We start from the raw sequence: 144179 nt of genomic DNA on the forward strand, positions 1-144179 counted from the left end.
ATCAGTATTTGCATAACACATTTTACAAACTCTTTGATCATGTTATTCGGATGGGGAAATTATGACTTTATATGACAAGATTTTGAAAATTAGTTTTTACTGACTCTGATATGGTTTTTTTTCTTTGGTTTTCGCGTTCTCGTCTTACACTTGAGTTTTTCATCAATTTTTTTTAGTTCCTTTCGACAAAATTGAACATAGCACCTTTTGAAGTCTTACGCAAACGATGCGCCTGTTTTCTCTTCACAGGACATTCACTGATATATTGTAGACGAAACGCGCGTCTGGCGTAAATATAAAATTAAAATACTGGTATCTATGATGAGTTAAAACTTAAAATGCAACCACTGAGTCGATGCCACTGCTGGTAGAGATTTATTTCCTCGAGGGTATCACCATCCCAGTAGTCGGCACTTGTGTTGACTTGACTTATCATTAATATAATCTTATAAATTAACACCGCTTTGAATTTTTGAAAAAAACCTAAGGTTTTTCTACACCAGGAATAAACTGTCTTACCTGTATTTGACAAAACTGCTAGGAATGTTTGGTTCTCAATGATCTTCAACTTCGTCCTTTATTTTGACCTTTCAATCATTATTTTTATTCGAGTCTTTTGTAGACGAAACGCACGTCTGGTATTTATGATGAGTTTTTTTTGTTATGCCGCTGCTGGCTGACCCCCCTAATTTTTGACATTTTTTTCAAATATTGAGCTCTAGTTTCAGATTTTTGAACAAAGCGCCTTTCAATACCTAGCGCAAAAGAAGCGCCTGTTTCTCCTCTACAAGACCTATATAGTCATTCCCCGTGACACCCCTCCTTATTTTTCTCTAGAAGCCCTGGAATAGGCCGACCACCCTAATATTTTAACATATTTTCGAATTTTGAGCTCTAGTTTCAGATTTTTGAACATAGCGCCCTTCGATACCTAGCGCAAAAGACGCGCCTATTTCTCCTCTACAAGACCTATATAGTCATATCCCGTGACACCCCCCATTATTTTTCTCTAGAACTCCTGGAATAGGCCGACCCTACCCCAATTTTTTGGACAAATTTTTCGAATTTTGAGCTCTAGTTTCAGATTTTTGAACATAGCGCCCTTCGATACCTAACGCAAAAGAAGTGCCTGTTTTTCCTCTACAAGACCTGTATAGTCATACCCCGTGACACCCCTCATTATTTTTCTCTAGAAGTCCTAGAATAGGCCGACCCCCCTAATTTTTTTACCTTTTTTTCAAATTTTGAGCTCTAGTTTCAGATTTTTGAACATAGCGCCCTTCGATACCTAGCGCAAAAGAAGCGCCTGTTTCTCCTCTACAAGACCTATATAGTCATTCACCGTGACACCCCTCATTATTTTTCTCTAGAAGCCCTGGAATAGGCCGACCCCCCTAATTTTTTGACCTTTTTTTCAAATTTTGAGCTCTAGTTTCAGATTTTTGAACATAACGCCCTTCGATACCTAGCGCAAAAGAAGCGCCAGTTTCTCCTCTACAAGACCTATATAGTCATACCCCGTGACACCCCCCATTATTTTTCTCTAGAACTCCTGGAATAGGCCGACCCTACCCCCATTTTTTTGACAAATTTTTCGAATGTTGAGCTCTAGTTTCAGATTTTTGAACATAGCGCCCTTCGATACCTAGCGCAAAAGAAGCGCCTATTTCTCCTCTACAAGACCTATATAGTCATATACCGTGACACTCCCCATTATTTTTCTCTAGAACTCCTGGAATAGGCCGACCCTACCCCAATTTTTTGGACAAATTTTTCGAATTTTGAGCTCTAGTTTCAGATTTTTGAACATAGCGCCCTTCGATACCTAACGCAAAAGAAGTGCCTGTTTTTCCTCTACAAGACCTGTATAGTCATACCCCGTGACACCCCTCATTATTTTTCTCTAGAAGTCCTAGAATAGGCCGACCCCCCTAATTTTTTGACCTTTTTTTCAAATTTTGAGCTCTAGTTTCAGATTTTTGAACATAGCGCCCTTCGATACCTAGCGCAAAAGAAGCGCCAGTTTCTCTTCTACAAGACCTATATAGTCATACCCCATGACACCCCCCATTATTTTTCTCTAGAACTCCTGGAATAGGCCGACCCTACCCCCATTTTTTTGACAAATTTTTCGAATTTTGAGCTCTAGTTTCAGATTTTTGAACATAGCGCCCTTCGATACCTAGCGCAAAAGAAGCGCCTATTTCTCCTCTACAAGACCTATATAGTCATATCCCGTGACACCCCCCATTAATTTTCTCTAGAACTCCTGGAATAGGCCGACCCTACCCCAATTTTTTGGACAAATTTTTCGAATTTTGAGCTCTAGTTTCAGATTTTTGAACATAGCGCCCTTCGATACCTAGCGCAAAAGAAGTGCCTGTTTTTCCTCTACAAGACCTGTATAGTCATACCCCGTGACACTCCTCATTATTTTTCTCTAGAAGTCCTAGAATAGGCCGACCCCCCTAATTTTTTTACCTTTTTTTTCAAATTTTGAGCTCTAGTTTCAGATTTTTGAACATAGCGCCCTTCGATACCTAGCGGAAAAGAAGCGCCTGTTTCTCCTCTATAAGACCTATATAGTCATTCCCCGTGACACCCCTCATTATTTTTCTCTAAAAGCCCTGGAATAGGCCGACCCCCTTAATTTTTTTACCTTTTTTTCAAATTTTGAGCTCTAGTTTCAGATTTTTGAACATAACGCCCTTCGATACCTAGCGCAAAAGAAGCGCCAGTTTCTCCTCTACAAGACCTATATAGTCATACCCCGTGACACACCCCATTATTTTTCTCTAGAACTCCTGGAATAGGCCGACCCTACCCCCATTTTTTTGACAAATTTTTCTAATTTTGAGCTCCAGTTTCAGATTTTTGAACATAGCGCCCTTCGATACCTAGCGCAAAAGAAGCGCTTATTTCTCCTCTACAAGACCTATATAGTCATATCCCGTGACACCCCCCATTATTTTTCTCTAGAACTCCTGGAATAGGCCGACCCTACCCCAATTTTTTGGACAAATTTTTCGAATTTTGAGCTCTAGTTTGAGATTTTTGAACATAGCGCCCTTCGATACCTAGCGCAAAAGAAGTGCCTGTTTTTCCTCTACAAGACCTGTATAGTCATACCCCGTGACACTCCTCATTATTTTTCTCTAGAAGTCCTAGAATAGGCCGACCCCCCTAATTTTTTTACCTTTTTTCAAATTTTGAGCTCTAGTTTCAGATTTTTGAACATATCGCCCTTCGATACCTAGCGCAAAAGAAGCGCCTGTTTCTCCTCTACAAGACCTATATAGTCATTCCCCGTGACACCCATCATTTTTTTTCTCTAGAAGCCCTGGAATAGGCCGACCCCCCTAATTTTTTGACCTTTTTTTCAAATTTTGAGCTCTAGTTTCAGATTTTTTAACATAGCGCCCTTCGATACCTAGCGCAAAAGAAGCGCCAGTTTCTCCTCTACAAGACCTATATAGTCATACCCCGTGACACCCCCCATTATTTTTCTCTAGAACTCCTGGAATAGGCCGACCCTACCCCAATTGTTTTGACAAATTTTTCGAATTTTGAGCTCTAGTTTCAGATTTTTGAACATAGCGCCCTTCGATACCTAGCGCAAAAGAAGTGCCTGTTTTTCCTCTACATGACCTGTATAGTCATACCCCCTGACACTCCTCATTATTTTTCTCTAGAAGTCCTAGAATAGGCCGACCCCCCTAATTTTTTGACCTTTTTTTCAAATTTTGAGCTCTAGTTTCAGATTTTTGAACATAGCGCCCTTCGATACCTAGCGCAAAAGAAGTGCCTGTTTCTCCTCTTCAAGACCTATATAGTCATTCCCCGTGACACCCCTCTTTATTTTTCTCTAGAAGCCCTGGAATAGGCCGACCCCCCTAATTTTTTGACCTTTTTTTCAAATTTTGAGCTCTAGTTTCAGATTTTTTAACATAGCGCCCTTCGATACCTAGCGCAAAAGAAGCGCCAGTTTCTCCTCTACAAGACCTATATAGTCATACCCCGTGACACCCCCCATTATGTTTCTCTAGAACTCCTGGAATAGGCCGACCCTACCCCCATTTTTTTGACAAATTTTTCGAATTTTGAGCTCTAGTTTCAGATTTTTGAACATAGCGCCCTTCGATACCTAGCGCAAAAGAAGCGCCTATTTCTCCTCTACAAGACCTATATAGTCATATCCCGTGAAACCCCCCCCCCCCCCCCCCCATTATTTTTCTCTAGAACTCCTGGAATAGGCCGACCCTACCCCAATTTTTTGGACAAATTTTTCGAATTTTGAGCTCTAGTTTCAGATTTTTGAACATAGCGCCCTTCGATACCTAGCGCAAAAGAAGTGCCTGTTTTTCCTCTACAAGACCTGTATAGTCATACCCCGTGACACCCCTCATTATTTTTCTTTAGAAGTCCTAGAATAGGCCGACCCCCCTAATTTTTTGACCTTTTTTTCAAATTTTGAGCTCTAGTTTCAGATTTTTGAACATAGCGCCCTTCGATACCTAGCGCAAAAGAAGCGCATATTTCTCCTCTACAAGACCTATATAGTCATATCCCGTGACACCCCTCATTATTTTTCTCTAGAAGCCCTGGAATAGGCCGACCCCCCTAATTTTTTGACATTTTTTTCAAATTTTGAGCTCTAAATTAAACAATGACATAAAAGGTGCTATAATATACAGGGTAGGACTACTTTTACATACGTTCTAAATTGAAGTGGGTACATTGGTGGCCCTACACCTACAAATAATTCGTTGATAGGTGCAGAGTTATTGTGGTACTGAATATTAGCCTAAAAAGTTATGCGACTTGTTAAATCAATGGATTGGATAAAAACCATTTCAAAATTGAGTTAAAATTGCTATATTTTAACTGATTTTCTGACTTTTTAAATATTTTTTATTTAACGGCCGTTGTTGTCTTATTCTTTTTTTTTGTTTTCTCGATATATCGCCTTATTGTTCGCTGGCTTATTGTTCGCTAGCTATTGTTCGCTAGCTTCTGCCTGGTCTTTATAGGGTTGTAAAAGCGTTGACCGTGCGCACATTTTTAGTATGAAGCGCTTCCGCGCTTCATACAAAATGTACTTCGGTCAACGCTTTTACACCCCAATAAAGTTACAAAAAGCAGCATTCAATTCTTAAATGAAAAAAATAAAATATTCGTAAATAAAAAGAATGGTTATAATTAATATGTTCATACTTTTCATTTTAATTTTTATATTTATTATTTTTTAATCATTATTTAAAATAATAGAAAATAACGTTCTCTTATGACAGTCATAAGAGCATCCTAGCTATGATTCTCGTAAGACAGCTTTGATTTACATCCTATGACATATCATATGATAGTCATATTAAGATGATCATAAAATATGTCCTAAGATGTATTTTATGACATATCTTATGATACTTTCGAAAAACAGGCCCCTGCTATTTGTTTTATATTGCATCTGTGATGTAAAAATGTGCGTGTAAAGCACGATTAATATTTTTGTTTATTCTTGTGGAAGTCGGATTCTTAGATACTTTTAAAAGACGAACGGTTAAATAGTGTGTTCTTTGTTGCTTCTCGACGTTAATGCCGTTGCTTCTCGACGTTAATGCCGAATGAAATAAATAACGATCCATTTTTTTTTCAGCCCAGCTGTACAAAGTCGAATGTACATTCTAGCCCGAATAAAGGGGCAAAGATATTTCTATACATGATACCGCGACTCACTAATGATCAGTCTAATGTAAGGTACCATAATGTTTAAAGAGGCACATCATTGATATGAAGCTATTTATCTATTCCCATGGAAACCTTTAGCGTCAACAGAGGCAAAAAAAAAAAAAGCAAAATTTTGATTTTGTACTGGACAAATTTTGCAAAATCTGGGTATTCTTATAACCATAACTATCTCATTATTTAGCATTAGTTATAGCTTATTGTAAAAAACGTAGACATTATTCAAAAGTATCAACTTTTAGTTCTTTCTTCGTACATGGTGCTCTAATACTTTTGTTATACTTGTTTTTAACAGATTGCTTTTTTTAATAGAAGTATAAGAACCTAAACAAATCAACTATAGTGTAATTTGCTTTCGCTGTGAGCGGAATCAAAATAAGTGTCACTTAAAATCGGTATGTTAGGAATCAGCATGTTGACACCGTTCAGTATTTTGTTACCCACTGATAAACATAACATTTGTCTCATGAATCAACGCTCTTATGATTATAAGGTAAACTGTTTATAAAATGACAGTTTCTGTAAATAGATGTTATTGAAATATATTATTACGAAATTCAAACACAGTGGTGTTTTATACGTTTGTCGAAGGCGGAAGGTATCATAGTATAATATTATACAGTGTCGTCCGTCCACCAATCGTTCAACACTTCGGACGATAATTTAAATTAGCTTCAATTTAAGAATTAATTGATGCAAGCTATACTTTATTGTAGTTTTAACATGGTAGGCATTATATTTGTGATTATTTTTGCCCGAGCGATAGTGAGGGCGGAAATAACACGAATATAATGCCTACCCATGTTGAAACTACCCATGTTGAAACTACAATAAAGTATAGCTTGCATCAATTATTTCGATTCTTAATAGGACAATTGAAGTATTGTTATGTCCGATAAGTATACGCGTAAAAGCGTTCGTGTAGGCTCTTCCATGAGCCACCCTTTTTTGTATGTAAAGAAGCAAACGGCTTCTACTGTGATTTTTCAAAGGGAGGAGTTTGAACAGCCAACATTAACGGTTGTCGTATCTAGTTCAAATATGTCAATTTCGGAATGCAACACATTACAGTCATACTAAATGCATTAGAAACATCATGTGCACCATTTAAGAGTTTGAAAGTGTTTTAAAGTTAAGGAAAAATATTAAGTGCATGATAATGTGATCAAATTCATTATTCTGAAGAAGTCAATATACGCATGTCAAAACACATTTTATTGGATTTAGAGCATGGGTTTGTTCACAAAGCGAAAGAAGCACGACACATTAGAATCAACTATAATTTTATTTTTATTTTAACACAACATTAAGATTGACGGGAGAAACCCTCTTTCGATTTTGAAACAATAACGGGACTAAACTTTTTAATCAAGGATTTTTTTTAACATATCGTGCACTTACTCAATTATGCCTTGATTGATGTCGACTTTAAATTATTGTTGGGATTGATAAAAGGAAGCTCCCTTTTTCTTTTCTTTTTTTCTTTTCTGAGAGTGCGAGAGGTCGTGCGTTCGAACCTTGGTCGGGTTAATCCAAATGCTTTAAAATTGGTATTTGCTGCTTCTCCGATAAATACGCGGCATTAAGGAGAGAAAGCAAATACTGTTTCAACTCGGTGACAAATCATCATCGGTTCTAAACAAGTGCTGATGTGTTTTTCCAGGACTATGTGTGTATGAGACTTAGACCTTCAGATTAACAAAATGCATTTTCAATATAATCCAATAGCTGTAGTATGTTTGGGACAAATCTTTTAAATTACATGATCGACACAGTTGTCGGTACAACTAAATGTTACATCGCTTTTGATTTTTGAAAAAAATCTGGTTTACAATTCTAGTGTTATAAGATATTTAACAGTCATATTTGACCCAATATTTAAACGTATAAGAGTATCATAGTCTATGTATAGCTTCTGTTTAAATATCTTCTAAATGTCCGATTTTATCTTTGCAATAATTTCAATCAGATGCACAATAAAGGCGTATCATGAGCTCTTTGCACAGCTGCTCACTCGTAATATCACACTGTATAATATTTTTCCCGGTTAGTTTATATCTTGCAATCGTCGAATCTTACTGGTCTATAATTTTACAGACAGATTCATCAACATCTCAATGTTTATTTTTCTTCATGAATGTAATGGTCACGAGAAAACAATACGCCATACTGAATGTCAACGTTGCTATTTGTGAGAGATTATACCATGACAGAGTTAATTTCTGGTTGGAAGAAATACCACGGTTACTAAAACTGGACAACATTGATTCCATCTTTGGGTACATATACGTTCTGTGTCATTTGGTTTCTGGTGGAGAGTTGTCTCATTGCAATTATACCACATATGCTTATTTTTACATGTAATTGGAAAAGCAAATTTCTTAGTTGCCAAATTGTATGAACCCATGAGTAATAATAGTATATTTCTAATATGATAAATTCTTGCGAATGATTGCATAAAAATGAGAATTTACTTTAAATGATAAAAAACAGTGTGACAGGCTCAAAGTCTAGTATAGCACTATATCTAAAATTTCGATCGAATAAAAACAATGTCGTTTGCGATTATAAAGAAATCCAATTATTAAAAGTATGAGAGTATTCCAATATTTTGAATCGCAAATGTTTGGAATTTAACTAAATCTAGCAAACTTCGATATATGAATTTATTCAAGTTTAATAAATTATTAACTATTCTATGTCCAAAATCTATTTCTAAAGAACGGAAAGTACATGATTTGGATTTATCTGAAAGGTTAAGGATTATTATTTTTATATATGACTCAGACGTTTTTGCCTCTACCTTAATCAATGGAATTAAGTTTTCGAATGATAACGAGAGAACCTACGAGTTCAGTCACTTTTGATTTCTGAATGATAAGCTGAGAGCTTTAAAGATCAGTCAACTTTTACTAGTGGTATACCAATAACTTCTTAAGTTTGGTAGGTTCATTTTGACCTCAAGACTACTAACAGATGCCGGAATTATCTGGTCATCGTAACAGGTCATAATAGTTGTATTACTCAATATTGGGACTATCAAAGGGATTTTAAAGATAACATATTTTGACCAGTTGTCAGTATATTAGAATTGCGCTGATATACACTGGTGGTCACTATTTCAATAGTTTATACTTTTAGCTGAGCGTGTCGTTTATTGAGTATTTAAGATATTCCAGTTGCATTATTGAAGTGAGTATTTTGTTATTTATAATACACCTTGGAGGGGAAAACATGAATAAAAAAGTCAAAAGATTCTTTCAGTTGCATAATATCATTTTTGTCAAGTACTAGTATTTCATGAATTATACTCTGAAGTACAGCTACTGATAGTTATGGAAAGAACGGCATGATTTCATGTCACAACTGTACTTATGTAATATATTGATATGTACAGCCACTGATATTTGAGAATAGAACTGGATGATTTCATGTCAGCAGGGTACTATGCTATATATTCTTCAGTCCAGTCACCGATATTTGAGTAAAGAACGACATGATTTCATGTCAGCCGTGTACATAATTATGTTATATTTCCGTATGTCCAGTCACCGGTATTTGAGAATAGAACATGATTTTATTGTAGCAGGGTACGTATGTTTTCTACTCTTATGTACAACCACCGATATTTGAGGATAGAACAGCATGATTGTATATCAGCATGGTACGCTTGATAACTTCTTTTTGTAACTGCGAGAATGCTTTTGATTTTGTACTGATCTATTTAACACGTCATAAATGTGTTCATGTGCCTGTAAAAATATGGTCGTTCATATTTGGTTACTTATAAGCACCACCGAATAACAAATTCAAATTCAAATTCAAATATATTGTATTGCTAATCAAAGCGCCCACAAGGAGCAGAACAATCAACATCAATTACATACAAATGATTACAAGTGATTCAATATGATTAAGACACAATGTTATAAAAAAAAACCAAAAAAAAACCCAACCAAACCAAAACATATTTATTAAGACAAGTACAAGAATACAACAAGCACAGTGTTTAACAATATAAGGGGGGTCACTGGGCATTTCTATATCTATATATCATTTAAGGAAACTTTCCTATATGAGGATAAATTTTCCAATAATTCTCCGAGTTTCTGGAGTATGAAAGTATCTTCAGAGGACATTAGCCAAATAAATTGTGATTTAATATCTAAACCACTAAAATTTTTAAACCGTTGTTTTATTTCATTTAAAAAGTTGAAACGAATATTTGAAAGTTTGTGGCACTGAAGAAGAAAATGAATTTCATCCTCAACCTCAGTACCGCACAATTTACAGATACGTTCTGACACTGTCAGATTTTTGTACCTTCCCCTCTCGATCTCTTAATCGTGAGCACTGATACGGAATTTTGTTAAATAATGTCTATATCTAAAATTTTCCTGCAAAAGGTAATTTCTAAGCAAAATCTGCTTTTAAAAAGTCTATAAGTTCTGAGCTTGTTACCATATAGTTTATTGCCTCTGAAATCATTATTAAGCTCAGTTTGCCATATTAAATCATATTTTAATTGCATCTTTTTGCATAAATAGTTTTTTAACTTCGTCTTTAAATTAAGTGCATAATTTTCATTGATGCTAAAGTATTTAAATAAAGTTTGAATACTGGTATACCAGCTCTTTTTCTGCTCATCATGTAAAGATTTTGAGAGGTTGAAAGCCTCTTTTAATAATAAGTCATCAGATTTTTTTAAACGTATATAATATTTAAACATATTTAACATATTTAACAAAACCTCTAAAAATAGAGGATATCTGCCCAGTTCACCCATAACTGCAATATTTGTTGCTTTTTTACTTACGCCAAGTATAAAGGAGTAGGTCCAGTAAGACCCCTTTTTGGCCCCCAAAAAATTGTTAAAATGTAAACTTTTAGTTATTTACTGGACAGTAGAATGCTTCTGCTACATAATATGGGCTGTTTTTGACAATACAATGCACATATATCGGGTACTAGCACCATTAAGTCATGCTAAATTACTGAAATCTTCACAATTCTAGCATTTTAGTTAAATTTTAAACGGTTTTCCTGTGAAACAAAAGTGGCCGCATTCGTGTTCATCCTTAATATTGAAATGCAAGTTGTATTTTATGATAATACATAACATATATAAAGGTTGAGGATGAACACGCATGCGGCCACTTTCATTTTTGACAAAAACCATCTGAAAAGTGACATTTTTCGCCATATTTGGTAGATTTTTCATATTTGAGCTTGAATCGGATTGTTTTAATGAATAAATCAATTTAAATCTTTCACATAAACTAATTGATTCAAATGAAATAGACACTTTTAAAGTGTTTAAAAAGTTGTCAAAATCTTTCGTAAGATGAACCTGAAATTTGAGGCCAAAATCGGTCTTTACCGGACCTACTCCTTTACAAAAGCTTAAATGAGCCTTCTCTACCAGTCCGTGTCGTAATGGGCAGATCTAGTTTAAATATGGAAAAGTAAGCGTCTCTTTCCATATAAGATAAATAATTAACGAATTTGACTTAGTGTACAAAAGTAAGCAATTGATTACGATTGACCTAATTTCTTAAACTCAAGGCATGTGAAAAAAATTGTTTACGATAAAAAAAAAAAAAAAAGGATGAGTTCAGCTCCCCAACACTGTTTGTGAACTTTCCATTTCTATATAGCAACACTCCAGCAGCGTTGCATGTTGAAAATATATCTCCCAGTGACTACGGTATTCAAAGTCTTATATATCTTATCAAGATTTCTTTGAAAGAAGATTGGTGCTCACAAAGTTGCTATTAAATTAAGAGTTATAAGTGGTGAAGTTGAACTCATCCGTTCGTTAATTTTACAGACACCATCACATGTTGGTTGACAGTTACGGGATATCTTATTACAGATGACGATTGGTGTGTTATCATCAGGTCGTTCATGAGCAACACGATGGTGCCACATGTGGAACAGGATCTGCTTACCCTTCGGGAGCACCTGAGATCACCCTTGATTTTTGTGGGGTTTTGTATTGCTCAGTCTTTAGTTTGCCATGTGGTGAGTTTGGGTACTATTATAAGTTATCTACGTTCATATCCGTAGATATGGATATTTTAACACCCTGAAGTACCCCAGTACACCATGAGGCGTAGCCGAAGGGTGTACAGGGTACTGAAGGGTGTTAAAATATCCATATCTACATATATCAACGTAGATAACGAATTTATCCCCGAATCAGGCGAGTTTTATGGAAATTCGGGTACAAAGTGTAACGTAAAAACAACGTTTTTTTCATTATATGAAAAAGTTTTATTGAAATTTGGAAATTTTGCATATTTTTTACGGGGTGTAGGGTACTACCTTTACCTAGTTCATAGCTAGGTCAGTAGTCCCATTCCTTGAATATGTTGCAGTCAAGTGATGCATTTAATGAAATGAATGTAAATAATCGGCATAATAGGACAAAATCGTTAATGAATCAAATATTTAATTACAAACATTATGGATAATCCACAGAATTCAATATTTCACAAGGAGCAATCATGGAACTAAGGAAAACTTGCGTGAAGTTCCCCGGAATAATGGTTAGCAACGTCCGGGAATATGGGTTAGCAACACCCAGGGGCTATGGGTTTTGTAAAGACGTGCGTTAACCAATCAAAATCCTGGATATATACTAAGCCGGGGATAATGTCTTTTGATCCTTTTCTGTTTTTGTTTGCCATGGCTTTGTCAGTTGTTTTTTTTTCTATTTATGAGTATTTATAAGTGTTTCTTTGGTATCTTTTGTCTCCTTTTATCCACCCCCTATATTCCAATTAAAACATAAATACGGCGTGTTTGGTTTTCATTCATCGTTGTTTTCTTCTTTAGAGAATCCTGTTTCTTCAACCTCATTCTGCCTTCATACTGTTGATTTATTTATTTTTCGTGTTTTGATGTAAAATTAGGAGATAACTGTATTGTATTTTAAGCTCCGACGGCATCAATTGGGGATTTGATGGTCGCAAATTAAGTTTACTGGCGACGCGTTAGCGGAGACAGTAAACGGGTATTTGCGACCATCAAATCCCAAATTGATGCCGTCGGAGCTTAAAATACAATATTGTTATCTCCATTCTAATGAAACTGACAGAAAACAACATTAAAACATGTATTTAAAATCTGTCATATGCCGTCTGCGCTTGCGCGTACGTCCCATAGCATCAATTGTCAATTGATGCCATGTAAGAAAGTGACGTTATCCAATCAAAATGAACGTTACAAACGTTGTTGCATTAGAATTGTATTTTCGTAAAAGATATTTGATTTTGTCATTTAGCCAAAATTTGCACAGAAGCCTATAGAAAATTTGTTCTTCGTTGACAATTTTAAGTTTGTGTTTAATTTATATAATATCAGCTTAATCCTCGAAAATTGAATTCGCACGATTAACGTAGAACTGCTTTTGAAAGAAGTTTTTTTTAATAAAAGACAAACTAATATTTTACAGATTGCGGCATTTTGGAAGTGTATTACTTGCTATGATCGGCTGTTAAATAAGCATTGAGAGTGACCGTAGTAAATTGAAGATGTCAAATACTTCCTTGGTACTAGATAAAACCTCAAAAAGAGTAGAATCCCATTGAGATAATTTGGTTTCAGCTACTGCTTCTCTTATAAATATTTCGAATTGAGTTTTGTCAAAATTTCCTTTGTTAATGTTACATAACATGTATTTTATTCTATAGAAAACGGAAAGGCTAGTTATGGTTCTGAACCTTCTTCATTTGGCTTCACTTTCTGTCGATGCTAGTGAAAAGTATCCACTTGAGAAGAACTAGTAGTTTGGACTAGGAACGGAAATCAAATATTTATGGCTTAAAGAGTGTCTTTGTAATAAAATATGATACCTTATATGACTTAATAGAATTATTATTTTTCAGATGGCCTTTACCTGTCCAGTGCTCCTGCTGGCTATATTTTTTACCTGTTGTGATTATACTCTTGGCCTGACACTGCAAACAAAACTAGGCAAGATCAAAGGTTTATCGAACACATTAACAATGCAAGGCATCCAGCACAACTACAGTGAGTTCAGAAAAATACCATTTGCAAAACCTCCCATTGGGAATCTTCGTTTTGAAAAACCACTCAAGTTTGGGCCATGGGATGAATTTCTTGATGCAACTGAATTCGGTCCTTCGTGTGTGCAATATTCATATCCGGAAATGGCCGCTTTCTTACCTAATGTAAACCAATCAGAAGATTGTTTATTCCTGAATATTTACATTCCAAGTGATACATCTAGATCGAATAAGAAGTCAGTAATGATATGGATACATGGTGGAGGATATGAGTCCGGACAAGGGATGCTCTATGATGGTTCATATCTAAGTGCCATAGGTGATGTCATAGTAGTCACTTTGAACTATAGACTTAACATTTTTGGATTTTTAAGCGCAAACGATGCATTAATTGCTGGAAATTACGGATTATGGGACCAAAAATTGGCAATTCAATGGGTGAAGGACAATATAGAAAGTTTTGGCGGGAATTCGAAATCGATCACAATTTTTGGTCAATCAGCTGGAGCATTTAGTGTCATGCTACAAGCTATTCATTCTGGAAACAAGGATTTATTTCAACGCGTAATAGCTCAAAGTGGCACCGCTGATTCTATTTTAGCAACTTCTTCTAAATCTCGTTTACTTACGCAAAAAATAGCTCTCAGTCTAAACTGTGATTCTTCATTAACAAATGAAACGGTTGAATGTTTAAAAAGCAAATCAACAAAACATATCTATCAAGTTTATCTTGAACACTCTTCTAACGGTAGTATTTTAAAGCTAAAAAATAATTCCATGGATATTCACCTTGACCTCAATTATGCGCCTGTCGTTGATGGTCAATTTCTAAAAGATTCACCAGTAAATATTATAAAAAATCGGAATTCGCCTGAATTCGACCTTTATAAATCGTTAGATATAATTGTAGGAAATGATGAATCAGAAGGCTCGTTTATTCTAGATTATTTGAAGCCCTTTCAAAAGTATTTACCTTTCAACATGAAAGACGGAATATCATCAGACTATTTATGTAAGCATATTGTTTCACCCTTCGTTGAAGATTACTTTGGGGGTAACCTTGCATTAGCATTATCTATATGTATGAAGTATTATAGTAGAGGCACCATACAAGAACAAGGCCAAAATGTAGTGAACTTTTACGGAGACAATACGATGTACATGCCAACAGTTCAAAGTCTAAATTCACACGCTTTTAGAAACTACAATTCAAAACAGTTTCAGTTTTTAAATAAAAGAAGATCTATATTTTCTCCACAACAAGATTCGTATCCATGGTTTAAAGAAGCTGGTCATTCAGCAGAGTTATCGTTCTTGTTTCCACTGGGACAAAGATCGAATAACATAGAAGACGATGACAATACTCGATTTTCAAATATTTTAATGAAATATTGGAGTAATTTTGCAAAAACAGGGTAAGCATTTTTAGCTCTATAATGTAATAATCTAAATTATGAATGAAAGGAAGAATCTATTGATTGATTAATTGATTGATTAATTGATTAATTGATTGATTGATTGATTAGTGATAGTTTTTCGCTGCATCAGCACAACAAGGCTATATCGCGGCGAGGGAAGAACTGAATGAGTACCATCTGTGTAAAAAAAAATTCGTAGTTTCTCTAGAAGTCTAAGCTTTGGGAAACATGTATGAAGAGAAGTATTAAAATACAAAGATAGGAGACAAATCCTAATATCTTATTCTGTCTCCAAATAGTTCAATGTTCTATGCATCCATAACTTTCGATGAGCAGTTGTCGTGTGCATGGACATCCGCCTCATACTATTGCTTAAAAGAAGCAGAAAAAACTTTTTGAAAATTCTATAGCTCGATGGTAAATGATTTGAGAGTATTTTCTACTTTTAATACTTTACTTTATCTTTCATTTTAGAGACGTTAATTCTGCTGGTCTACCAAGATGGCCGATATACAACTTGATTACAAAACAATATGCCTTACTAGATGTTAATGTTACAACGAAGAACAACTTATACCAAGACAGAGTGGATTTTTGGATGACTCAATTAATATTATTTCAAAATAACTGAATTTAAAATATCATCCGCCTCTACAGACAATTTCATTCTAAATGAATCGGCTAATGTACTTTCCTGAAAGTGCAAAATTGAAAAATCAGAAAGTATTTTTATTTGCAGATATTAATGTCATTTACAGTTGAATAAAATTTTGCTGATAATTTCAGTCGCTTTATTCTTAGTTTTCTTTTATTGATTTAAAACATAAAGTAAGGTTCCAACTCCCTCAAGTTTACAAGTAATCGCCTAGATTTCCTTTACGAGATGCAATTAAGAAGTAATTCGTGCAAGCCATATATTTGTTGAAACTTTCCACAGGGTCAAGGACGAATGAAAATGACGTGTGTATTGCTGTTCTATTTTACCCCTTAAGATAAAAGCTTCAAAAAAATCTACTGCGTACATGAATTATTTCTCAAATAACCACCACAAAAAGTTATCAATCATTATAATTCTTAAACCAAACATTTCTGTTTCGTTGGATATCATGATTTATTTATTAAAAAAAATCCAGTTTAGTTGTCGTAAATAAGAAGAAAAACAGTCATTTTGACTTGCTGATATCCATGTGCGAATGATGCAATAGAATCGAAAATGGAAAAGCCTGCCTCAAATTAAAACCAATTTTAATGCACCAGTTATAAGATGAAACTTAACAACGATATTATCCGAATACGCGTAACGGAATAATCATCAGCTTGAGATTTTTCATTCTGATTAGATTTGAACCCGGCAATATAGATTATGTTACGATGTGAGTGGATTTACGTGGAAGATAAATAGTAACAACCATTAATATGTTACAGTACATCTCTGAGTCTACGCTTATAGAAATAAGAAGATGTAGGGTTATTGCCAATGAGACAAATCTCCATCCAAGTCATAATGTATAAAGCCTCAAAATGGCTAGTGCAAATATTTCAAACAGGAAAACCAATTGTATAATAAAAATAATATTGAGAATGGAAATGGGGAATGTGCCAAAGAGACAACAACCCGACCATAGAGCAGACAACAGCAGAAGGTCACCAACAGGTCTTCAATGCAACGAGAAATTCTCGCACCCGGAGGCGTCCTTCAGCAAGCCCCTAAACAAATATATACTGGTTCAGTGATAATGAACCCCATACTAAACTCCAAATTGTACACAAGAAATTAAAAATATACAAAAACGAAAAACAAATATGACAACCACTGAAAAACAAATTTCCTGTTTACAAAACATTGAATTTTTCGAAAAACCAAGGATGTTTATATCCCAGGCATAGATGACCTTAGCCGTATTTGGTACAACTTTTTGGAATTTTAGATCCTCAATGCTCCTCATCTTTGTACTTGTTTGGCTTTATGAATATTTTGATATGAGCGTCACTGATGAGTCTTATGTAGACGAAACGCGCGCCTGGCGTACTAAATTATAATCCTGGTACCTTTTATAACTATTTGAGTTATAATGCAAAAGGTTTGCGATATAACGCAAAACACAAACATAGGGAGAAATGTTTAAAAAAAGTTGTGTGGCTCTAATACGCTTCCGTAGAATAGTAATAATTGATAATTATGTTCATACTTTTCATTTCTATATTTAAATTTATCATTTTTTAATCATTTTATAAAATAATAGAAAATAGTGTTTACTTTTGACAGTCATAAGAGCATCATAGCTATGACTCTCTAACGACAGTTTTGATTTACATCCTATGACATATCATATGATAGTCATAAGATGATAATTAAATATGTCCTAGTAAGATAAATCTTGTGACATATCGTATGATACTTTCGAAAAACAGTCCCCTGATATCGTTGATGAGGTTTTAATTTATTGGCGTCAATTGTTGCTCTTCTAAAAAAAATGCAAACTATAAAGTCTTTAACAATAACATCTGTTATGATTTGAAATGATTGTCGATTGCACTCTTGGTATCTCTATTATATTTCGCACTCTTTAAGTGACGTTTCGTTTTATGAATAACTTTCTTTCGAATTTATCAAAATATATATTTATCATATTACAGAAAAGGTATAGATAATATAGAGGATTTAAATGTAACTACTAAGGCAACATAGGTTTACAAATGTTAAAATTTCATAAACTTAGTTAGAAGTCAAATAACCAGAAGGATTCGCATTAACTTGAGTAAGACCGAGTGAGTCGACACGGTAGGCATCTCATAATGTGCATGCATCAAACACCTTGAAAATCAACACTCGGTCACAATATCACAATTTGGAATAGAATCCCAAAATTGCAATTCTAGATTAGACTACTGTTTAAAAGATCTAAGAATTCGAAACCAGGGGCCTGTTTATCGAAACTGTCCGAAAATCGGTCCAAGAATTTCTTAGGACAGAAAATAGGATAAAGTTAGGACCAACTTTCGATATGTCTCAGTATGCACTTCGAAGCTATCTAAGAATTATCCTAGGAAGGATGTCCTTACCACTGTCCTAAGTATTGGCGTAAAAGAAAATAGCAAATAAAAAGTGAGAAAAAAAATGAAAATATTGTATCAAATTTGACCAATAACTATAATATTATTTGCACCTGTCGTCAGTTTCGAACTTGTTGTGATGCTCTTATGACTATTACAAGTGAACATGTTTTCTTTTATTCTTGCCTCGTTCACACGGACACTTAATTCGAATTGAATACGAATCGAATGCGAAGCGAATTCGCAAATCGCGTTCACACACTCTTCTTTTTTAATTCGAATTAATTCGAATAGGCTAATTCCGAATTATCTAATTCACATTAGAAATACGCATTTGTGAATACGAATTTTAAAAAAGTTAACGTCGTTTGGACAGTATTTAAAGCGAATTTGAGGCGCATTGTAATTCGATATGAAATGGAATTAAAATCTGAGTTCTAACATGACGTCCTTCAAACGCTTTGAGTACACACCCGTGGTAAAATATATATAAATGTTAGGGCTCTTCCGATTGCACTCCCACGTCATATGTGTTTTAATGAATGATAGAACAATGACGTCAGCATATAAGCATTTTACAGGAAAATACACGCTTGTAAAACCGAAAATCATCACAACAAGGAAACGTAAACAAATGATGCTAAAACATGTTATATTAGCCATTTTTGTATACATATGAGACATATAAGAACAATAATCATTTAGATTCAACCAATCTTATCTAAATATGTTATTGTAAATAGTTTAAGCATCATCAATTATTCAGTTTGCTCCGTTATTTTACGTCAATTTAAAAGTGCGTTTATTTACGGGAAAGGCAAAAAATGCTTTCACCTAGAGCGCTTCGATCCAAAACAATTGCCGTACTTGTCCTATTAGAATCGAAATAATTCATGGGGCTTGAATATATCGTGATTTTACCACGGATTGTCCCTTTATGCCGATATTTTACCCCTCGCTATCGTTCAGGGTAAAATATTTGTCAAAAAGTGACGCTCATATCAAATTATTAGTTCTTACATTCCGAGAAAGAAAAGCTAAAATTGCAAACTGCCAGCTTGAAACATTATGTGGTTAAATTATTTTATTTGATGAGTTGGCATCTATGTTTGATAATTTCGGTGCTAATGCATACATTTGTCAAGTAAAGTGCATCTTTTAAGCTGCGGATTCTCAATACACAATATATTGAAGAACATGTAAAGAAAAGGATATTCATACTTCAGACAATAAAACAACAGAACTCAAAATTCATATATCTACTGGAATATGAATTAGAACACTTTCTATGATCAACTTTATACTACTAGGTAAAGGTAGATGTTTATTTTTTCCTCGTTATCTTAACTATGGAAGTGTCCTGATAAAATGTAAATATATGATAGCAGTTACATGCTCAAAAGACAAATAAGTGTCAGTGACTTTTATGGATTGAATTCAATCATGCAGCATTTCGGTAAGTACTATATATGCAAGATTTGGTTGTTTGATTTATAAAAAAAGTATGTGTCTTTTCAAATCTGTGTGCGGCGTATATAATCAACATTCCTTCAGTGGTAAAACTGATGACGCGATAACAACAGCAAAGTAACGCTTCTTATGAAAAAGACGACACAACTAATAGTAAAGCAACGTCGAAGGCAATACAGATTTAACTTTTTTTCTTAACATCAATTGTACAATTCAAAACAATTTGTAAACGCTGACCTTTAAAATCGAGTTGTTTTTAGTAAAGATATATTTTATCTTATTGCTTTCTTATTGAAATTTGAACGATTTTTAAAATATTTTGAAAATGCCTATAGTGAATTGGAGGTCCGTTTTCAATTTCTATTATTATCTTTGTCTAAATGTAGATGTTTCTGTAGATAACTTTTCTTTAAATAAACAACATCCATCTCAATCATAAATAAAGGCTTTAATTAATCAACAAATACCACTGTATCCCTCAGATCTAAGTTACAATGTTATTTTGAAGATTGGATACATTTATGTAGTTTATACATTATATCTTATTCCGATATGTCGTCAGTTAATCAGACTATTTGAATATAATTCCTCGTTCACACGTACATTTAATTCGAATTGAATTCAAATCGAATGCGAATCTAAATCGCTAATCGCGTTCACACACTCTCCCTTTTTTAATTCGAATTGATTCGAATTGGCTAATTCGAATTATCCAATTCGAATTAAAAATGCGTTTTTGTTACTACGAATTAAAAGAAAACGTCGTTCGGACAGTAAAGCAAATTTGACGCGCATGGCAATTCGAACTAGAATTTACGGTCGGACGTAAAACGTTTCGAATGCGAATTAAACTAATTCGAATTATTTAAAGCGAATCAAATTCGAATTACGAGTGAACGTAGCATAAGTATAAGATAAAGTCTTCTCATATCTGAGTGGCGTCAGCCAAGATTATATGAGATTACTATATTTTGTTTACATAGAAGTACTTATTTGATCTTATTATCTTTTGAAAAAATAGCAATGCGAACCTATATTTAAGACAACTACATCATCAACATTTTTGAACATAAAAAAGCTTCACAAAGAAATTAGGTCATGCGAAAAGAAAATGAGTGAACTTCATAAGTAAATCGGCAGCCACAACAATGCTTTCAATGCTATATAGATAAGTAGTCTTACCATATGAAACTTATTGCATTACTGGAAACACTCCATAACTCGTAAATACCTGAACCATGGTATGGATATCTTTTACTGCTTAAAACAAGAATAAAAACGCAGGGCTTGTCGTATATGGTACCGATATTTTCTTATGTAAAAAATAGGGGATTACATCTGGTTTTATTATATTGACAACGATGTGTGATTAAAACAAACATACATAATAGGTAAATTGTGAAAAATAGAGGTACAGCAGTCAACATGGTGATTTAATCTTTATCAACATTACATTTTATAAATTGACATTACAATTTTTTTCTTGATACAGAAAATGACAAATTCGGGTAATGTTTAATATTATTGACTTTTTATAAGTTATAGTTCGTATCTTTGTACATATCATTTACTGTAAGACTGTATTGAGTTCTGCTTAAGTGTTAAAGAGAAATCATTCCTTTTCAGTCACTTTACTTTCGTTGCTGTTTTTAAATTGCACCACTGTATATTCGGACACAAACTTCAAATTGTCGACAAAACTAGGGGACATCAAAGGAGTTCAGTCAGTTTTGACAATCCACAATACTTCTTATCATTATAAAATATTCAAGAATATACCTTATGCAAAACCTCCTACTGGTCAATACAGATTCCGAAGGCCTGTTCCATATGGTCAATGGAAAGGTACATTAGATGCAACGCAATTTGGACCTTCGTGTATTCAGACAAATAATGCTTTTGTTGACAAATGGCTGCCAAATTTGAATCAATCAGAAGATTGTTTACTTCTGAACATTTACTGTCCAACAAATTCGTCCACAGCAAACAAGAAGAGTGTTATGATCTGGATACATGGTGGAGGATACCAGACCGGTCAGGGAATGCTTTATAATGCTTCATATATATCGGCTGTCGGTGACGTCATTGTTGTTACTATCAACTATAGGCTAGAAGCATTTGGATTTTTCAGCACAAACGATGATATTGCACCTGGAAATTATGGACTTTGGGATCAAAAGATGGCAATCGAATGGGTTAACAATAATATTGAAGATTTTGGTGGGGATACCAAATCAATCACTTTATTTGGCCAATCTGCAGGCGGACTTAGCGTGGGTCTTCAGGCTTTCAACGTCAAAAACAAAGGACTTTTCCAACGCGTAATATTGCAAAGTGGTGTTGGTAACAGTATTTTTTCGACAAAGCCATTTCCGCGTACATATGCTAAAGAACTAGCAAGACTGGTGAATTGTTCATCAAATTTGACCATCGACACAATGAAATGTTTACGAAGTAAGTCGGCAAAAGATATTCATGAAGCTTGTGAGATGATATCAAACAAAACACATCAATTGGAAAAGGTTCATATTGGAATTCCGTTTGCTCCAGTGGTTGATAATAACTTTCTTGTAGACAAGCCACAGAATATTTTAGAAAATCCAGGACCAGTTCTTGATTTTTATAGATCTCTAGATATTTTAATAGGAAATAGTGATTCTGAAGGGTCCTCGCTGATTCTTATTTTAGAAGGCAGGAAAGATATTAACGTGACCACTGGAGTTCCGTCTAACTATTTGTGTAATCACATTATACCTACTTTGTCCATAGATTACTATAACAACATATCAAGCATGACACTTCTTATATGTAACGAATATAGAAGTAATGGTTCTTTACTCCAACAGAGCAGAAATAGTGTAAACTTCTACGGTGACGTTTTCTTTTATAGTCCATCCGTGTTGAACCTTAACATTCACTCATCAAACCGAGACTCCCATCATTTCTTCTACTTGAATACACGACAGTCGGTTGATAATTCCCTTGGTACTCCGTGGTTCAACGGCACTGCACATGGCGACGAGTTATTTTACTTGTTCCCTAATCTTATATCTAATCCCAGTAAAGACGATAAATCCTTCAGCATGACACTGGTGAAATACTGGTCTAACTTTGCAAAGACAGGGTAAGTTAAATTAAGTATTTCTTACTTTGCAAAAGACCGTAAACTCACAATCGAGGAAGTTACTTTATCAAACAACGGAACAACTGGAAAGCATTTGTTATATTCCTGACTTGGTACAGGCATTTTTGGAGAAAACAAAGGATGGGATTAACCTGGTTTAATTGCTAGCAAAACCACCCTGTTTCATGAAAGTTATTAGTATGTATAGTTCCTTTGACAAAATTAAGTTATATTGATTGGGACACCGGAGCTTAAATTCAGTAAACATTCATGCTTTCTGCTCTCTGATTGGGTTGACGTATCTTTGGCACATTCCCCTTTTCCATTCTCAATTTTTAAAGTCCAAATCATAAATAAATAACACAACTGACTTAGACAATGTAAACAAATGTACACCGAAATATAAATTAGACACCAACAAAAATGAAAAATATGTTGTATAGTTGAGAACACAGTATTGTCAAATATAATGATATATAATATATTCTTTTCAATAGAGTAAAATTTAAGTCAAATTCAAGTTCAAGCGTTTATCGAATAAAATGTCACCCAGTAAACACTTCATGTGTCAAAATCGCACTTGATTGGATTGAGAACTCCTTAATCTACAATGCAAGAAAAGCGAAATATACATGAGGGACATTCAAACTCACAAGTCGAAACTAAATTTACAATGCCATGGCTAAATAAGCAAAAAAAACAGACAAACAATAGCACACAACACACAACATCGAAAACTAAAGACTGAGCAACACAATCCTTAAGGCTACCAAAAACTTAGGGTGATCTCAGGTGCTCGTGAAGGGTGAGCAGATCCTGCACCACATGTGGCACCCGTTATGTTGTTCATGTAAGAAAAAACCCAGTAATGAGTCTACCTCGGTAGGTCACATTCTGAAAAGGGGGATGGGATTGAAGTTACTTAATTAGGAACATGCCCGCTGTCTTAGGAACATGCCCGCTGTCATCTGTGAAACGGATACAACTACACTGTATATGGACGGAAACACCAGGAAACATGCCATATCGTATTAGTTGTCTATTGTCATCATTTCAAGCTTGTAGATTATAATTAACTTTTTATATAATATTCTTATTATTTAAGGAACGTAAATGGACCAGGATTACCACACTGGCCACAGTATGATGTCCATGATAAACAATATGCTGAACTTGATGTGAATGTGAAAATCAAGAGTAACTTGTTCAAATCACGTGTTGACTTCTGGCTTAATGATATTAAGACTCTTTTGAGAATGCAGAAACTAGACAATAATGGAGGCCCACCATGTTGTCAAGTTAGCTTTGTTATGATTGTTTTGTTTTTTATATTTGCGTTGATTTAAATCATAATGAATAAGGTTCATGTTTTGCTTTTTCATTTCATGATGTGCTTTCATACGTGGACATTAAACATATTATCAAAAAAGAAAACAACCAATTTTGCACAAACCTTCCTTAGTTTAATACCGACTTTTACACACTTAAAACGTAACGTACATTGTATATTCTGCTTTATGGTAAACAGGAATAAAAAATCAAGTCATATCGACAATATGGATTTAATACACATGTTTCAGAACGAGAACAAAATTAGCAATAAACAATTAATTTCGGATCTCTGTTCCGTTGACCTTAGATGACGGAAAACGAATTTGTCGATATTGAAATAAATTCTTGGTCTACATCCTTTGATACAGAGAAATGTCAAAGCCCCATTTGAACTATCCTATAAAGTAGTCGGTAAAATGGCCAATCAAATACAATAAAATTAAACACGATATATTATTGTCGAAAGAAAAAAAAGTATAAACAGCAACTTTAGCCTCCTATCAAATAATCAAATGATAGAACTTAAATGATCTCATTGAATTCAGAAAAAAATAATATGTATGAACATAACCAATAAATTCCATGGACTGACTAATACGTTTTTTCTTCTTTTTTTTTTTGGTCTTAGTTTGTTGTAGTTTTCTAAAATTGATGAAATATAAAAACAAACAAAAAAAGAAGATAGAATATGATTGCCAATGAGACAACTCTCCACAAGAGACCAAATGACACAGAAATTAACAACTAAAGGTCACTGTGCGGACTTCAACAATGAACAAAGCCCATACCGCATAGTCAGCTATAGAAAGACCCGAAATGACAAATGTGAAACAAACTAAACGTGAAAACTAACGGCCTAATTTATGTATAAAAAATGAACGAAAAACAAATATATAACAAATCAACAAACGACAGCTACTGATCTACAGGCTCCTGACTTAGGACAGACACATACATACAGGATGTGGCGGGGTTAAACATGTTAGTGGGATCCCAACCCTCCCCTAACTTGGGACAGTGATATTACAGTACAACATAAGAATGAAGTATAAAAATCAGTCAAAAAAGGCTTAACTCATCAGAGGGATACAAAGAGAAATACATCCGACAAAACCACACAGTTGTCGTGGACGTGTACTTATATATCCCAACAGCAAAAAGGCACTAAGTAATGATATGAAATTACTTGCAGTTACTGACAACTAGTTCAAATCCACTAACAAAAAATAAAAAAAAGAAATCATCCATTGTAGATCCATGAATGTGTGCTTTAAATTTACTGATAACAAAAACAACATTAATACCTACAAAAACAATATTCAATGATCTAATTACAGTGTTGATTTATAAGTTTATTTAAAGGATCGATACGTTTACCAGGATCGTTTCTAAATTTTCGGTCACGGTAAACAAACATTACCGTAAAAATGAAGATGTTCTATCCCGTTTGAAATAATTTTTCTACCGGTACAATCTAAATTCAAAACCAAATCTTTATATATATGGAAGAACTTACTTTTTCAGTAATTTGTGGTAATGAAATCCCTGGTTTAATAATTTACCAGAAAGTTTACAGGTTGCACTTTGTAAATACAGCTGTTTCTCAAACACGCCTCTTTTGGGGAGTAATTGAATATTCATAGAAAATTGATTTTGTTTACATACTGGTTCCCAGCTATACTCTCTGTGTTCCATATCGCAGAGACAAAACTTGGGAATGTTACCAGTAAATAAACACGTGCATATTGTTTACATTGAAATTTGTGGTAACATTTCATTCGAGGTAGGGGTCGTTAAGAAAATAAGTGTAAGTTTAAACTCTGAGAAATTCAGGGCATATAAACGTTGAAAATATGCCGCACAGCCCTATATTTTGACCTTTGAAAAAAATTGTGGTGCATATGAACTTTCAATTCTAGGATAAGATTTTTTTCAAAACTTCATAGTAAAAGTGGTACAGTTTTAGCCGTAAAAGGAGTTCCTATGGATAATTGCATTGTCAATATTTACAGAAATGCAACCTACAACAATGATCTTTAACGATTAAGCATATACAAGAAAATCTTTAGATATACAAATTAAAATAAATAGTATGATTGCCAATGAAACATAATTCAACTAGAGACCATAAGACGTAGAAGTCAACAACAATTATAGTAATGGGTCACCGTAAGGCCTTCAACAATGAGCAAAGTCCATACCGTATAGTAACCCATAATAGGCTCATCATTATAATGTAAAACAATTCAAACGAGAAAACCATCAGCCTGATATATGTATAAAACAATAGACGAAGATCATCAATATAATATACAGCAACAACAGACAACCACTGAATTAGTCTCCTGACTTGGGATAAACACAAATAGACTGTGGTGTGTTTAAAAATGTTTGCGAGTTAAACGTTGTGGAGGAAACTTGTGTGGGCATTGTTAAAAGCAGTGTTTGGGAAACAATGCCTTATACCTAGGGTAATTCATTGGTAATAAATCAAAATGTGTATCTAAAAAGAATTGGAATAGAGAATGAAAACCGGGAATTTGTCAAAATGACAGTAACCCCACCAAAGAGCAGAAAAAAACCCAAGGAAATCAATTGGTCTTCAACGAAGCAAAAAAATCGTGCATCAAGAGGCGATCTTCAGCTAGCATTGAAATATTTATGTATACTAGTTTAGCGAACGATACGTCAAAATTATCTCCGGAACATACAAATGAAACAAAATTTACAAAAAACAGCACAGGACTAACAAACGCTGGATGTTCCTTACCAGGAGCAAAGATACGGCGGAGTTAAACATGTTTTATAAGATCTCGTCCCCCACCCTTTTTATACATCTATCTAAAGTGCATTAACAAACACCACAATACGCACAGTAAAAGTAAGATTAAAAGAAGTTGAACTTTATTTCAAGTGCAATAAATATCATGGTCCCATGAGGTTATGTCAGCCCTTGAATTTTCGAATATTTTGATCTTTAGCCTCAATGAAGAGACAATATATGTAGAAATGCGCGATTTGTGCAGTAAAACGGTATGTAATCGACCATTTAACTTCAACGGGGGTTTAAGTTTTTTCCTAAAAGAAATATTCTGATCCCCAATTGGATGAAAAGAAGTATTCTGATCAAGCAGATAACAAAAAAAATCTGGATGCAGGACTCCCCAGTATCCTTTTTTAAGTGTTAAATTTTGAAGAAAACAAATGTGATTAGTAGAGCCTGCTGTTTTGATATCATTTCTTCCTTGATAGGTTGGATGTGTTGTTTTACGCAATGTCCTATTTAGTAAACCTTGTGTGTTTTCACTATCTTCTAACTGATAAATATTATCAACATCACAACTGCTTATAACGACTGTATACATACTGATACACCCATATATTTGAGTAACATCGTTAAAATAAGTAAGTTTATTTTATTTTTTTTAATATAAACCCTTTCAATAAAAAATTAAATTAAAAATATATTCATTTTATGTTTTTTGATATGTTATAATGTTATAGCATTATATTTATGTTAAGTGCTTTTCCTGTAAAAAAAAAAAAAGGTTTGTTATCGTATTTCTTATGTACATTTGTGTATATACTTATTCGAGAAAGGAGGAGGTCTGGTATCTCAAACCAACTAATTTAACGGTTACCCCGAATAATTTTTTCCATGCCTGTCACAAATAACAGTTGTATCACAAGCAAATTTACGGGTGCTACATGTGGAGCAGGATCATCTTACCCATCTGGAGATGACCCCCCCCCCCCCCAGTTTCTTGTGGGGTGCATGTTGTTTAGGTAGCAATACACAGTTAGGAAGAAACCTTAAAATTGACACCCTCTTTCCCCTCCTTTCTAACAAATAAGGCTTAATATTTGTGTTATGCAAGTATATATTTATAGAAAGAAAATCTTCCATAGATTTGATTTCTAATGGTCATAATGGTAAATATAATCCCTTTTGGGTGTAACCATGGCAACAATCTGCATTTCTTTGATATAAAATATTGCAAAAAAGTGGGGGTGAACATGTCACAAAAGTCTCAAAAATTTTGTCCAAAGGAAAATTTCAATCAATTACAGTTATACCTTTCCTGAAACCATAGGTGTATATCTATCAAGTGGTCCCAAAAAAATCACATGCATTTCTGCTCGTTTTTCCATAAAATTGAATTGAAAAGTTCGAGCGCAAATTCTTTGTTGATAAACATCACATCATTTATGGACCTTTGGGTGGTACGGATAGGAAAATACGGACTGTCAAACAGATAAATGGCCTATAAAACATGATAAAAAACAATCTAAATGTTCATATAAACCCACTAAGAAGGCTATATTATTCTTCAATTACCTAAAATTACCTAAAAATCAATTTTATTGTACAAAAACTTTCATATTTAAAAAAATTCACCATTGCCATAATGCAAAACTTAACTTTTAACTGTGTATTGCTACCTTAGTCTTCTATGTTGCGTCTTGTGTGCGTATTTGTCTGTTTGGCGTTATCTTTTTTAGCCATGGCATTGTCAGTTTATTTTCGATCTATGACGCTAACCGTTCCTCTTGTATCCTTCGCCCCTCTTTTGTGTGGCATTATTAGATTTTAGCGTTTTTTTTGTCATCTGGAAAATGTGATGTTGATGGCTGATCTATGATTGCTCATGTATAAAATTACAAAAAAGATATAGTATTATTGCCTTCGACTCAATTATCAACCAAGACAAAAGCCGAGGATGTAAGCAACTTAGGTCATCGTACGACATGCAATAGTAACCGTATACTATGCTAAAAAAAAACACCGATATGACAACATGTAAAACAAGAAAACAAGAAAACAAACGACCTGATTCACGAGCAAACAATTATAAACAAAATTCAAATATTATAGAGCGACTAACGACAAGTTTCCTGTTAAAATGGCATGTTTCTCTTTATGTGTCTTTTTGAAAATTTTGTCGTTCACTTAGTTTGTTGTTTCGGTGACGCATACTCCATTTTAAGCGCACTTGACATGGGAGTGAATATGGCACTCCCAAATCAGAAGCATGTAATTCATGTGTTTTATGCTGTGTAACATAATGATTTTCGTTTATTATTTTGAACAAAAATTAGGCCGTAAGTTTTCTCGTTTTGAACGTTTTACATGTGTCATTTCTATGCGGCATTGTCTTTGCACATTGTTGAAGGCCGTGACATATAGTCGTTAATTTATGTCTCTTAATCTCTTGGGGAGAATGGTCTCATTGGCAATCATACCACATCTTCATATTTGTAAATCCAACATGTTCTTGGAAGCATAATTATACAAATATTTTTGAACATTGAATAACACAGGCATAAATAGAGCAACAGCTTTATGATAAATAAATACACAAAATCATATTTTTTTTTATGAAAAAGTGCCACTTAAATAATGTCAGTACCAAAGCACTAGCCAATCGATTGGTTGTACCTGTAGCCATCAGCGTACCCACACAATGGTAGCTTTACTTTGGTCATAATTTACTATAAAGGTCAAACATGGTTTTGAATAAAGAAATGTCAGAGTTGTATATATCAAATTAGAGTAAAATGTTTATTTATTGTAGCTTATAAACTGATAATTGTATACCGTAATTATTAAATCTAATCATACATATAGCAAAAAAGTAAATGGATGATTACCGCGTAATTTGGCAGCATATTGTAATCAATATGAAGGTTATACACGAAGATATGTATCTTTGGTGCTTGTAACAACCCTAAAGTTATATTTTTTAACGATTTACCTCCCTTTTTTGCCCTGTAATAATTAAAAGAACTCCTGTGTTTGTTTTCAGATGATGCATGTGTTGTTGGTGTTATCGTTAGCAGTAGTGACAGTCCTGGGTCAAAGTACGATAACTGTTAATACCAGACTAGGTAAACTAAAGGGTGTTTCGTCTTCTGTTAATGATGGAAATTCTAGTTACCAACTGAGAATATACAAAAATATACCTTATGCTAAACCTCCAGTTGGTCAGCTTAGATTTATGGAGCCTGTTGCTCACGGAAAATGGACAGGAACTCTGGATGCTACACGATTTGGACCATCATGTATTCAGTTATCATCACCGTCAGACGCTAAATTTCTCCCAAATTTAAATCAATCCGAAGATTGTTTACAGTTAAATATATACGCACCCGTTAACGCTTCGTCTTCAAATAAAAAGTCCGTTATGGTTTGGATTCACGGTGGAGGTTATTCGAACGGACAAGCGATGCTTTTTGATGCATCTTATCTCTCTGCGCTTGGTGATGTTGTCGTAGTAACAGTTAATTACCGTTTACATATATTAGGATTTTTTAGCACATCTGACAGTGTCGCACCTGGAAACTATGGTCTGTGGGATCAAAAGCTTGCTATTAAATGGGTTCATGATAATATTGATCAATACGGAGGAGATCCGATGTCTGTTACTATCTTTGGGGAATCAGCCGGAGGATTCAGTGTGGCTTTACAGGCCATTAGTCCAAATAATAGAGGACTATTTCAAAGAGTTATTGCACAAAGTGGTGTTAGCAATACGTTATTGGCTACATCACCAATTCCTCGACAATCTGCAAAAGCACTTGCCAATGATTTGGACTGTTCTGATGAATTGACAGATGATACTATGTCTTGCCTGCGAAATAAATCAGCCGATGAAATCAGAAATTCATTACTTACACTTACTAAACAATTTTATTTGACACCTGATATACATATTTACATAGCGTTTGCTCCCGTTGTTGATAATAACTTTCTGATTGACACACCACAAAATATAATGAGTGGAAAAGGTCCCGCATTTGAGTTTTACAAATCATTAGATGTAATTATAGGAAACTGTGAATCAGAAGGTTCGTTACTAGTAAGTACCATGCATACAAGAAATTATACCAATTTGAAAAGGGGCATCCCATCGGAACTTTTGTGTACAAATATAATACCTACAATGGTAGCTGATTACTTTCAGAATAACACTGACATTATTAAACCTATATGTGATCAGTATAAAGTCAATGGACTACCACAGCAAAGTATGAATGCTGTGAACTATTATGGAGACATTTTTATGTATAGTCCAGCAGTGCAAAGTCTTCAGATCCACGCAGCTCAAAGCACTCACAAACATTTCCAATACATTAGTAGACGTTCTTCGATCTGGTCATTGTCTACTAAACAATATGCTCCATGGTTTAAAGGGCCAGGTCACGCATCAGAGATACCGTTCTTGTTTCCATTTAAATCGTTGTCTAATGCTACTGAAGATGACAAAAATTACAGTGTGACTATGATAAAATATTGGTCTAACTTCGCTAAAACAGGGTATGTATAGTGTCTGCTTCTTTTTCCAGAGGTTTTTATATATTCATTTTGTAAAGCATTTTTTTTATACATTATATATAACCAGTAACAGTAAGGGGGAAACAGAAAGTTTGACTTAAATTTCTAAGATTGATATTCCTACCTTTATTTTCACACTGTGTTATAGAGAGAATAAAGATTACTTCACAACACATGAAACCGTAATTGTACTGGAGGATTATTTAAAAAGACAAAATAATAACAATATTGTATTAACTTCATCATGAAAAAACTTTTAAATAAAACTTGTCTTAAAAAATTTATTATGCTTTGGGTAATACTTATTTAATGAAAATATGAAGTAGACAAAATTTATAAAAATAGTCATGTTTCTCGAGTTTTAGTAATCATATATGATACTGTTGAAAATTAATGCAAACAGAAAATTCCAAAAGAAAGGTCTACTATGATTTTGGATGGAGCAATTTGACTCAGAGGAAAATGGACAAGGGAAGAACATTGGGGTTGCATCAAATTACCTATCATGGATCCCTCAAAAAGGATACATGTATAACGCTCGTCCTACACAATGTGTCAATATATTCTAAAGAATCATGTCTACAGTTAGTATACACAGGCAAAATTTGCTGACATGAATTTCACATCAATCTCACGTGAAATTCACATGAAAAATTTCACGTGAGATTCACCTCAATCGAGCTTATACATGAAACTCACGTGAAAATTTTCATGTGAATTTCACGTGAATTGAGATTCATATGATTCTGATGTGAAATTTTTCACATGAATTTCACGTGAAATTTATAACAAAAAATTTGATATTTTTCATGATTTTAATTAAATTTGAAAATTTATATGTTATTTGAATTTCTCTATTTTAAAAATTCATGTGAATTTCACACAAAAAGTTTTACGTGATTTTCATGTGAAATTCACACGAGTTTCACATGAGAATCACGTGAAACTCACAAAAATTGTTTTCACGTGAGTTTCACGTATAAGCTCGTTTGAGGTGAAATTGATGTGAATTTCACGTGAGATTCACATGAATTTAAATTCACGTGAAATTGATGTGAGTGAAATTTGCCTGTGTACATGCATTTTTTCTGGTGGGGATACAATGTATATATGCATAATTATTTTCAAACTAGCTTCATTAAGACGTGATTTGTAGTTTTTAAAATCATTTGAATGTTTGTATATTTTAATTTATTTATTTTGTTTCTATAGGGATACAAATGGCGATGGATTACCTGTATGGAAGCAGTATGATCTAGTAACGAGATCTTATATTGTCTTAGATGTCAATGTTACAACTCAACAGAACTTATACAAAGACAGAATCGACTTCTGGCTGCAAACAATTCCAAATATACTAAATGCAACAAAGACCACAACATCTGCAGGAACTATTTCAACAGCAACTAGTTCAGAAGAAGTTTCAACACAACAAAGCACGCCATCAATGAAAACAACCCCCACAAATCCAGGCAATGGTTGTCAAAGTTGTATTCCACAAATGTTCTATTTAGTAATTGTCCTGTTGTTTGCTTGTTTAGCTTTATAATTGATTTATAAGAACTTTACAATTTGTTGACATGTTTTGATAAAAAAAAAAAAAAAACATCAAATTCTTAATGACAAAAATAAGTTTTGAACTAGAAAGTTATATAACAAAAATACCGAACTCTGAGGAAAATTCTAAACGGAAAGTCTTTAATCAATTGGCAAAATCATAAGCTCATACACATCAAACGAATGGATAACAACTGTCACATTCCTGAATTGGTACTAGCATTGTTTTATGTAGAAAATGGTGGATTATACCTATCTAGCTAGCTAAAACTTGCTTACTAACTTGTTGACAGTACTCTCAGATTTCTACTTAGTGTCTTTTTGTTTTTGGAATGTATCCCGTCCACGTCCTCTCTCTGTTTTTGTAAGACGTATATCTATGTGTGTCCATCTAATGAGTTAAGCGTTCTTCAATCAATTTTCATAGTACTGTTGCACCACTGTCCCCAGTTAGGGGAGGGTTGAGCGCTCACAAAAATGTTTAACACTGCCACACTCTTTATGTGCCATGTCTATACCCTGTAGTTCAGTGGTTGTTGTTTATTTATGTCTATCATATGTGTTTTTCGTAAAACATTTTGTTATAAATTAGGCCGTTAGTTTGCTCAATTTAATTGTGTCATATTTTTCATGTCGGTTTTTTTAAACCTACATGCCCACATCATTGTCGAATGGTTGTCTATAGCTGCTTACATCCACTTCATTTGATGGATAGTTGTCTCATTGCCAATCATACCACGTCTCTTTTTTTTATATTGTAATTTTCATTCAAACTGTAGTTTCATGCAGAAATCTTCTTTTACTTTTTGTGCAATAAATGAGAGAACAAGAGTTCGATACCAGCTGCTAATAGATAAAATCCAATATTGAATTATGTATAGGCTTAAGATATAAACTTTAACAATGAAGCTATATCACTCACCCAATGTCATGGAAATAAAAAAAACTGACAAAAATTCCATCAACAGACCAATTTAAATACAACTGCCATATTCCTGACTTAAAACAGGCATTTTCCGAAGAAATGGGTGGTAAAACCTGGTTATATACTAGCTGTATTATTCTACAACTTGTATATTTTACTGTTGAAAATGTATTTCACCATCTGCTCAAAACGCAAGAAAGGGGTAACAGTCGTCATATTAGAGCAATATATCTTGTAAGGAATCTACTGATACTTTCGATTAAGTTTTCTGTAAATTACGTGTAGATCTTGTCTCACTGATCATGTTTGCTGTGAATATTTAAGAATTGAATGCTTCTTTTTGTCACTTCATTGGGGTGTAAAAGCGTTGACTGAAGTATATTTTGTATGAAACGCGGAAGCGCTTCATTTTAAAAATGTGCGCACGGTCAACGCTTTTACAACCCTATGAAGTTACAAAAAGAAGTATTCAATACCTATATTTACATTTTGTTAGCTAGGATCGTGAAAACACGAATTTTATCAATTTTTTATTTAATTCACTTGTGCACTTTATTGAGGGACCTCATGTCATCATGAACGATGAGTTTAAATGAGCAATGCAATTGTTTAAGGAATAACACGTGAAGTGCAGTTAGCCAATCAGAATAACGTTTTATAGCGAAACACATCTAATGTAATTATTTGTTCATAATCTTGTAATTTTGTTTTTCTCTAAAAATGCAAAATTAGGTTAAAATCACCTTTAAATGGCAATAGTAGAACTCCGGAAAGTATTTGATCTATAATAGTTTTTACTGGTTATTTCTACCTTTATTTTAATGCACAAACAAATATGAAGTAAATCATAAAGTTCAATAACTTCTACAAGGTGTTGACTGACAATTTCTGTCATTTTTGTGGTAGATCTTGTCCTGTTGCCCATTTTTTGTGATAATTTGGTATTTATCTATTACCTAAAGTCTCCAAAGTAACAGACAAAATCACTAAGAAAAAGGGTGAAAATCATCAATAAGAATTGACTGATTCTTTCGACCATGTTACCCTATATAGCTAACTGTAGATTATTACCTGCTGATATTTTTTTCTATTGAACTTTTCTCTTGTTTTTAAGGATAATTGGTTAAAACATCAACAATTTGGAAAATCGTCATGTAATGACAATAAGTACTATCATGAGTAACTCAGTTGACTAAGGATTTTGGCTTCTAAGTATTTGACTTGTGTGTTGATCTTCTATTCTTCATCCAATTTTGCTGTTCCAAATTTCTGTTCATTTTTCTGTTGAAGTTTTCAAAATAATCAAAACTGAAAATTTGTTAAACATTACTTGTCATTTAATGGAGTCCGTCTTCATTTAAAAAAAATGTCGTCTGACAGTTTTAACGTTAAAAGACAGTATGTAAATCTAAACTCTCGGAAAAAAACTCTTGCCAGATTTTTATACATAAAATTGAGAATGGAAATGGGGAATGTGTCAAAGCGACAACAACCCGACCATAGAGCAGACAGCAGCCGAAGGCCACCAATGGGTCTTCAATGTAGCGAGAAACTCCCGAACCCGGAGTCTTTCAGCTGGCCCCTAAACAAATATGCATACTAGTTCAGTGATAATGGACGTCATACTAAACTCCGAATTATATACAAGAAACTAAATTTAAATTTATACCAGACTAACAAAGGCTAGAGGCTCCTGACTTGGAACAGGCGCAAAATTGCGGCGGGGTTAAATATGTTTTTTGAGATCTCAACCCTCCCCCTATACTTCTAGCCAATGTAGAAAAACAAACGCACAACAATGTATAATGGGTTTCAAGTTAATAGACAAAACATACGTTCTACCTCTATGTTCTATATTTTGCCAAGGCGGCCATTTTTTCGCTGTCAGGATCGTCGGACAATTTTTTTAACTAGATACTCCTTGTCAAGATTGGTTCTAGTTGGGCCAGTAGTTTAAGAGAAGACTATTTTTTGTAAAAATGTAGAAACAACTACGGGAGAAACCTTGTTTATTACTTTATATATAGTTGAAATAATGTGTTAAACTATCTTCCAGTAACTGTTTACTCTCAGATCGGTACTGTGTGTCATGAGTCTTATTATAAGAGCTCACAAACACTTAGATAAGTATGTACCGGTCAAAAACAAGTAACCTTTAATCTAGTGGTTATCTTTGGTTACTGTCTGCCTATCTGTATAACCTTCATTGTCATATGTTTTCTCGTTTGAAATGTGTCATATTTTGTCATATCGAAGCCCGGTGACTGTTGATTTTTCCCGGCATCCCTGTCTTGTTTCTTTTCTCGTTCATTCTTCTGTTCCCCCCCCCCCCCCCCCACACACACCATAAATGTTCATCATTTATAAACATTAAATTATTTTTGTCCTTCACCTAACCGCCTATAGATACTTATTTTTCTTTTTCTTACTGGCAATTATACCACAACTCCTATTATTTTAGATAATTTATTGGGTAAACATGATAAACAATATATAAAAACATTTCCACTAAGTGTCATCAATTGGTAATTTTTGTAAGGCGTTTATTGTGTATGTGTTGAGGGAAATAGTTTTGTTGTCACATTATCAAACAAAGGTTGACAAATTATGTTGCTGTTGGCCTTTCTTCTGTGTTTTTTTTTACTATCAAATGTAACGTTTGTCGTTTATAAACATTTCATTAATTCTATCCTTACTAGTCTCATGTTTCAAACACTTATAAATAAAAGTTATGCATAAAGATATGATACGCAAATAAATTACATCAAACACATTTTTCTCATTGCTGAAGGTCGTACAGTTGCCTGTAATTGATTAGATACACTTCATTTGAACTTTGTTAGATAGTCTTTTCATTGGCAATACACCATATCTCTTATTTTTATATTGTAAACAATAAAAATTGTTGTAGAATGTGAATTCTGCTACCACGGAATACGGAAGATTTGATTTTATTTACAATGAAAATAATAGCACCAAAGAAAAAGAAAATACAAGAACTGTACAGGCAGAAATGGAACTTGACAGATTTTCTACAGTTACTCCTAATTTTGGTAAATTTGGTACCTCCTCCAACCAAAAATCGACGCGTGATTCATACAATTTACTTCTGGATGTCATATTAACATCAATCTGTAGATATTTCTGATGAGTAGGGTCGTACTCTGGCCAAGGAGCAAGGTCATCACCATTTACATCCCTGAAATAAAAATAACAAAATATGTGTCCATGTCGATTATCCTACTAATGAATAACAAAATCAAGCTTTCAGCAATCAATCAATCAATCAATCAATCAATCTTTGTAAGTATTGTTTCCAACTATTATTGCTTCAGAAAAGTTTTTGGTTGAATTTGTATCAATTAAGAATGGAAACGAGGAATCTGTCAAAGTGACAACAACTCGACCAAAGAGCAAAACAAAGCTTAAAGTCACCGATGGGTCTTTAACACAATGTACATGTAAACATGATTTTTTTTTGTCGTACGAAGATTTACATGGGGGTTTGCAGATCGACCCGAGGGCAGTTAATCTGTTATTAAATATTGAAAATTCCTGCGGCGGAGATGCAAGATCATCGATGTATACTTATGTGTAAGCTTTCTTTTATTGAACAACAAATTACACCTTTTCTGTTGCTTTCAAAGTCTAGTAAGAGTAGTTATCAAAGATACCAGGATTATAATTTAGTACGCCAGACGTCTGTCTACATAAGACTAATTAGTGACGCTCATATCAAAATATCTATAAAGCCAAACAAGTAAAAATGAAGTTAAAAAAAGTTGAACTTTGTGAAAAGAAGATAAGTTTTTCAGTTATTTTAAACGCATTATTTCTTTTTACCAACCAGAGAAAAAAACGATAGCATGATTGGTTGTTGAGGGACACGGAAAATCTGAAGCTTGCTCATTCATGGATTTGGGCCTTTGTAAATTTGAAGAAATAACTGAACATCAAGTGACCCATTTGATCTGACACGATTAAAACCAACAAAAAATGCCAGGTTTTCCTTAAGAGGCGATTTCGATATGAAAGCAAGAAAAAACAGGACATTAGATACATCCGACCTTTGCATATTTATCTGTATTTAGCTTTTAGTATTTATAAATTTAATAATTTAATAACAAAATTTATTGATACCACCTCTTCGTTTATAGGCTACGTGTTGCTCCCCCTCGAGTATTTATTTGCATCATATAACCGACCCATTCCTCGCGGTGAGGTTTATGGGTTTTACCTGTGGTTGCAGATACCAAAGATGGGTAAGTTATTTTAAAACCCTGACCCACCAGACTCAAGCTAGATCCTGTTCACAGAGTTATAGTATGGTTACCGTATTAGTTTTCCGTTTTGCTTTTTCCAATCATATTGTGGTGTAAAATGATGCCCTTATGGGTTTTTGATTAGACTAATAAAATTCTTATCTTATCTTTTCGTATCCGTAAATTACTCGTATATAACTATTATGTGATTGGGGGATATACGATCCATTTTTATAATATTTTGTTAAAAGTAATGATTACTGATTGGTTTTAAATTGACTACATTTCCAGTGGCAAATATTTAAAAATACAAGAACAATATTACTATCAATCTAAAAACAAAAAAACTAGTTATTGGTGTCAACTGGATTAACAGACACATAATTATGGCTACAACTGACAAATAAAAGGTATGATGATAGGAGCAGGAATATACTAGTGTCCCATTACGAACACATGTAATTTAAAGAGATTTACTAAACGAGGCATCAGAGTTAGTGGATCGATACCTCATATCCTTTGTGTTTTTTTCTATTATATGTTTGGTAAAAATATAAATATAGTAAAAGCAACCATCAATCTATATGTATAAAATATATACTATATTCGCTTGTCACTTACCCATATTTAGCAAAATTTGTCCAGTACTTCATTACAGCTTCCACTACTTTCTTATTATCATCTGATAGTGACATCAATTCAAGGAAAGGAGAAACAAAATATATATCACTACCATGAACAGGTCCCTTAACCCATGATGGCAATATTTTAGTCTGTGTTAAATCCGTGTGTTGTGCAAACATATATTGAAATGTTTTACTACTTGAATTTCCCTCTGAATGGCTGGTTAGAGCGCGTTTTGTTTGGATATTAAACATCACATCACCATAAAAATCAAGCTGATTTGAAGTTTGTTCTTGCAAATCAGAACCATTGCCGTATCGGTTACATATTGCTTGACTTAGTTCTTGATTGTTACTATATATATCCTTTGCAAGCAGTGGTGCTATATGGTTACAAAGTATACGTTTCGGTATATCATTCGATATATTAAAATTATACGACTTTTGGTATTTATTAAGAAGTTCAACATAAGTTGAACCTTCATTTACAACATTTCCTATTAACAGATCAATTGAATTAAAATTAGTCGAATTTCTTAATAAATTAGACGGGTTATCAGTGATGCGTTTTCCATCAATGACCGGACCAAATGGTGGCGACAATGTAGGATGGTCAATTTTACTTATCACATCTCGATATGCACTTTGTAAATCCTTGCTTGTTATATTCCGGAGACAGTCAACAACCAGATTATTATCATTATTCCAGCAACGGACCAGTTTGGCAACTTTCTTTGTATACTTTGGTACACTGGTGGATAAAGACAGTGGCGAGGTGGCAAAACCACTTTGTAGAATCATTCTGCGAAACAAACCTTTAGTCATAAGGGCATGAAGTGCAATGCTCATTGCACCAGCAGAATGGCCAAATACCGTTATAGACTTTGGGTTTCCTCCAAACGATTTAATATATCTTCGTATCCATAGAAGTGCTATTTGTTGATCTTTAAATCCATAATTTCCACGAGCTGCAGAATCACCCGTGCTCAAAAATCCAAATATTCCTAGACGATAATTAACAGTGACAACAATGACATCGCCAATAGAAGCCAACATTCCTCCCCTGAAGGTCATTCCCTGACCTTTATCAAATTTGCCACCATGAATCCAAACCATTACGGAATAATCATTTCTTCTGGAAATATTATTTGGAACATATATATTCAGATGTAAACAGTTTTCTGATATATTTGTATTCGACAGAAAAGCTGTACTCATTTCTATGTCTTGATAACATGATGGACCAAACTTTGTTGCTGTTAGTGTCCCAAGCCAACGACCATAAAACCAAGGGTTTGTAAATCTGCTTTTCCCCACTGGTGGTATGGCATATGGAATTTTTCTGAACTCGTAAACTGTTTTCTTTGTATAAGGCTCTGTATACTTTACACCTAACAAATGTCCAAGACTTGTCTTAATGGTTGTTGGTATTTCTAGTCCTTCAACGTGCACAACAAGCAAAAGTGGCATAGCTAAATGAAAAAACATCATCGAGCCGCCTGTAAATGATTAAATCACAAAGTCAATTTTCATTTCAAAAATGCAAACTGTCTGCATAATTTTTTTCAATATTCCTCTGTGTGTTTTTTTATAAACAAATTATCATTATTTCTATATTTAACAATAAATAAGAGAAAACAAAGTCTTAAAAAAAACTATACTTACAGAAGCAGTTATACATAACACTATATACGACCAAGACATGATAGGAAATAGAAATGTTTATAGTGACTAAGTCTTATTGTCACATCCTAAAGCTACAGTATCGTCAGTCAATAAACACAAAGACTGATGACTTGGCCAACGATCTTGTACGTGGTCGAATCAAGCTCACGGCGGTACGTGTAAATCATTACTTATATACTGACAAAAATTAACAGTGTAGAATGTCAACTTCTTGCATCTTTCAGCTGTTCAGATTTATTTATTACGATTCATCAGGATAACATGCACTTTAAAACACTCACTTTCTTCTTTGTAACATTTAAAAAAGTATGTAGCAAAAAATGTTTCACACTTTTGTTTGAAATGACCATAATAGTGATTAGCTGATTCAATTATCGTTAACTTTTCTGGATTCGATTCCAGATTTCGTTTGCACATATGCATTTTACGTAAATACAATGGACATTAGCTTGTGCACCTTCCTTAAAGGGTTTGAAATGAAATTTATCATTTGAAATGTATTTATCTTTATGAAAAAACACCACCGTTTTATGTTACGATGACATAACGGACGAACGTTAAGTCGACACTAAGTTCGTCGTTCCGTCGATCTGAACAGGTTTTAAAAATAGTACCTTAAGTAAAAACCTACTTTTAGCGATAATTATACATCAATATCTCTAGAGTGCATGCATAATTTGTTTGTGTAACATTTTAAAGTATGAATAAAACCCTGTAAAGGTTTCTTATTCAGCAACAGTGTAAAGTTTGAAGTACATTAATCCAACATAAAAATGATAAGACAACTTTCCAGCAGAGGCATATGTTAGCAAAGATAATAGATCACCGTTAGGCCTTTAATAATACCACATGCAAAGGTACAAAAGGGCCCCTTCGTAATAATGTAAAACAATCCTAAAAAACTGTTAGCCATAATTTTCGGGTATACTTAATTTCGCGCTTAGGCCTTTCTAACGGACTTCGCGATGATTATTTTTTTCTTGATTTTCTTGATGTATTACATTAGCTAGTTATAAAGTGGAGGTCCATTTTAAAGAACGCAGATTTCTTTCGGAAATAAAATGATCGGTTCCTTATTTGTGATTAACACCACTTTTAACAACCTGCCACTGTATAAGAGCAAGAAATGATATGTTATAGATAATAGAATGACAATTTCGGATATGTTGGTGAAGGAATGGCGAACGTAGATACAAGTATTTTGTCTTGGGGAGGGATAAATCCTACTTTGTAAAGAATTACTCAGATTCAAACAAAAAATTCTCTGAAACTGACTTGATTTCTTGATTGACAACATATTTGTTTGGAGGACGTGTTTTTCAACAGACTATCGGAAATCCAATGGGAACCAATTGTGTCCCTCTTCTTGCCGACTTGTTTCTTTATTATTATGAGGCTGGCTTCATACGGGACTTTCTTATGAAGCAAGATAAGAAGTTAGCTATTGAGATGATGATCTCTAACTAAATAATACAAAATTTGATGACTATGTTGAACGACTCTATCCCATCGAACTAGATAAGCAGGACTACCTGCCTCATATCTTAACTTACATCTAGATATTGACAATGAGGGTCGGTTGAAAACAAAATTTTACGACAAAAGAGACGATTTTAGCTTCCTAATTGTGAACTTTCCATGTATATGTGCAACATTCCAGCAGCGCCTGCATAGTGCATACGGAGTATATATCTCCCAATTGATACGATATTCCAGTGCTTGTATTTCTTATCATGATTTCCTTGATAAAGGATTGCTGCTCACAAGGAAGCTATTAAACCTAGAGTTTCAAATGGTGAAATTGAAATCATCCCTTCGTTAATTTTATGGACGCCATCAAGAGTAAGTTGACCGTTATGTAGTTACCGTTTCAAAGATGATATCGGATATGTTCCTTATGTTTTAACTACAATACCCTTCCATTTTCACAAATGTGACTATCGAATAAGACTATTTACCGGATTTGTACTAACATAAGCCTGTCACATGTGGAGCAGGATCTGTTTACCCTTCCGGAGCACCTGAGATCACCCAGTTTTTTATGGGGTTCTTGTTGCTTAGTCTTTAGTTTTTTTTTGTATTTTGTGTATGTTCGATTATGTTGTGTCTTCTTTACTATTATTTGTCTGTTCGTCTTTTTATTTTTAGCCATGGCGTTGTCAGTTTAATTTCAATCTGAAATCAGACTCACAATCCTGCAAATAGTTTTTGCTTTTTACAGTTTTCTTCATCTACCAAAGTTCTCGCAAATATGCAAAAACTCGATTTAGATCCTCAAGGTAATAACTAATATCTTTGGGGTTGACTAACAATTATGGCGATATTTGTAGATTTTTTCCTGTTAAAAAAAACGCAAAAACATAATAGAAAAAAAAACATTTCTTAGTAATCACTCTTATTAGGAATTGACTGTATTTTGACCATATTGATGTATTTGCGGATCTTGATTGCTGTTCGTAGTATAAGTGTACTCATCCAGAGCGACACGACGGGCGTGCGGCACGATTTGTTTACCATTCCTGAGCACGTGAGATCACTCCCAATCTTTAGTGGGATTCGAGTTGCCTAGTCTTTTGTTTTTTTTATGTTGTATTTGTGTACTGTTGTTTGTCTTTTCGTCGATTTTCGTGTTTTGCTAATTAAAGCATTGTCAGCTTGTTTTAGACTTACGAGTTTGAACATCCTTTCGTACTTTGTGTCTCTCTTTTTTGAAGATAGGCAAAATGAAAAAAAAAATTGTAACCGTCTGACAATTCTAATCTAAGTAGATATATTCGGTGATTCGAAAAATTCTGAAAACATTTCGGGTTTTGCCAGATATTTTCAAGATAATTCACCAAACATGCATTTTACCTCTATCGCCTATTTAAAACCTGTCGGTCATGTTGGTTAGCAGAAAGGATAATTGGACAATTTAAAAAAAAAAAATATTTTGGCTAAGTTTGGTTGCGATGGACCCAGTAATTTCAAAGGAAAATAATTTTGTAAAAAATTAACGAACGACGACGGGAAAACATGGTTAATTTATAAGTTGAAAAAAAATTGAAATCGCTTTTAGTAACACCACTGAAACCGGCGTGTACTCTTAGTGTTGTGCTAAATACCTCCGATACAATGAGTTAGGACCCATCTGATATTTTTAATATCTTTCTTATGTTGTGCTGGTACACCTCTGTCTCAAGTTAAGATATATAGTTGAATGACCAAGCTAAAAAAAATCGACTTTAGAAGTTTACCCTACCTGCAGAATAAATCATGACTTTCCCTTTAGAATAAATGTTTAAACTTCATTTTTTGCCTGATCGAAGAATCGAAAGATGGTGCAAAATATTTAAAAGTTGAGATCGAAGGTTATTGTTTTTTCATTAGTGTTAAATTTTTTTAAATAGCCAGAACATTATATCTGTATTGTTAAATAGGCGATAAATTACTCGCCTAATGAAATAACAAACAGACGAAGATTATTTTTGACTCCACTTAAAAAATTAAAAAATACCAGATGCCAATTTTTACGAAATTCATGTGGACTAAGGCCGTACGGTGACCTATAGTTGTTAATGTCTGTGTCATTTTGGTCTTTTGTGGATAGTTGTCTCATTGGCAATCATACCACATCTTCTTTTTTATACACAATAAATTTTCTGTTATGAACATTGAGGTTGTATTGGCAGGCGTTTTAACTTCAACATGCATGTACATTTATATTTATTTATAAAAAAAACAAGTCTAAATTGAAAACAACATTCAATACGCAAATTTTATACGTGTGCATGCAAAACACATGTCTTGGTAGAGGTATATATGCGTAGCCGTCTATGAACCACTAAGAAAGAGTTGCTGCAAGGGTCCTTATTTAACATTTAAAGTGCGCAATATTTTTATTGTTCATCATTGGTTTAATAGTCCGCATATATAGTTAACACATGGCATGGCATGGGTAAAATATCTTTGTTCTTACTGTGCTATAATCTGGATAATGCACAGCAAAGGTGTGCATTAACTACCTCAGATATACTGCACAGTTCAAATCTATTTTTACCTTTAGGGGCGGTTCCTGGATTTCGAAAGGGGCGTTATTCCGTTAAATTAAAAAAAATATGTCACCGAGTGTAGAGAGACTAAAGACAACATTGACGATTTTAAGCTAAAACACGATACTTTGTCCAATCCAAGGGTTAACGACCTGTTCGCCCTCAACCCCGAATCCGCCTTCTACCTTGAAATTAAACTTTGAAAAAAAACATCGTAGTCTCCCTTATGCAAAGCTCTGATTCCTTTCACGGATTTGGCTATACTTTTTGGACCTTTTGGATTATAGCTGTTCATCTTTTATATACGCTTTGGATTTCAAATATTTTGGTCACAAGCATCACTGAAGAGGCATGTATTGTCGAAATGACCATCTAGTGCAAGAAAATTGGTACTGTTAATTTTATTCAAAATAGGATAAAAAGAAAGGTTTCTCATTCCTTTTTTTTTTTTTTTTTTTATCTAAGCTGGGATATAAAATAATTTATTATATTTTGTGTACAACGTAAATCTTAAATCAGTGTTTTAAAGTCATAAAGATAGTTAAAACAATTTTTGTTAATTTCTGCCAAAAAAAAAAGAAATGGATATCCGAATAAAAGAAATCTGATTTGAATTAATTTTAGACTCAATGGAATTTATATAACGACTTTTTGAATATCTATTCCTATAAAGTGACTATTTTTGGAACGAATTAAATGAGGATCATATTTAAGTTTGTTTTAAAACAGGGGGATTAGCTGGAGATTAATAAGACTTCATTTAGATGGACGTGTCTTAAAAAGTAATACAGTAGATCAAAAGAAATTTGGGGGGTTGCAGGGAGTAAAAGGTGTTGAAAAAGTAACGTATTTTCAGTTTATTCAACATTTTAAATTTAGGTAATATCACATCTTCCTCGGTTCCTTTTTTCTCTAAGCATATCATTGAGGGAAAGAAATTCAAAATCAATTAATCTAAACTCAATAACCCTTTCAGTTATGATTTTTTTTTTCATACACCGATTTGAAAGTACCCAATTTGTCAAAGTCTCAATCGTCACCAATTTAAATAAAAATTGGGTATAAATCTAACGGAAACGATAAAAAATATATACTATTAAATCGCCGTAATTTTAGAAGAAGCCTAAAATAAAGAAAAATATTTAATTTAAAACTTACCAAAGTCGTATTTCCCCCTTTCTTTACCCTACAAGAAACTTTCATAGGATCCGTGGATTGCGGGATAACGTCCACATTTCTAAAACGTTCACGTAAATTGATTGCGTCATGTGTTAAAACAGTTATTGGCCAATCAAATCGGTATATGTAATTTAATCTGCACAGCACGAGATGACCCAATAACCCGAACTCCTTCGTCGTTCGGGTTAAGCAGGGTCACTCGAACTGTGCAGATTAAATAACATATACCGACTTGCTTAGTCAATAACTATAACTTAAAGTTGTATACACACTTCATAAATTCTACTTCAATATATTTGTGCGAAATAATTTCCGCATTATCCGATTTTAAATGTTTTGTTCAGACACCATTTTCATCCCGCATGTGGAGCAGGATCTGCTTACCCTTCCGGAGCACCTGAGATCACCCCTAGTTTTTTGGTGGGGTTCGTGTTGTTTATTCTTTAGTTTTCTATGTTGTGTCGTGTGTGCTGTTGTTTGTTTGTCTTTTTCATTTTTAGCCATGGCGTTGTCAGTTTGTTTTAGATTTATGAGTTTGACTGTCCCTTTGGTATCTTTCGTCCCTCTTTCATCCGGAGTGGTCTACTGGCCGTCACTTTACTTTTAATCTCGAATAAATTTGGATTAAATCGATGATGTGTAAATCTATACAACCTATCCATGAAGGTAAAACAGAAATGTGTATACTTGAAACTGAGGCTCAATTAAAGGCATTTTAGTTTTATCGAAAAAAATTAGGCTAAATTAAAGGCATTTTAGTTTGAACAAATAAACTCAGGATAAATTGAAGGCATTATAGTTTTAACGAATTCATTAAGGCTAAATTGAAGGCGGTTAAGTTTTAATGAACAATAGAAGACTAAATTGAGGGCATTTTAGTTTAACGAACATAATAAGGCTAAATTGAAGGCATTATAGTTTTTAACGAACTCATTAAGGCTTAATTGAAGGCAGTTTAGGACTATGAAAAAGAAAAAAAAGTAAAAGATGTTGTCGGGTTGCATTTCAATTGAAAAACAAATCATCATGATATTAAATTAATACACGTCTAGTTTGTTTGTCCGGATTTCCTCTTGAATTCATCGATCACCTTCTTTAATTTGTTTGTTCCTCTGAGTCTGATATATACCCAGTTTATCTCTCCCTTTTTCGAGTCATTGAAGGTGTTTTTAAAGTCGAAAAGAAAACTAGAAGCTGCTTTGGACCCAAACTAATATGTATCATTGGATGAAAAAGAAAACATGTATATATACTTTATAATTTACATGACATGCTGAACTAACTCCGTGATTTTATTTTCCGGTATAAAGCTATACCGAGCGGGAGTATTTGCAAGGAAGTATATTTTTAGCAAACATGTATTACCATTATATTACTGATCATGTGCATGACAAGAATCTCCACTGCTGGTGGACGTTTCGTCCCCGAGGGTATCACCAGCCCAGTAGTCAACAATTCGGTGTTGACATGAATATCAATAATGTGGTCATTTTTATAAATTTCCTGTTTAAAACACTTTGAATTTTTCGAAAACTAAGGATTTTCTTATCCCAGGCATAGATAACCTTAGTCGTATTTGGCACAACTTTTTGGAATTTTGGATCCTCAATGCTCTTCAACTTTGTACTTATTTGGCTTTATAAATATTTTGATATGAGCGTCACTGATGAGTCTTATGTAGACGAAACGCGCGTCTGGCGTACTAAATTATAATCCTGGTACCTTTGACCACTATTTACACCACTGGGTCGATGCCACTGCTGGTGGACGTTTCGTCCCCGAGGGTATCACCAGCCCAGTAGTCAACACTTCGGTGTTGACATAAATATCAATAATGTGGTCATTTTTATAAATTTCCTGTTAACAAAACTTTGAATTTTTCGAAAAATAAGGATTTTCTTATCCAAGGCATAGATTACCTTAGCCGTATTTGGCACAACCTTTTGGAATATTGGATCCTCAATGCTCTTCAACTTTGTACTTATTTGGCTTTATAAATATTTTGATATGAGCGTCACCGATGAGTCTTATGTAGACGAAACGCGCGTCTGGCGTACTAAATTATAATCCTGGTACCTTTGATAACTATTTACACCACTGGGTCGATGCCACTGCTGGTGGACGTTTCGTCCCCGAGGGTATCACCAGCCCAGTAGCCAACACTTCGGTGTTGACATGAATATCAATAATGTGGTCATTTTTATAAATTTCCTGTTTAAAACACTTTGAATTTTTCGAAAAATAAGGATTTTCTTATCCAAGGCATAGATTACCTTAGCCGTATTTGGCACAACTTTTTTGAATTTTGGATCCTCAATGCTCTTCAACTTTGTACTTATTTGGCTTTATAAATATTTTGATATGAGCGTCACTGATGAGTCTTATGTAGACGAAACGCGCGTCTGGCGTACTAAATTATAATCCTGGTACCTTTGACCACTATTTACACCACTGGGTTGATGCCACTGCTGGTGGACGTTTCGTCCCCGAGGGTATCACCAGCCCAGTAGTCAACACTTCGGTGTTGACATGAATATCAATAATGTGGTAATTTTTATAAATTTCCTGTTTACAAAACTTTGACTTTTTCGAAAACTAAGGATTTTCTTATCCAAGGCATAGATTACCTTAGCCGTATTTGGCACAACTTTTTGGAATTTTGGATCCTCAATGCTCTTCAACTTTGTACTTATTTGGCTTTATAAATATTTTGATATGAGCGTCACTGATGAGTCTTATGTAGACGAAACGCGTGTCTGGCGTACTAAATTATAATCCTGGTACCTTTGATAACTACTTGAGATTCATGTGCAAAAACAAACAAAAAATCTTCGTCGTTTGTAACATAGGCAGAGTTTGCACAGAAAATTATATTCAAATAACGTTACCGATGTCATACATGTGTAGACATATTCAATTTATCTCTTTCAAATTACACATCAAATTGGAAAAAAGAACTTCCTGCCTTTATACAAACAGTCATCGAAAGAATACTTGCAATGTTATCTAGCAATTAAGGAAATACATTTACATACATGTATTTCATTTTTGAATGAGGGGTCGGGGTGTCATTCTCAAATGATATCATATACCACTAGCAGTTTTAAGAAATAAAAAAAAGGATAAATCTCAAATGAGTATAGGTAGTAATTTTGATACAGAATTGAAAAGAACTTTTTAAAACAGTATAAATCTTTATCAATTTACAAAATTCCATCTTACAATAGCTAGAGTATTTTAAACACATACATTTGTAGTTGTTAACTTAATTGTGTATGATGGTGACATTTATCATTTTATTAAATCAACAGTTCTATGAATAATTTTTACTTACAAGATAACATATTGAATATCCTGTTATTTCACCAAAATGCCTCCTTGGTCTCTTATATGTAACATTTATCAAACACAATCAACATGACCTAGCCAACAATTTCAAATTGTTAGCTTCCAGGAAGTATCAACTAGACATGCCCAATCAATATTGTTTAACTCTTGCAATGTTCTGGCAAACATATAGAATGGTCAAAGTTTTCTGCAATCTTGCGGCAAACATTCTTTATTATCTTAACTGTCTTCCAATTTTAATGTAAATACTGATCTTTCTGCAAAATTGCCACACGCTTGCAGCAAAAAAGATGCAATGTTTGCGGGATGTTTGCAGCTAGCGAAAAACACCTGCAAACACTATTTTCTGTTTTACTGCAAATTTGTGGCAAACATTTTTAATATCTATAAAATTGGTATCGTGTTACCTTAATAGAATGAGTTATAATACAAGGTAGTATAATGCAAAAAGGACAAATGAAATAAAAAATTGAAAAACGAACGACACCTGAGTCAAAGTAAATGTTTTAACTTTATACAGTGCAAAGTCAAAATCGAGGATACCTCCAAAATGTTTTTAATAAACACTTACTTACCTTGTATATCTTTCAAAGATCAACATTCATAACATGTATGTAAGTGTTGTTCGCTTGTTTACCAGCCAGTGGCTCTCAGTAGTTGCTGATGAATGCATAGATTTGTTACATAATACATAGAACTTAATGTTTAAAAATAGAATCACCTCTTATTTAAAGTGTTGATGCAGCTAGCATCAGCGATAAATAATTAAATACTCACAATATTTTTTTATATCTTTTATATCTTTAGGAAAAGGTGAGATGACTGGATAACAAAGTGAAACAACCGATTCAAATAAAAAATATATGACAAGATATTACGAAAAAGATATAATCATAAAAAAAAAGAAAGAAGTATTTTATATGATAAAATCTCTCTCTCTCTCTCATCATCCCATGAAAGTGAACATGACATAGAACAGGTTAATGAATACTGAATATTTATAGTCAATGTTTAATGCTGCAGATGTTCCGTCTTGTAGAAGGATAGGAATGTCGTCCAACCAGAAGTTCATCCTGTTGCCATGGAGATGTTGACCTGATGTAATGTTCGTGTCTAAATTGATAAAATGTCCCTTTTCTTTGTCAAATTCCTTCCAATGTGGTAAATCTGGACCATTAACATTTCTGTAAGAAATAAAACATGAGGAGAATTTAAAGGTTTTGTTGTATATAAATCGTGCAATACATAGATATAGGAAGATGTGGTGTGAGTGCCAATGAGACAACTCTCCATACAAATAACAATTTAAAAAGTAAACCATTATAGGTTAAAGTACGGCCTTCAACACGGAGCCTTAGCTCACACCGAACAACAAGCTATAAAGGGCCCCAAAATTACTAGTGTAAAACCATTCAAACGGGAAAACCAACGGTCTAATCTATATAAACAAAACGAGAAACGAGAAACACGTATATATTACATAAACAAACGACAACTACTGTACATCAGATTCCTGACTTAGGACAGGTGCAAACATTTGCAGCGGGATTAAACGTTTTAATGGATCCAAACCTTCTCCCTTTTTCTGAAACAATACACTTAATCTTTATTCAATTTTGATGTAAATATATTTGAGAATATCTTTGACAATTTCTAGAGAGATCGTCTTATAGAATTTGAGAAAAAGTTTGTATGATTTCTCTTACATTTTTTCTTTCGTTCCTATTTGTTAATTTATATCGTGGACACAGATGAGTTTTATTAACACGATTGACATACATAATTGAACTCATCGTGATGAGATTTTTCATGTATGCTGTCCATCCGACTCATATGTCCAATTCATACCTTATTTCTTACTTTGTAGTTTAATAAATATCATGTGTTGCAATTGATTGATGCCTGCCTAATTCTTGCACTATTTCCATATTTTTCAATGATAATGTCCGTATAGTTATGACGTAATTTGTTTATTTGCCCGTTTTAATCTAAAAGTTTTGGGGTTTTGTAAAGTGTAATTGAAACACCATTTCGACCAGAATTGGAAAATTATATAGGGAGAGTGCCATGCCTTCTATACGCTTTCATATCAGGGGAGTATTAAATAGGGATACTAGTAGTGCCTTGACCTCGTTTTAAAATAATGGGCACATTTGATAGGGAGAGTGCTATGCCCTCTGTACTTTTTCAAATCATGATGTGTTCTGCACTATAATACTAACCCAAATTTTGCAAAATTAGTCCAGTACTTCATTAATATCTTGGACAAAGGTTTATTTTCCTCTGTTATGTTGGTTAATTCATTAGTAAACATGAATATAACTTCAGCTCCATGCTCTGACCTATTAAACCATGCTGGCAATTCTCCAAATAACGGATAGGGTGATTCTCTTGAAAAAACATAATGAAACTGACTACCATGGTCTTGTCCGTCTGGTGAGTGTAACTGTAGTGACTGAAGAGATGGTACATCAAAACTAAAATCGGAGTATACATTTAGAATTTCATTAGTTTGCTCCATGTAGTCACTTGACTGACTGTATCGTCTACTTATGACGGCGGAAACATGTAAACTATTGTTGAAGAAAATTTTAGAAATTTCAGGCGCGATATTATTTGTCAAAATATGTTTTGGAATTCCATCAGTAAGATTAAAGCCTAATCTTGTTTCCAAACGTTTTAGTATTAAAATCAACAACGATGACTCACCAGACACGGTTCCTATCAGAACATCTAAAGACCGGAAAAACATCGACGCGTCTGAACTGTAATTGGTCATCAGATTCAGTGGTTCATCTAACAGAAGTTCACCATCAACAACAGGAGCAAAACCAATCTGTAAATATGTTCTACTTTGACGGAGACGGAAAGCTGTGTACAGAGCATGCGCAGGTACTTCTTTCAAACATTGCGCTAAGACATTGTCCTGATTGTCAGTACAGTTTACATATGATGCTGCTTCAAATGAAGCTATTTTTGTAAACTTGCCTACTGCATACGCAGAGAGGGCTGTGCCACTCTGTATTATTGCTCTCTGAAACAAGCCTTTATTTATAGGAGCAATTGACAGCAAAGCGACACTAAAACCTCCAGCCGATTCACCGGAAATAGTTATAGATTTACTGTTACCTCCGAATGATGGTATATTGTCCTTGACCCATTGTATAGCCATAATCTGATCCCATAAACCATAATTTCCCGGTAAGTCATTCAAGCTCAGAAATCCAAATATATTAAGTCTATAGTTAATAGTAACGATAATCACATCTCCTGTTACTGCCAACCTTGACCCATCATATATCGATCCTTTTCCTGAAGCGTAACTTCCTCCGTGTATCCATACTATAACAGATTTGTTGTTATCAGTTGAAACACTGGAAGGAACGTATATGTTAAGAAATAAACAGTCTTCGGAAATGTTTTTATTCATAAGTGTTTTTCTAAAATAATCTTTATTTTGGAAACAAGCGGGACCGAACATCCTAGCGTCTAAAATACTTCCCCATGCTCCGTATGGTTGAGGCTTCTCAAAGCGTAAATTTCCCACTGGAGGTCTTGCATATGGAATTTTTCTGAATTCATACAGATCTTTTCCAAGAACCATTCTTCGTAGACCTAGCACTTCGCCTTGATTTGTTCTAACTGTGACTGTATCATAAGCACTGGAGAAAACTGTCAGCAATGAGATCGAAAGCCAAAACAGAACCATACTGAAAAATAACGTTGATAAAAATAATTTGTTTACCTATTGCGCACGATAGAGGATAATGGAACATTTTTGTTTGATATAGATCTATTGTTAAAGTTGTTAATTTTCAAGAACAATTTATTTTGAAAGATTATCATTTCTAATATAAATTTTATTTTTGAAAAACCAAGTGTTGCGTTTTCATTGGCACTCAGTATATTTATCATCATAGAGATTGTCTTTTGTCGACCTTTATACCTTTTTATTTTTATACTTTTATTTTTATTTTATATATTTTGATACATGATTTTTTATTATTTATTATTAGCTTTGAACTAGCTGCCAGTAACTGCGAGTACTGTCAGGAATGTATATCTGGTGCCTTTTTTATGAGGGATTTTTAAATACCGTGCTACGTTTGGCTTGTGTTTTTGTTTGATGTTTTTCTGCTTTGAAACGACCTAATGGGATTCGATTTTTCTCAACTGATTTTTTATACAAGTAGTTTGTTCTAATGTTGTGTAGTTACACCATTGTCCCAGATAAGGGGAGGTTTGGGCGCTCAGAAACATGTTGTACCCCGCCACATTCTTTGTGTGTCTGTCCCAACACAAGTTGTTATCGTTGGTTTATGTCTGTCATATTTGTTTTTCGTAAATTGTTTTGTTATAAATTAGGCCGTTAGTTTTCTTAATTGATATTTTTCATGTCGGGGCCTTATATAGCCGACTATACGGTACGTGTTTTATTCATTATTGAAAGTCGTGTTATTGCTTATGTTCCACCTCATTAAAACTAGGTGGATACCTGTCTCATTATCAATCATATCACGGCTTCTTATTTTTATATGGAATATTTGCCATTTGACGCAGCCAAACTCAATCATTTATATATTGTAATAAATGTATATCAAATTTCCTGACGTTATATTAATTTTGAAAAGGTAGTAAACATAAATTAATTAAAATCGTATATACAATGGTAACTATGCGGCATCACTTTGGTATAAGAATATCTGGAAGTCGTTAATAATGGCGGGCAATCATTATGGCTGCTGAACATTTTGACCTTTTGAGTATTTTATAGATCAATATCCTATTAGCTGATTGGTTGAAACGGGTTGACCCCCCCCCCCCCCCCCCCATCCTTGTCATAATTACGTGAACGTTTCCATGTATATAACATAACGTTGATTATAACACATTTATGCTGGAGCACCCCTCCCACAACATTCGTTTTCATAAAACAAATATGATATTTCTCGAATATTTACATTATATTACGTATAAAATATGGGTTTATTTCCGCTTAATAAATTCATATTAAATACAGTTACTATTTAAGTGATGTTTCATAATCATTTAGATGTTTAACAAAACAGATTTCATAAAAAGAAATCTGTTAAATGAAAGCAGTATAATACTATAAAAAGTAATCACACATACACATATATAAAACTAACCTGCTGTGTACTGGTATCTTTTTGCTACAATATGTTTACATCGTGGTCATTGATAAAGCATTTCTGAATTCATAAGTGCAGATTTATATCATCTTTATACCTATCTGATGGACGAGGTACAGCTGAAGGGGATCATTTGTCGATAGCATGCAAGATGAAACGCCTTGCAATACAAACAATCACTGAACTTATCATATACAGAAAAACTCACTCAATGCAAGACAATTTGTGCATTTAGCTAAATTAATGATATCATGATACATGAAGCTAATACATGAAGCTATCCATTTTAATGAACGTTAAATCCTAATTTCAGATTGTGATTTTTTTTAGTTTTATTTAATAATGAGAATGTTGCTACTGTTGTTGTCAAAACATGCAATAACATTATTTTTTTTGAAGAAACAGTATTTTATATCATTAGTTTTAAAAGAAAAACTGTTTTACAAACATGTTGTGTCGATGGACATTGTAAATTTCGAGTGTAAATGTGTAAAAATATTTAAATGTATATACTGTGTCTAAGTCTCTCATAAGTCTATTTAAGATTGGTGCATACATAGCAAATGTTTTAATTGTTTTATGGGTGTTGTATGATTGCCAATGGAACAACACAGAAGCACATGTTGAAGGAACATCATGCTCTCTGGACTTTAAGGAAACTGTGCACATCAAACGAATGGACATGCAACTGTCATACTCATGATGCTAGTATCGCTGAAGATGATAACATAATTTATGTCTAATAATAACAAAATGGACATTTCTTTTTTACAAATGAAAATATGGTATTTTATAACGCCAAAATCTGCAGTTGACTTTTATTTGTATTATATTTAATTGTTTGAGTCTCTCATAACTTAAAAGAGTGACTTGAGTTGTTAACTTTGCTGCATTCGTTTTATTGTTGTTCTCTCCAGTCTTACACAAGCCGTAAGCAATGAGATAGAACCTAAGCAGATATTCAAAATCGTTTTACAAAAGTTCGCATGACATTTTCCATTTATCTTTAAATTAAACATATTTATTTTTACATATTTGAATTAATTACTAGTAAGTGGTAAACAGGTTGTATGTAAATTTTCGTAAAAAATAATCGTCGGAACAAATCTGTAATTGACACTTTGCAATGTTTTATATCTGCCACCTTTTCAATATGCTCTCATTCGTTTTGGCTACCAAAACCTCTCGCTCATCTTACGGTCAGTCTACCTAATGTAATAGTTTCTCGTCCTTGATAAGAATGAAGTAAATGCCCCAGGTCGATAAGCAAGCTTCAATCAATCAATCAATAAATCAATCTATATATACGTAAAACTAAATTTTTGTTTAGTTAGTACAATATTTCTAATATAATATATATCACGTATTGAGGGACGACCATTTCATATTCTGGGGGCAGGAGGATTTTTTTTATTGGTTGTTTTTTTTTTTATAATTTATTTTTTTCTTCATGAATTTACAAGTATCAACATATATTTATCTTGTGGCACAATAAGCAAGCAAGTGAAATAAATAAGCATAATAAGCATTCTCTGAACTAACACTTAGAAATCTATGGATTAAGTATAGTAATAACATTTTCATTCATATAGTAATAGTAGTGCAAAAAATATATGAGCATACATATGGTATGGTATAACAGTATACAAATAATTTCAAATGCTCATATACATACATGTTTATATTTAATTAATGACCTTAGCCCAGGGGTTCCAGTACAAGTTGTGTTCTTCCACACTTAAGTATTTTGAAGAAATATGTTTCTCTAAAATCAAGTTTTCTTTTATGTAATTTTGAAAGCCTTTTATATTAGGTTTTATATCTTGCATCTTACATCTGTAAATAAAGTACTTCGTCAGTAAGATAACTTTATTTTTAATAAAATTCAGTTTATAATTTTCATAAAGGCCAAAAATGACAATTTTCAAATTAAGTGGAATTTCAATAAGAACCTTATCGAAAATCCATGAATTTAGATTGTGCCAAATGTCGGCTACAATATGACAACCCCAAAGTAAATGTTCTATAGTTTCAGGCTCTTCCTTGCAGAATGTACACAAATTACAATTAACAAGCTTCATTTTAAAAAGTAAAGCATTTGTCCCTAAAATATAATGAATAATTCTATATTGAAACCAACATAACCTAGTGTTTTTTGAAACCTTGGTAACAAACAAGTGTATTTTTTTCCAATTTTCTACAACTTTGTTAAGAATACCTTCCCATTTTTTTTCTGCTACAAAATCTGTAGGTAAAATTCCTTGATTTAAAATAGTATACATGTCCTTTGAGCCTTTTTCGGACTTGAAGAAAATATTAATGTTAAAAGGTATAATAGCCTGATGTTTTTTTTCACTTTCAGTGTTGATTCCAATGTCTTGTAGCCACTTTTTTAGTTCTAATATAAGTCCATAAAACTGTAGAAACATGGGTTTGAAATTATACATAATTTCAATTTTTTCATACGTTAATATATTTCCATGTTCATCTAACAGGTCATTTACAGTCCATACCCTATGATGTGCCCAATTTTTATAGTAAACGCTGACATTATCAATTTTGATATGTTCGTTATGCCATATAGATGTAGAGATGACTTCCTCAAAATAAAATGGATGTCCGAGTTTTGACATAGTTTTCCAGGCATGAAAAACTTCATCCCAAAATTTGTTTTTTGATTTTTTAATAATTCCAAAATAAGCCAACTCTGTAAAATTTATATTTTGGGTGGAGGTAAATAATTGAATCCATTTAGATTTTGACCTAAATAATCTTCTAACCCAAGTAAGTTTTAACCCTTGTATAAAATTTCTCAAATTAATCATTTTTAGGCCCCCTCGGAAGTATTCCTGACATAGACGATCCCGTTTTATCTTGTCAGGCTTATCATCCCAAATGAATGAATAAATTTTACTATTAAGTTGACTTATCATATTATCATCTGGACCTGGGATGGACAGGAACAGATGATTATATTTTGATATAATTAATGACTTTATAATTGTTATTTTACCAAACGGGGTAAGTGACTGTTTTGACCATTTTTGTAATATTTTTTCTATTTCTTGTATTCGAGGAGCATAATTTAGATTTAACATTCTATCTAAATCAACACAGAAAGTGATACCCAATAATTTGAAGGTACTGAAACCCCATTTCAGTCCCCACTTTACACATATTTTGTCTTGGCTATGTTTTTTACTACCTATCCATATAACGTTTGTTTTGTCTAAGTTAATTTTCAGTCCTGATATCTCAGCATAGAATTGTAATATACGGAGAGATGCATCCAGCGAGGAAGGCGACCCATCTAAAATAAGTGATGTGTCATCTGCATATTGAGACAAGATATACTCTGAATCGTCTATCGTAATACCCTTTATCTCATCACTATCTCTTACTAAAATGCCTAATATTTCAGCACATAGCAAGAAAAGGTAAGGAGATAAAGGATCACCCTGTCTACAGCCTCTCTCCACACGGAAAAAGTCTGACAGACAGCAGTTCTGGGTGACAGTAGATGTAATATCATTATAAAATGTTTTTATCCAATTCATAATAGAGTCTCCAAAATTAAAATACTTCAGTGTTTCAAAAAGAAAGGCCCATGATATAGAGTCAAAGGCCTTTTCGAAATCAATGAGTAATAATATACCAGGGATATCATTTTCTTCTGTAAATTGTAAAATATCATATATAAGTCTACAGTTCTCCCCAATAAATCTACCCGGGATAAAGCCTGTTTGATCAGAATCAATAATTCTGTTTAGAACTGACTTTATCCTCTCAGCGATACAACTAGAAGCTAGTTTGTATGTTGAATTCAAAAGTGTAATTGGACGCCAATTTTTTAAGAACTGTTTTGACTTGCCTTCTTTAGGAATACATGTGATAACTCCCTGCCTCTGTGTGACAGACATTTCCCCTATCTGATATGAATAATTTATTGACCGCAAAACAAACTTTCCAATGTCTATCCAAAATACTTTGAAAAATTCTGCAGTAAAACCATCTGACCCAGGACTTTTATTATTTTTCATCCTTTTCAAAGCTTGTGTTAATTCAGCAAAAGAAATGTTACCTTCTAATGAATCTTTTTCGATATCATTTAATTTAGATGTCAAAGATGGTAATTCTTTTGATAGGTTTACTTTTTTAAGGCATCCTTGTCTTTTGTAAAGTTTCTCATAAAATATTTTTGATTGTTTTAAGATTTCTTTTTGATTTTCTACTACAGTATTTTCATCAGTTACTAATTTTTTAATAGTTTTATTGACAAAGTTTTGTGTTTCTAAATTGCAAAAGAAATTTGTTGGTCTCTCTCCTTCTTCAATCCATTGGGTTCTTGATCTAACATATTGACCTTTGACCTTGTTCTGTCTCAGAATTCTAAGTTGACATTTTTTGGCTTCTATTTCATCAAGAGTGTCCTCTGTACTTACCTCATTTTCTAAATTTTGTATCTCCTCAGTCAATTGGATTTCCTGTTTAGTCCTTTCTCTTTTTATAAATGTTGAATAAGAAATAGTCTTACCTCTAATCTCAAGGAGAAGGGTCTCCAACAATAATTGATCATTAATTGAAAAATCAATTTCTAAATTATCAATACTATGTAAAGCATCCCCTCTATGGACTGGCATTTTATATTGCTCAACTGTGTTAGTAATTTGTTGTTTTATTAGTTTTACATATTCAGGATCTTGAAGGAGAGAATTATTAAACTTCCAGAGGCCTCTACCTTTTATAAATTCATTTATTTTTAAAGTCAAAATCACTGGTGAATGATCTGACCTGTAGCTATTACCAATGTTTACTTCACAAATGTCATCTATAAGGCTTTCAGAAATCAAAAAGAAATCTAATCTAGATTGTTTAAAAGGGTTTTTCCTTCTCCATGTAAACCTTTTAACATCAGGGTATATTTCTCTGAATGGGTCGACAAGATTCTTATATTCTTTAATTTCTGAAATTTTCTCTCTAGATCTTGGATTGTTTATATTTATATAGTTATGGGTATCAAGGTTGAAATTTTGAACAAGATTGAAGTCCCCACAGATAATACAGAGCTGATTTCCAAAGAAATCTATAATTTCTGTTAATTTGTCATAGAAGCAGGGAGTATCAATATTTGGCCCATAAACATTTATCAGAGTAAATCTCTTGTCTTCAATATTAAGATCCAATCCCACCAGATTGCCATCTCCATCTTTTTTAACTTTGTGTATTTTATAGTCAAAATTATTTTTAAACAGTATAGCAACTCCTCTTTTGTTTGAAGCAAATGAATTGAAAACACAATGGCCTTTCCATTGGTTTTTTATCAAAACTTCATCTTGTTCTATAAAATGTGTATCCTGGAGACAATAAATATTTAAATCTTTTGAATTAAGATAATCAAAAATATCGCCCCGTTTTTCCTTGAAACTTTTATTGGTTGTTTATATATAAAACTGTTCATTAAAGCAAGGGACTGATTATTTATTTTCACAACTATATTATAATATTCGAAAACATACAATTTTTAAATTATTTGTTTATTATAAATAATAAATACATGTATAGTCATGTCATTATGTACCATTTAATCAGAATTAATCCTTCTCTGCAGAAATGAATTTTCTATATTGCCAACTGCATATACATGTATTGCATACATACACAGTATTAAAGTTTGGTTGTATCTATCCCTTTTTAAAAGTATTGGAAAACATGTGTGGCCAAGCGGAGCGAGGCAAAAAAAATTATGAAGGGTTTTGGAGCCACTGAAGGCCAAAGAATCTATAGTACAAATGATGCAAAATCAGGCTTTCTGGGTGTTCCCCAGACCCTTTCTTAATCTGAAAATGCAAGTTCTGTTTTAATAATTTTTTGACAATATTTTGGTCTCACAGCAATATGACTTTTTTGTATAGATTCAGTGTAAAACTTAAGTTTCTAGGGACAAAATCAAAAGACCAATATGCATGATTAAGCAAAAATGTAATTCACAAAGTTAAGTCTGTGGCTTTTTTTTTTTAACCCATGATCAAGTGAATAACAAAATTACTAAATTAGAAAAGGAATGCAACACTAACAGAATACAGAACGGCAATCAATGAACAAAAGACAAATAAATAAGAAACATTGATCCCGAAAAATCAGGGCTACGTCTAAGGGAGAACAGAACTTGCTTCTTGCAAGGCACTCGCCTTGAATACAATTTGATATGGAGACAAGCGTTTGGTTTTGAAATTTCCTACATGAGGCATTTGCCTCAATATAGTTACGGCCCTGTAAATAAAAGGGAGGTAAGTGTTCCTGAGGAAATATACCTCAAGTTAAATGAAACCAATTTGCAGACATTTCAAGTATATTTAAATAATATTTATACATTGTACTTTTATTATTAAAAGATTTGAAAGTGTTTCAAGATTTGTTTTGGGGAAAAAGATAAATTTATGAAGAATCTGGTGCCATCTCATCCTTTCGATTAGACCTGCTGAGTTATTTATTATCAATACATTGCAAGTCAGGTAGTTTATTTTCAAACTACCACAGAACAAACCATTAATTTTTGTGATAATCAAGGCTGAGTTATTTATTTTCAAAATCCTCCTCCCCCCTATATCAAATGATTGTCCCCTTATTTTGAAGGAAAACAAATGCACAAAATGTTCCGGGATCATGGGCAAACAGTTGTATTATTAATTATTTTTTGTCTTATCTTCCTTGAGAAAAACTTGTAAACTACAGTTAATGAAATATGACTGGGATATAGAAAGAAAATATGAAATAAAGAAATATAAGTAAAAACATATAAGAATAGGGTTGATTAAAATTCACACAAAAAAACAACAAATCTGTTCTTTGTGTCTTCTTTGTTGTTAGGAACGTATAGAAGTACCCTGTAACGATCTGTAACGTCCGGTCTGTGTTTTAGTAGATGTTTTTTTCTGCTTTATATCGATCTGCTAAGTTCAGCCATTTGTTAACTGATTCTTTTACTTTGTTTTAATATTTGTATGCTTTAACACCACTGTCCCAGGTTAAGGGCCGCCACATTCTATTTGTATGCTTTAACACCACTGTCCCAGGTTAAGGGCCGCCACATTCTATTTCATGCTTAAACACCACTGTCGCAGGTTAAGGGCCGCCACATTCTATGTTTGCCTGTCTCAAGTCAGGAGCCTGTCGTTCAAAGGATGTCGTTGGTTCATGTCTGTAATATTTGTTTTTCGTAAATTGTTATGTTATAGATTAAGCCGATAGTTTTCTAAATTGATTTGTTTCATATTTTTTTGTCTAGGTCTTTTATAGCAGACTATACGGTATATATTTTTCTCATTGATAAAGGCAGTATGAGTGCCTCGAGTTACTTACATCCACTTCATTTGAACTTTGGTGGATATGTGACGCATTGAAAATTAGACCACATTATTGTTAAATAGTACATAGTACGGCCTACACAAAGTAAGTTGTGACATTGACAGACATATTTTGAACCCTTTGAACGATGATAATAGTAGCAAACAAATGCTGATTTCACATGATAAGAACTAATATATAAAGCAAATATTTTCATAACTTTCTAGAAGCTAGTTCACCACACAACATCAAAAGGTTAGTTCAGGAAAGTTGTTGTGAGCGACTGTTTTTTTTTTTTTTTTTTTGTGTTTCAGGTGTAATCCTATGATGAGCATTTATTTATTTGAAAATGGGGATAGATTTAATTGAATTTAAAATAAGACGGTTTAACAATACAAATAAGATCTGAATCAGAACAGAAAAAAAATGATTTCGCCCAAAATGTTTAATTATTCAAATTCAATGGAAACTGATCAAGCTCAAGTCTTATTTCATTGATTTTTAAACTTTATTTGAACGACTCCCGAGGGACCAAAATTGGCATTTTTTTGTAAGTATTGCTTATTATGAAATACAATTAGACCAATTTAGAGTAAATCTGCGCTTTTAATCATTTAGGTTGTACGTAACGATTACGACCTGCGAACATTACATATATATTAGTTTTATTTCGGAAATCCGCTTTTTTCTAACCCGATTTCTCAGGACAGCGGATACCAAACTTTGTTATAATACAGCTTTCGATATAAAGTGACTAAATTTGAGATATTTGTATTTTGCAATTTGATATTCAAATTATGATATTTTGTATTTTTTTGGATTATTATTAAGCTTTTTTAGTACTTGACTGCACATGTAAGTACAAAGTCGATAAAATATATTTATATATAGCACTCGAGCTATTTATAGTGAGCATGTCATAAAGTTTTGTTGAAATTCACCGTTGCATTTTACATTCAGGGTACATTGAATATGAGCAGTTCGGATATTTTAGCGCATTGATAGGACATTTTAATAGCGAGAGAAAAAAATCGGACGTCTCACCGCGAAAATAAACCCATTTTAGTGCAAGATGTTTTACCCATTTTGTCGAAAAGTAAAATTATCAATGCCCATTTTAGCGCAATATTTTTAACCCGCTTTATAATAAATATTTTTAAATAGAAACAAGACAGCACAATATATAGAATATCACTTTCATTAAAATACAGCAGTTAAATCAATGTTAAAAGTCCGTTCTAGCCTGGAATTTATGTCCTTAGAGACGTACGTACGTATGCTCAGGATATACCCCCTGTACAATACTGTTCATAAAATTGCAGTAGAGACTGTTCATTCTCTTTATCTTGTCTGAATTGTGGTGTACATACGTCTTTACTTCGTTTTTTGTTTTTTTATATGTTTGTGTTTGCAATTTGATGATAGTATCACGAAAAACGTAATTTATAGATAAACTACAAAATTCTCAAATGTCTTTGTTTGGATCATTAATTTTTGACAGTGCTTCGTGTGTTTCTTGTCTAGATTTCGTAAGAGGAATGTGTGCTTTACGTCTTTTTTCTGTGAATTGCTTTTAGTAAAACATTTTAGATCCTTCGGTTGCAAATTTTTCTCATCCATACTCTGCAACTCTGCGTGTGATCTTAGAATGCCTTTCGTTTCAACAATATTTATTTAAATGATGAACCAAAGTGAACATTAACATCGGGTTGTTGTCTCTTTGACACATTCCCCATTTCCATTCTCAATTTTATTAAGCCAGCATAAATTACTGTTCATTGTTTCAGGAATGAAAGTATTATTCAACCTGGTAAATTTTCGTTAAAATGGGCATCGAAAATACAGGTGAACGGTTTAATCCTGTGCTAAAATGAGCTCTAATGTCTGCGCTAAAATGTCCCCTAGTAGGTTAACATTTTTCGCTAAAATGTCCTGCGCCCGACCAGTTCTGGGGCACCGTTAAAAAACGACAGAAAACACTAATAGGCACATATTATTATGTGTTTTTGCACATGTTCGCATTTGGAAGGCCAACGACTGTTAAAATGCGTAATAGAATAAAATTGAGAATGGAAATGGGGAATGTGTCAAGGAGACAGACAACAACCCAACCATAGAACAAACAACAGCAGAAGATCACCAATATAGTAGGTCTTAAATGCAGCGAGAAATTCCCGCACTCGGAGGCGTCCTTCAACTGGCCCCTAAACAAATATATATAATAGTTCAGTGATAATGAACGCCATACTAAACTACAAATTATACACAAGAAACTAAAATTAAAAATAGTACAAGACTAACAAAGGCCAGAGGTTCCTGACTTGGTACAGGCGCAAAAATGCGGCGGGGTTAAACATGTTTATGAGATCTCAACCCTCCCCCTATTCCTCTAGCCAATGTAGAAAAGTAAATGCATAACAATATCTGAATTAATCTGAAATAGTATGGTAATATGAGTAGCCTGAATGTAAATAAACGGTTTAAAATTATGGATAAGGCATTACATTCTGGACACTTCAGATAACACATTATTTTATTGTTCAAACTTCGTCAGAAAATAATGTCGTTTTATTCCTACAAAAATTACTAAATCATTGTTGCAACAAGTCTTGAAAAATCACAAAAAAATATTAAACTTGACCGAAAATTTCAAAACGCTAGGGATTGATGCGTTGTCTTATTTTTCTTGTAATATTAAAATGCAACTGTATTAAAAAAAGACACAAAAAAAACAACATGTACGTGTAGAATACAAGTTATATACATGTATGTCTCAACGTGTTGCTCTCTAGAAGATTTTCACTCGATGGTTTAACAGCATTACATCTTACCAGTCATAATTCTAAAGGCACTTATAAACGTTCAGAAGGAATCTCTTTTTTGCTTGTTCAATCAGATATACTTCTAGGTGTAATTTGCAATTTTTGCAGCATGTAAAAAATAATAACATACGGCTGCAATTGTGCAGAAACTTTTAAATTAGTGGACAAAAATGAAAGATGGTATATTTGTTACATCCATAATCCTCTTGAGTTACAAAATACCTACAAGAAGATATATTATACCATATAGAGAAAGAGATTTCTAAATATTCAGATTCCGCAAAAACTATTAGCAGGGATCTAAATGCTTGAAATGGTACCCAGATCTTAGACTTTAAAATTAATGATGAACCACTTGATACTACACCAGGTTTTACCAACACTCCGTAAAAGTTTAAATTAGATTTGTATTCAATCGGGATTGAGAAAATAAAACGGTCGTATCCAAGACGACTTCACAGGTAGTTACTACACAACAAATGGTAGCAATGTTGTTGACTATTTCATATCTTCTGAGAATTTAATGCAAACTATCTTATTTTTTAGCTCACCTGGCCCGAAGAACCAAGTGAACTTTTCGCATCACTTTGCATCCGGCGTCCGTCGTCGTCGTCCGTCGTCGTCGTTAACAAGTACAAAAATCTTCTTCTCTGAAACTACTAGGCCAAATTAATCCAAACTTGGCCACAATCATCATTGGGGTATCTAGTTTAAAAATGTGTGGCGTGACCCTGCCAACCAACCAAGATGGCCGCCATGGCTCAAAATAGAACATAGGGGTAAAATGTAGATTTTGGCTTATAACTCTAAAACCAAAGCATTTAGAGCAAATCTGACATCGAGTAAGATAATCTATTAGGTCAAGATCTATCTGTCCTCAAATTTTCAGACAAATCGGATAACCCGTTGTTGGGTTGCTGCCCCTGAATTAGTAATTTTAAGGAAATTTTGCAGTTTTTGCTTATTATCTTGAATATTATTATAGATAGAGATAAACTGTAACAGCAATAATGTTCAGCAAAGTAAGATCTACAAATAAGTCAACATGACCAAAATTGTCAGTTGACCCATTAAGGAGTTATTGCCCTTTATAGTTAATTTTTAACCATTTTTCTAAAATTTTAGTATTCTTTTAAAAAATCTTCTCCTCTGAAACTACTGGGCCAAATTTAACCAAACTTGGTCACAATCATTATTTTGGGTATTTAGTTTTAAAAATGTGTGGCGTGACCCTGCCAACCAACCAAGATGGCCTCCATGGCTAAAAATAGTACATAGGGGCGAAATGTAGATTTTGGCTTATATCTATGAAACCAAAGCATTTAGAGCAAATCTGACAGGGGATAAATTATTTATCAGGTCAAGATCTATCTGTCCTCAAATTTTCGGACAAAACAGACAACCTGTTGTTGGGTTGCTGCCCCAGAATTAGTAATTTTAAGGAAATTTTGCAGTTTTTGGTTATTATCTTGAATATTACAATAGATAGAGATAAACTGTAAACAGCAATAATGTTCAGCAAAGTAAGATCTACAAATAAGTCAACATGACCAGAATTACCCCTTAAGGAGTTATTGCCCTTTATAGTCATTTTTTAACAATTTTCATAAATTTTTGTAAATTTTTGTAAATTTTTAGAATATATTTTCCACTGTAATTACTGGGCCAAGTTCATTATAGATAGAGATAATTGTAGAAGAATGTTCAGTAAAGTTAGATCTACAAACACATCATGATCACCAAAACACAATTTTGTCATGAATTTATCTGTGTCCATTGTTAATATGCACATAGACCAAGGTGAGCGACACAGGCTCTTGAGAGCCTCTGGTTTTTATAGTTCATACATTTTTGGGAGCGCTAAATTTCAGTAATGTAAAAGATAGATGGTAACATTAGGATTCTAGTGGATGATAAGACACAAATTCCCCTATCAACTTATATACATGTAGGATGAAACCTCAGTGTATGTAAAGTGCGGATCCTAAAATATCATTTTTACTGTATATGCCATAAATGTCTAATGTAGAATGATAAATAAACAGACGAACTTTTTTTAATTTTTGAAGAAAATGAAGAAAAATAGTTAAAATGTATATGTTCAGAAATACATAATACTAATAAAACAAAGTAAGAGATGCGAGCGGGATTTATCGCGCCTAAAGCCATCCAACTGTGAAATATATACCAAAATAGGTGAATTTTTAGGACATTTCACGAACAGATCGTGCAGGTGCTTTTAAATTTATAACTAACAGGTGAGATGTTGTTGCAGTAAAAAATATTCATTTTAATACAATTATTAAAGTTGTATAACGTAGAATATGTTTTGTCATTCAGTTTCTTCATATTTAACTAAATTCCACTATGATGATTTCGTAATGCTAGTTATGTTTACTGTCGAATAATGACACTATTCTTTCATTTTAACTGTGGAGCGAATCATTAGTATTGTATATGCGGTGCATTTTCACTGTATAATTATTATTTTTTTTATCTATTACAGCTAATTTCTTTAAGCATGTAGAGCAAGACTTTAGTTGATTTGCTTGCTTTTTTTATTGGATAATCATTATGATAACACCCAATTTAATTCAAATATTAAAAATACAGGTTAAACTATGCCTATTCATATTGTTTAAAAATGTCAATCTTATTTACAAAGTTTGTATAAACAATTATACAAACAAAGCAAGCAAACCAACCAAAGTTTTGCTTTACATGCATTAGGAAATTAGCTGTAAAGCCTTAATTTAGCCGACTTGCTCAAATAATAGATAAAGTAAGAGAAAGATTTGATAAAATTTAACTTACGGATAAAAGTTTGGTTTTAAAACACTCTACTAAATTCAATAGAAATAACATTTATTTCAAATGTATTCCATTTAGTTTCTTATAAAGCGTATAGAGATCTTTATCCTTATTTTTTTTATCCATTTCCATGACACTTCACCACTAATTACGTACATCTTGATATAGATTGCACCTTTGTTTTTCCCGTTTAAAAGGTTTTACACTGGAGCCCTTTATAACTTGCTGTTCGGTGTGAGCCAAGACTCCATGTTGAAGACCGTATTTTGACGTATAATGGTCTACTTTTATAAATTGTGACTCGGATGGAGAGTTGTCTCATTGTCACATACGACATCTATATGGCTCAAAAACGAAACGAGACGGGATAAAAAGGGATGAAAAAATCTACGCTACTTTTTTAATATATTTATAATGGGCTTTATATGAGTCAAAATAGAGTAAGAGTAAAATAGTGGGTCGCATTTGGGTATAAGCGTCACGCCGGATTGCCGATTTTTTGCAAGCGTGAAAGGTGAAAGTCAAATGATTGTGTAGAGAAAAACGGGAAATGAAGTCTAGCGGGACACGGATAATTACAAAAAATTAGAACTGCATAGTATAAGCGGGATACGGGAATCTGACAAAACAATAAGCGGAATACGGGAATCTGCCAAAACAGTAAGCGGGATCCGGGATCAGAACCCCCCAATGAGATCCCAGAAAAAGATATTTTTGTATATTCATCCTATTGTTACAGTCATGCCTTCAATAACAAAAGTATCCGATGCATGCATTTTTTCATATTTTTGGTCCCTTTTTCAATTTTGTGGGGTCCAAATTTATAGACAAAAGTCCTTTAATATAGATATTTGGAATTCGTTGACATGCTGAATCTGACCATGTATCAAGTTTGGGGATTTTTTGCCTAGTTGCTGAAATAGCCCACATAGAGTTCCAAAGGGTCTAAAATCAACAAAAATGAATTGTAGCATGCATTTCGTGTACAATAACCCAAATGTGCATGGTTTTATCTCTGTGGTAGTATCCATTCGCGGATCTAGAATTTTTCATAAGTAGGGGCCCACTGACTGCTTAAGAGGGCCCGCTGCTGTCACGCTCCAGTGATTCACTATATAAGTTAAAATCAAGGAGAAACGTAATCTGAAGAATACAATATGACATTTTGAGAATCGCTTTTGTTACAAGTTTGAAAAGCTATATATTTGATGAAGAATGAATGAGGAGTTTGTATTTCACCCATATGATAACACCCAATTTAATTCAAATATTAAAAATACAGGTTAAACTATGCCTATTCATATTGTTTAAAAATGTCAATCTTATTTACAAAGTTTGTATAAACAATTATACAAACAAAGCAAGCAAGCCAACCAAAGTTTTGCTTTACATGCATTGGGAAATTAGCTGTAAAGCCTTAATTTAGCCGACTTGCTCAAATAATAGATAAAGTAAGAGAAAGATTTGATAAAATTTAACTTACGGATAAAAGTTTGAAAAGCTATATATTTGATGAAGAATGAATGAGGAGTTTGTATTTCAATTGGAAAATACATGTATCATAAATCCTAAAGTCATCAACTAAGTTTTTTTTCATTTGTTGCAAGTGCATTTATCACATAATTCTACAATAAAAATTCCTCGCATCTTTGAAAATTCTACATTAATAATGACTGCACTAACAGTGATAATTCATCGCATCTATAGTTAAAATGGATCGCTTTCAATAATCGATATGCTATATTATGATGCTTTTATAACACTTATTTGAAGTTTAATGCTATGTTTGTATATTATAAAGACGTATCACAATGAAAATATGTTAAAACTTAACTTAAAATCCTTTAACTTGATATTTTCAAAACGTAAACAAATACAGTTTTCCCATGATCCTTTATTCTACAATAGACATACCCGCATATAACAGTAAAAATGAACTAGCTGGATTCGCACTTTATATACACTGATCTTTAAGAGTATGATCACCGATATGAATTACAGACTGCCTTATCATCAATTATGATACAAAACAAAATAAAAGTTCTTTATGATAATATTCATGATAATATTGATATTTTGGGTTTTTATTTAAATTCTATCATAATAGTACTAGTTGCAGCTGACAACTTCCTTAAACTAAACTGCCCCCAAAAGAAACTTCAACCCAAAACATTTAAATAATAAAAGACAACCTAAATGGTTTGATATATCATGACGATAAGATAATAAAGAAACGCTCCAATTGTTAGTACTTTTCAAATTATACAGAAAAAAATAAAACAAATAATTGTTCGATTATTGAAAAGAGTTAACGCCCTTTTTAAAATCTATGAAATATTTTAAAATGGTCGTAAAATAAAAGTTAATTTTTAATTACATATATTTGACCACACAGTGACACCAAGTAAAAATTATGGAAGTGAAATTTTGGGGGCTTTATATCCAATAATTTAACTGACAAAGGAGATTGTTAATTTGAAAAATTATGCAAAAAACTGAATCAGATTATTCAAAAATCTGTCATTTGCACCGGGACTGGGAGTAGTAAAAGGAAGCACACATTATTATGGCAGTGATATGCGAGATAGGGAGAAACCCATTATTCATTGAAGATATACTAGTTAATATTTTGCCATACTTATGACGTTTAACATATACAGAGGACAAATTATTGTTTATTATTAACCAACTAAGTGCATTATTGCCAAAAGTGACTGTTTATTAAAAAATTACATATTTTCTGTAATGGCCCTGTTTTTTCTGTAATGGCCCTGTTTTTTTTTCTGTAATGGCCCTGGTTTTTTTTCTGTAATGGCCCTGTTTTTCTGTAATGGCCCTGTATTAATGCCCAGTTTGTCTGTAGTAAGCCCTGTTAGGGTTTTTAATAAAGTTATTACAACTAAGTTGTAAAGAGTATAATACCTTTTTTGTATTTTGTGTAATTTAGTAACCAGCAACCAACATTAAAGAACCATATAAAGGGATCACTGTTCATCCTGTTTTTTTTACGGAGTGTCTATTCGTCCGGCTAGCCGGACGAATAGTTAAAAATCTCTATTCGTCCGGCCATCCATCTGCGGATGCGCAAATCTTCAATATCAACAAAAGTGTCATGTGACGCGGAAAGTGTCCCGGATGAGGTGTCGGATAACACACGCGGTGTCGGATAACACACGCGCGTATGCAATGGACGTTTTGAGAATTGGAGATCGTTACTTATAATTAAAGATGTCATAGAGAAAACCTGAGAGAATGTGATTGCTTTAAACAAATGTGTATATAGGAGTGATTCAAGAACAATAGCGTGTACATGTTAACTGTGGGGAATAAGCCTGAATTCGAAGTGATATTGATGATTTATCTTATGGAGGCAAAACGCATTCCGGGAAAAAAATACTATATCAAACTTGCTTGAATGAAAAATAATATATCAAACTAGCTTGGATGCATTATTTTCAAGTTCTACTACAACGGAGATATATAAACATACTGATATGCCTGATATTAATCACCAGGGTTGGGGTACCCCCTTTTTTCTGTTTTGTCTAAGTCACATTTTTTTCTGAAACAATCTTATCGAAAACAAAATCCTACTTTTGGGGACAGGTTACGCGTGCCTGTCCTTTTCTCTAATTTCCTATGAATTAAAAATCGCCGAACAATTAAAGGTGTCATACCACCAATTACTCCCTCAAATTTAGAACGTGAAAGTAGGCCTACTCGGACAAAAAATAGTGCATTTGATGTCATTGTTCACCTAAACTAACCAATAAATTTTCAGAAATGAAACTTTTGTTGAAAGAGAAATATATCAAGACCATTTTGAGCCAAATTTTATCTGTCTAGGAGTTTGCATTTAAAATTGAGGATTAATACACTCCATGGTATACTAATTTAAGATTTTCATAAAACCAGGGGTTATTTTTAGTGGTACCTCCTTTCGGAAGCTCTCTTCTTTCTTATATGATTTAGAATGTATATTGAAAATTGGCATGCAGAAAGGTGACACCTGTACAATTCAGGATATACCTAGTTTCTATGAAGTTAAACTTAAGGTAAAATATTTAGAAAGCTGTGAAAATTGCAAAATTTGGTTGAAAAGATAGGGACTTTTAATTGGTGGTATGACACCTAAAATAAAGAATCGTGCATAATCATATGGGGACCTTCCTTTAACCAAACTTCGCAGAAACAATAAATTCAGGATCTTTTGGAATCATAGATAAAGCCAATAATTTACCTTACATGAAATTCATAGACAGAACTACAAAAGAAAGAATCAACCCCCCCTTTTTTCCTACCCAAATTCCTTTAGAATATTAAAATACAAAAATAGGAATCAAATGTATAGTTTTTTTTTATGAGAATGAGATCTTTTTCATAAAACGATGTTAGACAATATTTTTTAAAACAACTCGTGTTTTATCTAAAACCTTCAAAACACAAAGCTATAACTTCATCATTATATTTTTGGCCGGACAAATAGCGAAAAACCGTGAAAATGCTATTTGTCCGGCTTGCCGGATGAATAGACATTTTTGACTATTTGTCCGGCTAGCCGGACGAATAGCCACTGCCTTTTTTTTAACACATATCTCTTCTTTCAGCTTAATATCTTGGATATTTGGTATATTTAAAGCTTTATAATGGTGAAGTACAAATTATTTTGTTCAAACTAAACTGTCATTATAAGAGTAAGACAGTACATCAAGTTAGCAGCAACACATACACTTTAGTTCAGTTGGTTAATAAATGTATTAAGAAATGGGTGTTGCCGAGGGCTATTACAGACATCCGAGGCCATTATTACTGACCGAGGACATATAACAGGGCCATTATAAAAACACCCATTCATTAATACTATAATTATAAAGCTCTCTCTGTATCCACACCCTTACAAGCTAGACGTTGTGCGTTTGTTTTTTTTTTCTACATTGACTAGAGGTATAAGGGGACGGTTGACATCTCAAAAAAAATGTTTAATCCCTGCCGGAATTTTGCGCCTGTCCCAAGTCAGTAGCCTCTGGCCTTTGTTATGATTTTTGATTTTAGTTTCTTGTGTATAATTCGGAGTTAAGTATGACGTCCATTATCACTGAACTAGTATACATATTTGTTTAGGGGTCATCTGAAGGACGCCTCCGGGTGCGAGAGTTTCTTGCTGCATTGAAGACCCATTGTTGGCCTTTCTTCTGTTGTCAGCTCTATGGTCGGGTTGTTGTCTCTTTGACACATTCCCCATTTCCATTCTCAATTTTATTAATGTGTCTTTTTCTCTTCTTTTTATTTTATTCATGCTAGATTGAATTGTAATCAAATCTTTGAGATCATTGTTATCATGTGTGCTTAATTTTAGTTTGATTATTCATCCTGTAATGGGCGTCTAAATTGACAATAAAATATTTGATCTTTGAACTTGAACTTTGTGTCGGTTTCTCTCTGCATACTACAAAATGCCCCCGTCATCAGAAAGCAGATGCTATAATGAAACTCAATATTAAAATTGTATATATGTTTTGATAGTCTGTCAATATCTAAGTACTTTATCTTACCTACTATAGATTTATGGGGATATGATTGGTTAATGGACTACACGTGGTGACTATGTATATTTGATATAGGGTGTCCTAACACATACATGGTTAGATACCATATAAGGTTAGCAACTATATGAGGAGTTACTTCCCTTTCAAAACCAAAAAAAAAAATGCCATTTTAATAATGAGATGGTATACATGTATATACTTTAATATATTTTTTTCGTAATTCACTAGAATTAGGATCATTACATTCAAATCGTTTCTAAAATATTTTAAAGAAAATGCCAAAAATATAAATTTGCTTTTGGTTTATAAATCTTGTAAATAAAGTAACTTCCGTTCTTACTTTGCAATACATGAAACTCGATCAATAAAGGCTTAAGGAATATTTTGCTGCTCTTCGGTGTTTACATTAACGCTAGCGGGCGAGTCGATCACTGGTAAGCACTGAATTATTCGGGTTACAATATCTTCTTAAACAATATGTAGAGGAACGACCATTTAACCTCAAAAAGGGGTTCATAAAAGAAATTTTCTAATCCCAAATTTGATGGGGGGGGGGGGGGGGGGGTGAAACTGAATCCAGATTTTCACCATACTGGATCTGTTAAACTGTTAAGTTTTGAGCGGGAAAAAAATCTAACTCAGACTGAAACCATACCCTCCTTGAAGTTAAATGGTTGCTCCCTAAATAAAGAGTACACTTTATCATGTGATGTATTATTTTTATGTCTTTCTTTCAAGGAGAAAAAAAATCAAACATGTTCTTGAGTGGACGAAGTAGAAGGTCACTGCCATACTGTTTATAATAAAACTGATTTTCTTTTGTAGATGAAACTTTTGTTGTTGGTTCTCTTGTGTTCAACGGGTTTAAAAAGTGAAGATGTCAAGCATAAAAGGACTACAACTGGTGTTCATATAACAAATGGTATCAACGTAGGAAAAGCACTAGCATCCGCCCTAGCTGATGATAATTTGGACATGCCAAAGAAACTAGCTGACATGGCCAAAAAAATTGCACCTTTACTAGGAGTATTAGGTCCTTTTGTTTCTTTCGTTGTTGGTTTTATTCCAAAGGGACCAACTAAGGAATTTTTAGCTATTCAGCAACTTCATAAAGATATGGATACTCGGTTTGATCAAATCAATGGAAAGTTTCATGATGTATCTAAACTTATACAGTGGAATACAGTCAGGCTGCAGTTTTCAAGTGTTGAACAAACTATAAATAATGCTTATAACAGGTATACAAATATGTATAAAGCAACGACCAGTAGAACTATCGCAAGTGAAATGCATAATTTTAAAAATTATAGGTCTACGTTCGGTGATAGTGCACTGACACTTTATAATGGGATTATGGGTACCAATACTGTGTTTGGGGATGAACTTTTACCGGCATCAATGAAATTTACAGATTACAATAGAAAGCAGTGTGCACGATTCATGGAAGGTCTACTTAGACTGCTGTTACGGGCAGTGGAAATGGATTTGGCTTACTTACAGCTAGATTCAAGAACTGCAGCAAGCGTTCCCTCACACACAACGGAATGGAAAAGAAAATTAGATTCAGTTCGAGGTAAAATGTTACACGCGGACGCCACTATAGTTTCTAAATATCATGAACAGTCAGGTAAAGATATTGACAGATATTCAACGGACCATCCAGCATCTCATATGAGCGATCACGATTTTGCTAATAATATGTACCAATCACTTGCGACAAAATATCATTGGCGCGACTGGATGGTTATTGCGTATGATGATGTTTCAGGAGATGACAAGCACTATCAAAGAGAGTGTGGTGGATACCTTAAGTTTAGAAGCAATGGTAGAAACATTGTCGTTGCAAGCATTGAGAAGACACACTCGCATGCCAGTTCGACTGAAGCCAAGTCCATTATAAACAGCGTCCATGATAATGATTCTGTCCATTTACATAGACCACACGATCACGTTGTACATCGTTTTGTAGATGCTCGTCATGCATTCGACACATTTAATAGTAAAGCTAAAAGTGGGTGTTCCACGTATGCAGCTGCAGGTGTGGTCGACAATAAAGCCAACCCCTCATACAAGGCAGCAGCTAACCGATTATACCTGAAACACGCCTATTATCACTATATTCATGTGTTTGGTTAAAGTTGTGATTCCAATAAAACGGCATTATTATAGAACTCGTGTTATGCATTTAAGCCTGTATATATATCTGGTATAACGACATTTCATTCACTTATATCACTCCGAAAATCGATATAACAGGATTTTTATTTCTAATATTGAATAAATGAATATAGTTTAAATTCATTCCTTCTAAACCTCTTGAACTCGGAACTCGGATCCTTCATTTAAATTATGGTTATAAAACATCATTCCGAATATTTTACCACACTTAGCTTAACTATTTAACTTACTTACAAAGTAAAATAACCCGAGCTACGTCAAGGAAAATTCACAATGGAATGTCTCTAACCAAATGACAAAATGGAATGTCCCTAACCAAATGACAAAATGGAATGTCCCTAACCAAATGACAAAATAGAATGTCCCTAACCAAATGACAAAATGGAATGTCCCTAACCAAACGACAAAATCAAAGACTCAAACACGTCAAACAAATGGACAACTATCTACAAGAGACCAAATGACACAAAAAAATAACAACTGTACAAGGGGCCTTCAACAATGAGCAAAGTCCATACCGCATATTTAGCTATTAAAGGGCCCGAAATGACAATGTAAAACAATTCAAATGAGAAAACTAACGGCCTAATTAACAAATTCCAAAAATAAATGAATTGCAAATTTGTAAGACATACACTAACGACAACCACTGAATGACAGGCTCTTGACTCGGGACAGGCACATACATACAGAATGGGGCGGTATTAAATATTATAGCGAGATCCCAACACGCCCCCTAACCTGGGACAGTGGTGTAACTGTACAACATAAGAACAAACTATACAAATCAGCTGAAAAAGGATTAATTTATCAAATGGATACAAATATACAACTGTAAGTACAAAATAAGTACAAACTTCAAAACCAAATCTTTATATTTATGGAAGAATTTAGTAGAGGTTTTAAGTAATTTATGGTAACGAAATCTCTGGTTTAATAATTTACCAGTAGTATATAGATTTCGTTCGTTAAAATAAATAAACGTCACAACAGACACGAGTATAGCGAACGACTTGTGAAATACAAAAAACGTTAGATGGTGCCAAAGGAACACCACCATCCAAAAAGGTAAATTTACAATAGGAAACGAAAAACGGAGAACGAAAATTCCTTTTAAAAAATATATTTTGGTTCACGCTATTAACCACCATTATTTTTTTTGTATAGGTTTATTTCTTAGCGATAAATACTGCACTACATCCCTATTCTTAAATAACATATACATTGAGCTAAAAGGGGCTTTTGACACCCTTAAATCATTGTCAACTATCTAGTGCTAAGTTGATTTGTCTGTTTATTTCCATGGCTTTGTCAGATTTTCCTTTTCTACTCTGAGTTTTTATTGACACCACGGGATTCCCCCCCCCCCTCTTTTTAACTTTGCTTTAAAGATTTTGCTGACATTTTCATTTTTGATATCTTTTATTGATTTATCTATGTTCAGTTGTATATTTCAAGATGACTATTATAAATAAGATAATAAGTCTTAAGATCCTAAAATTACATTGATTTGTAGAAACACCACACAACAAACAATATAAGGCTATCTACCAACAGTACTTGTTGGTAGTATACCCTGTGACTGCCATTGGTAGGGGATGTTTGTATCGATGGCCTGCGTGTTGATGAGGCTGGATTTAGAATGCTGGGGATGTCATTCAACCAGAAGTCCACACGGTCCTTTAACATTTGTTGACCAGTTGTAATGTTGATATCGAAATTAATGTAATGTTCAGTTGTTGTGTCATATTCTTCCCATTTTGGTAGGTTTACACCATTGACATCTCTGAAGAATAATTATATGATTAGAGTTAGTTGATATATATATATATGTATCACCATCATTGATGGCGATCCGATGGATACATCTGTTGTATGGTTGTCACTGACTCAGACGTACTTATGAATATAATTATTTTCTGTGACTGTATCTTACATTAATTTGTAGGATCCTTTACTATAGATAATTTAGCTGATCTGTAATAATAACATCTTCATGCCTTATATATCATGTACTGTAGTACGCCGCTAGATTAAAACTGACGTGGAAAGGTAACACATGCCCACCGAAAGCTCTTTTTTGAGAGCCCAGGTGGTCGTGTGGTCTAGCGGGACGGCTGCAGTGCAGGCGATTTGGTGTCACGATATCACAGTAGCATGGGTTCGAATCCCGACGAGGGAAGAACCAAAAATTTGCGAAAGCAAATTTACAGATCTAACATTGTTGGGTTGACGTTTAGACGAGTTGTATGTATATATATATATATAACGAGGGAAGAACCAAATTTACAGATCTAACATTGTTGGGTTGATGTTTAGACGAGTTGTATATATATATCATTGATGGCGATCCGATGGATACATCTGTTGTAGGGTTGTCACTGACTCAGACGTACTTATGTATATATATAAATGTATATATATATATATATATTATATTATATTTATTATATTTATATATAATACTAAAATTACGAGGTCCAATTTGTCAGCCGTCATCACGTAAAAACGACGAATCAAAGAATTCAACTTTATATATAACTAATATAGTACAAAGATGTAGATTAAAAATAACACCACTCCAGGCCCTTTTGTTTTCCACGTAATTAATATTGCCAATAATTAAGAAGTTCCGGGTCGAGTCCGATACCGATACCAATAGTATACACACCTGTTACCTATTACCTTATTTGTACGTTACGCATTTGACAGGCGCACCAACAAACGGTGTATTCAGGATTAGTATGCTTATTCAGGATTGATATGCTATATACATAATACACGGGTCATAATCACAGGGTTGACACTACTAAATTGTCAAATTGTTACAGGTCTATTGTAGTATTTTCAGTAAGACTTTCTAAGATAACAAAAAGAATACTAAAAATCTGGACTAAAAAATAAGGCGTATAGGTACAGTTTTCAATTTGTTAGCGGGCATGACGTAAAACAGCGAATCACAGAATTCAACTTATTTATAACTTATATAGGACAATGCTGTTGATTAAAAAATACTCCATTCAAGGATCTTTTGTTTTTCAAATAATTAATATTACCAATAATTTATAAGTTCCAGTTCGACGGGTTCAAACAAAAAGATTTGAAAGCAGAGAAAACTGTGTATCTTATTAATCGGCATGACTTTATCAGATGACAATACTAATACTAAAATAAGGCTTGCGCATAGTTATATACTTTAATTCAGTCACGGACCCGCGATATCACGGGTGTGTTCTAGTATATATAATCTGTAATGCATTTTGTGTCTTTTATTATTTTTTTTAGTTTGATAAAACATACGGCTTAATATATAGTAAGTCAGAAGCGAACCTTTTCTATGTAAGACTTATCTGTGGCACTCGAATAAATGGATCAATGTCATCATATTAAAACATAAAAAAACACATATTAGTGTGTGCATAGCGGTGCACGAAGGCAAAACAGAAGATGCCAAACAGAAGACGCAATACAATCTCAATAAGCAATACCTATACGTAATAAGTTAACAGTAGTAAGCCGCCAAATAAAAGTGATAAATCGAATAAAGAGAATACAAATTCGGGTTACCAACTGAATCCGAGGGAAACCCATCAACTATAAGAGGAAAATAACAGAACAACAGAAACACTAAACTGCAACAACAATAAACGCAAAGATACATAAAAACAGACTTTTTGACATCAATTTTAATTCCTGTCTTAGTACAGGACATTTTAAGGAAAAAGTAGTGGGTTGAACCTGGTTTTAAAATTCAAATTCACCACACACAAAATGGATGCCCAGGTAACAACAACAATGTAATCTATTGAAAATAAACTGTTTTAAATTATCGGATGTATTTTGTATAACTCTAATTAAAAGATTACTGTCTCCATCATTCCTCTCACTGAAAATATTATAGAAATATATTTGATATCAAATTCCAATAGTAAAGATTGGTGATGAACGAATTCAGTCTCACTAAATTACTATTTGAAACCATAATTTTGACAAAACATTTACTTTGACCTGTTACAAAAATATAAATATTTCTAGAAATTTGAACCGCTCAATTTACAGGAATAATTTATTTTGGTTGGCTATATAGCATTTTGACAAACACTTATTTTAATAGTTGAAAGCTTGATTTCTCCAAATTAACTATGTGTGATTAAAACACTCAGCTGTTTTTTAAGAGTTAACTCCCTTAGATGTTCTGCACCCTCTTTAGTCAAACGAAAAATGTCACAGAGAAACAAGATTTGATAATTATTATGGTTGTATCCTATCATGATGAAATAAAAGATGTTTTTTTAAACTTTCATTTTTGGTAAAAATTTGTCTTACTTGTACAATGTAGATATGTAGATATGTAAATATTGTTAATAAAATCTTTTAAGTAAACGTTTAAAATTACGTTCATTTCATTCAACCAGAAGTCTACACGGTCCTTGAACAAACTTTGACCAGTTGCAATGTTGATAGTTTAAAATTCAATGAATGTACTCCATTGGTGTGTTAATATCACTCTAATGGTTATATAAACATATTATTTGTTTTCACTTTAAAGTTCTGAAATTTCATTTTTAAGATCTAATAAAAGATATAGATGGAGTAATGCACAAGAACCAAATATCTCCGTTTTGACGCTCAATACAATGTACACAGGCAAAATTTGCTCACATGAATTTCACATGAATCTCACATGAATTTACATGAAAAATTTCACGTGAGATTCACCTCAATCGAGCTTATACATGAAACTCGCGTGAAAATTTTCATGTGAATCTCACGTGAATTGAGATTCACATGAATCTGATGTGAAATTTTTCACATGAATTTCACGTGAAATTTATAACATTTTTTTTTTATATTTTTCATGATTTTGATTAAATTTGAAAATTTATATGTTATTTAAATAACTGTATTTTAAAAATTCATGTGAATTTCACATGAAAAATTTTTACGTGATTTTCATGTGAAATTCACCTGAGTTTCACATGAGAATCACGTGAAACTCACAAAAACTGATTCCATGTGAGTTTCACGTATAAGCTCGTTTGAGGTGAAATTGATGTGAATTTCACGTGAGATTCACATGAATTTAAATTCACGTGAAATTGATGTGAGTAAAATTTGCCTGTGTAGGATATAAAAAGATGTGGTATAAGTGCCAATGAGACAACTCTCTATCCAAGTCACAATTTGTAAAAGTAAACCCCTATCGACCAAAGTACGGTCTTCAACACGGAGCCTTAAAGTTAGCTCACACCGAACTGCTAGCTATAGAGGGCCACAAAAATGACTAGTGTAAAACCATTCAAACGCGAAAACCAACGGTCTAATCTAAATAAAAAAACATGAAACACTTATGAACCATATCAACAAACGACAACTATACTGGACATCAGATTCCTGACTTAGGACAGTAGCAAACAAGTACAACGGGTTTAAACGGTTTTATAGGTTCCATTCTATAACGAATCATCACCGTTATATTAAGCTTGGTCCTTAAATATACTCATCATAGATACTATCATTTTAGGATTGAAGTTTTGAATTTGCGCCAGAGGCGCGTTTGGTCTACAAAAGACTCATCAGTGACGCTTAAATGTTTATCATTTTAATTATCTAAGTTGTAATCGATAAAAATTAATTGTGAAATTTCACACAAACAGCTGACGAACAAAAATTATGATAAACTAAAAATAACTATATTAATTATGAATTCGAAATTATACACAGAATAGTGTGGCAATCGCACTACATCTTAATTTTATAATATATTTTACTTAAAAATAATCAAATACAACCAATCTTTACAGTGTAATACTCACCCTGTTTTGGCAAAATTGGTCCAGTACTTCATTAAATTTGAAGACAGCTCTCTATCTTGTTCTGTGGGGAGGGATTCAATGAAAAAGAAATAGAATAGTTCGGTGGCATGCGCTGAACCATCAAACCACTCCGGACGACGAGGTATAACAGGAAGAAGATATGTTGGTTTAGAGAAAAGATACTGAAATTGTCTGCCACTATCAATACCTGTGTGAAGGCGCAGGGATTCAACTCCGGAGATTAAAAATATAGGGTCTGAATATGCATTTAAAACATTTTTACTAAGCTGATCACGTGTTAATGTTGCACCATATTTATCACATATAAGGGAGGCTATATCGGTGTTACTATTGTATATAACATTTACAATATCCTGAGCAATAGTGTTACAAAGTATGCGTTTTGGTATATAATCTGTTGCGTTAAAGTTATAAAAATTTTGAACACCAGCTAGAAATATATCTAACAAAAGTGAACCCTCTCCTGTTGTAACACCAATGATGATATCCAGCGACTTATAAAATCTAGAAGCTTGTGATTGTGAATCCCGTAACAATTCTTTCGGTTGAGTAGGCAACAATTCGCCATCAATTACTGGGGCAAATGATCCTCCTTGAAAAAAACCTAATGAAATTAGCTTCCCTAGTTCCGCTAATAAAACGTTTGCGTCTACATATTTCATGCATTGAGTTAATTCCCCTGCATCTGATTGAGAACATCCCACATTTGTTGCTACCTGTGATGAAGAGCGGTGTGTAGTTGTTCCCAAACCGTTTTCTGCGAGGGCGAGTCCACTTTGCAGTATAATCCTTTGATATAGTCCTTCATTTTGCGGCATAATAGATAATAAACCTAAATCAAATGCACCAGCTGACTCTCCAAATATTGTGGTAGATTGACTGTTTCCACCGTACGAGGCTATATTATCTTTTACCCACTGTATCGCCAAAATCTGGTCCCATAACGCATAATTTCCTTTACTATTGCCGGTTGCAAAGAAACCAAAAATATTTAAACGGTATTGAATAGTAACAACTATAACATCTCCTGCCAAGGCTAAATATGCTGCGTCGTAAAGTTGTGTTTGTCCGACGAAATTACCCCCGCCATGGATCCATACCATCACAGATTTTGTATTAACGGTTGAAATGTGATGAGGAATATATATATTTAGAAAAAGACAATCTTCGGAGATATTTTTATTTTTCAAATTGGATCTGGACATGTCTTGAAAACATGACGGACCAAAGTGTCTAGCATCTAATGTATTATCCCATGATCCATACGGCTGTGGTTTCTCGAAACGTAAATTATCGACAGGTGCTTTAGCAAACGGTATGTTCTTGAATTCATAAACATCGTCACTCGATAACCTCCGACGTAAACCGAGAAGTCCACCAAGTGGAGTACTAATTGTTACTTCTTGTAAATCTTGAGAGAAAACTGGTAATAATACATGTAGTAGAACTGTTAACTTTACTGAATTCATCATGGTCTCTTCTGTAAGATAATATTAAATGACGATTTACTCAAATTGTTCAAAAACCTTTATATCTATTTTTCCTAAATTTATAATTTTTCTACTTATCGATTACATGTAGCTCATGATTAGTTAGGAATTGATAGATGAAAATTAAGTTTTGACAAGGTCTTACCGTATCATGAGTTATATACTGTTGTTAATCAAACTTTTGAATTTTTGAAATATTAAGGCTTTTTCTACCTTAGGAATAGATAACCTTAGCTGTATTTGGCAAAACTTTTAGGAACTTTTGTCAGCAATGCTCTTCAACTTCGTACTTTGTCTGGCCTTTTAACCTTTTTTTTTATTTGACCGTCACTAATGAGTCATTTGTACTTGAAACGCGCGTCTGGCGTAAATACAAAATTTAATCCTGGTACCTTTGATGATTTTATTTGTCTTTTGATTCTTTTCTCTTTTGGCCATGGCGTTGTCAGTTTATAATCGACTAATAAGTTAGAATATCCATTTTTTGTATTTTTCACAATTGTCAATGTGACATCTCTTCACAAGAGATCTAGAACAAATGACATAGACGTTACCTGCTACAGGTCCTCGTACGGTAGTAAATGTAGCTCTTATTGTGACTGGGGTTTAAGGTTCTTCCACTGTCATGTGTTGTATTGTACGTACTGATATAAGAATCGCACGTTTACAGTTATAAAATTAGATTATTGTTTTACTGGCTCCACATTGTACGCATTTTTTATCAATCATACATAAAAAAAAAAAAAAAGGAAATGGGGAATGTGTCAAAGCGACAACAACCCGACAGTACAGCAGACAATAGCCGAAGGCCACCAATGGGTCTTCAATGTAGCGAGAAACTCCCGCACCAGGAGGCGTCCTTAAAATAGGTATACTATAGTTCATTGATAATGGACGTCATACTACTAAACTCCGAATTATACACAAGAAACTAAAATTAAAAATGTATATATATATTGTAAAATATTCTTTACTTAGATTTAGTAAGATGTTCCTCAAGTAGATCTTTTAAGATAATATCTATAAAGATAATATATGATAGGTCTTGATATGTGACTGTTCTGGGGTTTTTCGGCTTACATACATCCACACAGCGCATAGGAACGGAACTGTACGGTTTTCTTACAATTTGGTCATTCGGAACACTGTCAAGCGGGACTCCGATATTTGCAAAATAACAAGTTGCTTGATGGAGACTTTGATGAACTCTTATGTTACTATATAAGGTTTCTCCTTCCAGTTTTGGTAGCTAAAACATTCTTTATGAAAATATGAACCAATAAAATAATTTAAAGAAACTTGTTATTTTGCAAATGTCGGAGCCCCGCTTGATAGTCTCCCGAATGACCAAATTATTAGAAAACCATACAGTTCCGTTCCCAGAATGTGACATCATGGAAGTAAATAAAATTGAGAATGGAAATGGGGAATGTGTCAAAGAGACAACAACCCGACCGAAATAAAAAAAACACAACAGCAGAAGGTCACCAACAGGTCTTCAATGTAGCGAGAAATTCCCGCACCCGGAGGCGTCCTTCAGCTGGCCCCTAAACAAATATATACTGGTTCAGTGATAATGAACGCCATACTAATTTCCAAATTGTACACAAGAAACTAAAATTTAAATAATACAAGACTAACAAAGGCCAGAGGCTCCTGACTTGGGACAGGCGCAAACATGCGGCGGGGTTAAACATGTTTGTGAGATCTCAACCCTCCCCCTATACCTCTAACCAGTGTAGAAAAGTAAAAGCATAACAATACGCAAATTAAAATTCAGTTCAAGAGAAGTCCGAGTCTGATGTCAGAAGATGTAACCAAAGAAAATAAACAAAATGACAATAATACATAAATAACAACAGACTACTAGCAGTTAACTGACATGCCAGCTCCAGACTTCAATTAAACTGACTGAAAGATTATGATTTCATCATATGAACATCAGGCACAATCCTTCCCGTAAGGGGTTTAGTATCATACCATCATAACATATATGAGAAGAACATAACCCGTGTCATGCCAACAACTGTTTTTAGAATAAATGTGTTTAGTTCCGACGCAAAGACCTTATCAGTGACTCAATATTAACGCCAAAATATGCAATCTTTAATGACTTGACAACAGTATCGTAATTATATCCCTTCTTAATAAGTCTATTCAAAGGTTTTGTAAGTTTATGAGGTGAATACTGACACCTTTGTGCTTTATAAAGAATATTTCCATAAAAAATTGGATGTGAAATACCTGAACGTATAAAAAGTCTGCATGTTGAGCTATATTTACGAATGATGTCTTTATACCGATGATAAAATTTAGTAAATGTTTTGACTAGTTTGTGATATCGAAAACCCTGGTGTAATAATTTTTCAGTAATACATAAATTTCTCTCGTTAAAATCTAAAACATTGTTACATACACGAGCGAATCGTACAAGTTGAGATATATAAACACCGTAAGATGGTGACAAGGGAACGTCACCATCTAAAAACGGATAATTAACGATAGGAAATGAAAAATCATCCCTTTTATCATAAATTTTAGTATTCAGCTTTCCGTTAGTGATATAAATATCAAGATCGGGGAAAGGGCAGTGGTCATTGTTAGTATTAGCTTTATTTAAAGTAAACTAAGTTCACCAGGATAAATTTCATTAATATACATACTGAAGTCGTCATTATTGAGAGCCAAAATATCATCCAAATATCTAAAAGTATTATTAAATTTGTTTATCAGATGTTGTTTTGATGGGTCTTTGCTTATTTATGTCATAAATTGTAACTCGTAACAATACAAAAAGAGGTCCGCAATAAGTGGTGCACAGTTAGTCCCCATTGGAATTCCGATAATCTGACGATATACGGAATCCCCAAAGCGAACAAAAATGTTATCTAGTAAAAATTCAAGGGCATATATAGTATCAAAGCATGTCCAATTAACATAGTTTTTTTGTTTATTGCTACTAAAAAATGACCTAAAAGAGTTTGAACATATATATTCACATTCTGATTTTTTGAATGCCCATTTAATTAGGTGTGTGAATTTTTTCTTAATGAGAATGTGAGGCAATGTGGTATACAGGGTAGAAAAATCAAAACTTTGAACAGATTCAAAATCACCAATATAAGCATGCAATTTATCAAGTACTTCCAACGAGTTCTTGACACTCCAAAAGTAATTTATTCCACTATTTTCGAAAGCCTTATTTGAACAATTTATTATAAGGTTTTTAATTGTACCAAGTGTGCTGGTAAGAATAATAGACAATTTAGTAGTTGAACAATGGCTTGAAGACGAAATAAATCTATATTTGTAAGGGGTTTTGTGTACTCAGTATTGTCAAAATATCCAGGAATTTGTTCTTTAACAGAATGGTCGTTAAATATAGCGGCAATATTTACAAAATCAAAGCCTTTATTGACATACTTAATTTTAATAAAATGTTTTTTATGATCTTCAGGGCGATCAATTTTGGGAAATAATTTAGAATAACAATATGCCATAATAATTTGAACAATTTCATACTTAGGACTGCTATATGAAATTGTGTTGCAATCCTCCAAAATTTTATTTAACTTATTAACCGGTAACGAACAGAGTTTTGTTAACAGATAATGTCTGCCGTTGTTTTTTGAAATATAAATTAGGTCCGAAATATTGGTATGATTGGTCCGAAATTTTCTTTGATTGCGATTTGTTCTACAACCGTGAGAACGGTTTTTACGAACAGTTTTAGAAACAATATCCAAAATGTTAACGGAATTGGTTCTAGATATATTACCAATTCCCATGATATTATCATTTAGACCGAGAGGGTAAACTGTGTAATTTTTTAATCCAATTTAATTCAATTATTTTCCGTGATCGTACAAACTTTGAATGCGATTCACCAGGCTGCTTATTTACTACTTCTAAAGGTTGAACTGCTAAATATTTAAAAGGATGGTTGTGCTTCTTAAGGTGTTGGTAAATGATACTTTTGAATTATTAGGTCTTTTAAAACGATACAGATGTTCTTGAGTGCGTTTTGATAAATATCTTCCAGTTTCTCCTACGTACTGAATACCACATCCCGGTTTGTTTCATGTGAGTAAATAAATAATACTGTTTGTTTTTCAAGTAATATCAGTTTCAAAATTTAAAGAAAATGTGCGACCATTAAACGTGGACCTTACCGTATTGTTGGTGGAAAGACGGGGACATGTAAGTCATTTTTGGCATGACACTTATCGATAGAAGGGTAACCACGATTTTTATTGTTAAAAATGTTAGCGATGGTAGTATTTTTAGATAACCGATTCGTGTAGATACCCGCTTTGAACAAGTTTAGTATTTAGTATTTTTCCGTTTCTTAGCTTCATAATTGTTTTGTTAGTGAATTACATAATAAAGGAGCAAAGATTGGCGTCCAGAATATGAACCAGCATACAATAATTAAGTTAAGTAAAAGTGATAAATTTGTTCGGCTGAAAATGTCAAACGCTATCAGTATTAATTACCCAAAAAAGATAGTGTATATCAGGGTAGGACTGATGGCTGACCAATTAGTAGAATGGGGCTGAATATAGAAATACTACTTTTTGATAAACATTCCTAAAGTAATGAACTAGAGCAGTTCTCGCTCGGACACACACTCCATAATCTAGTATATTATAAGAGCATAAACTTGAAGCACGGGCAGGCACTCTACTGCCTCCACACGGCACTAAAGACAAACTCTGTAAAAAATAAAATTGACACACTTACATAGAACATGATAACTTTGTTCTAAACATTTCCTTAAACGCATATTATACTATTCTCCGCCGATGATACTAACTGTTTGTAATTATTTAATGATAATATTATATTTGTATATATGTAAACCCTATAAGCTGTATTACTTTTTAATTAGAAGAAATAATGCAAGTACTTACCAAATGGTTATGTCTACGGGTCGTGATTCAAAATAAGCAATAAATTTACTTTAGGATTTTTATTTATTTTATTGTCAAAATTGTACAGGTAATTCAATGGATACGGATGAACAACAACACTAATGGCACAGTAAACGAAAGTCCGAACTCTATAGCACAGTACATTTAAATGAAAAAGGTCAACAATGTTTACACAGGGGGTCCTCAATTATATAAAAGGTCAAAAAACAGGACATTAACTATGTAACATATTTATGTTAGATTTTGCAAAGAACTTGGATACGCTGGCGTACGATAAGCACGTGTCAGTAAATTTAATGACTATGTTAAGTTAACCTCCAATGGGATAACTAGGCCATTTGTTCCAACTACGGTAGAATCCATCGAGAGGCTTTAAGTTCGCAAAGCTAACGCTGGACAAAAGACCGCCGTGTAGGGGGCGAAACCACCCGAAGTTCATGGGCTTTTTAAGGAAAAATAACCGATACAAATGTATTTGTCATTTAAAAACTCATCATTTGAAAAATACTTGGTCGGCTAAGAAAACAAAATTACGATAAAAAAAAAACATACCAGAGCTTGCATTTTCTATCATCATTTCTGCGAAAGATGGTTGCTGCTTACAAGAAAGCTTCTGAACCAATTTGTCCAAGTGGTACCGTAAAGTTGAATTCATCCATATGACAATTTTCCGGTCACAATGAGGTCGAACGTTATGGAATATCTATTTCACAAATGCTAATGACTACAGATATGCTCCAATTGTTGATATAACCCACTCCCGTCTTCTTTTTTCGAATGTGTAATATCTTATAAGGCTTACCACTGGATTAACGTTTGTACTTGCATCAGCAATACACAGCGGGTTCCATAGGTCCAACAGAATGTGTTTACCCTTCCGGAGCACCTGCTTTCACACCATGGTGGGGTCTATGTTGCTCAGTCTTATTTTAACATTTCTATGTTGTGTTTTATATACTGTTGTTTTCAACAGACGAGTTTGGATATCTCTTTAGTATCTTTTGCCTCTCTTTTAGAGTCAAAATTGTTTATTTATGTTGAATAAGATAACTGATTGAAATATAATGGTCATTTATCTGGTCCGAGACCACCATTGTCGTCCCTTGATTTTCGTTGTTCCGAGACCACCATGTTGACAGTGGGTTACTTGCCATTAATTTTTATACCCCTTCCAAATTTATTTCTCCATGTTTAATGCCTCAAATTGCAAGAAGGGAAGAAATTACACTGTAGAAAAATTTGGGTCCATAATTTTAAAGGAAAGTAGTGATTTGGTCCAGCTGAAAAGGGTTTGAAATTAGCACTTCGGAAGCTGTCAAAAGATTTCAAGACGCCCTGAACATAAAATTGTCCATATTTTGAGTAAGAGGCGATGAAGTTTTCTGTCCCAAAAGTAGCACAACGCACTGTAAAAGTTTCTTTGAGAAAGCGCATGTGGGATTTTTTTGTTCCAAAAGAAATGCACTACGAAATAATTGTGGTCTCGGACTATCTAAGAGAAAAACGTTCAAACCATTTGCTCAACAATATGTTTAAAGGAAGATGCGGTGTCGTCAGTTAATCGAATTAAAAAATCAAAGCTTTTAAAATATAGTCAAAAAGCAAGTGTCTATTTCAATGTTGTCGTTTTTATCAATCATACATAAAAAAAAAAAAAGGAAATGGGGAATGTGTCAAAGCGACAACAACCCGACAGTACAGCAGACAATAGCCGAAGGCCACCAATGGGTCTTCAATGTAGCGAGAAACTCCCGCACCAGGAGGCGTCCTTAAAATAGGTATACTAGTTCATTGATAATGGACGTCAAACTACTAAACTCCGAATTATACACAAGAAACTAAAATTAAAAATGTATATATTGTAAAATATTCTTTACTTAGATTTAGTAAGATGTTCTTCAAGTAGATCTTTTAAGATATTATCTATAAAGATAATATATGATAGGTCTTGATATGTGACTGTTCTGGGTTTTTCTCGGCTTACATACATCCACACAGCGCGTGGGAACGGAACTGTATGGTTTTCTTACAATTTAGTCATTCGGAACACTGTCAAGCGGGACTCCGATATTTGCAAAATAACAAGTTGCTTGATGGAAACTTTGATGAACTCTTATGTTACTATATAAGGTTTCTCTTTCCAGTTTTGGTAGCTAAAACATTCTTTATGCCCGCGTCACACTGTCCCGATTTTTACGCCGATAGCAACACGATTATGGAAATTTTCAAAATCGGGACTGATCGTATCCAGATCGGGCTATTCGTAATGCCATCTTTAACCATCGTAGAACCATCGGCGACTTTTTCTAGCCTTCGGGGAAAACTTCGGGAAGGGTTCTAAATTTTTTAACATGTTAAAAAATCCCCGAAGGTGCGTCCGATGTTGAGGGTTCGTATTGAGTTCGTATCACCATCCTCACCATCGTAATGTCACCGGGAATGCATCTTTGAACATCGTATTGCATTCGTGTTTCCATCGTTTCCATCGGGCAGTTTTGACATTACGATGTCTATACGAATGAGTCACGAAGCTACCAGAGGGTCTTACGATGGAAGCACGACTTCGTGAAGACCTCGTATTCCCGTCGTGTTGCCATCGAATACAAGTACGAAGGCGACAAGATGGAACTACGACGGCAATAAATCCAGCTAAGTGTAAGTTAAGTTTTGGCGCTAAATTATTTAAAGTGCAATGCGCGATAAAAACATGGACCTCATATCATATGATTCTATGAGAACAAGAAAGACGACAGCGTTGTTTCTATTAATTCAAATGGAACAAGAAGAGCAGCTATTACAGGCTCAGCATTTACTTTTACAAGTAAAATATTATCTTTTGTCAATTTTTCATATCAAGTAACATAATGAAAATCATAAAACGCGACTCATACACCAACACTGCATGTACACGTTTATATATGGAAACCAACTTTTTCTTCATTATTCTGATTTTTTATGTATCGTATGAGTTGTTGTCACAAGAATCTTTATTCCATAACCATTTTGTTTTCTATATGTCATATTTTGCCGCATTTGTTGCTTTCCCTACATCCTTCCTTTTGTCTATATTATTATGATATTCTACTGGAAAGAGCTCTTTTTAAATAAAAGGGATCAACGAACCCATTACCTTACTTTTAAGATAGATCAGTAAACATGGGCATAAATATGGGTGATTATTCAGACTAGTGCACACATTTTACAGTCCAAACAAGGCAATGCCGAGCGTGGCATCCCTCGTATGTAACATATTGGGGACACTCATACCACATCTTCTTATAACATTCTGCTCATTATTAGTCATTGATATGATCTAATTATTCAAGCATTTTACTTTGCAATGACTAACTTATTATAACGCAAAAGGTTTATATTAATATATTAAAAAAGTAGGGTTTTTTTTATCCCTTTTTATCCCGTCTCGTTTCGTTTTTGAGCCATATATAAATGTCGTATGTGACAATGAGACAACTCTCCATCCGAGTCACAATTTATAAAAGTAGACCATTATACGTCAAAATACGGTCTTCAACATGGAGTCTTGGCTCACACCGAACAGCAAGCTATAAAGGGCTCCAGTGTAAAACCTTTTAAACGGGAAAACAAAGGTGCAATCTATATCAAGATGTACGTAATTTGTGGTGAAGTGTCATGGAAATGGATAAAAAAAAATAAGGATAAAGATCCCTATACGCTTTATAAGAAACTAAATGGAATACATTTGAAATAAATGTTATTTCTATTGAATTTATTAGAGTGTTTTAAAACCAAACTTTCCTCCGTAAATTAAATTTTATCAAATCTTTCTCTTACTTTATCTATTGTTTGAGCAAGTCGGCTAAATTAAGGCTTTACAGCTAATTTCCTAATGCATGTAAAGCAAAACTTTGGTTGGCTTGCTTGCTTTGTTTGTATAATTGTTTATACAAACTTTGTAAATAAGATTGACATTTTTAAACAATATGAATAGGAATAGTTTAACCTGTATTTTTAATATTTGAATTAAATTGGGTGTTATCATAATGATTATCCAATAAAAAAAAAGCAAGCAAAAGTCTTGCTCTACATGCTTAAAGAAATGAGCTGTAATAGATAAAAAAAAAAAATAATTATACAGTGAAAATGCACCGCATATACAATACTAATGATTCACTCCACAGTGAAAATGAAAGAATAGTATCATTATTCGACAGTAAACATGACTAGCATTACGAAATCATCATAGTGGAATTTAGTTAAATATGAAGAAACTGAATGACAAAACATATTCTACGTTATACAACTTTAATAATTGTATTAAAATGAATATTTTTTACTGCAACAACATCTAACCTGTTAGTTATAAAGCACCTGCACGATCTGTTCGTGAAATGTCTTAAATATTCACCTATTTTGGTATATATTTCACAGCTGGATGGCTTTAGGCGCGATAAAACCCCGCTCGCATCTCTTACTTTGTTTTATTAGTATTATGTATTTCTGAACATATACATTTTAACTCATTTTCTTCATTTTCTTCAAAAATTAGAAAAAGTTCGTCTGTTTATTTATCATTCTACATTAGACATTTATGGCATATACAGTAAAAATGATATTTTAGGATCCGCACTTTACATACACTGACTATTGTCTTTATTTATTTATATAAAGCTAATAAGATAACAACATACGGTATTCTTATTATAATAAAGATATCAAATACTATATAGCAAGTTTATAGGACTAGATACATCCATTCTAAAAGAGATGAAAATCATTTTAGTTAAAAGCTACGGAAGCGTATTAGGGACATAGAAAAAATAAAAGTAGTAGTGAACTTTTTTTTCAAAGTCGAAATTTTGATATTTCAAATCTTAAAATTTCGACTTTAACTCGAAATTTTAACTTTTCTTATCGTGAAATTTTGACTTTCTAAAATCTTGAAATTTCGACTTTTCAAAGAGTCGAAATTTTGACTCTTTTAGAATTCGAAATTTTGCCTTTATAAAAAGTCGAAATTTCGACTTTTTTTAAAACTGGAAATTTCGGTTTTTTCTAAACTCGAAATTTCGACTTCTTTTTAACTCAAAATTTCGACTTGTTTTGAACTCAAAATTTCGACTTGTTTTAAACTCAAAATTTTCCTAAGTATTTATACGTTTGCGATTACCACATTCACAGTCATTTATATCAGCAAGCGGAGAGCCATATACATCATAAACTTAATAAGCACATTTTAATAAACTAAACCATTTTTAAGAGGTTATTTTAGATAGAAAATTTTGTTCTTGCCGAAGAATAAATAAAACATGTTTCACGTTCAAATACATATTTCAAGTCTGGACTTCAGATATGTGTATCAAGACAACCCCGTTATTCCGATACACCCATCAGTCTGAATACAGATATATAAGGACAATGGTTAATAGTTGTGTAATAAGAATGTCAACTTGTAGAGTTGAATCAATATTCCAGAAAAAAGAACCATTTATTTATTTCAAAATTCCAAAACTAGAAAACCGAGCAGCTCATTTTGTCGTCCTGAATATGCATGGCATATTTGGCTACTTGATTTACCATTGTTTAAACAAGGCAAAGTCAGTGACTTGCTATTGGGAAACCAAACAGGCCTTTGAAACTGCGATGCTATATGTTCTCAGATATGACGATTCTATGACAGTGTCGTGGGAACTAAAACATGGAACAAAACCTATTTCAAAATATAAATTGCCAAAATGTGTTGATGACGCTTTAATAATTTGCGTCCATGTCTACTCCTTCTAAAATTGTAATAACTGTGTTTGAATACTAACATCAAAGTTTTAAAAGAGATCAAAGTCGAAATTTCGATTGTAAGAAAAAATCGAAATTTTGAGTTTACAAAAAGTCGAAATTTTGAGTTTAAAATAAGTTGAAATTTCGAGTTTAAAATAAGTCAAAATTTCGAGTTTTAAAAAAGTCGAAATTTTGAGTTTACAAAAAGTCGAAATTTTGAATTTAAAATAAGTTGAAAATTTCGAGTTTAAAATAAGTCGAAATTTTGAGTTTCAAAAAAGTCAATATTTCGACTTTTCAAAAGGTCGAAATTTCAAGATTTTTGAAAGTCAAAATTTCAAGTTTATGTCAAAATGACTTTGAAAAAAAAGTTCACTGCCAATTTTATTTTGTCTATGTCCCTAATACGCTTCCGTAAAAAGCTTAAATTTAAGTTCAGCTTTAAAAAGCAAAAACAATAAAGTAAGTTAAATCAAGGATGTAAACTTGATGTACAAGTTATTGCTGCCTTCTAAAGTGCAGCGGAATATCAATATTATATCTAAAATTTATATAAAACACTCTAGTTAATTAGATCTATAGAAACACAACACAACGTACATCAAAAGAAAGTAACTTATTAACAGTTCATTTCTGTATACTCTTTGACTACCACTAGTTGGGGATGTTTGTATAATTGGCCTGCGTGTTGATGATGGTGATGATGATGATGATGATGATGATGGGTTTAATATTCTAGGGATGTCATTCAACCAGAAGTCTACACGGTCCTTAAACATGTGTTGGCCAGTTGTAATGTTGATATCTAAATTGGTGTAACGTTCATTTGTTGTGTCATATTCTTCCCATTTTGGCAGGTCTTCTCCATTGACATCTCTGACAAAATAAGAATTGTTTTATGATAAATACAAGAACACATCCGCGGAACCGTGACTTGAATAAAGTACCGACGCTTTATGCTTATCCAGGATTTTAGTATTCGTATTTTCATCTGGTAAAAGCATGCTGATTATAAGGTGTACAGTTTTCTCTGCTTTCTAAATCTTTCTGCGTGAACCCTTGGAAGCAAAACTTATTAACGTCATAGACAATATTTTGAGCGGAAAAAAATATCGTCGGTTGTTTTATTTTAAAATTCATGAGATAAAATCCTTTAACGAATGTGACAGAAACAAAAAGCAATGAACAGCACTGTAATTACTGTTATTGAAATTTCTAAATTACAGGAAATACCAGTTTAATATAATTTTCCTCATTCAAGTCACATTGAGGATTGTTTAGTTGTAGATACAAGTCATTTGGCCATATCTAACGAAAATTAGGTGTTTTGTAAAAACCGCGACAATTTAGTACTTTCTTCATAAATACAATTTGAAAAAATTTGCCCTTTCTCACTTTATGTGCATTGTCTAATTTAACTTTTTTTAATTGATAGAGAGAGAAATGGAACTATTTCACTGAGGGATAATACCACATAAGCTTACACAGAATACAAATTATACATAAAACAACTAGACATCAATGTACAAGGAAACAGGAATCATACGTAAGGGATAAAACAAAGCTGTATAGAGGCACCTAAATACATTGTGTATAAATCTACCGTGTATTTGTACAACCATGTAGATTTATTTTCGATTCTTATAATATGAAATCCTAAAGAAAACTGGCGACACAGAATTTACGAGGAATTGTCAGATGACGACGACATAAACTATAAATATTTCAACATATAGATCTTGTTTATGAACTTGTAGTTAAAATGCGTCCTTCGTAATAATAAAATGAAATAATACACTTAAACTCTTCAATGATATTTAACTAAATTAAATACGAACATAGACTTTTAAATTTCGTTCAGTTCAATTTTTGTACTCTACTGTCATTATTATAATAATTTTACCAAATATTTGATTTTTTTTTACCAAATATTACATTTTTTTACCAAATATTAGTTTTTTTTAACCAAATATTAGATTTTTTAAAGTTCTATTATGTCATGTTCTTAATTTTAGGTTTTAAAGTGGGTGATAGCCTTCAACAACGAGAAAAAATCAAACCGTATAGTTTAATATAAAAGGACCCGTAATTATATTTATTATGAATCCTGAATACATCGAAAGATTTAAATACATGTATTTGACTGAGAAAAACGAATATCACCACCCTGTTCCTCAGTGCAATACTCACCCTGTTTTGGCGAAATTAGTCCAGTACTTTAACAAATTCATAGATAGCTCTCCATCTTGGTCCGTAGAAAGTGTTCCCGGGAAAAATAAATAAATTAGATCTGCGGCGTGAGCTGAACCATCAAACCAATCTGGATAAGGTGTTGCGGAAAAAAAGGAATTCTGTTTAGAGAAAATATACTGAAATTGTTTTCCGTTACCATTTCCTGTGTGAAGGCGCAGTGATTCCACTGCTGGGACCGTAAATGCTAGGTCTGTATAAACATTAAGAATATCTTGACTAAGTTGGTCACGTGATGATGCTGAACCGTATTTATCACATATAGAAACGGCAATGTCTGTGTTATTATTAAACACTACATTCGCAATATCAGGAACAAGAACGTCACAAAGGATCCGTTTTGGTATGTGATCTGATGCGTTAAATTGAAAGAAATCTTGACCTCCGTTTAGAAAAAAGTCTAACATAAGCGAACCCTCTCCTGAGTTTATTCCAATGATGACATCCAGTGACTTGAAAAATCCAGAAGTTGATGAATCAAGTAGCAATTGTTTTGGTTGAACTGGCAGCAATTCGCCATCAATTATTGGTGCAAATGGAATTTGAATAAAACTAGATGAAAATTCTTTTCCTGACTCTTCTAATAAAACGTTTGCATCTACGTATTTCATGCACTGAGATAATTTCCCAGGATCTGATTGAGAACAATTCACATTGTTTGCTACCTGTGATGAAGCATAGCGTGTTATTAATCCCATGCTGATTTCTGAGAGGGCAGTTCCACTCTGCATTATAGCCCTCTGGAATAGTCCTTGATTTTGTGGCATTACAGATAATAAACCCACACTAAATGCACCAGCTGATTCTCCGAATATTGTGACAGATTGGCTGTTACCGCCGTACGAATTTATATTATCTTTTACCCACTGCAATGCCAAAATCTGGTCCCATAATCCTTGATTACCTTTACTATTGCCGGTTGCAAAGAAACCAAAAATATTTAAACGGTATTGAATAGTAACAACTATAACATCGCCTGCAACAGCTAGATATGCTGCGTCATAAAACTCGGTTTGTCCGACGGAATAACCCCCGCCATGGATCCAGACCATAACAGCTTTACTACTTTCGGTCGAAACATGATGTGGAATATATATATTGAGATAAAGACAGTCTTCGGAGATATTTGTATTTTTGAGAAAGGATTCCATTCCGGTCATAACTTGAATACATGACGGACCAAAGTGTCTAGCATCTAAAGTGTTGTCCCATGATCCATACGGCTGTGGTTTCTCGAACCGTAAATTATCGACAGGTGCTTTGGCAAACGGTATATTCTTGAATTCATAAACATCCTCACCCGATAACCTCCGACGTAAACCAAGAAGTCCACCAAGTGGAGTACTAATTGTTACTTCTTGTAAATCTTGAGAGAAAACTGGTAATAACACATAGGGCAGAACTGTTAACTTTACCGAAATCGTCATGGCGTCTTCTTCTGTAAGATAATATATAATAAAATTCTTTTTTTAATTAAAAAAAACCACATATACTAATATTTCGCAATGTGATATGTAAACGTTCTACTTATTGGTATTTACTCCTATCATTGATAGATCAAAAGTCACAGACCGGTTTCAAATCGTTCAACTATTATTTTGTGTTCTATTTATATTAGTTTATTGAACAGCATTATTTTAATTCACTTGGATTGTCGCTCGGTCCGGAATGTATGTTGAAAAACAATACACTGTTTCATAAAATCGACTTTTGACTCTGGATTATATAACTTATCGACTGGTTACCTTGAACATCATGGTACTCGGTCAAGTAAGAATAAAGAAGAATCAAAATAAGTAAAATCAAACATATAATTAGTGGGTTTTTTAACCAAAATTATACCGATTGAAAGCTTGTTTGACTTCTTTAGCTTGCTCTTACCTAACTTGGTATCAGGATGTCCAACGTAACAAGTCGACAAATTATATACTTCGGAGTCAATAGTCGATAAGCTTTCATTTTTGCTGGTGTGCTTTTTACGTGTGACTTTTTGTGTTTCTTTGATACATACGAAGTGGCTTCTTTTAAACACGCCATTATTGTTATTGTATAATTTTTAAAAATACATTGAACGACAAAATTATTTCTCTACCTGTGTGACGTCTACATTCTGACGTCAACACACGATTCTACATCAGAGTTGACATTGTTATAGCTATTCAGTCACAGGACTTAATATATTTCAAAACTTTATGAGTTGATTTAAATATGATGGAATTTGATGCGACTGTCTTTCAATTGAAAGGTTTAGCGCTATAAAAACAGGTTCCATCCACCATTTTCAACATAATACTAGTATAATGTCTGTAACAAATTATACAGGCATTTATCAATTTTCTTTGCGTATCGGTAAGGTCATCTGCAATATTGGGGCGCACGCAACGGAAGTTACGAACAGCCGCTTTTCCCCGATGAGAGCAGAGCTTTAGAGATTTTTGACATTTTATGATGATTAAAAGATAACATACAGTTAAAAAAAGGTGACAATTAGTGGGATTTGTTTGATTAAATGATATTTAAACAATAGGATGGAATAAATTCTTACTAGACATGAACTCCTATCAATCAACTGCAAGAATACTTTTACTTACAATCAGAATTGATATCCATAAAAAATTTGAAAAAAAAAATGTTATGTAAGCATTTTGCAATGAAGTGATAATGTTAGAACAGCTTACCTGCTGGGTATATTTTTATGGGTCGTAGTACTGAATTTTAAATCTATCTACATTTTAATCAATGAACTAAAGCGAAAGGAACTTGTACAATGTTTACACACAGTTTTACAAATATTGTTGTGACCAAATTGCGTTTACATAGTAATTTTAGCTTTAAATTGTAGTCAAACAAATTTTAAATGATCAAGAACAAGTATTCAGTTATAAATAGTTAAAATTTTTGAAGTGCGATCTTTTATATAAAAATAGGATATACTTCATATATTATGAAGTCCTATCGTATTTAGTATAGACAAATATTTATTGGTTAAAAATGTGTTAAACGTATCGTCTTTTTGTGGAAGATACCTAAACCTTTTTGATAAATATAACGTATCAATTTTACAAATAATACATGATGAACTTGAAGTATAGATTCAAGGTGCTGTAATCTACATTACGTATTTATGATCTTTTTCTTTGTCTTTGTTTTTTTCTTACCTTTACTGTTTAGTCCACGTTTTCCAATTACTTTTGATGCGTGGCTTGGTATTTAAACATCCTGTGATTGTGTTGTTGTGCTATGATCTTACTTTATATTCTTGTCCTACTTTTTGGCTGATGTAATTTGTATAGATGTACCATTTTGTCTTGTTTTATTGAAATATTTATTTGTGTTTATAGTGATTCAGATAATAACACAATGATGACTGCTGTACCCCATTTTTGACAATTGTATCTATGATGTCACCAAATTTAAGGCCAAAATAGGCCCTTCCCGGACCTAATCCTTTGATAAAAACATTTCCTCTGAAAATTTCGGTTGATAATAATTTTCTTCATTGAGAGCTGTAACAATTTCTGCTTGTTACACGTCAATTGAAAATAAAATCCTTTTAATTTCGGAAATAATGGTAATTGATTTTTTGTTTCTTCAAAATATGTGAATATATACATATTTGTAAAGAATACACATAAAAAAGTGGCGTAAGATACAAGACGGACAATCATATTCATAGATAGAAAATAAACTAACAACACTCTAGCAACAAAAAAAAAGACAAACCGACAAAAAATAGTAGAGAATACACAACACAGGAACTAAAGACTAAGCAACACGAACCTAACCAAAAACTGAGAGAACTCGCAGTTACTAACATCTAGTTAAAAGCCAAATCAATTCATTCAAACAACTGAAACAACTTAATCTCATCACAAAAATTTAGTATTTTACCGCCATGGACAGTAATAGAAGTAAGGACTTGTGTAATGCAAAAAATTAATGTTTCCAAAAGGCAGAAGGTTAGTTAGGAGTTATCTTTTTTAAACAAAATAAAATGAACGTGAAAAAAAAAATGTAATGTTAGCATTTTGCACTGAAGTGATAAAATCAGAACAGCTTACCTGCTGGGTATATTTACGGGTTGTGTTACTGAATTTTGAATCTTTTTACAGTTTACTCAATGGACTAAAGCGAAAGGACACTGTCAACACTCAAAAGCACCGTAATTTATTAAAAGGGATCTTTTACAATGTTTACACACAGTTTTACAAACATTGTTGTGAATTAAATCAAATTTTAGTCAAACAAATTTTAAATGATCGAGAACATGAAGAAATATTCAGTTATTAATAGTTAAAATCTTTGAAGTGCGATCTTTTATATAAAAATTGGATAGACTTCATATATTATGAAGTCCTATCGTATTTAGTTTAGACAAACATTTATTGGTTAAAAATGTGTTAAAAGAGGGACGAAAGATACCAAAAGGGACAGTCAAACTCATAAATCTAAAACATACTGACAACGCCATGGCTAAAAATGAAAAAGACAAACAGAAAAACAATAGTACACATGACACAACATAAAAAAATAAAGAATAAACAACACGAACCCCACCAAAAGCTAGGGGTGATCTCAGGTGCTCCGGAAGGGTAAGCAGATCCTGCTTCACATGTGGCACCCGTCGCGTTGCTTATGTGATTACAAATCCGGTAAATAGTCTAATTCGGTAGGTCACATTCATGAAAGGGAAGGGGATCGTATCGTATCGTTTTATTCTAAAACGATTATCGGAAGATACATAACCTTTTTGATAAATATTACGTATCAATTTTACAAAAAGTACATGATGAACTTGAAGTATAGATTCAAGGTGCTGCCATCTACATTACGTATTTACGATCTTTTTCTTTGTCTTTGAGTATTTCTTACTTTTACTGTTTAGTCCACCTTTTCCAATTATTTGTGACGCATTGTGTTGTTGTGCTATGATCTTACTTTATATTCTTGTCCTACTTTTTGGCTTATGTAATTTGTATATATGTACCATTTTGTCTTGTTTTGTTGAAATAGTTATTTGTGTTTATAGTGATTCAGATAATAACACAATGATGACTGCTGTACCTAATTTTTGACAATTTTATCTATGATGTCTGTTTGCTTTGCTTACACAGGCGACTATCGAGTGAATATTACTCCCGAGCGAACTTAACAAGTCATTTTCGATATCGTACTACTCCGGCTCAAGCAAGAAAACCTAATCCATACTGTATGAAACGTTTTGCATATATCATCATAGAAATACTTGTTGATAATTATACATCAAGAAGACGTAACATTATGTTATCAAATACTATCAGATGATTGTTTTGGTTAAAACAGATAAAAATCATATTTGAAACATATTTTCTTTGCTATCGTACTGAGATAAGAGGCAGTGACACGGGTCTATTACTTAATGACAAGAATTGTGGCAAAGGAGTAGGTTCAGTAAGACCCCTTTTTGGCCCCAAAATATATCAGTTATACAAAATTGTTATAATGTCATCTTTTAGCTATTTATTGGAAAGTAAAATACTTCTGCTATATAAATATGGGCTGTTTATGACAATATAATGTTCATTTATCGGGAACTATCATCATTAAGTCATGCTAAATTACTTAAATCTTCACAATTGTAGCATTATAGTTAAATTTTAGACGGTTATCGTCTTAAATGGAAGTGGCCGCATTCGTGTTCATTCTTAATATTTAAATATAAGTTGTATTTGATGATGATACATACCATATATAAAGATTGAGGGTGAACAAGGATGCGGCCACTTTCATTTTTGACAAAAACTATCTGAAAAGTGACAAGTTATGACTTAATTGATACACAAGTAATTGAATCGACTGGAGTAGACACTTTTAAGTGTTTAAAAAGTATACAAAATCTTTCTTCAGAAAAACCTGAAATCTGAGTCCAAAATGGGCCCTTCCCGGACCTAATCCTTTGATAAATAAAGGCAACAGTAGTATACCGATGTTCAAAACTCATAAATCGATAGACAAAAACAAACCCGGGTCATAAACCAAAACCGAGGGAAACGCATTAAATACAAGAAAATGACGACACAACATTAAAATGTAACACACACAGAAACGAACTAAGCATTAGACAAAATCCGATGCGAATAACAAATATAACATCAATACATGAATTTGGGATAGAAAAGTACCGTGACACGTCTTATAATAATGTGAATTCACACTCAAATATAAGAGGAAACAAACTACACAAAAGAAAATCACCGTTAAAATGTAACACACACAGAAACAAACTATAATATAACAATGACAATATTTCTGACTAGGGACAGGACATTTTTGAAAGAAAAAAAAATGGTGGGGTGAACCTGTTAAAACATTTATAAACCCCTCTGAAAATTACGGTTAATAATGATTTTCTTCGTCAACTGAAAATAAAATCCTTTTAATTTCGGAAATAATGGTTATTGAGTTTTTATTTCTTCAAAATATGTGAATATATACATATTTGTAAAGAATACACATAAAAGAGGGGCGTAAGATACAAGACGGACAGTCATATTCATAGATTGAAAATAAACTAACAACACTCTGGCTAAAAAAAGACAAACCGACAAAAAAATAGTAGAGGATACACAACATTGGAAACTAAAGACTAAGCAACACGAACCCAACCAAAAAATGAGAGAACTCGCAGTTACTGGCATCTAGTTAAAAGTCAAATCAATTCATTCATCAGAGACTGAAATCAACTAAATCTCATCACAAAGATTTAGTTTTTTACCGCCATGGACAGTCAAAGAAGTAAGGACTTGTGGAATGCAAAAAATAAATGTTTCGACAGGCAAAAGGTTAGTTAGGAGTTATCTTCTTTGTAAAAAACAAATGAACGTAGATGTGTCTCTATACATCCCGTTGGAAAAGAATACAAATTTTCGAAGAAAATTCAACAAAAGGGTATGAAAAATCGTTTCTTTTATCGTAAATTGATTTATTTAAAAGGAAAGTTCATATTTAAAGATCGTTAACAAATACATTAATAAACATAAATGCTCTAATAATGAGCAGTGTAGTAATTGTATATAAGCCAAGTAAATTTGAGCGTTGATATGAGGATCGCAAACAAATGTTAATTACAGACAGCCTACACAGAAATCGACAACATCCATCTACCTATTCGGAGAGCTGCTGTTCTTCCAATTCTGCCACCCAATACCGTTGAAAAGTTGAAAACACGTTTAGTAGTAATGTTATGCGTCCGAGGCGCTTTTTCTAGATTTCCGTTCATCAAGGACGCTCAAACCCAAATATTGAAAGCCGAGGATATATAAGTACCAAAACAGTTGATGAGCTATATAACAAAAACTACATTTAAAAAGGGCAAAATTCCTCTGGTATCTTTCGTCCCTCTTAAAAAGAAGTTACTAATATACCAACTATTGCTTCTACTCATTATATAACCAATTCCTTGGTAGAAGGCAACTAAAGCCTATGGAAACATAACGCAACAGAAGGTCCTTATACACCAAATAATCTGAAAATAACGCATACATGGCGGCACAGCAAATTGTACAATGTGTTCAAGGCACACACCGAAACGGCTGGTGTGTTTTGTATATGCAACTTTTTGTGTTTCTTTGGTTCTTATAACGTGACTCTGTACTTTAAAAGATTCCGTCAGTATGATATTGTTCTATTATATGTGATTATGATATATTTCTATTATGAATTACAAAATACGTTGAACCACAAACGTCAAAATTATTGTGGATTCTTATAAATTCTATAAAACTTTTGGACTATTTTAAATCTCGGTTTATTTCTGTAATTAATTCTTACATACTTTTGATTTTTTAACCCTGCATGCTAACCTGGTCAATGTGAAATTTTAAAATTGTTTGTATATACATTGTACGACAAATATATGTGACGTATATAATTTTCTGACGTCAAACACGCGAATCAATGAATGTGTTTGTAGATACACGATTTTGTGTTCTATTTAATTGTTCCCCTTTTAAAATTGTTACACAATGATGACTGCTGTACCCATATTTTGACTATTTTATTTATTATGTTTGTTTAGTTCACGCATCATTGTAAATATAACGGAATTGGATGAGTCTGTCATCAAAGTGAGAGGGTTAGCGCTATAAAACCAGGTTTAATCCACCATTTTCTACATTTGAAAATGCCTGTACCAAGTCAGAAATTTGACAGTTCTTGTCCATTCGTTTTTGATGTATTTTGTTATTTGATTTTGCAATGTGATTATGGACTTTCCGGTTGGATTTTCCTCTAAGTTCAGTATTTTTTTGTGATTTTAGTATAATGAAGTTTTTAAAACGAAGAAGCCACCCATGCATGTACCTCTTAGAATAAGATCTGAGAAAAATCTAAACCTGTCCCAGAAAAAAAATAATTGTGAGATCTACAACTGATTTTAAACATTGAAAACAAGACTACAGAACCAAGCACTCACACCAATTCGGTATGCTGCTGCTGCCTCTTATCTCTTCCCTATTGACTAAAACTTAGTGAATTATTGAGATGCTAAACAATTAAGGGGTTTTGGCATGTGTCATAATGATAATTTTGTGCTAAGAAGTATTCAATTTGATAAAAAAAAAAAATTGAGTATGGAAATGGGGAATGTGTCAATGAGACAACAACCCGACCATAGTGCATACAACAGCCGTAGGTCACCAATGGAGGCGCCCTTCAGCTGCCCCTAAACAAACATGTATATGTTCCCTTGTCACCATCTAACGGTGTTTATAAATCTCAACTTGTACGATTCGCTCGTGTATGTAACAATGTTTTAGATTTTAACGAGAGAAATTGATGTATTACTGAAAAATTATTACACCAGGGTTTTCGATATCACAAACTAGTCAAAACATTTACTAAATTTTATCATCGGTATAAAGACATCATTCGTAAATATAGCTCAACATGCAGTCTTCTAATACGTTCAGGTATTTCACATCCAATTTTTTATGGAAATATTCTTTATAAAGCACAAAGGTGTCAGTATTCACCTCAGAAACTTACAAAACCTTTGAATAGACTTATTAAGAAGGGATATAATTACGATACTGTTGTCAAGTTATTAAAGATTGCATATTTTGGCGTTAATATTGAGTCAATGATAAGGTCTTTGCATCGGAACTAAACACATTTATTCTAAAAACAGTTGTTGGCATGACACGGGTTATGTTCTTCTCATATATGTTATGATGGTATGATACTAAACCCCTAACGGGAAGGATTGTGCCTGATGTTCATATGATGAAATCATAATCTTTCAGTCAGTTTAATTGAAGTCTGGAGCTGGCATGTCAGTTAACTGCTAGTAGTCTGTTGTTATTTATGTATTATTGTCATTTTGTTTATTTTCTTTGGTTACATCTTCTGACATCAGACTCGGACTTCTCTTGAACTGAATTTTAATGTGCGTATTGTTATGCGTTTACTTTTCTACATTGGTTAGAGGTATAGGGGGAGGGTTGAGACCTCACAAACATGTTTAACCCCGCCGCATTTTTGCGCCTGTCCCAAGTCAGGAGCCTCTGGCCTTTGTTAGTCTTGTATTATTTTAATTTTAGTTTCTTGTGTACAATTTGGAAATTAGTATGGCGTTCATTATCACTGGACTAGTATATATTTGTTTAGGGGCCAGCTGAAAGACGCCTCTGGGTGCGGGAATTTCTCGCTACATTGAAGACCTGTTGGTGACCCTCTGCTGTTGTTTTTTATTTGGTCGGGTTGTTGTCTCTTTGACACATTCCCCATTTCCATTCTCAATTTTATACTATTTCAGTGATAATTGACGTCATACTAACTCCGAATTATACACAAGAAACCAATATTAAAAATCATAAAAGACTAACAAAGGCCAGAGAGACCGGTGCAAAAATGCGGCGGGGTTAAACATGCTTTTTGATATCTCAACCCTTCCCCTATACCTCTAGCCAATGTAGAAAAAAACAAACGAAACTATATGATATCTCAATAAACAGATTTAGAACAAATACTTCCCAAATGAGAACTTTTTATTCAGATACAAGAATATTGATTAAGTTGTATAATCTTAATATGAGTTATTTGTATATTTTTCTGTTGTTCCGTTGTTTTCCTCTTATAGTTGATGTGTTTCACTTGGTTTTAGTTTGTAAACCGGATTTGATTTCTGCCAGGCGATTTATGACTATTGAACACCGATTTACTACTATTGCCTAAATTTATATGTATAAAACTTTATACCATTCTAATGTTTTAGATAAGAAAATACCACTTCATAAAGAGCAACGTTTGATTATATTTTTAAGCATAAATTCTCCACACATGACAAATGGTTTATAAGTGTAATAAAGACAACGATGACTAAAAGTAAGGGCTCAGTATAATCCATCCACAAAATAGTACCAAAAGTTAACGATTTTAGCTTAAAGCTTAAGCATAAGTTAAGCTTAAAAAAGCGGAAAACAGTTAAAATAAGTTAAAACAAGGATGTAGACTTCTTTACAGATAACTGCCTCTTAAAGGTAGTGGAATATTAATTTTATTGTAATATAAGTAAAACACTCTAGTTAATTTTATCTAAAGAAATACAACACAACATACAACAAGAGAAAGTAACTTATTAACAGTTCATGTCTGTATACTTTATCACTGCCATTAGTCGGGGATGTTTGTATCGATGGTCTGCGTGTTGATGATGATGGGTTCAATATTCTGGGGATGTCATTCAGCCAGAAGTCTACACGGTCCTTAAACATAAGTTGACCAGTTGTAATGTTGATATCTAAATTGATGTACTTTTCAGTTGATGTGTCATATTCATCCCACTTTGGTAGGTCTACACCATTGACATCTCTGAAAAATATGAATTTGTTTTATCATAAATACAACAACTCAACCGCGGGTCCGTGACTGAACTATAGTACGGACGCCTTATTCTTATCCAGGATGCAAAGTATCCATATTGTCATCTGATAAAGTAATGCTGTTTATAAGGTGTAAAGTTGACTCTGCTTTCAAAATCTTTCTGCTTGAACCCGTGGAACTGGAACTCAAGGCAATATAAGTTATGTTGAAAACAAGCTGGCTTGAATGGGAGTAATGTTTAATCAATGCCATTATCCTATATTAGTTATATGTTAGGTTGAAATCATTGATTCTGCGTTTTTTAGGTCTACTGGATATCACATTATGCCTCTTTATTTTATTTTATCAGATGTTCAATCACCATTTGTTGTCTTTTTCTGTTTTTATTTTGATAAAACTAAGAAATATAAAAGTGCTGAAGATAACGTAAATGACACCAGACTTATTAGTTGAACTCGAATTAAATACAGACGATATTCAAATTACAATTCTCATGTCTTCTGAGACTACGTTGTATTTTCACAAATTTTAGCATTTTAGCATGTCATTTAAAGTCTTTTTCCCCATTAAATATATTTGAAAGACAAAGCCAATAAAAACTAGTTACTTATAAATGAGTACTTTCACGAAGGGTTAACATTGGCCCTTAGATTTAAATAATTTTTAACAGACCATAAAACTACAAATTGCACATAGACATAGTTATGAAATCACGATTAAAACAAAATAACTTAATATTGGCACATCATATTAAAAATTACGAATCTTTTTAAAAGTATTAATTACTTGCAATGATACATCAGCTTTGATAATATTTTCAATGATTCAAAACAGTTTTTCGCATAATTTACTTTGGCCATCACATTAAGATCAAGAAAGTATTTGTGTCTAGGGATTAAATATCATCAAGTGAGCCCTTGGTAACAGAACATTTTGGATCCTAATAGGTGGCGGGAAATGGTTTGTTCAAAGGTTCGAAAAAAAACGGTTATTCAACATGTTTCCATTGTCAACTTATAAATGTGTGGTATATTTACACCAATACCTCCTCATTTGTACGTAAAGTCAAATAATTTGTATCTTAAAACATAAAAAAAGAAATCCAGTCAATTTAATTAAAACACTGGTTAATTGTGAAATATAAGACATAAGGAAATCAATAGATAATACTGTTCTGATAAAGAAAATAAACCATTAAATGCCTAGTACTGTTTTGGTTGACCATACTGAAAATACGTGATCTTGATATCGCCAGTTTGATTACTTACAGATCTCTAACTATTGTATTCCAACATCATTTACTTCTAGTAACTAAGTAAAGGCAATAAACCAACCCCAAGAAATTATGTTTATTATGAATCATAATCAAACAATTTGACTGAGAGAAAAAAAATATCATAACCCTGTTCCTTAGTTCAATACTCACCCTGTCTTGGCAAAATTGGTCCAGTACTTTAACAATTTCATAGAGAGCTCTCCATCTTGGTCTGTAGGAAGTGTTCCCGGGAAAAAGAAATAATATAGGTCAGTGGCATGCGCTGAACCATCAAACCATTCTGGATAAGGTATTGTAGACTGTGGTGAGAAGATATACTGAAATTGATTTCCGTTACCGTTACCTGTGTGAAGACGCAGTGATTCCACTGCTGGGACCATAAACAATGGGTCGGAATATGCATTTAGAATATCTCTACTCAGGTCATCACGTGTTAATGCTGCGCCATATTTATCACATATAGAAATGACTATGTCCGTGTTATTATTGTACATTACATTCGCAAGATCAGGAACAAGAACGTCACAAAGGATCCGTTTTGGTATGTGATCTGATGCGTTAAATTGTAACAGGATTTGACCCCCTTGGTATAGAAAAAAGTCTAGCATAAGCGAACCCTCTCCTGAATTTATTCCAATGATGACATCCAGTGACTTAAAAAATCTAGAAGCTGATGAATTAAGCAACAATTGTTTTGGTTGAACTGGCAACAATTCGCCATCAATTATTGGGGCAAATGGAATTTGGATAAGACTAGAAGAAAATCGTTTTCCTTGCTCCGCTAATATATCGTTTGCATCTACGTATTTCATGCATTGCGTTAATTCTCCTGGATCTGATTGAGAACAATTCACATTGTTTGCTACCTGTGATGAAGCATCGCGTGTTATTGATCCCATGCTGATTTCTGAGAGGGCGGTTCCACTCTGCATTATAGCCCTCTGGAATAGTCCTTGATTTTGTGGCATTACAGATAATAAACCCACACTAAATGCACCAGCTGATTCTCCGAATATTGTGACAGATTGGCTGTTACCGCCATACGAATGTATATTATCTTTTACCCACTGTATTGCCAAAATCTGGTCCCATAACCCATAATTTCCTTTACTATTGCCGGTTGCAAAGAAACCAAATATATGTAAACGGTATTGAATAGTAACAACTATAACATCGCCAGCAACAGCTAGATATGCTGCGTCGTATAACTGTGCTTGCCCAGTATAATAACCACCGCCGTGAATCCAGACCATAACAGATTTGTTACTTTCGGTCGAAACGTGATGTGGAATATATATATTTAGAAAAAGACAATCTTCGGAGATATTTGTATTTTGTAGAAAGGATTCCATTCCGGTCAAGTCTTGATAACATGATGGACCAAAGTGTCTAGCATCTAATGTATTATCCCATGATCCATACGACTGGGGTTTCTCGAACCGTAGATTATCAACAGGTGCTTTAGCAAACGGTATGTTCTTGAATTCATAAACATCATTACCCAATAACTTCCGACGTAAACCGAGAAGTCCACCAAGTGGTGTACTAATTGTTACTTCTTGAGAGAAAGCTGGTAATAATACAGATAGTAGAACTGTTAACTTTACTGAAATCATCATTGCCTCTTCTGTAAGATAATATATAATATAGATGTTATAATTTTACAAAACATGTATATTTAAATGCTCAATGTTTTATGTATACGTTCTACGTATAGGTATTTCTATTATTGATAGACCAGAAGTCATATACAGGTTTCTATTTCAAATCATTCAAGTATTTTAGCCGTTTATTGTTGAACCCCAATTTTCCAGTGGCAGACCAAATGTCCCCGACCTTCATCCCCGGATGGACCTTTATTACAAGACCAAAAAACTAATGACATTGTTAATTTGTTCTTGTCCTGAATGCTTATAAAAGATTGTCCATTGGATGTTAAGCAAGCATCAATAACTCATCATATTATTTTAAAACCAACAAGTTAAATGTTAGAGTCAAAAACACTAGACATAGACTAAACTTTATGGAAATGATGTATTTCTAACATTAGCTTGTATTTTGCAATACTAGTATTGGTTTTCATCCTTTTAAACAAGCATGAATTAATTGCCACTGAGCGTTCAGCAAGCAACAGTCAATCAAACATTGTTTGTTTTTTATTTTTTTTTTATCAGACATTATGTTAATATCATATGCTACTCTTTTTTTTATTCGGAAAATATTTTTTATCTAGATAACAAATAATAGGCCATGATATTTAAATGTTTAGTCACGCATAATTTTTGTATTAAAAAGTATGTACAACAATAACAAGGCACGCTATGTACTTATATCATGTTTAATATCTTCTTAACATTTTCCTAAGGAGGGGAGTAGAGCTTAAACATTTTTGACACTTAATGCCTAACGTATTAATGCTTAACGATAATGTAAAACAAAAACAATTCCTACGTAAATTTTACGGACGCCATCACGAGTTGGTTGACCGTTATGGAATAACCGTTTCACAAGTGATATCGGATATGTTCCTTACGTCGTAACTACAATCCCCTTCCCTTTCATAAATGAGACCTACCGAATTAGACTATTTACAGGATTTGTTATCACATAAGCAACACGACGGGTGCCACATGTGGAGCAGGATCTGCTTACCCTTCCGGAGCACCTGAGATCATCCCTAGTTTTTGGTGGGGTTCGTTTTGTTTATTCTTTAGTTTTCTATGTTGTGTCATGTGTTCTATTGTTTGTCTGTTTGTCTTTTTCATTTTTAGCCATGGCGTTGTCAGTTTATTTTAGATTTATGAGTTTGACTGTCCCTTTGGTATCTTTCGTCCCTCTTTTACAAACAAAAGTCACAAAAAGTGGTATTTGTTTTATCAAAGGATAACAATTAAATTGAGAATGTAAATGGGGAATGTGTCAAAGAATGAATTCTTATCGGCTAGGAACTTCTTGCAATCAAAAATATGCAAGAGAATATGTTATGAGTGACAACGAGACAACTCTCCATCCAGTCCGCAATTTGTAAAAGTAAACAATTATCGATCAGAGAATGGTCTTCAACACGGAGCATGGGCTCACACCAAACAGTAAGCTGTAAAAGGCATCAAAATGATTATTCTAAAAAATATTCAAACGGGAAAACAAACAGACTAATCTTTATAAAAAAAACGAGAAACTAGAAACACCTATGAACCACGTCTTCAAACGACAACTATTGAACATCAGATTCCTGACTTCGGACAGGTGCATACAAATGCAGTTGATTCAAACAGAATTAAATAACAGCAACAGTAGTTTACAGATGTCTTTGTATTATTGCGGCAATAAGACAGCTTTACTTTGTAAATCAAGAATATTTTTACTTTTAGTAAGAATTGATAAAATCCATGAAAAAGTTAAAAAGAACTCTTATTTAAGCATTTTGCAATGTAGTGATAATATCATTACAACTTACCTGCTGGGTATTTATACTGATTGTGTTACTAAATTTAAAATATGTTTACATTTAAATCAATCAACTAAAACGAAAAGGACACCATCCACACTCAAAAGCACAGTAACTTACTAAAATGGAATTTTAACAATGTTTACACACATTTTGGCAAACATTATTTAAATCAACGCGTTTACATTGTCAATTTAGCTCTTAAATCATTATTGTACTAACTATACGTTAAAAATATACATAAAATTAATTGAGGCCATGAAGAATAACTCAGTTAGTTATGGCTAAAACCTTTGAAGTGGGCTTTGCACAGAAAATAGGACATACTTTTATACCTTTATATTATGAAGTATTATCGTAATTAGTATATGAAAATGGTGTTTCTTGTGTAAAATATTGGTGTGTTTTTTTAATAAAATGTTAAAAAATAAAATAAAAAATCTCGTCTAGACGAAAACCCATATTATGTTATGTTTATATTTTTATGTTATAACATGAACACTATATATCTCTGTGTGTGTATGGGGTTGTAGAGTGGTGTATTTTTCTAGTTATTAATTTCATTAGCAATGCCTTTTTTTGTCAACTATGTGGTTCAGGAACAAATTAAAAAACTAAAATATATAAATATATTATGCAAAAAAAACTAAAAGTCCATAAATATTTTATTTTAAAAGTGAGCTTTGGCGAAATTAGGACATTTGATTTTATGTTTCTGTAACGAATTTACCTAAATATTATAACAATAAAATAAACAAAAATGTGTAATAGCGGTTTAAAAATAACTTTAAATAGTTTAGCAACTTTATCGCCGAAAGAGTTATTTCTCATGTTAACTTGTTTCACCATTGCCGGGATTTTTCGTCTTTTACAACAGTTGAATTAATTGCAAGTTAATACATTCATAGTAGTTTAAGTTTTCTCTTTATCGGTTGATATTTTTCATTTAGTAAGCACTGTCAATATCCACATTTTATTTCAGATATACACTCTTTTTTACAAAGAATTAACATGAAACGATGATCGTATTTTTTATAAAGCAACTTCAAGGGATTTCAGTGGAAGCTTTATTAATGTTGAATAAATAATTATAAGTTTACAACTCTGGAGGATAAATGCCTCAATGGAAATAATGACTGTCTCCTTAATCTTAAAGAGATGGGATTTTTTGACGGTGAAAGATATAATCAATGTCGGTGTATTCATGCAGTCAGTCGCCTCAGTCTGAATGTATTCCTCTTTAATGAATATATTGAGCTACTACATTATGTAGGCAGTGGTATTGCTAACTGACTTAATTTAATAATTGTTAATCAGCTTCAAATTATGCATCTTTCAACATTTGAATTGTTTTAGTTTTGTAGGCGATTAAGAGCATGAAATATCGTGCTATAGATAGTACTGCCTAAAATGAAATTTTGTCTTTTGGTATTTTTGGGTCGTTTGGTCGGTGTCAAATAAATGGAAAATCCCTCATATCTACCGTAATTTATAAATATTCTATGTCATAGAAAGAGAACTGTGGGAAGTTATTTTTTTGTTCTCTTGACAGTCATAGAAAAATCTCCACATTTAAAAGAGGGACGAAAGATACCAAAGGGACAGTCAAACTCATAAATCTAAAACAAACTGACAACGCCATGGCTAAAAATGAAAAAGACAAACAAACAACAGCACACACGACACAACATAGAAAACTAAAGAATAAACAACACGAACCCCACCAAAAAACTAGGGGTGATCTCAGGTGCTCTGGAAGGGTAAGCAGATCCTGCTCCACATGCGGCACCCGTCGTGTTGCTTATGTGATAACAAATCCGGTAAATGGTCTAATTCGGTAGGTCACATTCATGAAAGGGAAGGGGATTGTAGTTACGACGGAAGGAACATATCCGATATCATTTGTGAAACGGTTATTCCATAACGGTAAACCAACTCGTGATGGCGTCCGTAAAATTTACGAAGTGATGATTTCAACTTCACCATTTGGAACTCTTGGTTTAATAGCTTCCTTGTGAGCAGCAACCCCTTATCAAGAAACTCATGATGAGAAATGCAAGCACGGGAATATCGTATCAATTGGGAGATATATACCCCGTATGCAGGTGCTGCTGGAATGTTGCTACTTAGAAATGGAAAGTTCACAATTGGAAAGCTGAAATCATCTCTTTTGTCGAAAAGTTTTGTTTTCAACCGACCCTCATTTTCAATTTCTAGATGTAAGTCAAGATACTTAATTGTATCTGTAGTATCCTTTATCTCTAGCTCGATTGGATAGATGCGTTCCACATAGTCACCAAATTTTGAATTATTTAGTGAAAGAACATCATCTATATAGCGAAAAGTAGAGTTAAAGGATATTGCTAACTTCTTATCTTTCTTCCTAAGAAGTTCCTGCATGAAGTCAGCCTCATAATAATAAAGAAACAAGTCGGCAAGTAGAGGGCACAGTTTGTTCCCACTGGAATGCCGACAGTCTGTTGAAAAAACACGTCCCCCGATTGTAACAAATATTTTGTCAATCAAGAAATCAAGCATCTTGATAATATCAGTTTCAGAGAATTTTTTGTTCGAATCAGAGTGATCCTTTACAAAGTAGGATTTATCCCTCCCCAAGACAAGATACTTGTATCTACGTTGGCCATTCTTTTTTACGAAGCAAAGCAGTACCAACTCTTTCAATTTGTTTGTCTTTTAGTTTGGAATGTTGAATACTAGTGTACAGAGTAGAAAAGTCAAATGTTTTAATACTGTTACAAGATGGAAGAGAGTTAGATTGTATGTACTCTAAAAGATCTTTGGAATTTTTAAGTATCCACATCTGATTCACGCCCCTCTCTAGAATAGGCAGTTTCACAATAACTCTGAAGCCCGTCTTTGATTGCTGATAAAATAGATGTGAATAATTTAGAAAGAGGTTTCGTGTAGCACTTGGAAGACCCAGCAATATACCGTTGTTTGTAAGGACACTTATGTAGTTTAGGTATCCAATACAGTGATGGCAGATCCAGTTCTTCATCTTTGGTTGAAATTCCAAAGGAACACAGAACAGACCTATGATTATCCAGGATTTCCTCTTTGGTAAGTGTCGTGAGGGTATATGTTGAGTTTCCAAGTGAATTGTCAATACCTAATTCGTTTATCAAGCAGTTAATGTAATGAGTTTTACATACAAAAACGATGTTGTTTGGGGCTTTATCTGCGGGGACAACAACATATTTGTCATGGAGGTAGGATAGGTGTTTTGCAACATTTGGGTTAATAGGTGTCGTATAATTGTCAATGAAAAAACTATCCGCAAAAGACAACAATGGAGTGGATGTAAACTATTGGTCATTGGTTATAAGCAAAACCAATTGCATATATGAATCTATAAAAGGATCAGACATACCAACATATAAAACAATTAAAACGAGAAACCAAACATAAACGAACAAACAAACATGATAGACAACAAAAAATGAGCACAAATGAATAACAAACTACTGATTTCTGAAAGTCACACGAGCTGCGGTTAATATAAATAGGAAGATGTGTATGAGTGCTAATGAGACAAATTGTCATGTCTTTCTATGTTGTGCTGTTTTAAACGTTTTGAGAGGTACCAACCTTTATCCTTTCCTGAAACAATAGTGTAACATCAGTGTACATAGAAAGACACACTTCAAAATTTCTTAACCGAATCAAAATACATGTTAACAACACAAGTGAACATACACTGAATACATTTAATCTATGGCACATTGTAATTACAAAATCAATAAAATAAGGGGTAGGATGTTAATCAATATCAGAAAGACAACCATATCCTTGGACAAAATGCCGCCAAATAACATAACGTACACAGGTAAATACAAAAATTTGAAGTAAGATATAGTCATGGAGTACGAAAATAGTTTTAAAAAAAAACAATTTTGTTGTCATAGTAAGAGATCAGAATTTCGTATCAATAGATATCAGACGATGTGGTATTTAAATACTAAATTTTAACATTGGTTGACCTATAAACGATGTAAATCACACATAATCTTAAATACTTGTTTTTAAAAACCCAGTGTCACCTTTATATAAAGTTTTTAAACTTAAGCACCTCGCCACACTATGTAAATATCTTTCTACATATTTTTTTAAGCGTTAAACCTTATTATCCGAAGTTGGAATAGTGAATATTTATAGCCATACCAAACACTTAGTAAAGCCGGTATATACTTTTAAAAAGAAGAGACGCTTACAAATAGTATATTATAGTCTTGAAGTATAGATCCTGGGTGCAGATGTTATTTATCATCTTATTCACGTGATAAAACGTTCATTCTATTTATGTTTAACCTTTACTGTTTAATCTATTTATTGTATATAGCTATATGAAGATGTGGTATGAGTGCAAATGATACAACTCTCCATCCAAGTCACAATTTATAAAAGTAAATCATTATAGGTCAATGTATGGTCCTCAACACAGAGTATTAGCTCACATCGAACGGCAAGCTATAAAGTGTCCCAAAAATTACTAGTCTAATCTATATAAAAAAGAGAAACGAGAAACACTTATGAACCACATCAACAAACGACAACTACTGAATATCAGTTTCCTGACTTAGGACAGGTGCAAACAATTGCAGCGGGATCATACGTTTTGATGGTACCAAACCTTTTCCTTATCTTTTTCCTTGTCCGTTTTCGAGTATATACTTGCACAAGGGATGCATTGCGTTTTTGGATAAGTCTTCCTACAGGTAAAGATATGGTGTTTTCACTTTGCTGGTTCTTTGTACAAATATTGAAGGTGTGCACATTGTCAGGGTTTTTGAGTTTTATCAATGTTTGAACATTTATTTTATATACTTGCATACGAGGTGAATAAAGTTTCCGGATAGCTCCTCCTATGTGCATCCATGCTAAAATTTATGTATAGCGAAATATCATTTTGCATCTGCGTGGGCGTCATGTGTGTCCCGTAGACCTAATAATATATCAAGAAAAGTGCTGCATTGACTTTTTTTTTATTATACAGCTACTTCTGAGGGGAGTGCGGGCATCACTTTGTCTAGTTTGTTTTGTATTCGTTATCTAGGGTTATTAGTTTTCAACCTCTGACAATGTTGAGTCTGTCCTTTCAAGAAATGTTTAATTAACATTTGTCAATGACATTTGTCAATGTTTTTTTCACATGAAGACTGATTACACCATATTTTTGAGTTGAATAAATGCAGAGAAGTACATTTTATATTACTCAGTAACTATTTGATGCATTTTTATTTTAAAATACAACTGACATATAAGGATCGTAGTGATAAAATGTATCGGTTTTCAGGAGCTTTTAAAATTGGCAGAGCGTCATGACTCATCCCTATAATGGCTTTGATTTTTACAATACTAAAAATAAACTGGCGTAATTGGGAGATAATTTTTAGTAAGTAAAATCATGACTGTATTGATGAAGCTCACTGGAAAATTTACAATTTGTAAATCAAGAATACAATTGTAAAATGTTATGAATATATCAGAAATTTTAACTTAGTTTAGTATCGCACAATGCAGTGAGATTATTAAAACAACTTACAAACTGGAGATGTTCTCGGGCTGTGGTTCCAACTATACACAAAATTTAACCTAGATTTTATTTTATTTTATGGTACAAATTGAACAGGTTATTAAATAGACATAGGTATTTAAAACATTAGTGGTCCCATGGCACAGTAAACGAACTTACACAGACAATAGCACAGTAAATTTAAATGGAAAAGTCAATAATATCCACACAGGTAGTTTATTATATATAAGGTCAAATAACAGAACATTACTTATATAACATATTTTTGTTATGTTCTGTATACACACTGAGGTAAAGCTGATGACCGTAACTGCATTCACGGTCATCCCAAGATGTCGGATGAAAAATTAGGTCAGTTTCTGTATTGTCCTCGGGGGGGGGCCACTTCAAACTTTTTTTGGTAGGGGTGAGTAGCTGAGACCTCAAGTACCCCACCCTTTTCATATATTTTGTTAATCAAAAATATATACCTTGTCATATAATTAATTAACAAAAAACAGACCTATAAATATATTCCAATATTTTCCCCTCTCATCATCACGTTCTTGTTAAGGAGCAAAATTGTCGCAAAAATATTACCTTCTTTTCCAATAAATTCCTCACATATTAAACAGTGTTTTCTTATTGCCCATTTTACATCTTTCATTATGAAGATATTTCAATTTCAAAATACAATACATATAAAAGACGTTTAAACAGATCATAGATGATAGTACATCTATGGTCAGATAAATGTAATATCACCCTAGAGTGTAACACCTTCACTGATTTTAACATGTTTAAATATAAATTAAAAACTGATAAAAAGTATCATTGCCGTTCCCTCGGAAAGGACGCTGTCACAATGGAATTTCTTTAAATAATTGTTATCATGTTTTAGGTATACAAACCCTTGAATGTTTATTAGGTGCAAATGTCAAAATAGTTGGATTTATTGCATTTATCACCAGCATCAGTGGAAATACCACATCAGAATAAATAGAGTTTTTAATTGGTTTGACAAATAACTGATGCATTTACGACTGTGGTTTAACCGCATCAAGAATAAATACGGACATCTGATTAGTTTCAGATACTTATGATATAATCAAGCAAGTGATAATATCAACCTATTGACATATTTAATCTGAATTTCTCACCCTTTTCATATATCATAGAGCATGAAAAAGTGACCTATTCTAGCGGCTCATCCCTACCACTAATTATATAGCAAGTGGCCCCCCCCGAGGTATTGTCTGTTAAAGTGTTTCTATATCATTTTCTTTACAAATCATACATTGAAACGATGTAAATTTATAAAAGAATCACTCGGAAATCACTAATTACTTCTGAGAAATGTGCATGAAACGGGAAATTCGATTTGAAAAAATCGCCAAGATGACCGTAAATCACAATCGAGATGACCGTAACAGAATCAGCGATTCATAACAAGGCTGACCGTAACTGCTTTTAAGATGACCGTAATTTGTAAATGATGACCGTAACTTTTAAAGGATGACCCTCAATTCTAAGAAATATCCGTATTTATATAACTATCTTTTTGTATCAAATGAATAATCGTGTTGGTATACACATATTAATATGAGAGTTTTATCCTACAGGTAGAAGAAAATAAGACGTGCTTCAAATGCAAAGATTACCATATGTATCTTTTTTACAGTAGAGGGTTTAATTTTTAAAATGAATTTGCCAAAAGACATGCAAATGAACAGGAAGGGAAAACATGCTACAAAAGCGCGATAAAATGACACCTTACAAGCATAATGAAAAAAATGCGGTGCACAGTTCAACTGCTCGACATAAGATTTTTTTTTGTTTCTGGGATTCCTTTTAATGACATATAATAAAAACATATTTTTAAAAATGCCCAAAAATTGCATGTACACCCATTGATATTATATCGACTTTCATTTTGTCGTGCAAATAAAATAACAGAAATATTTTGAAAATATCATTCGAATAAACTAGTGAAGTAGATCCTTAAAATAGTATTGTACGAAAAGCGTATCACAAGGCGGAACGTTGTCAATTTGTATATACAATGTATACAGAAATGTTATTCATACAGTCAGGATTCTACTTCTTCAAAATTATCTCCCCATTACGCCAGTTCATGCTCACAATCGTAAAAATGGAAGCCATTGCAGGGATGACGCTCTGCCAATTTTGCTCTTGAAAACTGATAAATTTATCCATATAGCACCATTACGATCGATCGTTATATGTCGGTTATATTTTAAAAGACAAATGTATCTACTAGCTAATGAGCATTAGTTAATGATCTTGTCTGCATTGATTCAACTTAAAAATATTGTCTGTTCGGATGTCAGATGGAATTTTTGAAAATTCTTAAGCATTTAAAAAAATTCTAATTAAATATTTCGTGGAAGGGCAGACTAAACAATTTTAGTAGTTGAAGATTATAAACCCTAGTTATCACACACAAGAAAATCATATTTTTTCAAAGATATCCATTTTCATCATCCAAATTAAAAGACTGTCGTCAAGTACTTTTAGAAAAAAAATATCTATTCGAACACACCTACTCTGTGTTTGTGATTCATTAGATAGGTATCTCACTTGACCCATATATTTCATCTTTTCGTACTGTCATTTTTTTACGTTATAAAGTCAACCTGTAGCTTTGATATATAATAATGATAGAATCTGAAGCGAGATGCTATATAAAATACTCTTGCTTTGTACGTTTTAAAGACGAAATATACACCCAAACATGCCCTAACATAAAAAGGTGCACTCGATTTTTCTCTTTTCGATACAATCGTTACCTGTTTTGGGGAATTTTTTCTTGATTCACATAATGGAAGGGCAGACACGAAAATTTCTGAACTATAAGATTGATATGTTCTCCGTCCGTGATAAACAAATTCGGAGGTTATGCATTTTCTACATCCAACTTATAGATACTATATATAAAAAAGAAGATATGGTATTATTGCCAATGAGACAACTATCCAGAAAAGACCAAAATGACACAAACATTAACAATTATAGGTAACCGTAAGGCCTTCAACAATGAGCAAAGCCCATACCGCATAGTAAGCTATAAAAGGCCCCGATAAGAACCATGTCGTCGACTTGATATCTTATTGTTTTGCATTACTATGTAATAGATACATTGAAAACTTATGCAAATGGTGTTTTTAAAATAAGAAAATTGTCGTTTTATTTGTTTCTATTAACTTTTTAAAATTTTGTTACTATATCAAACATTACAGTTAACATTTATCGCTTTTTCGATACACACAGAGCTTCGATTATTTTGTTCTATTTCAAAAGTGTTTCCGCCTGCATATACCAAGACAAATTAAGATTTTAATCTGCTTCCTCTGGAACCATACACATGGGCTCGATTAACAAATATTCGTATGTATTATTAATGTTTTTAATGCTCCATTTATTGGCATTATGTTTTTCTGGTCTGTGCGTACGTTCGTCCGTTCGTCTGTTTGTTTGTCCAGCTTCAAGTTAAATAAAATTGAAACTTAGTACACATTTTCCCTATAGTATGATCTTTTTAATTCTAATGCCAAATTACAGTTTTATCCCATTTTCATAGTCCATTAAACATAGAAAATGATAGTGTAGATGAGGCATCCGTGTACTAGGGACACATTCATGTTTCTTCAAATTTTCGTCGTATCGCTGTCAATTTGTGTTAAAACTTTAACGTCGATATCAATAAATATTTCATTGTTTACGAGAAATATGCAATTTACTATCATTGTTATAAATCCTAAATATTGCCAATTATATTATAGTTTAAAAAATGAAATTTATGAAACATATTTATATCCGCTAACCGAGCCCCTATTGAGATCGACAAACTCAACAAAAAAGCTTTGAATACAATACGGATATTTCTTAGAACTGATGGTCATCCTATAAAAGTTACGGTCGTCCTATATAAATTACAGTCAGTCTTTACAAATTTCGGTCATCCTTTACAAGTTACGGTCATCTTTTTACCAATCACGGTCATCCTTGTTTTATGTTACGGTCATCTTGAAAATATTTTAATTATGATTTACGGTCATCTTAACGATTTTTTTCAAATCGAATTTCCCGTTTCATGCACATTTCTCGGAAGTAATTAGTGATTTTCGAGTGATTCTTTTATAAATTTACATCGTTTCAATGTATGATTTGTAAAGAAAATGATATAGAAACACTTAAACAGACAATACAGAAACTGACCTAATTTTTCATCCGACATCTTGGGATGACCGTGAATGCAGTTACGGTCATCAGCTTTACCCCAGTGATACAGCTTGAACATGTTGACGTCTAACAGAGCTCTTTTTACATTCGTGCGTTCTTACAAATTAACGAAAGGTACGAACAAACTTTGAGGGAACATGTTTTCATTCTCTCGATAACACCGAGAGACTTTTTCAATCGATATTTTTTTCTGAATTAAATGAATCTGAAAAAATTTATGCAGATTGAACTTAAATTACGCCTCTAACATCTTAAAATAAAAGAAAATACTTTAAGATACACTTGTGTTAATCACGATTACACACATTTGCAATGGAATTTATTCAAGTATGCATTTTTAAAAGTTTATACCATTTATATTTGTATGGAATTTTTGCAATTTGATACTCTTAATCAACAACAAAATTCACTATTATTTTTGAACTTATCGATTGTATGATATGCCAATGACAAAGTGTCAAGGTGCATCATTGACATTTTCCGTCCAAAAACTCCAATGAACGGAAAAAAATATCGGGCAAAATAGAGGCATAAATATCAGGCCATTATAAAGGCCAAAATAAATCTTGGAGATCCAGGTACACAATCAACACACACAGACACAGAGCTGCGGCGATAACCAACGAATCAATAAATAAAAGATAACAATTTACACCAATGCAAAAAGAGATCGATAGGAACGTTATATAATATAATCCACAATGTATATAAAACGTTGGTAAAGTGAAAGTCATATGAAACTTCAAATATGAAAAAAATTATGCATATGTTTTTTTATAACTAAATGGATAATGTTCATAATAAAACTTATGTACATATACTTTTTTTGGAAGAAAATTCTTTAATTTGTCCACACTTAGAAGAAGTTGAATTTTTTAATTGCTTGCGTAAATAAAACGAAATTTGATGGAACTGTCGTACAAGTGAGAGGTTTAGCGCTATAAAACCAGGTTCAATCCACCATTTTCTACATTTGAAAATTTGACAATGCCTGTACCAAATCAGGAAAATGACAGTTGTTGTCCATTCGTTTGATGTGTTTTGTCATTTAATTATGTGATTAGGGACTTTCCGATGGAATATTCCTCGGAGTTCAGTATTTTTGTGATTTTGCTTTTTTCCAGGAAGCAATTTGCCGAAATGTTTTCCGTATCCAAGTAACCTAAGCGTGACCCTTCTCGTAAAAATCCGGTGATCGCAATACGCATGGATCTGTCATTAGAATAAACTGTTGTCTCATTGTACCTGTTCCCTCCGGTGGATCGCTATCCTTGCCGTGGTCGGGGGGCTTGCGTGTCTCTGTGACCCCAAGAGCTATGCCAGCTGGAGCTTCGTCTCCTGGTAGGGTTACCCATGCTGGACAGGTCGAAGGGTAGAGACCAGACTAAAGTGATCCGAACATCGTGAGATGCCCGATGTTTTAAATAAAATAAGCTCTCCAACCCGTTTGCCGTGGGTTGCTACCCGTGTCGGTGGTTGACGAGATCCTTGTGGATGAGGGCTATAGCCAGACTCCTTACGGTCAGAAAATACCCGGACGGACGAGACTATAGTTCAATAAGCTGCTTTGGCTTCGATATCATCTAAACGGGAGGTCGGATGGACCCGGTTCGATCAATCGGCTGGTCATGTCGAGCCCTTCAGTTAATCCTCAACAATAAGCTTTCTTGTAACAATTTTCATAATATACACATGTGTTTTAAATTAAGCTATTTATATTTCGGATAACTGAAGAAGGCGATGGCTCATGGGTCAATCAAGTGGTACGCTTTCTTTTTCGCTTGATGGATACGCTCTGCTTGAGTATACTATTTTTGGAACATCTGGTGCTTTCCGCAGTGGATCTTAGGTGCTGATTTTGAGGACCAGCTACATTATATTTGGAGCTCGTTTTCAGCATTAGCACTTGATCCCGGTTCGCCACGGAAACACAGCATCGCCCTTGTAGGCACTCCGAGGTGGGTGGATGACAAGAATGGTGAATCTTTCTCCTTTCATATGGCACAACAAAACAAACCCTCTAAATCAGCTTTAATACATAAGAAAAGAAAATGTGATGATTCAGAGCCCTGTCGGGAAGATGACAGTTGGCCCAGATTTATTGTAATAAAAGGAACAGATGAAAAACCAATTTCAAAAATATCGCCCTTTGTAATTCACAAACAAATTCAAAGCGTTGCTGGTACTGTAAAAAAAGTTTCAAAAATGAGATCTGGCAATTTGTTGGTTGAATGTTCCAACAAAAGTCAATCAACAAATTTACTTACAATGACTACAATAACAAACTTTCCTGTTTCTGCCTCTCCTCATAACAGTTTGAACAGCTGTAAGGGGATCATTCGAGACAGAAGTCAATACCTTGGTGACCTTACCGTGGAAGAAATCGGTGAGGAACTTTCGAGCCAAGGTGTAACTGATGTTATTAGATTTCAAATTAAAAAGAATGGCAATATAATCAAATTAAATACATATCTTTTGACCTTTACAACTCCAACTCCTCCTCCATCTATTACTTTAGGTTGCTTCGGAATCAGAGTTGACATGTTTATCCCTAACCCAATTCGATGCTTTACTTGTCAAAAGTTTGGTCATGGAAGCAAACAATGTCGTGGTAAGCAGAGATGCTTCAAGTGTTCTGACGAAGGACACGAGGGAACAAACTGTAACTCTGAATCTTCTAAATGCGTAAACTGTGGTGAATCCCATTTTTCATCGTCTAGGGACTGCCCTGTTTACCTTAAAGAAAAAAATATTATTAAAATTAAAACAGAAAGAAACATCAGTTACCCAGAAGCTAAACAGATAGCTTCTGTTTCGAATGATCTCCTTGTTTCAAACAGACCATCGTACGCCAGCAAGGTTGTCCGTTCATTCAGTCACGAGAATACACAAACTCGCATGACTTGGCCAATTGATGCGGACAATTTTACAATGCTGCCTGTTGAAACAGAACCTACCGATAAAATATTAATTCCAAGAAAACCAACATCTTCCAAAACCAGTACTCAGTCAACTCAATCTTCCCTACAGAGCTCAATATCATCAACAACAAAAAATGAGAAAAAGAAATCAAATAAAAAAGAAACAGTAGAAATACACAATTGGGTCGGTGAATCTGTCTGGGATCTTCCCAGTGACATAGATGATTCTTCCACCTCAAAAAGTCTTCCTTCATCTTCATCTAAGAAGTTAACTTCTTCGTCCAGTACACAGTCTACTAAAGCCCCATCTCCTCTTCGTTCTCCAGAAAAGAAGGATGTCCAAAAGAAGCCAGTAAATACATCCTCTCAGAAGTCTTCTGATTCGAGATCGCGGGGTAGGGGTCGAGGCGGAGTAAAACCAGCTACATGTGGTCCCGGAGATCGACGACTCTCCTCGCACAACAGATTTTCAACACTTGTCGATGAAACTGAAATGGAAACCGAAAGTGTTCCGCCACCCGAAAGATCACAATCTCAGGGTGAGCGAAATAAGAATGCTGGCAAACTCGACAGCATTCGCCCTTCTATCATTAAATAATGACTAATATCATCCAATGGAATTGCCGAGGTCTTAAAATAAATCTTCTCGAGTTAACACTTCTAGTTCAGTCATTTTTACCTATTGCATTTTGTCTTCAAGAAACTCATCTAAAAGAAAGTGACAATGTATCTTTAAAAGGATACAACATGTATAGCACATTTTCTAAGGTAGATGAACGTGCTGCAGGCGGATCATCCATTTTTGTGAAGGACAACGTCATTCATAGCACAGTCCAACTCACCACGGATCTGCAAGCAGTTGCAATTCGTTTATCGTTAGACAAAACAATTACTTTATGTTCGATATATATTCCACCCAATTCAATTATAGATAAAGCAAAACTCAAAAACCTCACTGATCAATTACCCTCACCATTTATACTTATGGGCGACTTCAATGCTCACAATCCATTATGGGGTAGCAAGACTCATAATGCCAAAGGTAAGATCATTGAGGACTTTGTCTCTCAAGAAGGATTATGCATTTTTAATGATGGATCTAATACGTATCTTCATCCTGGAAACGGGTCTTATTCTTCTATTGATATCACTATTTGCGATCCCTCTCTGCTTCTGGATTATTCATGGCGTGTTCATGATGATCTATGTGGAAGTGATCACTTTCCAATAGTACTTGAACATCTTTTTACTTCTGCCCAACAGAGAGTACCACGTTGGAAACTTGAAAAGGCGGACTGGTCCTTGTTTGAGAATCTCTGTCAAGCGGAACTTCAGTCAAAGATGTTTGAGACTGTACACGATCCAATTTTAACTTTTAATACAGTTTTAACCTCAATTGCTGACAGAACTATTCCTAAGACCTCGGCAAATCCGAAACATCCCAGCAAACCATGGTTTGATGACGCTTGTGATCAAGCCATAGGTGACCGTAAAAAATCTGAAAGACGGTTCAATCAACAACCAACGACGGAAAACTTGAGTAATTTCCGTATTTTTCGCGCTAAGGCACGGCGGACTTGTAGGCAAGCCCGACGAACATCCTGGAAAAAATTTGTCTCGGGGATTACATCTCGCACTCCGATGACAAAAGTTTGGAATATGGTAAATAAAATCAAAGGTAAAAATTCTAAAGCCACTGTAAAACATTTGAAAGACGGCAATGATTTATTAACATCTGAAAAGGATATTGCCAACAAGCTTGGTGAAACTTTTGCGAAATCTTCTTCTTGTAACAACTACAGGGAAGACTTTAAAAAAGTTAAAAAACAAAAAGAAAAAATTAAATTAAACTTTAAATCAAAAAATGGTGAAAATTATAATAAACTATTTTCTCTTGAAGAACTTAAAACATCTCTGTCAAAAGCCCATGATACAGCTTGTGGGCCTGATAATATTCACTACCAACTCTTAAAACACTTGCCAGATTCCTCGCTAGAAGTTCTCTTGCAGCTCATGAATAACATCTGGGAATCTGGTGATTTACCATCAATCTGGAAGCTTGCAACCGTCGTGCCTATTCCAAAACCAAGTAAAGATCATACGGATCCTATTAATTATCGACCAATTGCTCTTACCAGTTGTGTCTGTAAAACACTCGAACGGATGGTCAATGATCGCCTTGTTTGGTTCTTGGAATCCAATGGGCTATTAGCCAATATTCAGTGTGGATTCCGACAGGGCCGCAGTACTCTTGATCATCTTGTTCGATTCGAATCATTTGTCCGTAATGGTTTTGCGAAAAATGAACATGTGGTGTCGGTCTTTTTCGACCTTGAGAAGGCCTATGATACTGCATGGAAATATGGTATTTTGAAAGATTTATTTGATATGGGGTTGAAAGGCAATATGCCTAATTTTATTTCTAATTTTCTTTCTAACAGACAATTTAATGTTAGAGTAAATTCGACCATGTCTGATCTGTATGATCAAGAGATGGGTGTCCCTCAGGGCAGTATTTTATCTGTTACATTATTTAGTCTTAAAATCAACAGCCTTGTTGAAGTTTTAAAAAGTAATATTGAAGGTTCATTGTACGTTGATGATTTTTTAATATGTTACAGAGGCAAAAATATGAATAACATAAAAAGACAAATATGTCTTGGAAGAATTGAAAAATGGGCCTCGGAAAATGGTTTTAAATTTTCCACGTCAAAAACGGTCGGGATGCATTTTTGTAACAAAAGGAAATTGCATCTTGATCCAGAACTCACTTTGTACGGCAACCCAATTAAAATGGTTGATGAAACCAAATTTCTTGGGTTAATTTTCGATAAAAAGTTAACCTTTCTACCCCATATCAAAATGTTAAAATCGAGATGTTTAAAAGCTTTAGATATTTTAAAAGTTGTCGGTAGCACTGACTGGGGTGCTGATCGCAACATTTTACTTAATTTATATAGATCTCTAGTTAGATCTAAACTAGATTATGGCTCTATAGTGTATGGCTCTGCAAGGAAGTCCTACATGCAGATTCTCGATGCTGTGCATCACCAAGGTTTGCGTCTCTGTCTTGGCGCATTTAAAACCTCACCAGTTGAGAGTCTGTATGTAGAGGCTGATGAGCACTCACTCTCTGACAGACGTTTGAAGCTTGGACTTCAATATGCTGTCAAACTAAAAGCCTATTCAGATAATCCTGCCTACAGCTGTGTTTTAATCCGATTTATGAAGATATTTTTGCAAAACATGAAAATAAAATTCCTCCGTTAGGTATACGTTTAAAACCACATTTAGCTTCTTTTGATTTAAAATCTGTTGCTCAAGTTAAAATTTGCAAATATCCTCCATGGGAACTTCCCAAACCAAAAATGATATTTGATCTCCGTGAACACAATAAAAATAAAACAAATCCTCTTTTAATTCAGCAACACTATGCTGAAATTAAAGCCGATTATCTAGATTTCTCAACTGTCTATACTGATGGATCAAAAGATGGTGACATAGTTGCATCTGCTGCTGTCTTCAGGGACAGAGCTGCAACTCTCCGTTTGCCATCTGATGCATCCATCTTTACTGCTGAAGCAGAAGCAATAATTTTGGCTTTGAAATTTATTGCTTCTTCAGATAAATCCAAATTTATTATATGTTCGGATTCACTTTCATGCTTACAAGCTATACGAAATACTAAAATTAAAAACCCAACAATTCTCAAAATTTTATATGTAATGAGGAATTTAAAAATTCTTCTGAAAGAAATAATATTTCTATGGGTTCCGAGTCATGTTGGAATCCTTGGAAACACAGCTGTAGACCTTGAGGCAAAGAATGCCCTGGGTGACCCTCTATCTAACTGTGATATACCATATACTGATTTTAAATCTAATATTAGAGAATATGTTTTTAATATATTGAAAAATAAATGGAGTAAAAAAGATGATAATAAATTGCATGAAATTAAACCTAATTTAGGCAAACCTTTTAATAATAGTATGTGCAGAAAAGATCAGTGTGTTATTACTAGATGTCGTATTGGTCATACTAGAATAACACACGAGTATCTTTTAAAAAATGAAAATGAACCACAATGTGTTCCTTGCAACTGCAAGTATACTATTAAACATGTTTTAATTAATTGTATTGACTTTGCTGATATTCGTAAGAAGCATTTCAATGTCAATAATATGTATGATTTATTCAAAAATGTTCCTTTTACAAATATTGTTGCATTTTTAAAAGAAATTGGAATTTATTATAGAATATAAAACTGTTATTATATTTAAATCGTTTTTAATTTTTATCACGTTATTTTACTGTTGATTTTTATTTGTATATAATCAATTTGCTTTAGTCAAGAATTTTAGTATATTGAAGGACGTTTTGTCTTATTTTAAAAATATGCTTTAAATTGTAAAAATATTCGAATTAGCTCTCGCCGCGATATAGCCTTTTTGTGCTAATGCGGCGTAAAGCAACCAACAATCAATCAATCAATCATTGTACCTGTTATACACGTGTTTATTATCCATGAGTCTTTGTTGATTGTTTACTATAAGGTGACAATCAGTAAACTACGGCTTCACACTACGGCAATTAATGAGCTGCCATATTTGTGAAATCAGATCAGACAGACTAAAAAAAAATGACGAATATACGATATTTTTGCGTAAGAAATGAAACAATCGTGCACAGAAGACTGAGTTTATGATATATACATGCATTGGTTTAAGAATTGGATACACATTATTATTCACCAGTCACCGTTTCATATGACTTTAAACAATCAAGCAACAAGTTAAACTGGAAAATCTTGTTCCAACAGATTAAATTGTCTGTTTCTGACTAAGTTGATCATATAACGGACCAATAGCAGAGTAGGAGTGTAGGATTTTCTCTGCTATTTAGACACTCCTACATTCTAAATGTTAATGGCATAAACAAAACCGTGTTTTAAGATCGTGCTGTGCTGTTTAATAAATAACCTTTTTGAAATTCTTTGGATAAAATCTAAATTTTCGGAATCTTGCTTTGTACGTTTTAAAGACGAAATATACACCCAAACATGCCCTAACATAAAAAGGTGCACTCGATTTTTCTCTTTTCGATACAATCGTTACCTGTTTTGGGGAATTTTTTCTTGATTCACATAATGGAAGGGCAGACACGAAAATTTCTGAACTATAAGATTGATATGTTCTCCGTCCGTGATAAACAAATTCGGAGGTTTTGCATTTTCTACATCCAACTTATAGATACTATATATAAAAAAGAAGATGTGGTATTATTGCCAATGAGACAACTATCCAGAAAAGACCAAAATGACACAAACATTAACAATTATAGGTAACCGTAAGGCCTTCAACAATGAGCAAAGCCCATACCGCATAGTAAGCTATAAAAGGCCCCGATAAGAACCATGTTGTCGACTTGATATCTTATTGTTTTGCATTACTATGTAATAGATACATTGAAAACTTATGCAAATGGTGTTTTTAAAATAAGAAAATTGTCGTTTTATTTGTTTCTATTAACTTTTTAAAATTTTGTTACTATATCAAACATTACAGTTAACATTTATCGCTTTTTCGATACAAACAGAGCTTCGATTATTTTGTTCTATTTCAAAAGTGTTTCCGCCTGCATATACCAAGACAAATTAAGATTTTAATCTGCTTCCTCTGGAACCATACACATGGGCTCGATTAACAAATATTCGTATGTATTATTAATGTTTTTAATGCTCCATTTATTGGCATTATGTTTTTCTGGTCTGTGCGTACGTTCGTCCGTTCGTCTGTTTGTTTGTCCAGCTTCAAGTTAAATAAAATTGAAACTTAGTACACATTTTCCCTATAGTATGATCTTTTTAATTCTAATGCCAAATTACAGTTTTATCCCATTTTCATAGTCCATTAAACATAGCAAATGATAGTGTAGATGAGGCATCCGTGTACTAGGGACACATTCATGTTTCTTCAAATTTTCGTCGTATCGCTGTCAATTTGTGTTAAAATTTTAACGTCGATATCAATAAATATTTCATTGTTTACGAGAAATATGCAATTTACTATCATTGTTATAAATCCTAAATATTGCCAATTATATTATAGTTTAAAAAATGAAATTTATGAAACATATTTATATCCGCTAACCGAGCCCCTATTGAGATCGACAAACTCAACAAAAAAGCTTTGAATACAATACGGATATTTCTTAGAACTGATGGTCATCCTATAAAAGTTACGGTCGTCCTATATAAATTACAGTCAGTCTTTACAAATTTCGGTAATCCTTTACAAGTTACGGTCATCTTTTTACCAATCACGGTCATCCTTGTTTTATGTTACGGTCATCTTGAAAATATTTTGATTATGATTTACGGTCATCTTAACGATTTTTTCAAATCGAATTTCCCGTTTCATGCACATTTCTCGGAAGTAATTAGTGATTTTCGAGTGATTCTTTTATAAATTTACATCGTTTCAATGTATGATTTGTAAAGAAAATGATATAGAAACACTTAAACAGACAATACAGAAACTGACCTAATTTTTCATCCGACATCTTGGGATGACCGTGAATGCAGTTACGGTCATCAGCTTAACCCCAGTGATACAGCTTGAACATGTTGACGTCTAACAGAGCTCTTTTTACATTCGTGCGTTCTTACAAATTAACGAAAGGTACGAACAAACTTTGAGGGAACATGTTTTCATTCTCTCGATAACACCGAGAGACTTTTTCAATCGATATTTTTTTCTGAATTAAATGAATCTGAAAAAATTTATGCAGATTGAACTTAAATTACGCCTCTAACATCTTAAAATAAAAGAAAATACTTTAAGATACACTTGTGTTAATCACGATTACACACATTTGCAATGGAATTTATTCAAGTATGCATTTTTAAAAGTTTATACCATTTATATTTGTATGGAATTTTTGCAATTTGATACTCTTAATCAACAACAAAATTCACTATTATTTTTGAACTTATCGATTGTATGATATGCCAATGACAAAGTGTCAAGGTGCATCATTGACATTTTCCGTCCAAAAACTCCAATGAACGGAAAAAAATATCGGGCAAAATAGAGGCATAAATATCAGGCCATTATAAAGGCCAAAAAAAATCTTGGAGATCCAGGTACAATCAACACACACAGACACAGAGCTGTGGCGATAACCAACGAATCAATAAATAAAAGATAACAATTTACACCAATGCAAAAAGAGATCGATAGGAACGTTATATAATATAATCCACAATGTATATAAAACGTTGGTAAAGTGAAAGTCATATGAAACTTCAAATATGAAAAAAATTATGCATATGTTTTTTTATAACTAAATGGATAATGTTCATAATAAAACTTATGTACATATACTTTTTTTGGAAGAAAATTCTTTAATTTGTCCACACTTAGAAGAAGTTGATTTTTTTAATTGCTTGCGTAAATAAAACGAAATTTGATGGAACTGTCGTACACGTGAGAGGTTTAGCGCTATAAAACCAGGTTCAATCCACCATTTTCTACATTTGAAAATTTGACAATGCCTGTACCAAATCAGGAAAATGACAGTTGTTGTCCATTCGTTTGATGTGTTTTGTCATTTAATTATGTGATTAGGGACTTTCCGATGGAATATTCCTCGGAGTTCAGTATTTTTGTGATTTTGCTTTTTTCCAGGAAGCAATTTGCCGAAATGTTTTCCGTATCCAAGTAACCTAAGCGTGACCCTTCTCGTAAAAATCCGGTGATCGCAATACGCATGGATCTGTCATTAGAATAAACTGTTGTCTCATTGTACCTGTTATACACGTGTTTACTATCCATGAGTCTTTGTTGATTGTTTACTATAAGGTGACAATCAGTAAACTACGGCTTCACACTACGGCAATTAATGAGCTGCCATATTTGTGAAATCAGATCAGACAGACTAAAAAAAAATGACGAATATACGATATTTTTGCGTAAGAAATGAAACAATCGTGCACAGAAGACTGAGTTTATGATATATACATGCATTGGTTTAAGAATTGGATACACATTATTATTCACCAGTCACCGTTTCATATGACTTTAAACAATCAAGCAACAAGTTAAACTGGAAAATCTTGTTGCAACAGATTCAATTGTCTGTTTCTGACTAAGTTGATCATATAACGGACCAATAGCAGAGTAGGAGTGTAGGATTTTCTCTGCTATTTAGACACTCCTACATTCTAAATGTTAATGGCATAAACAAAACCGTGTTTTAAGATCGTGCTGTGCTGTTTAATAAATAACCTTTTTGAAATTCTTTGGATAAAATCTAAATTTTCGGAATCTTTAATCAACATCACCGTTTAAGTATGGATGTGATATCCCTTTTGTTAAAATATTCAAAAGATACAACCAAACATCCAAACAAAATCTTCGTATCTATCAAAAAATTTAGTAAAGGCTAAATGTAGCGTGTGCTGACTTCATACCTTTTCAGTGATACACAATTACGTTGATCAAAATCTACAACGTCACATATACGGACACAGCAACTTAGAATATATAAGAACCAAAAGACCATGCCGATGGAACATCACCGTCCAAAACGGGAGGATAAACAATAGGGAACAAAAATTATTAATATATTTTACCATAAATTGTGATTCATAAAAAGGCAGGACCACGTCTCCTTTTCAAAGGGCGCAATTCGTACCCAAAAAAATAGTTTGGGTCGCCAACAAAAGAGTTTATTATAGAGTGATTACGCACATGCATCACAATTTTGAATGACATTTCGTGTAATTTAAATACATTCTTATATTTTATTTTATAAATAAAGATCTAAAAAAACATTCTTATTGTTGACTTACAATTTGAAAACAAATCAATCAAATAAGACAAAATTTTTATATTAAAAAAGGAAACATTTTACAAAAGACTTGACAAACACAATGCTGCAATGCAACTTATACGAATAATAACTATTTTTTTCTTTTAAATTTATAAACCAAAGATACGAATTCTATAAAACACCTGACAAAGCTACTGTTTCCATACGCTTACTGCCAATGTTAACATCAACACAGTAGTTATGATTTTAACAGTCTTTCCGCTAGGGGCCTTGTTACGGATTGCGTCTGTCGTGTTTATTTGTATTTCTGTCTGCAACATTGCAGGGATTTCTTTTAACCAGAAATTAACACGGTCTTCGTAAAGATGCTGACCACTTGTAATTTCAACATCTAAGTTAATGTAGTACTCATTCAGTATGTCGTATTCGTTCCATTGTGGTAGTCCTTCTTCGTTCACATCACTGGGAAAACAAATTAATGACATTATATATATATAAATATCCGTACTAGTATATTTGACATTATATATATATAAATATCCGTACTAGTATATTTGACATTATATATATATAAATATCCGTACTAGTATATTTGATTACATTTATGTTTGTTTGCGTTATTTACTAGTTGATATAAAAAAAAAATACAATAAAGATATAATATAATTAGAGTATCGTTAACGCTAATGTAGCTTAATTTAAATTTTCACTTATACATGTAAATGCCACTCAAAAGAAAGCTCAAAAGAAAGCTGATTCCTATCAAAAGACAAACCTATGTCGAATGTAAGCATTCTGTTATATTTGGCGGCTTATTCCTGTTTCATTTGATTTAAGGTTTCTGCTATTGATTAAGGATTGAAAAAAATGTGAGGCATATTTAAACGAAACAAAAAACAATCAAAACAGCGAAATCGGAAACAAATTCATCCTTCGAAATGTAACCAAGCGCAAGTCTTGACGTGCCTTTAACATGGCAGGATGTGTAACAAATTCTTCTCAAGTATCTGAACTGTACACATAGATCACAAATATTTACACTCACCCTGTTTTAGCAAAATTTGTCCAATACTTCATAAAACTTGTTTTCAGATCTTCGTCCTGACTAGTTAAAGGAATTGCTACATTAGGAAATTGATACATTATTTCCGCCGAATGTAAAGCGCCATCGAACCATGAAGGGAAATGGTACAATAACTTGAAGTACGGATGTAATCGGGAGAATATATACTGATATTGGCGGCCGTTGCCACTGCTGATCTCTGAATGCAGACGTAAAGATCTGGCAGTCGGAATGTTAAAAATAAAGTCAGAAAATGCATAGAGAATAGATTTACTTAGTTCTATCTCGTTGGAGGATTCACCGTATTCTTCACAGATAGCTTTGGTAACTTTGGAATTGTTTCCATACGTCATAGCTGACATAGCAGGAGCCAACACATTACAAAGAAAATGTCGAGGTATATGGTCATTAGCATCAAAATTGAAAATATCTTGAAGACCAGATTGAAAAGCCTGTAACAGTACGGATTCTTCCCCAGACATAGTACCTATTACTACATCTAATGAACGATAGAATATGGACGCTTCTGACTCTGTGTTTTCAAGAAGTTCTATTGGATCATTTGTCAGTAATTCACCGTCGATGACAGGGCTTAACGGAATTTGAAAAGGGAGTGCACCACCTTGTGCAGTTTTTACGGCGTTGTATGCTTCTATCAAAACCTCAGCCGGTAATTTTCTCAAACAGTCAAGTGTTGTCTCTGTCGTAGGGCATCTTAAATATTCTATGATTTTCAATGATGCAGCTTCTGTATATGTTCCCTGTAGAGACAATGACATCGATGTACCACTTTGCATTATTGCCTTCTGAAATAGTCCTGTATTTGAAGGGATAAGCGTCAAAAGACCTACACTGAAACCCCCTGCGTCTTCACCAAAAATTGTGATTGATTGATTGTCTCCTCCAAATGAATCAATATTTTCGTTGACCCATCGAATGGCCAATAGTTGATCCCATAGTCCGTAATTACCTTTGATAGCCCCAGTTGAAAAGAAACCAAAAACATTCAATCTGTATTGAATAGTTACAATAATGACATTTCCAGTAATAGCCAGTTGTGATCCATCAAAATTTGACATCTGACCACTTTGATAAGCTCCAAAATGGATCCAGATCATAACAGATTTCGTATTATTTGTAGAAACTTCAAATGGAACATAAATATCAAGAAATAGACAGTCTTCTGAAAGCTGGTAGACATCTTCCAACAAAGGATCTAATATTTGAAAACAAGATGGGGCACTTGCTCTGCCATCTAACGTATTGTCCCAAGGTCCATAAGGCTGTGGGTTCTCGAACCTCAACTTGCCAATAGGAGCTTTAGCATACGGGATTTTTCGGAATATGTAGACATCATTATTGAGTGCTAGTGTTTTTAATCCAATAATACTACCAAGTTTGGTGTTGATTGTTACCTCTTGACCATAAACAACAACTTCTGTTATCACGAGAAGTGTCAACATGCTAAGGTGAAATGCCATTGTGTTCCTGTAATTAAAATGGAAGGCCTATAAACAAATTTTATTAACTTAATTTGGTAAAATCCCTAGGCTCGTTTGATTATGAAAGGACTGGGGACCAGGTTTGTGGCATTCATTCATTTGAAAAATAGACTCCACAGATAATTTAAGGTCTGTATCGTATGGAATTAGTTATCAAAAGTACCAGGATTATAATTGTATACGCCAGACGCGCGTTTCGTCTACATAAGACTCATCAGTGACGCTCAGATCAAAATAGTTAAAAAGGCAAACAAATACAAAGTTGAAGAGCATTGAGGACCCAAAATTCCCAAAAGTTGTGCCAAATACGGCTAAGGTAATACGGAAGCCTGCTAATGCCACTTTGGAAAAAAATAATGTCACCATATTCTGATAGACGGACAGATAGGCAGATTCCATTAAACACCCGAACTATCTTTGTGAGGGGTCTAATAATCGACATTGTCTATCAAACTATAGATATAATTATGAACAGAGTAAACAAATTGCACCTACATTATTGGCAGACGATATGTCGCCACAAGCTGAATAATTCAGATGGAAACCGTTTATTTGATTAAGTTCTGATACACAAATGTCATGTGGATAATTCAAAGTCCTATTTTATCATGTTTTTAACAGAATTTACGTGTATTCGGTTTGCTCTAAATGTCAAATGTGGATTAATTTATGATTGCAGTGCTGAATTTGCTCGCTGTGTCGGATACCCTTTGGTACAAAATGTATCCTTAAGCCGTTTTTTGCTCTTTGGTCGGGTTGTTGTCTCTTTGGCACATTCCCAGTTCCCATTCCCAATTTTATTTCACACAAGATTGTTATTTGCAAAAGAAAAAAACATGTTAAGCATAATATTAGGCGCCTTCATAATGAATACCCCGCTGAAAGCAAAGGAAACAGTGGTAGCCATCTTTTAGTCATCCTGGCCCATCATTTTCTTCATAAAAAGTGTGTACTTAGTCAGGAATGTGACCGTTGTTTTCCCTTCGTTCCGTTGGCGTTCGTTTGATTTTTGAATTTACATTGGAGTTCGATTTTTTGTTACTACGCTTTGACCCATTGATTATGAAAGGGGACTCATTTTGACCCAGATCAACCTTTAAAACAAATCATTCACAAACTATAAGGACAAATGAGAAGTTAACGTAGTATAGGATGAAGTTTAAGTAGAACTATCTTGAGTGTCTGAGCAGAAAGATGATGAACCAGGGTATGTCAAAGAACTTCTCGTCCTTTTTCTAAAAAACAGTTCATCATGAGGTACTAAGACCTTGTTTATAATTATTCGGTATTAACTTCACAAATTATACACAACTTATAGGTTCTGGGTACTGACGTTGTTTATCATCTTAATAACGTGTTATGGTATTTTTTATTTGTTTTTATAATATTACTTTTACTGTTTAGTCTGCGTTTGGTGGTATCCATTTGACGTGGCTCTGTACTTATGCATCCCGTTATGGGGTTCTTGTTCTATAAATATTGTGTATAATTGTCTTTCATTTTTGCTAATATGCTTTGTCTTTAAATGCCATTTTGTGATTCTTTGTTATATATGACGTAGCTCTTTACTTGTACGACCCGTCATTGTGTTATTGTTCTATCATATTTTCTGTATTCTTGTATTTCGCTCTTGCTAAAATCATACATGTATGTCCTTTATTGTCCTGTATTGATTAGGGACTTTCCTTTTTGAATTTTTCCTATGAGTTCAGTACTTGTACATGCGTTTCATAGATTCTAAGATATTTTTCATCAGTTAAGTTATCAGCCAATTCTCTTTTGTTGATTTTACAGTATTCGAGATTTCGATATCTGCAGTATGCAGAGGCATCAAATTTTGAATTATGTTTGTCACGGAGGTGTAACATTGTAAATATTTGTTATTTGTCAGTAAAAGCAAGGAGGTTATATTAGAAGGAGAGTGAACACTCTGCTTGATAAAAAATTAGCATCCCCAGGATAGCAGTTCGATCAGAGAAAAATGATAAAATTATAAAGAAACCGACATGTTTATCACCCACTTGACATGGCCCTCTGATGTACCGGGCTGTTACCGCGAGTAGTTCGGGCTATTATATAAATCGCATATGTCACGTGATTGTTATCAGTGACGGTCATTAAAGTTCAGGTGTATTTTTAGTTACAGTGCAGTGCATAGGTGTTTATGATTTGGAAAAATATTTGACGCGCAATTTCAAAATCAACCGTCTGTCTACGGTGAAAAAAGATAAAGAAACAACAAAGTTATGAGGGTTTAAAGGAAAGTTAGTGAGCGATTTTTATTCAACACTATATAGCTTTAAACAATGATTTTCGCTTCACCTGTCAATTTCTGCTTATGAGAATTGGCAGGTAATAATCATAGAAAATATACGAATATGCAAAGTACTTTAGTTACGGTGACCGGTAACGACCGGAAGGAATATTTGCAATTGAAACATAGAGAAATTTATCGGGAACAACGTAAAAGTAACTTTCTGTTATGACTGTTGATATCAACATTGACGGCAATGAGACGGATATTCGTTTTATTTCTATTGGTAATAAGTTTACTTTTAACATAAAATTTTAGTTTTTAATTACTTAATAAAAAATATCACAAAAAATCTGATTAACATTTCAATAATTGTATATCCGGTCAGTTTATGACACCTCGGGTGTTTCCGTTCTTACTCGGGTTTGTAATTAGGACAAAATCTCCCTCTGTGACAGAGTCGATCTCAACTAATTAACACCCACTTACAGAAAAGTCGGTAACATTTTATGTGTAATTATCGTCTTTCGTCCTCTCTCCTTCTAATATAACCTCCTTGGTAAAAGCAACTAGACTGTATGTGCAAATTTATGTGTATTTTTTTAAAATCACTAACTTTTATTTTGATGCCTGCTAATATCATATGTTAATATGACTTAATTCTGAAGTATTGAAATACTTGCATGCTAGTTTTGTATTGCAGTTAAACCAATGAAAACTTAGCCTCACTATATGTATAATAGACTACAACATTATAACATTAATATGACGTTAATTTTTTTGTTTTTATATGTAACGTTTGCACTTGATTGACGGTTATGTAACGCATGACTAGATTGATAATTAACTTGCGAATGCATGTTTTTTAATTATTTTTTCAGTGTATCATTGATACCTCAATGCACTAACACATTTGTGACAGACACGAGCAAGTTATTCCATACGTCTGAATTTCACTTAATAAGTAGATACAACATAATTTGCATACTGAAATGTTGATCTCACAACGAATCAATAAAATTGAATTAACCAAATTTTCTCAAATTGCAAAACTCATATGTATATGATAGTGTAGATTGATGATTGTATCACCTTCTAAAATTAAGCATTGGATTAACTGTGCCAATAATACGAGTAAACTCGTAAAAACGGGGGGGGGGGGGGGGGGGGGGGGGGGGGGCTGTTCATTATTGATTGTCTCTTATGTATCAACTGTCTCTTTGTATGCAAAGGCAACAATAAAAACATCAGAGACCGTTTTCTAAAAGATCCACACAAAAAAGACAGCCGTTAGTCAACCAAACACCACAGTTAAAACGGGCGAACTCATGAGTTCCTAAACACTTGGCAGTTTCTACTTAACTAGTGAGATCCCCAACAAAATATGTGCATGAATCGAATCGCAAATGATGTAATCGCTATTTCATAATTGTTTTAAATGATGTAGATCATTTTCTTATTATTTTTTTTTTTTTTTTGTATTTTATTTCATGCTAGACCTATATAAAAGTTGGTTTTACTATTTCGAGTACGCCTAACAACGATAGTATAATACCATTTTCGAATTAACAAATATTTTTTGTTCATAAAGCCAATTTTGAATTTATATTCATATAAACTAAAATGTTTATTTAAAGATGCACTATTGCTTATTTACTAAGGCATCCTGTGAGGATTTTATAGTTTTAAAAAAAAATTGAATTGTGTTTGGAAATTTCGATTACATATTTCGAAACGGATAATTTTTTATAATTTTCCTATGAATTGACATTTGAAGATATAATGCATAAGAACAGTACATGTACAGTAAAGTAAACTACTAGTGTACAAACCACAAAACAAACAAAACTACAAAGGAAATAGACTTTTGGAAACAACTTACAGTTAGATATCCTGACTTTATACAATTAAACAAGTTTTATTCATCCTTAAAGTGGACAGAGATGGAAATAACATTATTGTTGAAGACTGTATTTGACCTTAAGGTGGTATGGGTGTCTATCTCCATCTTGGATTGTAAAAAACAGAGAATCAAAGGTCCAGATTTGCCATCAAGTTAGCAAAATTTGATGCAGGAATGCAGATGTTTAATGTACATTTTCATTTAAAAGTACCAATTTATAAGAATATAACTTCTAAATATTGATATTTTTGCAAATGTTTATTATTTTTGGTTGTTTTAATTTTTTTTTAAATTGGCATTTTAAGGGGAGGTAACTCTAAAAAAGTGCATTTTCTGAAGGATTCTGTATGGAATTTTCCTATTTTGTATTTTAGCCGGAAAAACGTACGGTGACCCTATCTTTTCTTTTGATATTCTCAAAGCAGTGTCTGAAAACTATCTTTTCCTGATGTATTTAACAATTCTATCATTTTGTTTAGTTTCTAATCACAAAATGGTGTTTTTTCCTGTATAATCCATACAAAATGTGTCATTTTGTCCCGTCCTGTAGCTTGAGAAAAAGCGCGGTGACCTATCATTTTTATTATATTTTTCAACATGTATCAATAGATACAACGTTTTGGCAAAGTATGAACAAATTCTATCATTTCTATTTTAGACTCCCATACCACATTAATAAGTCATAAGTTTCCAAGACAGAACTATCTCACTGATGTATACCTTGCATCTCCTGATATCCAATATTGTGAAAAGTAACTCTATCTATGTGTTGTTTTTCAATGTGGAATATAATTATCCTCAGACTAAATAAAGATCCAGTGTAATAAAACTATTTATTTAAACTAATATATAATATGAAAATAGAAACTACATTGGAAAAACTGGGGACTAACAGCTGCATACACATAATAAACATTAAGAGTTATCCCCCTTTTAACATATAAATGAAAATTAATATATACAGAAAACTTGGGGGATAAGATAAATTTTGGTGATAAAAGTATACAATTTTATCGAAAAGTCCGGCATGATTAAAATTTTAACACCTTCATACCTCAGTAAGTAAATAAAATAAACAAACTCAAAAACCAGTATGAGTATCAAATATAAGAGCTCATAATTAACAATACAAATTTGAGCTCATAAGTACATGAAAAATGAAAAATAAAATAACAACCCATACGTCACATGAGTACAGAGTAAAAGCTCATACGTCAGCATGAGTATAGAAAAGACTTGACATCATACGTTAGCATGATGAGAATTAAAGAAACTCATACGTCAGCATGAGTAGAGATTTAAAAACTCAAACGTAAGTATGAGAAGATGTAAAAGAAACTCATACGTCAGCATGAGTAGTATAAACGCAACCCATACGTCAGCATGGGTAAAAATTAAGACCTCATACGTCAGCATGAGAAAGTAAAAAGAAAATCAAACGTCAGCATGAGAAGTAAATAAGAGCTCATACGTAAGCATGAGAAAATATATAAGAAACCCAAACGTCAGCTTGAGTAGTATATAAGAAACTCATACGTCAGCATGAGTAGAGAATAAAAGAAAATCATACATCAGTATAAAAATAATACAAAAATTAAGGTCATAAAATTACAGGTATAAGTTCATGTATATACAACAATAGTTATGACTACTAAATAGTCCCCACAGGCACTGGCAACAAAAGGAGAGAGGTGGGGATGGTGGCGGAAATTTAAAATATGAAAATCCAATCAAAATGTAATGAAAATATCTGATGACAAAAGGGGCACTAACATCTGCATACACATAATAAACATTAAGAGTTATCCCCCTTTTAACATATAAATGAAAATTAATATATACAGAAAACTTGGGGGATAAGATAAAATTTGATGATAAAAGTATACAATTTTATCGAAAAGTCCAAATACAGATGCGAAGCAGCTGTAGCCCCAAGTTTAATTCTCCTTTTATTGCCAGTACAATAGTTTAAGACAAGGAAATTGATGAAACTAACTGATTTTGAGCTTGTTGAATTACTTTAGGGCTGGTATGAATATACCTAGTATAACAATCTGATGACCACCTGCCTAAAGTTTTAATCAAGTGGTCTTCTAATCTTACTTCCTTTGCTGTTGTTGCTGCTCCAATTCTGAAAGAATGTCCATTATAATTTTTGCTTTCAAGACCTAAATTGTCTAAAATAATTTTGACATGTTTAATAAAAAATTGTCTACTTAAAGGATTACCATCATCAGAGACAAACAGGGCATCAGATGTAATACTTGACATTTTCTTTCGAAGAGACAAATAATTTTTAATAGCAAAGCAAGGACAAATAATGTGTCCACTTTTGTATAAGGGTATAGTGACACCTCTCTGAAAGGATCTGTTTTTGATTTTTTCAAATGTAATAAAATGTGATCTTCAAAAATTGCTAAATCACCAACACACAAATGTTTTTCCGAAACAAAGTTGCTAAGTATAGTGAACTCTCCACAACGCAAAAAAGAAAAAAAAAACTGCTACACAAGCTGCTTCTAACATAACATTGTTGAAAAGACTGAAAAAATTGTTTCTCAATAGCATAACCATTTTATACAACAAAGACATAGTAATTGGCAATCTATGCCTTTTAACACAACCTTTCTGCTTTTAAACCATTAAAAATAGATTGTAAACATAATAATGGCTTGCCATATTGTTCTAAAGGACTAAATCCTGCATATTGCAAGTAATAATATCTTATACCACATAAGTACAGTTTAATAGTACTATATTTTAAGCTTTTATTTTCATCGCAAAGGCAACAAATCTCATTAACAAAGTTTCTGAAACCGGCGGCATTTCATTTGAAGTCCAGAATGATCCCTATAGTAAGGAGAACTTCTTATATAAGTCAAATCCTGTAGTGTAATGCGATCTTGTACTGTCCGCTACAGAATACTTCCATAATGTCTCTACTGAGCTGTCCAGAGAATGTTTGAAAGCTGTGGGCAAGGAGTGGCTATTGCTTCTGCTAGAGGCGCTAAAAGTCTGAACTTGTTCATCTGTAAACGAGACAATGCATCAGCAATTACATTAGATTTTCCTGGTAAATTGTCACTATAAACAGCAAAGTTATAAGTTGCAGCACACATTGTAAGTTTACGCATTAATTTCATAATGTTTGTTTCTTTCGATCGACCTTTAGCAATAATGTGGACTGTTGCTAAATTGTCACAATAAAAATGAATCCTTTTTCCACACCACTCCTTACCCCATAGAACCGCTGCAACAACTATAGGATAAAGTTCCAAAAAGGCCAAAGAAGCGGCAAAGTCGGCTTTGCATGGTAAATTGTCGGGCCAACGGTCACAAAACCATTTATGCTGGTAATATCCACCAAAACCTATCAAAGAGGACGCATCTGTATAAAGCATCATATCTGCTGCTTTAGTTAAAGTCTTTTCATAAAAGAAATTGATACCATTCCAATTTTTCAAAAAAGATAACCACATGTATAAATCAGCTTTGCACTCTTTGTTTAAATTAACATGATAAAAACTTTCTTTGACAGATGACATTAACTTGTACAAATAACTAACAAAAGAGCGTCCTGGAAGAATAACTCTAGTTGCAAAATTTAAATGTCCAAGCAACTGTTCAAGTCCTTTCCTAGTACAGGACTTTTTACTTAAAATTAAAGTTATAAAATCTGTAATTCTTTTTACTTTGTCTTGAGGCAATCTAGCTTGCATATTTACAATGTCTAATACAATGCCTAAATATTCTAATACACAAGAAGGACCAACAGTCTTTCTCTTTGATAAAGGAATACTTAATTTGTTAAAAATTAAAGAAAGTAAAGCCATTGTTCTTTCTCCACAATCAGTAGGCCTATCAACTGTCAAAAAATCATCTAAAAGATGAAAAATTACATTAATGTTATAATTATGTTTGGCTATCCAACATATACTTCTTGACAACATATCTAATAACTTAGGACTAGATCGACAACCGAAAGGAAGTCTTACATAATGATAATAAAAATTATGCCATTTAAAACAAAATAAATGCCATTGGGAAGGTAAAATACCCAATTGTTTAAACGCATCGCAGACATCTACCTTACAACAAATGCTATTAGCACCATAATCTTGAATTGCATTGATTGCATCATCAACTTTAATGTAAATAAGTGAACATAAATCTTTGTCTATCAAATCATTCACACTATCATGATCACAGCTGTTGTGAGGCCAGGAAAGATCCAATATAAGTCTTTTCTTAAAAGAATATTTATGTACTGCTATTCCGATTGGACTAACCCTATAAACAGAAAAAGGGGGTGTAAAAAAGGTCCCTGAATAAAGCCTTTAACCAATTCATCTTGAATTAGAGCAGTTACAGAATCTGGATGTTTCCTTGCTGACAAAGCATTTTTACATTCATAAGTAGAAATATTAATGTCAGAAACTAACATATCAAAACCATATCTAACGCTGTTACACAAAGTTTCTGTCGGGGTGGTTTCTTAGCTCAAATTCTAACTGGTCACAATTTATAGGTGAAGAGGCTGTAAAGTCGGACGGTAGTCATTTTTTAGGTTGAGATTTACTGCTTGCTTTAACTGAGTTTTGATTATTGTGTTGATAACCTTCTTTGTAGTTTTGACAAGTAGCTTTGCCATATGTTTTACTTTTACACGTTTTACAAGCATGAACATATTTACAATAAGGTTTAGTGCAACCTTTAAATCCATTGAAATTGTTGCAGACGGGTAAACCATCTACAAAAATAACATCACGACCAAGAGAATCAGGTGTATTTCTAGATGAATTAGAATTTCTTTGTAGCTGAAAATTTTGCTGCTGTACGCTACACATAACGGTGGAGTGAGTTGTTGAGTGACACTTTCTATATGTGTTGATCTTAGAACCTGCACATACCATATTGCGTAAATCTGAGTCCCCTTTTGACCAATCTATTTTTATGTTGTACTGAATTAGCATGACGGCACATGTAGCTGAGAACATTTTGTGATATTCATAAAAACAGTCTGGCCAGATGTTTGCTGTTTCAATGATGTGTGCCAAGTATAAGTTTAACTCCTCGTTTCTG

The 144179-nt window shown here is 33.3% G+C and overlaps 10 protein-coding genes across 10 annotated transcripts; 5 read left to right on the plus strand and 5 right to left on the minus strand.

The window, feature by feature from the left end:
• Nucleotides 1–13607: 13607 nt before the first annotated feature.
• LOC139490258 (carboxylesterase 5A-like) lies at nt 13608–15987 on the plus strand. Its single transcript, XM_071277111.1, has 2 exons — nt 13608–15190; nt 15668–15987. The coding sequence occupies exons 1-2, from the start codon at nt 13635–13637 to the stop codon at nt 15822–15824; spliced, it is 1713 nt and encodes a 570-aa protein (XP_071133212.1). The 5' UTR covers nt 13608–13634; the 3' UTR covers nt 15825–15987.
• A 3498-nt stretch (nt 15988–19485) lies between these two features.
• Nucleotides 19486–24749, plus strand: LOC139487575 (carboxylesterase 5A-like). The gene is made up of 3 exons (XM_071272462.1): nt 19486–19703; nt 21344–22841; nt 23947–24749. The coding sequence occupies exons 1-3, from the start codon at nt 19640–19642 to the stop codon at nt 24185–24187; spliced, it is 1803 nt and encodes a 600-aa protein (XP_071128563.1). The 5' UTR covers nt 19486–19639; the 3' UTR covers nt 24188–24749.
• Nucleotides 24750–27524: 2775 nt separating this feature from the next.
• Nucleotides 27525–33903, plus strand: LOC139487576 (fatty acyl-CoA hydrolase precursor, medium chain-like). Its single transcript, XM_071272464.1, has 3 exons — nt 27525–27578; nt 29981–31491; nt 32722–33903. The coding sequence occupies exons 2-3, from the start codon at nt 29981–29983 to the stop codon at nt 33056–33058; spliced, it is 1848 nt and encodes a 615-aa protein (XP_071128565.1). The 5' UTR covers nt 27525–27578; the 3' UTR covers nt 33059–33903.
• Nucleotides 33904–36825: 2922 nt separating this feature from the next.
• LOC139487596 (liver carboxylesterase 1-like) lies at nt 36826–49802 on the minus strand. Its single transcript, XM_071272494.1, has 3 exons — nt 49696–49802; nt 38875–40375; nt 36826–37190 (listed from the first exon to the last, which is right to left on the minus strand). Exons 2-3 carry the CDS (start codon nt 40365–40367, stop codon nt 36947–36949), a joined length of 1737 nt encoding a protein of 578 aa, XP_071128595.1. The 5' UTR covers nt 40368–40375; nt 49696–49802; the 3' UTR covers nt 36826–36946.
• Nucleotides 49803–61795: 11993 nt separating this feature from the next.
• Nucleotides 61796–74967, plus strand: LOC139487599 (uncharacterized). The gene is made up of 2 exons (XM_071272496.1): nt 61796–61872; nt 73622–74967. The coding sequence occupies exon 2, from the start codon at nt 73622–73624 to the stop codon at nt 74930–74932; it is 1311 nt and encodes a 436-aa protein (XP_071128597.1). The 5' UTR covers nt 61796–61872; the 3' UTR covers nt 74933–74967.
• A 1410-nt stretch (nt 74968–76377) lies between these two features.
• Nucleotides 76378–87359, minus strand: LOC139487600 (fatty acyl-CoA hydrolase precursor, medium chain-like). Its single transcript, XM_071272497.1, has 3 exons — nt 87215–87359; nt 80791–82291; nt 76378–76760 (listed from the first exon to the last, which is right to left on the minus strand). The coding sequence occupies exons 2-3, from the start codon at nt 82281–82283 to the stop codon at nt 76475–76477; spliced, it is 1779 nt and encodes a 592-aa protein (XP_071128598.1). The 5' UTR covers nt 82284–82291; nt 87215–87359; the 3' UTR covers nt 76378–76474.
• Nucleotides 87360–93372: 6013 nt separating this feature from the next.
• Nucleotides 93373–96674, minus strand: LOC139487601 (carboxylesterase 5A-like). The gene is made up of 2 exons (XM_071272499.1): nt 95180–96674; nt 93373–93865 (listed from the first exon to the last, which is right to left on the minus strand). Exons 1-2 carry the CDS (start codon nt 96664–96666, stop codon nt 93556–93558), a joined length of 1797 nt encoding a protein of 598 aa, XP_071128600.1. The 5' UTR covers nt 96667–96674; the 3' UTR covers nt 93373–93555.
• Nucleotides 96675–105788: 9114 nt separating this feature from the next.
• On the minus strand, nt 105789–116442 carry LOC139487602 (carboxylesterase 5A-like). The gene is made up of 3 exons (XM_071272500.1): nt 116387–116442; nt 107526–109002; nt 105789–106087 (listed from the first exon to the last, which is right to left on the minus strand). The coding sequence occupies exons 2-3, from the start codon at nt 108992–108994 to the stop codon at nt 105808–105810; spliced, it is 1749 nt and encodes a 582-aa protein (XP_071128601.1). The 5' UTR covers nt 108995–109002; nt 116387–116442; the 3' UTR covers nt 105789–105807.
• A 6445-nt stretch (nt 116443–122887) lies between these two features.
• On the plus strand, nt 122888–124138 carry LOC139489424 (uncharacterized). The gene has a single exon (XM_071275745.1). The coding sequence runs from the start codon at nt 122888–122890 to the stop codon at nt 124136–124138; it is 1251 nt and encodes a 416-aa protein (XP_071131846.1).
• An 8428-nt stretch (nt 124139–132566) lies between these two features.
• Nucleotides 132567–134919, minus strand: LOC139489425 (pyrethroid hydrolase Ces2e-like). Its single transcript, XM_071275746.1, has 2 exons — nt 133421–134919; nt 132567–132837 (listed from the first exon to the last, which is right to left on the minus strand). Exons 1-2 carry the CDS (start codon nt 134917–134919, stop codon nt 132567–132569), a joined length of 1770 nt encoding a protein of 589 aa, XP_071131847.1.
• Nucleotides 134920–144179: the final 9260 nt, after the last annotated feature.

This window comes from Mytilus edulis, chromosome 9 (assembly GCF_963676685.1).
Source record: "Mytilus edulis chromosome 9, xbMytEdul2.2, whole genome shotgun sequence".
In the NCBI taxonomy this organism is placed as follows: Eukaryota; Metazoa; Mollusca; class Bivalvia; order Mytilida; family Mytilidae; genus Mytilus; species Mytilus edulis.

What these genes read in the sequence shown, in the direction of transcription:
- LOC139490258 (XM_071277111.1), top strand. Translation starts at nt 13,635, where the DNA reads ATGGCCTTTACCTGTCCAGTGCTCCTGCTGGCTATATTTTTTACCTGT. An exon ending in AGTAATTTTGCAAAAACAGG is followed by an intron (nt 15,191 to 15,667) that starts GTAAGCATTTTT and finishes CTTTCATTTTAG; the next exon opens with AGACGTTAATTCTGCTGGTC.
- LOC139487575 (XM_071272462.1), top strand. Translation starts at nt 19,640, where the DNA reads ATGCTCAAAAGACAAATAAGTGTCAGTGACTTTTATGGATTGAATTCA. An exon ending in TTCAATCATGCAGCATTTCG is followed by an intron (nt 19,704 to 21,343) that starts GTAAGTACTATA and finishes ATTCCTTTTCAG; the next exon opens with TCACTTTACTTTCGTTGCTG. An exon ending in TCTAACTTTGCAAAGACAGG is followed by an intron (nt 22,842 to 23,946) that starts GTAAGTTAAATT and finishes TTATTATTTAAG; the next exon opens with GAACGTAAATGGACCAGGAT.
- LOC139487576 (XM_071272464.1), top strand. Translation starts at nt 29,981, where the DNA reads ATGATGCATGTGTTGTTGGTGTTATCGTTAGCAGTAGTGACAGTCCTG. An exon ending in TCTAACTTCGCTAAAACAGG is followed by an intron (nt 31,492 to 32,721) that starts GTATGTATAGTG and finishes TTGTTTCTATAG; the next exon opens with GGATACAAATGGCGATGGAT.
- LOC139487596 (XM_071272494.1), bottom strand. Translation starts at nt 40,367, where the DNA reads ATGATGTTTTTTCATTTAGCTATGCCACTTTTGCTTGTTGTGCACGTT. An exon ending in ACAAATTTTGCTAAATATGG is followed by an intron (nt 37,191 to 38,874) that starts GTAAGTGACAAG and finishes TTTTTATTTCAG; the next exon opens with GGATGTAAATGGTGATGACC.
- LOC139487599 (XM_071272496.1), top strand. Translation starts at nt 73,622, where the DNA reads ATGAAACTTTTGTTGTTGGTTCTCTTGTGTTCAACGGGTTTAAAAAGT.
- LOC139487600 (XM_071272497.1), bottom strand. Translation starts at nt 82,283, where the DNA reads ATGATGAATTCAGTAAAGTTAACAGTTCTACTACATGTATTATTACCA. An exon ending in ACCAATTTTGCCAAAACAGG is followed by an intron (nt 76,761 to 80,790) that starts GTGAGTATTACA and finishes ATTATTCTTCAG; the next exon opens with AGATGTCAATGGTGTAAACC.
- LOC139487601 (XM_071272499.1), bottom strand. Translation starts at nt 96,666, where the DNA reads ATGACGATTTCGGTAAAGTTAACAGTTCTGCCCTATGTGTTATTACCA. An exon ending in ACTAATTTCGCCAAAACAGG is followed by an intron (nt 93,866 to 95,179) that starts GTGAGTATTGCA and finishes TTATTTTGTCAG; the next exon opens with AGATGTCAATGGAGAAGACC.
- LOC139487602 (XM_071272500.1), bottom strand. Translation starts at nt 108,994, where the DNA reads ATGATGATTTCAGTAAAGTTAACAGTTCTACTATCTGTATTATTACCA. An exon ending in ACCAATTTTGCCAAGACAGG is followed by an intron (nt 106,088 to 107,525) that starts GTGAGTATTGAA and finishes CATATTTTTCAG; the next exon opens with AGATGTCAATGGTGTAGACC.
- LOC139489424 (XM_071275745.1), top strand. Translation starts at nt 122,888, where the DNA reads ATGACTACAATAACAAACTTTCCTGTTTCTGCCTCTCCTCATAACAGT.
- LOC139489425 (XM_071275746.1), bottom strand. Translation starts at nt 134,919, where the DNA reads ATGGCATTTCACCTTAGCATGTTGACACTTCTCGTGATAACAGAAGTT. An exon ending in ACAAATTTTGCTAAAACAGG is followed by an intron (nt 132,838 to 133,420) that starts GTGAGTGTAAAT and finishes TTGTTTTCCCAG; the next exon opens with TGATGTGAACGAAGAAGGAC.